The sequence below is a fragment of the Salminus brasiliensis genome, chromosome 5 (genome assembly GCF_030463535.1).
Source record: "Salminus brasiliensis chromosome 5, fSalBra1.hap2, whole genome shotgun sequence".
NCBI classification, from domain to species: domain Eukaryota; kingdom Metazoa; phylum Chordata; class Actinopteri; order Characiformes; family Bryconidae; genus Salminus; species Salminus brasiliensis.
Window position 1 is genome coordinate 29871010 of NC_132882.1, and position 124422 is coordinate 29995431.

General features: G+C 38.7%; 3 protein-coding genes and 18 non-coding genes across 24 annotated transcripts; 2 read left to right on the plus strand and 19 right to left on the minus strand.

Annotated features, from left to right (window-relative positions):
* Positions 1 to 33597: 33597 nt before the first annotated feature.
* Positions 33598 to 47983, minus strand: LOC140555638 (myosin light chain kinase, smooth muscle-like). Of its 3 annotated transcripts, none has more exons than XM_072678921.1 (14): positions 47626 to 47983; positions 43766 to 43801; positions 42302 to 42429; positions 41824 to 41980; positions 41030 to 41341; positions 40186 to 40282; positions 39685 to 39888; positions 38369 to 38586; positions 37185 to 37308; positions 36472 to 36621; positions 35644 to 35770; positions 35163 to 35253; positions 34951 to 35091; positions 33598 to 34136 (listed from the first exon to the last, which is right to left on the minus strand). In XM_072678921.1, exons 1-14 carry the CDS (start codon positions 47789 to 47791, stop codon positions 33931 to 33933), a joined length of 2157 nt encoding a protein of 718 aa, XP_072535022.1. In that variant the 5' UTR covers positions 47792 to 47983; the 3' UTR covers positions 33598 to 33930. The 3 variants fall into 3 exon arrangements, with proteins under 3 accessions (XP_072535022.1, XP_072535021.1, XP_072535023.1); XM_072678920.1 differs by having other exon boundaries at positions 47620 to 47983; XM_072678922.1 differs by lacking the exon at positions 33598 to 34136 and having other exon boundaries at positions 35015 to 35253; positions 47620 to 47983.
* Positions 47984 to 57532: 9549 nt separating this feature from the next.
* On the minus strand, positions 57533 to 57619 carry trnay-gua (transfer RNA tyrosine (anticodon GUA)). Its single transcript is given in 2 exon segments — positions 57533 to 57568; positions 57583 to 57619. It is a non-coding gene; the product is annotated as a tRNA-Tyr (tRNA).
* A 1067-nt stretch (positions 57620 to 58686) lies between these two features.
* On the minus strand, positions 58687 to 58773 carry trnay-gua (transfer RNA tyrosine (anticodon GUA)). The gene is given in 2 exon segments: positions 58687 to 58722; positions 58737 to 58773. It is a non-coding gene; the product is annotated as a tRNA-Tyr (tRNA).
* A 1323-nt stretch (positions 58774 to 60096) lies between these two features.
* trnay-gua (transfer RNA tyrosine (anticodon GUA)) lies at positions 60097 to 60183 on the minus strand. The gene is given in 2 exon segments: positions 60097 to 60132; positions 60147 to 60183. It is a non-coding gene; the product is annotated as a tRNA-Tyr (tRNA).
* A 1751-nt stretch (positions 60184 to 61934) lies between these two features.
* trnay-gua (transfer RNA tyrosine (anticodon GUA)) lies at positions 61935 to 62021 on the minus strand. Its single transcript is given in 2 exon segments — positions 61935 to 61970; positions 61985 to 62021. It is a non-coding gene; the product is annotated as a tRNA-Tyr (tRNA).
* Positions 62022 to 64890: 2869 nt separating this feature from the next.
* Positions 64891 to 64977, minus strand: trnay-gua (transfer RNA tyrosine (anticodon GUA)). The gene is given in 2 exon segments: positions 64891 to 64926; positions 64941 to 64977. It is a non-coding gene; the product is annotated as a tRNA-Tyr (tRNA).
* Positions 64978 to 66315: 1338 nt separating this feature from the next.
* On the minus strand, positions 66316 to 66402 carry trnay-gua (transfer RNA tyrosine (anticodon GUA)). The gene is given in 2 exon segments: positions 66316 to 66351; positions 66366 to 66402. It is a non-coding gene; the product is annotated as a tRNA-Tyr (tRNA).
* A 2487-nt stretch (positions 66403 to 68889) lies between these two features.
* trnay-gua (transfer RNA tyrosine (anticodon GUA)) lies at positions 68890 to 68976 on the minus strand. The gene is given in 2 exon segments: positions 68890 to 68925; positions 68940 to 68976. It is a non-coding gene; the product is annotated as a tRNA-Tyr (tRNA).
* A 5970-nt stretch (positions 68977 to 74946) lies between these two features.
* trnay-gua (transfer RNA tyrosine (anticodon GUA)) lies at positions 74947 to 75033 on the minus strand. The gene is given in 2 exon segments: positions 74947 to 74982; positions 74997 to 75033. It is a non-coding gene; the product is annotated as a tRNA-Tyr (tRNA).
* Positions 75034 to 77998: 2965 nt separating this feature from the next.
* On the minus strand, positions 77999 to 78085 carry trnay-gua (transfer RNA tyrosine (anticodon GUA)). Its single transcript is given in 2 exon segments — positions 77999 to 78034; positions 78049 to 78085. It is a non-coding gene; the product is annotated as a tRNA-Tyr (tRNA).
* Positions 78086 to 85086: 7001 nt separating this feature from the next.
* trnay-gua (transfer RNA tyrosine (anticodon GUA)) lies at positions 85087 to 85173 on the minus strand. Its single transcript is given in 2 exon segments — positions 85087 to 85122; positions 85137 to 85173. It is a non-coding gene; the product is annotated as a tRNA-Tyr (tRNA).
* Positions 85174 to 87115: 1942 nt separating this feature from the next.
* trnay-gua (transfer RNA tyrosine (anticodon GUA)) lies at positions 87116 to 87202 on the minus strand. The gene is given in 2 exon segments: positions 87116 to 87151; positions 87166 to 87202. It is a non-coding gene; the product is annotated as a tRNA-Tyr (tRNA).
* Positions 87203 to 88117: 915 nt separating this feature from the next.
* trnay-gua (transfer RNA tyrosine (anticodon GUA)) lies at positions 88118 to 88204 on the minus strand. The gene is given in 2 exon segments: positions 88118 to 88153; positions 88168 to 88204. It is a non-coding gene; the product is annotated as a tRNA-Tyr (tRNA).
* A 951-nt stretch (positions 88205 to 89155) lies between these two features.
* Positions 89156 to 89242, minus strand: trnay-gua (transfer RNA tyrosine (anticodon GUA)). Its single transcript is given in 2 exon segments — positions 89156 to 89191; positions 89206 to 89242. It is a non-coding gene; the product is annotated as a tRNA-Tyr (tRNA).
* Positions 89243 to 91219: 1977 nt separating this feature from the next.
* On the minus strand, positions 91220 to 91306 carry trnay-gua (transfer RNA tyrosine (anticodon GUA)). The gene is given in 2 exon segments: positions 91220 to 91255; positions 91270 to 91306. It is a non-coding gene; the product is annotated as a tRNA-Tyr (tRNA).
* A 942-nt stretch (positions 91307 to 92248) lies between these two features.
* trnay-gua (transfer RNA tyrosine (anticodon GUA)) lies at positions 92249 to 92335 on the minus strand. Its single transcript is given in 2 exon segments — positions 92249 to 92284; positions 92299 to 92335. It is a non-coding gene; the product is annotated as a tRNA-Tyr (tRNA).
* A 954-nt stretch (positions 92336 to 93289) lies between these two features.
* trnay-gua (transfer RNA tyrosine (anticodon GUA)) lies at positions 93290 to 93376 on the minus strand. Its single transcript is given in 2 exon segments — positions 93290 to 93325; positions 93340 to 93376. It is a non-coding gene; the product is annotated as a tRNA-Tyr (tRNA).
* A 648-nt stretch (positions 93377 to 94024) lies between these two features.
* On the minus strand, positions 94025 to 94111 carry trnay-gua (transfer RNA tyrosine (anticodon GUA)). The gene is given in 2 exon segments: positions 94025 to 94060; positions 94075 to 94111. It is a non-coding gene; the product is annotated as a tRNA-Tyr (tRNA).
* A 497-nt stretch (positions 94112 to 94608) lies between these two features.
* Positions 94609 to 94695, minus strand: trnay-gua (transfer RNA tyrosine (anticodon GUA)). Its single transcript is given in 2 exon segments — positions 94609 to 94644; positions 94659 to 94695. It is a non-coding gene; the product is annotated as a tRNA-Tyr (tRNA).
* Positions 94696 to 95484: 789 nt separating this feature from the next.
* pus3 (pseudouridylate synthase 3) lies at positions 95485 to 100599 on the plus strand. The gene is made up of 7 exons (XM_072678923.1): positions 95485 to 95569; positions 96099 to 96531; positions 97617 to 97885; positions 97988 to 98171; positions 99405 to 99514; positions 99657 to 99835; positions 100075 to 100599. The coding sequence occupies exons 2-7, from the start codon at positions 96115 to 96117 to the stop codon at positions 100353 to 100355; spliced, it is 1440 nt and encodes a 479-aa protein (XP_072535024.1). The 5' UTR covers positions 95485 to 95569; positions 96099 to 96114; the 3' UTR covers positions 100356 to 100599.
* A 2863-nt stretch (positions 100600 to 103462) lies between these two features.
* On the plus strand, positions 103463 to 121434 carry grnb (granulin b). 2 transcript variants are annotated; one of them, XM_072680109.1, is made up of 14 exons: positions 103463 to 103569; positions 104715 to 104798; positions 107486 to 107626; positions 107790 to 107927; positions 109028 to 109123; positions 110645 to 110795; positions 110875 to 110910; positions 111346 to 111437; positions 115164 to 115406; positions 115551 to 115796; positions 116690 to 116968; positions 117840 to 118088; positions 118171 to 118395; positions 119735 to 121434. In XM_072680109.1, the coding sequence occupies exons 3-14, from the start codon at positions 107486 to 107488 to the stop codon at positions 119846 to 119848; spliced, it is 2010 nt and encodes a 669-aa protein (XP_072536210.1). In that variant the 5' UTR covers positions 103463 to 103569; positions 104715 to 104798; the 3' UTR covers positions 119849 to 121434. The 2 variants fall into 2 exon arrangements, with proteins under 2 accessions (XP_072536210.1, XP_072536211.1); XM_072680110.1 differs by lacking the exon at positions 110875 to 110910.
* Positions 121435 to 124422: the final 2988 nt, after the last annotated feature.

Genomic DNA, 124422 nt, shown 5'->3' on the forward strand with positions numbered 1-124422 from the left:
TCAGACGATTGCTGGATTCAGTCAAAAACAGTAGGTGAGACACAGGCTCTTGATTTGGGGCAAACAAATAAACAGTCAAGGCAGGCTACCCAAGGTCACACACATAAAAAAAAGAATTACCCCAGGACCCCATTTAATTGAATGTAGTCCAGATAGGGCTTATAAAATTCTTCATTGTTCTCTATGTTTCTACTAATGAAGATCTGCTGTTTTGTTGGGTGGTGTTTGACTGCTGTGCCACAGACAGTTACTCTACAGAACATTCTGAATCAGTTGCCAACATTAGAGAGCTGCCAAACCGAACAACAGCATGAATTATGCTTATTCCATGTCCTGTTAGTGAACCTCATTTGTACACTATATATTAAGGTGCATTGTGGGATTGTATCTGTGCACTGCAGCAATCCCACAATACACTGCAAAACATATTTTACAAACAGTCTGAGTGTGACTCATCAAACCAAACACCACAATAAACTATAGGTATCCCATGTGTCCTGACTTGACGGCTAATGTAAGCCAGTCTATACTTTCCAATGCCTAGTTAAGGTTAGCTCTTTAGCTAAAATTTGTATCATATGATCATATTTACCTGAGTGCTGCGAGTGCTTCTACTTTGTCCACTTGTCCACACACCCATCACCACTAAATATTACACAGGGTTTCTTCTACAGTGTTAAAGCACTGATGAGCACGCTGTCCACCTGAGTGGACACACAAATCCCTTATAAAAGTTTAGATTTAAAGTAAATAAAAATTATAATTCTTTTAGCCAGAAAAGAGAAAATAAACACTCATATTTGTACACTGTATGTCCAAATGTTTGTGGACACCCCTTCAAATGAAACACATTTAGCTACTGCACCCATTGCTGACACAGCTTGTCTAGTCTCTGTAGAGAAGTATTGGCAATATAATAGGTCTCACTGGAGTAGATAGACATGAACCTTTTGGCAACCTTTTGGGCTAGAGGGGTATAAAGCGCCCCAGCATTGAGCCGTGGTGCAGTGGAAAGATGGTGCTCACAGTGCCCATTACTTCTGGGATGAGCTGGGGAAACTTTGAACTTTGATTTGGGGGTTGAGGTTGAATGATTAACATCCAATATTCTGACCTCACTAACACACACTTCTGTTGCTAAATGCAATCAAATCCTCACATCAATGTTCTAAAATTCAAGATTCATTTCTTTCAGTACCCTTGATTTCAGGAGACATTTCTGTGTGTTTTTCTGAACATGGTATTAATAATATAAACTTTACAGTACTCTCGACTGCAACACCATGGAGCAGGAATTTCTGTGACATCATAAGGATTATTATTCAGCAGTTTCATGGAAAACAGCACATACTGGCCATATCCTTCTAAAGTTGAAGAATGTGCTTCTATGGCGTGTCAGAGGTTTAAGAGGAGTGGAGTCTAAGAGTTTAAAAAGGTTTTAGGATGTACAGAATGTCTGGTAAGAAATGATGTCGGTCTCAGTGGTTTAGGTGCATCAGGTCTGGCCAGGAAGCGCTGGACTAGGCACACAGAGGTGGCCTAGCAATCTGGCCTAGCAATCTGGCCTGCCATTTACTGAACACCTCCCAAATGTCCCAGTTCTCCTTATGTACTAGAGAGGAGTCAAAACCTTTGAGATCAGTGTCAGCCCCCTCAGTAGCCCTAGGGTTCTGGAGACAGGGGGACATACAGGCTGGCCTCCGTGCAAAGACAGACTGGGATACCCAGTCCACATATATTCCGCTGCTGCCAGTGGGAACCTATAACCAGCCCTGCTAATAAAAACCTGCTACTGGGTATCTGGTTGGTGTGCTCGCACTGATCGTTTGTTTGTTTTCCCGCCCTTTTCCTGCGTTAGACACGTCTGCTTTGTTTATTAAATCCACCCCTTTTAAGTTTTGTTTTTTGGCTGCTTTCATAACTGCGGCTTTGGAAAAGCGGCAGAGAGGTGGTCTCGTGATGCGGCAGCCTGGGTTCGAGTCCTGGGTGGCTTTATTTCTCGTTTCCATTTTGCCTTCTCTGAGAATAAGTGCTCTGCATATGGGGCCATTGATCATGTGATTGTGGTAGCTCACTTAGTAGCGTACCGGCCTGCCAACACAGCGGCCAGGGTTCAGACCCCGCTGTAGGTGAGCACCATGATACACTGCTAGTTTAGACACAAAAACAGAACACATCTGTTTAACTAAAGACTAAACTTAATTTAAAAGTAAAACTTTTTAAATATTTATGAAAGATGTAAAATTGCACACCTTTTGTCTTAAGCATGCTTCTGCTCCTTGAGCCTTACCAGCCTTTTCACAGGTCCTCCCAAAAATCTGTTTCTGCTTCGGCACCTGCTAGTTGACCATCTGTCCTCATTAGTGAGAGGGAATGTTTTTTAATCAATTTATTTCAAAACTGATTACAGACAAGCAAAACTTATATGCAAAAAACTATAAAAGTACCCTGATTATGTAAATAAAAAACTGAACATTATCCAGAAAATAATTCACATAATGTAGATTCACAGATACACAAAACTAAAACAAGAGCATTCATTTTAAGTATTCAATTTAAGATTACTACTACGACTTATAATAGCAGCAGTAGCAGAACAGCTAATGGCAGGCAAGTAATGGTGAGAACAGTAGAAGTACAACATAAAAAGGTTAAAACATAACAAACATAAATTCATAATATAAAAATCACTGAAGCCATTGACGTTTAGTTCAGAAAAATACATAGTTAGTAACACTTCCACAATTTCTGATATAATTGTCCTTGATTTGGATATCGTTGATGTTGTACTATTTTAGTGTATTCTTTTTCTATCTTGTTTTTTTTTATGGAGCAGAATTTCCATTGCGCCAAAGATTCCAAAAATATTTGTTTTCAGCCTCACTTTTTTGTTTTATTTCATGTAGTTTCTTAACTCTTTCTGTTTTTCCCAATTCCTCCATTGCCTCTATTAAGAAGTCTAGATGATCAACCCCGCTGGGAGGCCAAAAGTGTTACTACAAACTTTCTTTGTATTTATTTTAATAACGTATGTCTGTTCCCATGTGTACAGTACTGTGACACTGCAATTTCCTTTTGGATCAATAAAGTGCTATGTTATCTTATCTTATGTTATCTTATGTTATCTTTTCTTATCTTATCTTAACTACTATTACCAAATAACAGCCCCACCAGCTGTACAGAAGTCCCTGTAGTTACTGGGTATTACAACCTAGTGTGTAATGAGCCTTGGAGTCTTAAGGGGTTAAATCTAATGTAAAGCTGCAATCCATATACATTTACTTTGGATTTGTTTGAATCTACAGTTAACAAGTCTGGGCGTTTCCAAAGGATGTTTCAACCTTGTGGAGGAAGTGAAGCAGGGAATTTGCACACACTGCATGGACAACACTGAATGTTAGCATCTCTTGATGCTTGATGAGTTGATATAAGATGTAAAAAGGTGAATTTGTTGACAAGAAATACAGAACAAATAAAAACAACATTGGTAGAGAAAGTATGTTTACTGTCATGGTAGCATAATAGTACACAATGACTCCAGGAAGTGAAAAAACTACATAGCATCACTACCGTCACCAAAATGTGTAAATTGTGTTTTACTTAGCCAAAAGTTAGGATCTCTGTTCTCAATCAAATAAGGGAGCACAATTTTCTTCTCATCTAATAACCCTTCTTAAAAAGGCAAGATAAACAATGTATGAATGATGTTATCCTAATTTGGAGTCTGTCATGTTATTCCACTACAGGCTCTGAGAATTTTGTTGATGCAACTTTACAAGTTGCATCCGGAAGATGACATGCCCTTGCCATGAGCACGCTGGCCAGTGTTTAGCCTCAACTAACATCTCTTATACAGACCATCTCAACATCCTCAACCAGCTGTTATAGACCTGCTTCTGACACCAGTCTGGAACTGGAGCTTAACTGGATTAGGTTGAGATTCAGTTCCAGACTGGGGTCAGGGTTAGGGTTAGGATTAGGGTTGGGGTTAAGTTTAAGATTAGAATTTGGACCAGGGTTAGGTTTTGGATTACGGTTAATATTAGGAACAAGGGCTAAGATTAGGGTTTGGGTAAGGTTGGCTTAATGGAAGTATCATATTAAGTCTACCTAATGTATCAGATCAACAGTAAATCTGCTTAATGCCAGTGATGCATCAACAGATCATCTTCAATATATTTATCTTTTATAATTGATGCTTCACTGCAGCTACTGCACTAATATGTTGTTGTGTTACTGATACTTTGTTAAGATTTTATTGTTCATCTACAAAAGACAATTTCAAATAAAGTGTTACCAAAAGCAGCACAATATTCACAACTATTTACCTTTGCATTACCTTCCGGTATAAAAAACCTTTACAAAAATGCACAAACATATCACATATAATAGGAAGGTGAGGACTGACACATGCATCCTCCAACACATGTGCAACCAGCCACCGCCTCTTTTCAAACTGCCGCCAATGCAGCATCACTGGGCAACTAAAATGCTCAATGGAAAGCACCAGGTATCCCGCTGTGATGCATCAGCTAGCAGACACCCCAAACTGAAGTGAAGGTGGGAGAAAAAGCCATCTACCCACCAGGAGAGAGGAAAGCCAGTTGTGCTGGTTCCCCACCTAACCCGCGGTCTCAGGTCTGTTTGTTTTCACACTCTTGTTTGCCAGGTTCTGGTTTTGTTGATCACTGTTGTTCATGTCTTGCTGCTTTTTGTCTCACTTGCCCCATTTTGTTTGTACTTGCATTGGACCCATCTCTGCGAGTGTTCATCCCTCTGTGTCTGGCCTGACCCATTTTTGTAGCATGTGATGCATCTTTACAATTTTGAGAGATATCTTCAGTATAGAGTAGGGAAGAAGGTGTTGACACTAAAGCTAAAAACTCTTATTTTTACATAGAAATGAAGACTTGTACACCTCAACAGAGGAACAACAAGAGAAATTGAAGAAAATGAGTGAATCAGTAAAGAAAATTGGGCTTCTGACAAGATACATTCTTAAGTCTACCTCTGAGACTATTATTCAGGACAAATGTGTAAAAAGAAAACACATTGGAGTAAAAGACAAAAGCAAACCTCATAAAACTATCTTAATGGTTGGAGCAACAGGAACAGGGAAGTCTACTCTCATTAATGCCATCGTCAACTACATGCTGGGAGTTGAATTCAGTGACAGACTTTGGTGTGAGATCATAGAAACAAATGACAACCAAACTGATTCTCAGACAAAAACGGTGACTGTGTATGATGTGTATGTTGAGGAGAGTCCTTTCTCTCTGACCATGATTGACACACCTGGATATGAAAGCACAGAGGGGCTTAAAGAAGATGTTCATATTGCTGAAACTTTACTTGAATTATTTAAATCCAAGGATGGAGTTCATGAAATTGATGCAGTGTGTCTTGTGGTGTCAGCAGCGAATGTTCGCCTCATCCAAACACAGCGCTATGTTTTTAATGCGATTCTCTCCCTGTTTGGAAAAGATATGGAGAAAAACATTGTTGTGCTCATCCCACATGCCCCAAAAAAACCTATAAATGCCATTAAAGCCATCAAAACATCAAATGTTAAATGTACTAAGAATGAACAAGGGGAGCCTGTGTACTTCAGATTTGACAACTCTCACTGTGAAGCCATGGATGAAAATTATGAAGATGAGCAAGAATATGACAAAGAATACAGAGCATCATGGGTTTTGTTTCAGGAAAAAATCAAAAGTTTTTTTGATTTTTTGGGAAAAGTTCAAACTACAAATCTGAAGTTAACACTGAGTGTGCTGGGAAACCGCAAACAATTGACTGCCTGTATCAACAACTTTAATGATCGAATCAAAGAGAAAGAAAAACAGAAAACTGAGCTTGAACAGACAGAAGCAGCTTTGGAGAAACATGAGAAAGAAAAGAAGGACAACCATGACTTTGAGTATGAAGTTGATGAGCCCTACAAAGAAAAGGTGCCTATAGAATCTAAGTGGTGGCACCTGAGTAGAGAAGCAACTTGCTGCAGTGTGTGTAAAGAGAACTGTCATTATCCAGGATGCTGGTGGGTCAGAGATCTCTCCTGGTGCAGTGTAATGTCAGAGGGGAAATGCACAGTGTGCACAGGAAGATGTCACTACACTGATCATGTTAAAGAGAGGGAAATCTATGAGACGAAGACACGCAAGGTGAAGAAGACTATTGAAGATCTGAAAAAGAAATATGAGAAAGAGTCTGGAGAGAAAATGAGTCTCAAACGCTGTTTAGAGAGAGACATAAATAATATTGAAAAAGAGAAAACCAGACTAGTGGAACAAAGCTACCAGTGTGTTCTTAGTCTCGAGGACATTGCACTGAATTCTGAATCTTTGTCTACACTTGTGCATCTGGACTTTCTGATTGAGAAAATTGGGGAAACACAAAACAATAAAAGAGTTAAGAAACTTATGTGTATAAAGAAGAAATGCCAGACTGCATGTAAAGGGCTGGAATTTGAATATAATCCTTTTCATGCTGTGAAGCCTAAGAAATGAATTCTAATATTCCTGTTTTTTGTTTTGTTTTGATTTATTTATTTATTTATTTATTTTTTAAATTTTTTTACATTTGGACCTCTAGTCATTTTTTGGATGATTTGGATGTGAGACATTTAAAACTGAATTTATTTGCACTTACCAATTTTACAAACAATTTTTTTTACTGGCTTCCTGTAGCTGCCCACATCAGATTCAAAATCCTGATGCTGGCCTACAAAGCCAAGCATGGACCAGCCCCTCCGTACTTGATGGCAATGGTCAAAAGCCGATCCGCATCAAGAGCACTTCAAGTTTTAAGTACGGCTCGGCTCGACCCACCATCCCTCAAAATCCACGGAAGACAAGCGTCCAGGCTTTTTTCTGTCCTGCACCAAAGTGGTGGAACGAGCTGCCCCTGGGTGTCCGAACGGCCGAGTCGCTCGCTGTCTTCAAACGCAGACTAAAGACCCACCTCTTCAGAGAATAATTGGGCGAATAGTAAAGTACTATGGTCACCTTATTGACTTGTGTTTAGTAATGTCGAAGCTTAAAGGTATCTTTGAATTTTTAGCCTATTCAAACTAACTGAGGTTATTCTTGGGTAAATAGTGAAACACCTTTGTAAGATGCTCTGAATAAGAATGCCTTAAATGTAAATGTATATATTTTATTGTAACAATTGTTACAACATTGTAAGTAATATGGACATCAATACAAGATCCTGCATCACAAAATGTATCACTGCATATAAAAATCATTTCAGGGTAAACCTGGGCTAGTGGAGCCCCAGTCGATCCAAATCTCAATACTACCCAGTGTCCCAGTACACATAATCCATTCAGTTAAGGAAAGGCTGTTAGAAACTGATTTGCAAGTGTGCTGGGAGATGAAACAGAATGCAGCTGTGGGCTGGTTTTGAAACCCTTGCTGTGTATGGTGGCATTCTAGATAATAATTTCCATGTTCTCCAATCCAAAAAACAAGATTTTCTTTGCATTGCAGGTAGGTTGCTTTGAATACATATGATTGTCAAGATGAGTCGTAAATGGCACAGGATCAATTAGAAATTGGTGAATTTGGTACGCAGTAGACCTGTTTCTTTATGGTTAGGACTGGACACAGATCAAATATGACCTACAGTTCTGTAAAAATGTGAGATAACCAAAACAATAATACATAAAAGGGGCACTCAGGGACCAAAAAAGTGATATACAGTTTATGTATTTGTAAAATAAAGATATTCAATGCCCAATTCAATGATTGCTTCTTTCATTCAAGCAATAACTGCAACTAAATGCTCTCTTTAATTCTTAGTGTCTTACAATACCATAGAGAAATGTTGACCCACTCCTCCTTAAAGAGCTGCTTCAATTCAATGTCATCTTCAGGTCTTCAAGCATGAACCTCATGTTTACTGGCACCACCTCAAAGAACACCTCTGATTTTCTGGGTTAGGGTTAGGTTTAGGGTTAGGGTTAGGGCAGGGTTTGATTCTGCCCATTTACTTACAGCAACACTGCTCCCAGTCCAGTACCTGATCCGTCTGTCTGCACCAATGACTGTAGAAAACTACTGCAACCAGCCAGCAGAGGCACTAGACCTGTAGTGGCTTCATTTTTGAGAAACGTTGCGCTATACATGTTTTTCTGCAGTAACTGGTCTATGCTCTGTTGTCCATTTGAGAGAGAGTGTCCTCTTTAGATAGTCTGTGGGGACAGCTGTCTGGTTTGACAAGTTTGGGATAAACTGGCACTGCCATCCACGAGGGTTAAGAAGGAGCTCACCCCTCCTCTTTGTTGGAGGTGTAAGCAGGCAGCGTGTACCGCCAGCCACCAGCAGGGGGGCCTGGCCAGCACAGTAGGAAAGCTGGTGAGGCTGGGCCAAAGAACTCCAAGCCCCAAAATCCCAAGCGGTAATCAATGCTGACCAGACCCACCTGTGTGGCATGGTATAAACACACTTAGCCAAACACAATTCCTCGTCGCGCCTTTGTAGAGGAGTGAACGGTAACAGTGGTTCTAAGATGTGAACAGTCAGAAAAAAAATAAAATAGCAAGAGCTGAAAAAGAGTTTGTGCTGCAAATAGTGAAGAAAAGCAAGAGCTAAAAAGAAAGAGTTTAAATTGTGAACAGTGAAGGAAAACTTCCTTTGCTTTTTTTATACTGCCACTTCTTGCAGCTATGGTGGTGCAGTGGAAATGCACTGGGCTCCCATTACCAGGGTTGGGAGTTTGAGCCCATCCACAGTCTCACCAAGCACCAATCTTGTATTGACTTAAGACATTCAAGACACCCAAAAAAGAAGTATTATTGTTTAATAAATAAATTAACTGCACTTGAGTGCAAACCCACACTGTAACAGGAGGTGCTTGGCCTGCTCTGACTGTTCATACTTTGTCTTACAACACCACTAAATCTTACACAGGATTTCTTCTACAGTGTTAAAGTTTTCATTTCACTTCATTAATTTGGACTAATGAGAGTTTTCTCCTCAGAGCTCAGACTCTTCCAGGCTCGTTTCTCCAGACTTCATGTCAAAGATTTTTTTCCCTGAACATGATCTTAATAATATAACTTTACAATATCTTTACAGTTGTTTGGAGAAGCTTAAGCATTAAGATAAGATAAGATAGTCCTTTATTAGTCCCGCAGTGGGGAAATTCTCAGTGTAACAGCAGAAAGGGATAGCAAGACACTCAGTTACAAAAATTTAGATAAATAATTTACACTATATACACAATATAAATAAGAATTAAAAAAGCAATAACAGTATGATTTACAGCAAAAGACTTTTAATTGCACATGGGGGGCATTGCACATAGTATTCCCTGAACATGAACATGTGTGTGTAGTTAAGTGTGTGTGTATGTGGTCCGCTGGGAGCAGTGCTGGTTGTGCAGTCTGACGGCAGCAGGAAGGAAGGACCTGCGATACCGCTCCTTCCTAGGGTGAAGCAGCCTGTCGCTAAAGGAGCTGCCCAGTGCTGCCAGAGTCTCATGCATGGGGTGGGAGCTGTTCTCCAGCATGGATGCCAGCTTGGCTGTCATCCTCCTGTCTCCCACCACCTGCACTGGGTCTAAGAAGCACCCCAGGACAGAGCCGGCCCTCTTTATGAGTTTGTCCAGTCTCTTCTTATCTGCCGTCGAGATGCTACTTCCCCAGCAGACCACTCCATAAAAGATGGCAGATGCCACCACTGTGTCAAAGAACGTCCTCAGGAGTGCTCCCTGCACTCCAAAGGACCTCAATCTCCTCAGCAGGTAGAGTCTGCTCTGGCCTTTCTTGTAGAGTGCAGCAGTGTTGACTGACCAGGAGGAGTTTTACAGAATCTAAAGTGTAGAAATGTAGAGCACTGCTCACCATTAATGTGGGTATTATTGAGGAACTGATTCAGTGATTAGTTGTCAAGTCAAGTCACGTCAGATATATTTGTATAGCGCTTTTTACAACTGTTGTTGTCACAAAGCAGCTTTACATAATTAGTACTTAATAAAGGACAGAGACAGAGAAGAAAGAAGAAATAACATGAAGGACCCCCGTGAGCAAGCCAACGGCAACAGTGGCAAGGAAAAACTCCCTCAGAGCTGGAGGAAGAAACCTTGGGAGGAACCAAGACTCACAAGGGGGACCCATCCTCCTCTGGTCAGAACTATTTAAACATTAATGATACATTAATGATGTGTGCTTCTTTGTGGGTGAGTTATTAACAATTTACGGTTCAGCTGAAGGTGGCACTACTGCAGATGTCCCCCAATAGCAGGGGGTTAAATGGTTTGTTAGTGTGTTCAGTCACTGTGGGTTTAATATTATGTTAGCGTGTTCAGTCACTGTGGGTTTAATATTATGTTAGCCTGTTTAGTCACTGTGGGTTTAATGGTTTGTTAGTGTGTTCAGTCACTGTGGGTTTAATGGTTTGTTAGTGTGTTCAGTCACTGTGGGTTTAATATTATGTTAGCGCGTTCAGTCACTGTGGGTTTAATGGTTTGTTAGCGTGTTCAGTCACTGTGGGTTTAATATTATGTTAGTGTGTTCAGTCACTGTGGGTTTAATGGTTTGTTAGTGTGTTCAGTCACTGTGGGTTTAAAGGTTTGTTAGCGTGTTCAGTCACTGTGGGTTTAATATTATGTTGGCGTGTTCAGTCACTGTGGGTTTAATGGTTTGTTAGTGTGTCCAGTCACTGTGGGTTTAATATTATGTTAGCGTGTTCAGTCACTGTGGGTTTAATATTATGTTAGCGTGTTCAGTACACTGGGTTAAATGGTTTGTTAGCGTGTTTGGTCACTGTGGGTTAGACAGTGTCGCATGCTGCTGGGTATTTTCTAATTGATCTGAATGTTAGAATCAATGAACACAGGGTACATTTGGAGTTGTACACAGGTAGCAGAGCACAAGAAGTACAACAACTGGAGAAGATAAAAGAGACAGGGCTAATATAAATGAAGATATATAGATCATCAGATATTACTATCTATTACTATAGAAAGTTTTCATTCTCCTTCATTTTTAAAATATAGCTGGACAATGAAGAGCACACTGACCAACTTTATTTAAAATAAATAAAAATAATATTGTTTTCAGCCTGGAAGTAGAATAAAAGTAATAAAGAATAAAAAAAAGTCCTAATTCCTATTTTGCATATTTATGAATAACATTGTGGGAGAGTAAAACACCCTAAATATGTTAGAACTACAAATAAACTCTGAATAAATGAACTTCTGTTCCGTGTTTGTTTTTTTGTTTTTTGTTTTTTTTGTTTTTTTTGCTTTTGAAATAGGATCTTTTGTGCTTGCCAGTCTCTATAACCAGACTATGCTGACTGAGTCTGTACCTAGTCAGAGTGGTCCTCAGTTTTAGATCAGTTACTGTGCTCAGGTAATTTGCCATAGTGTACTATGTTTTAGTTAGATAACGTTTTACTCTATGATTTTGTTTGAATTTCCCAATAGGTGTTAAATTTTAGTGTCTCAGATGAGCTGTGCGTTACTGAATGTGTGTTCGTGTAGAATCAGCTGAGTGAGGGGACTGTTGTCTTTGCTGAACTCTTGGTTCTGCAGAGCTTTATAATGATATGAGTGGGGGTTGCAAATTTTTGAATGCTTAGAAAAATTTAATTGCCCCTTTTTTTCCATCTTAATGATGAATAGATATTGGCCAAATTCTGCTCTGCATGCGTTGTTGGTGTAGTTTCTGGGCACAAATGTTTTTTTACAGAATTCTGCATGCTGAGTCATAATTGGATGTTTGTCCCATTTGTTGTTGATTGGTAAGCGGACCCCACACTTCACTGCCATAAAGGGCAAAAGGTCCGATTACTGACTCAAATATTTTTGTGGCAGGTCCAGATTCTGCTGTAGACCTTGCTCTGTGGGGGACAGCAGGACATAGAGCAGGAATATAATCTCTCTCTTTCTCTCTCTTATTTCCCTGTCCACCAAAACCACAGTCTGCCTCAGGAGAAACCCGGGAGACGCTTAATGCCACCGCTTGTAGCCCTTAAACATCAACACTCTTAAAGCTACGAGGAGCTCTTACAGACATGGAGCAGGTGAGGAAGGTCATACCTTGGTGGCAGAATGGCATTACGAGGCCAGACACTCCCTGCTGCTGTGGCCTCACTTTCAAAGATCTAGTCTGGATTCATTACATGAGAGAGAGAGAGAGAGAGAGAGAGAGAGAGAGAGGCTTGAGAGATTAGAGAATAATTTGGGTAAAATGAACAAATCAACTGGTCTGAATGTTGTTCTGGACTGTTTCCAGGTCTCCAACAGCTTTTACCATCGCTGATTTCTTCTGTGTGTTTCTGCTCACCAGCACCGGAGTCTCAAACTCCAGCAGAGAGTCGGCAGGAGGATTCATCTCCACAAATGTTATGAATTTAAGAAAATGGTGAAACCTCAGTGAAGTGTTGGACTTGATCAGACTTATTGCTGTGCAACAGTAACAAATCTAAAAAATCTGGACCGACAAAGTGGACATTTGTTAAGGGACCTGTGGAGCCCTATATGCAGTCCAAGATAACTGCTGATACTATAAGGCAAGTTCACTCAGAGACGTTATGAAGGAGGAGGTCGGTTGACTGTATTGACTGAGTAATTACTCGGTAGAGCACCTTTTTACTGTTAGAACCACCAGCTTCTAGCAGCATTCCTGAGGAATCGTAACCCATTCTCATGGGCAGTACCCCCAGTTCACCAATACTCTTAGGTTTGCTGCTACATCCACCTTCTTCAAAATTTAAATCACAGTTTCCATTTTTGAAAGAATCAAGCAACTATTAACAGTAAGGTCAGCATTATCACATAGAAACCCATGAAAACATTCAAAACTGTAGTCGCTAGGTAGGACATTTCGATGGGTAGCACAACTCAACAAAACACCTGTTCAAGTTGGGGAGCAAGCTAAGGGAGCTAACTGTGGATGTAAGACCATTTATCTAAAGAAATGAGCCACAGCCCTCACCCACAGAAAGCGATGTGTCAGGTAAGTCAGCAGTGAGTGAGTGACCTGTTCAGCATAATTCAACATTAGGGGTTCGTTCATTGCGACACTGACTGACCCATCAAGATGCGCCTTGATTATATGTAATTTGTTTATATATAATAATTAGTATAGTAATTGCTATATAATATATAGTAATGAGACCCACTCAGCCTTCAACTTGAGAATGTGGCTGATACTAACACTCAACCAAAGTGTTAAAAGATCCAGCAGTGTGGCAACTGGATCTGAGTGCTTATATAGCTTTTTGCCCATGTGTTGTGAATCGGGCTTAATTACTGGCTGGCGTGACCTGGACAGGAGGCCTTGCCCTAGAGCTACCCCTTACAGGACGCCCTGTAGGTTTAGGATTCCCAAACCTGGGACTGGGAGGAGTTGGGAGCTGAGTTAATAGAGCTGGGGAACCAGCAGCTAGACAACACGGCACGGGCGACCCACGCTCGCAGCAGCACGCTGCCGTTTCAGGTTTGGTCGGCCTTGCAGTTTTGTCTAGCTTGCTGGGACGTGGGTAGGCAGTGAATGCTGACAGTGAGCGAGCGAGCCTCATTGATAACGTGGTTAGCAGGGTCACCTGCTCCTGAACGTGGAAACCGAGCCAAAGCTGACCGTAACTCACCTCTAGTTATTCGGTGAACCTCTCAAGCGACCTCAAGGTTACAAATGATACAATTCTCATACCTTGAACCATGGAGTAGAGGCTCCTTAAGTACCCCCAGTCCCAGGTGAAACACATGAACCAAACGAACATGAATAGATACAAGTGAACCAAACACATGAACATCAATGAGGCGGAAGTCCTTCTTTGGGCCTGTGGGCGTCGGCTCGAAATTGCCCCAGGGGAGGGCGCGATACAGAGGTGCAGACAGTGTACAGTAAGTGTATTTAGTGATGCTCATTTCTAAGGGCCTGTGACAGGCAGGTGACCCTAAACAATGCATTGATTGAGTAATTTTGATTTGTTTAGAGTTGTGGAATTGAGTTTCATGGGGCCTAAAATCTCTGACGGCTTCTACCCTCCATGCTTCAGTTTTGCAGTGGAAAGGTGGCCTTGTGTTTACCTCACGAACCTTATGACACCATAGAAATATGTGAACACTCCTTTTACTTTATGGTATTTAGAGATTGGCTATGTTTTGTGTGTATATATACATACATGTGAGTAGCCTTTAAATAATGTGTACTACACTTCTTTTGACATGCTAATTCTCAATGTCCATGAAATATTGCACGACATAAGAACCTGGACACAACAGAAAATAACTGCAATGACGGACTATGTGATAGAGGGAAAATAATTTGTTTAATCAATATTTGTTTGAATAATTTAATCATTTAATATTTGTCCTTTTTGTATTTTTTAAGAGAGCCAGAAAACGTCATGGCTGAGGTCACCTTTGAGCATGTAAGTGTCTTTAATTTGCCTTTGTCGTTACTCACACCATCCACTTGTTCCCAAGGTTGTTACACACCACAGTGCTGTAAAGTTCTTTAGAGGAGTCCTACTCAACTCACTGATAAAGGAACTCTTGTAAATCTTGTAAAATGTCTAACTGACCAGGTTAATATAATCACAGAGGATCTGGATGGGGTGAAGCGTTTGTCTCTGTCCTTGTGCAAGACTGTCCTACACCATACGCTGTCCCTCCTGGTGGGTGTGTATCAAGTTTTGCAGCCCATCATTGACGTTGTGGAAGTCCAGCTGCAAAAGTGCGAAGGTCCTTTACTGGTACAGATAAGTTCCTGTAACTAGGTCACACACACTACATGACAAAGTTTGTGAACACAATCATGACACAAGAACTGAGACATACAAGATACGTTATTTACAATCCACAAGGAAAAACAGCTCTGGGGAGGCAATTTCCTGCATAATGAAGTGGATTTAAGAACATGTTAAAGAACATCATGGTGTTTTACATTGAGGTTCATCTTGTGGCATTTTTATGCTGTAATCTTTATGCATCTTCTCTGATTTTGCATAACAAGCAAATTCATAAATTAGCTGATCATGTGTAAATAATTGCCCTCCAGAGCGTCGTCCCAGAGTGAATCTGAATCTGTAGTCTCCCACTGCTCCCACTGTTTAATGGGTTCAGCCTTCTTAAACTTGGGGCAGATAATCAGATACCTGATCAGCAGGTATCTTAAAATGATAAATGAATGTTTAGCAAGCGGACCACTCTGACTCTAAAGTGTCAGGTCCCCCAGCTGCCTAAACACCTATTGAGGTTGCATGGCCGTAGACTCAAATTTATAAATCTGTTATGAACTGGTGTGCCTGAAATAGGCGACAAATACTAATCAGAAGGTGTGTCTGTGATGATGTGAGCATTCCTACACCGTCACCAAGACTGTACATATGGGAGTTTATGTCCAAACCATACAGCTGTGGCGTTGATTGAGTTGTTTACAGCAGTGTTTTTATTCACTTTGTTCTAGGGTGGAATTTCCGCTGATATGGTCAGTGGGTTTATTAGAGCGTTCTTAGTTATACGTTTTGTGATCTATGCGTATGTAAATATGTGCTTGGGTGTGTCAATAAAAGTCCAGCACTGTGAGCTGGGAACCTCTGTCTGCTGCGCTATTTTATGGACCTTATGCCCCAGAAACAACACACTTACAGTGTCCACATACTTTTTTTGTGCTTATTTGTGGTTGTTTGGTTAGTTTCTATCTTTTAAAAACAAAAAGTGGTTTGTCTGTTCAACCTATATAATAAGCCCAGTTCAGTTGCTTGTTATCATACAAGGTCATCTAGGTTAAATGATCAAACCACTAAGTTTCTTTTTCATTACACCTTAAGCAGAACTATTTACATCTTGACTCTGGGTCTAGCTTTAAGTCCTGGATTTTGTAAGCACTTGTAGGTAACTAAACTGTTGTTGTAACTCCTTATGATGACCAGGTGTCATACATACATATCTACCTACCACTGACTACAAAATTCAGGACAGAAACTTGATTCAAGGTTTACAGTTGAAGAGCTCTGATCCTCTGATAATGCTAAACATACAGTATCCCTGCTTTTGTTAATCCAATGGTTAGGGGTTCCTGGTTGCTGGATTCTACTGGTCTGTGCTGAGCATCATCTACACAGTGTTAAGAGGCAACCGAAACATCATCTTCATGGCAGTGCTGTCGTTCTGTGAGTCGCAAATTACACCCTACATGCAGCGTAGCAGTGCAGCTACATTCTGTTAAACCAGTGTTTCAGCAGTACTTCCCACTTATTAACACATGATGAACCTAGAGGAGTTTCATTATGATCACAGGAGCATAAAACTAATGTCTACATTCTTTTGGTGTATTTAGGTTAATGTGAGTGCTGTACATAATGCCTAAACACTGACAAATGCACTGATCATGCACTGTCATTTTATTAGGTCTGAACTATGCCGTGGTCGTCTCACGCATCTGCTACGAAGTCTTACAGTTACTGTAATAAATTGGTTGGAAATTAGTGCAATTACATAAATAAAGTATGTTTAATCTGAGGGCACGTCTGAGATCTTCTGAGAGTTGGTTCCAGGTTTTTGAAGCATAAAAGCTAACAGCTGCTTTATCATGTTTGCACTCAATTAGTTGACAAATGTCCATGGATCTAAGAGTTGGAGTGGGGTTATACTCTTCAAACAGATCTGTGATGTTTTTTTGGGTATAAACCACTGATTGGTTTACAAACCAGTAGCAACACTTTACAATCTACACTATAAGTAACTGGAAACCAGCATACAGATTTTGGAGCTGGATTTTAAAAGTACTGCAGGTGCTTAATTAATATAGTTGGTTATATGATCAAGTTATGTCTCCTATTGTCCAAAGCGGAAGTGGAGAAAACTAAACTACACTTTAAATCCCATGTGATATTGATAAAGTCTTAGTTAAAGTTAAGAAGGGCTTGGCAGGTCCATGTTTTCTAAAATTAATTAATAACAGGAACATAACACACACACACACATCACACTAAAAACCCTCCATAACCAATGGAAGGCAACCAAGGATTGTTCGAATGGTGGCTAACGATCCACAATCCGAGTTCTGAACCTGCAGACACAAGGTACAACAGTGTCAGCTCACACTATCTATCGCCATCTGAATGAAATGGGACGCTACGGTAGGAGTCCCAGGTGGTCCCGGGAGGAGACTGGACAGACTGGAGTACAGACTGTGGACAGACGAGAAGACAAGTTGTCAAAAAAACTTAAGATACCATTCAATTATTGGTGTTTTGCCAATCATACATTGACAAAACCTTTAAACAAGCTGGTCAGATCAGCAGAAATCAGACGATTGCTGGATTCAGTCAAAAACAGTAGGTGATTTTTTACAACAGTAAAAAAACAGAGACACAGGCTCTTGATTTGGGGCAGACAAATAAACAGTCAAGGCAGGCTACCCAAGGTCACACACATAAAAAAAAGAATTACCCCAGGACCCCATTTAATTGAATGTAGTCCAGATAGGGCTTATAAAATTCTTCATTGTTCTCTATGTTTTTACTAATGAAGATCTGCTGTTTTGTTGGGTGGTGTTTGACTGCTGTGCCACAGACAGTTACTCTACAGAACATTCTGAATCAGTTGCCAACATTAGAGAGCTGCCAAACCGAACAACAGCATGAATTATGCTTATTCCATGTCCTGTTAGTGAACCTCATTTGTACACTATATATTAAGGTGCATTGTGGGATTGTATCTGTGCACTGCAGCAATCCCACAATACACTGCAAAACATATTTTACAAACAGTCTGAGTGTGACTCATCAAACCAAACACCACAATAAACTATAGGTATCCCATGTGTCCTGACTTGACGGCTAATGTAAGCCAGTCTATACTTTCCAATGCCTAGTTAAGGTTAGCTCTTTAGCTAAAATTTTCATCATATGATCATATTTACCTGAGTGCTGCGAGTGCTTCTACTTTGTCCACTTGGGGGCACCCATCACCACTAAATATTACACAGGGTTTCTTCTACAGTGTTAAAGCACTGATGAGCATGCTGACCACCTGAGTGGACACACAAATCCCTTATAAAAGTTTAGATTTATTTATTTATTTATTTTGCTAGAAAAGAAAACAAAAACACTCATATTTGTACACTGTATGTCCAAATGTTTGTGGACACCCCTTTAAACAAAACACATTAAGCTACTTTAAGTTGCACCCATTGCTGACACAGATGTGAAAATGTACACACACAGCTTGTCTAGTCTCTGTAGAGAAGTATTGGCAATATAATAGGTCTCACTGGAGTAGATGGACATGAACCTTTGGGCGACATGCCTAATGCCAAGCGTGGGCTAGAGGGGTATAAAGCCCCCCAGCATTGAGCCGTGGAGCAGTGGAAAGGTGTTCTCTGGAATGATGGTGCTCACAGTGCCCATTACTTCTGCAATGAGCTGGGGAAACTTTGAACTTTGATTTGGGGGTTGAGGTTGAATGATTAACATCCAACATTCTGACCTCACTAACACACACTTCTGTTGCTAAATGCAATCAAATTCTCACATCAATGTTCCAAAATTTAAGATTCACTCCTTTCAGTACCCTTATATGAGTGAGGAATGCGCTTCTAACTGCCTACAATAAGAAAGTACCCAAAAATAATCTTCACCCATGAAGATATATGGACTGAGCTGTACTAAGGTGAGCATAAATACCCTGTGGAAATAAATGGGTCATGGCACTCAAACAAGGTACTGGACATCGCTTTTCTTGTTTACTCAGAGCACACATTCTCCCCTTTTGTCCCTCAGTACCTTGAACACATGTATACTGTATATACAAAAAGTAGACATTCAAAAACAACAATAACAACAGTAACTTTGTCCTTTTCTTCTCTCTCTTTCTTTCAACTTCTTTTCTCTCTTCCTTCCACCTTGTCCTTCTCTTCTCTCTGTCCTCCTCTCTCCTTCTCTCTCTTTCTTCCACCTTGTCCTTCTCTTTTCTCTGTCCTTCCACCTTGTCCTTCTCTTCTCTCTGTCCTCCTCTCTCCTTCTCTTTCTTTCTTCCACCTTGTCCTTCTCTTTTCTCTGTCCTTCCACCTTGTCCTTCTCTTCTCTCTGTCCTCCTCTCTTCTTCTCTCTCTTCCTTCCAACTTGTCCTTCTCTTCTCTCTGTCCTTCCACCTTGTCCTTCTCTTTTCTCTGTCCTTCCACCTTGTCCTTCTCTCCTCTCTCCTTCTCTCTCTTCCTTCCACCATATCCTTCTCTTCTCTGTTCTTCCACCTTGTCCTTCTCTTCTCTCTGTCCTTCTCTCTCCTTATCTCTCTCCTTCCACCTTATCCTTCTCTTCTCTCTCTCCTTCCACCTTTTTCCTCTTTTCTCTCTCTTCCTTCCTCCCTCCTTCACCTTTTTTTTCTCTACTCACCTTGTCCTTCTTTTCTCTGTCCTTCTCTTTTATTCCACCTTATCCTTCTCTTCTCTCTCTCCTTCCACCTTGTCCTTCTCTCTCATTCTCTCTGTTCTCTCCTCCTCTCTCCTTCTCTCTCTTCCTTCCACCTTGTTCTTCTCTTCTCTCTCTCCTTCCACCTTGTCCTTCTCTTTTCTCTGTCCTTCTCTCTCCTTATCTCTCTTCCTTCCACCTTATCCTTCTCTTCTCTCTCGTTCCATCCCTTTCCCTTTTCCATCTCTCAACTTCCACCTTGTCCTTCTCATTTCTCTGTCCTTCTCTCTCCTTCTCTCTCTCTTTCCACCTTGTCCTTCTCTTTTCTCTGTCCTTCCACCTTGTCCTTCTCTTTTCTCTGTCCTTCCACCTTGTCCTTCTCTTCTCTCTCCTTCTCTCTCTTTCCACCTTGTCCTTCTCTTCTCTCTCCTTCCACCTTGTCTTTCTCTTCTCTCTGTCCTTCTCTCTCCTTCTCTCTCTCCTACCACCTTATCCTTCTCTTCTCTCTCTCCTTCCACCTTGTCCCTCTTTTCTCTCTCTTCCTTCTCTCTCCTTCCACCTCTTTTCTCTCTACTTCCACCTTATCCTTCTCTTCTCTCTCGCCTTCCACCTTGTCCTTCTCTCTCCTTCTCTCTGTCCTTCTCTCTCCTTCTCTCTGTTCTCTCCTCTCTTGTCCTTCTCTCTCCTTCTCTCTCTTCCTTCCACCTTGTCCTTCTCTTTTCTCTGTCCTTCCACTTTGTCCTTCTCTTCTCTCTGTCCTTCTCTCTCCTTCTCTCTCTTCCTTCCACCTTATCCTTCTCTTCTCTCTCCTTCCATCCCTTTCCCTTTTCCCTCTCTCACCTTCCACCTTGTCCTTCTCTTCTCTCTCCTTCTCTCTCTCTTTCAATGTCTCTCTGCATTCACTGCAGTCGGACATTGGAGTTTTACGCTCATAAATGTCATATTGTCCATTACTTTCCTTTTAATTGGTTGCTGCCAACCCTGTTAGATCCATCCAAGGGCACCTAACAGCAGAGCCAACATGATGAATGTAGAAGAGCAGAATAATCAGGTAAAGCAGGCGTACCCCGTCAGGGCAGTAAACAGGGGGAAAAGCTCAGTCACTCACTGGACCTGTGTGCGCATTGGAGAGTGTTTGTGACCCCCATTTCATGAGATACAGATATCACAGTGTAAATCTTAGCAGTTATGTGGTTAAATTAATTGAACTGAGTCTGATGTGCTGCAGCCAATTAAACAGGAGAGTTTAGTTTGTCCCGCCTCAGCTGCTGCTGATTGGGTATGACTAGTGCAGCAGAGAGCACAGGCCCCCCTGGGAGAAGGAGCTGTAGCTTCCAGTTAGCCTATCACTAAACAGTACTAATTTTAGGTGTAAAATTCTGACTTTCCCAAAACTAATGATTGTACTAGTATGAAGAATACGCAATCATGAGGATGACCTTATACTTATTATTATTAATTTCAGAATATTGCAAACGTACCCTTCTCCCCCGCTGTTTTCCCCTTTAAAAATTTTCCTGTAAGTCTTGACGGTACTGGTGGGGTTGCTGACTCTTCCCCTCCGGGACAACAGGGGGCAGTACGTACAACATTAGCTGTAACATCAAACTAGAATTGCTTCATTCAAATGGCATCAACATGGCAGTTGTACTAGCTGGTACTCTAGAAATAAGTGGACTTCATTGAGTTGTCACTGAGCAAAAGTTTGCACTGACTCCTTCCTTTGTAACACGATAGTCCTATGTTGATCAGAAATTAACCATCCACCCAGCTGTGCTACCTTCTAGTGTAAACTACTATTTATTTACCAAGCAAAATATATAAGTAATAAAGTTGGAAAGTCCAGCCAGCAGTCAGTTAATGCCTTCTGGCACTGATCCAAGAGAGGCTGCATCAGTCATACAGGGATGGAATCTTCCTTTATAGCATCATCAGTGATGTCACAGCGAGATGTCCGGAGAGTGACGAGTTCAGTGTGAGTGTGCCATCCTCTCCAGCAGGGTGTGGTAAGTAGGTATCCTGAAATAATTCTCAGTTCAGAGGTAAGTTTCATGTCCAGTTAGTGTTTTGTGCATCGTTAAGTGGATTATAGCATCTAAGCACTAAATGAGGCAGCAGAACCAAACTGTTTCAGTGGAAGAGTGAGTGTATAAGGACAAACATTTTTACAGTGAAGTTTAGTTCACACTCACTTATTTCTCACTTCTGTATTCTGTATAAAATATGTCCTCATATGGAAAATATATGCTACTGTATTCTGTATTGAAAATGTAATGCTACTCCGTTCCGTATGAAAAGTGTTATTCTGCTCTATTCTGTATGAATAGGTATGCTACTGTGTTCTGTATGAAACATTTTATGTTACTCGATACATGTTATGTCACTGGAAATTGCTACTTTATTCGGTAGGAAAAATATTGTTCTCCTGGATTCTCTATGAAAAGTTTTATGCTATTTAATTTGTTTTACGGAAAATGTTATTCTACTGTATTTTGAATGAAACAGCTATGCTACTGCATTTTGTGTGGAAACTGTGAAGCTACTTTTTTTTTCTCAGTCATGGTCCTGTATTCTTTATGAAAATTGTTATGGTACTCCATTCTGTATGAAGTGTTATTTTACTGTATTCTGCATTACTGTATTCTGTGGTCTTGTTTTACTAATGAAAACTGTTATGGTACTGTTATTGTACTGTATTGTGTATAAAACATGTTGTGCTACTACATTGAATAAAAGGTATGATATTGTATTTTTTATGTAAAATGTTTTGCCACTATATATTGTGTTGAATGTTATGCTATTTGTTTGTATGGAAATTTTTATTGTACTATTTTCTGTAAGAAAAAACTATGCTACTGGTTTTTGTGTTCTGTAAAAAATGTATGCTGCTGTGTTCTGTATGAAAAGTCATATGATATTGAATTCTCTATGAAAAAGTTTACATTATTGTATTTGCTACTATATTCTGAACTAAAAATGTTATGCTACTTTTTTCTGAATGTAAAATTTGATTTTACTGTATTCTGAATGAAAGTGTTATGCTAATGTATTCTGTATTTAGAATGTTAAGCTACTTTGATCTGTATGAAATATGTTTTGCTACTTTATTCTGTAGGAAGAATATTATTCTACTGTATGAAATATTTTTTGTAACTTTATCCGATGGATGTAATTGTTATGCTACTCTATTGTGTATGAAATATGTTATGCTACTTTATTCTGTAGGGATAACCTTCTCCTGTTTTCTGCATGAAAAGTGCAGTGCAATTGCTATTTTATTCTGTATGGATACATTTAATTCTACTGTATTCTGTTTGAAAAGGCTATGCTACTTTATGTTGTGTAAATGTTAGGCTTTTTTTCTAAATCCAAATAGTCATGGTCTTGTTTTACTAATGAAAATTGTTATGATACTGTTATTGTACTGTATTCTGTATAGAACATGTTGTGCTACTGTGTTATGGTAATGTATTCAGTAGGAAAAAATGTTATTCTTCTGTATTCTGAGTAAAGTATTTTATGTAACCATGTTTGAAGCTATGCTACTGTATTCTGTGTAAAGTGTTATGATATTCTGTATGAAATGTGTAATGCTATTTTGTGCTTTATGAGAGTTAAGATACTGTATTCAGTATGAACAGTGTTATGCTAATGTATTCTGTGTGAAAAGTTATGCGAATGTATTCTGTATGAATCAGCCTTTAACCTGAAAGTTCATGTTTAGCATGTCCTTCCAGATATTTAGTTCTATCAAGTTCTTTAAACTGGATGACAGGAAGCGTTTGGAATTCTCCCTCTAGTGTTTTTAAATATTTGGAGGGAGGCAGATGGCAATTTCCTCCAAGTCCCGCCAGATATGTGGAAGTAGGTATTTAGCATTCTGTTCAAAGTTCTTCAAACTCTACAGAGAAAGGCATTTATGTTCTTCACTGAGGCATTTGGAGGAAGAAATTTGTTTTTTTCCTCCATGTTCTGTTACATCTCCTCAATGTAAAGAAGAGAAGATAAATGAAAATGAAACACAAAAAAAATTATTGTCCCCAATAGGGGGGGTGGTGGTGTGGTCAAGACTATTGGCCCGTGAATAAAACAACACAGCAACTTTGTGAACTGTGAATGTGTTTTTAAAGTCATTGAGTGAGGCATTTGGACTGCTCTGTTATCTTTTCTTCTTCTCGTAAGTAAAATATATGCTGCTGTGTTCTGTTTTAAAATTTTAATGCTACTCTGTTCTGTATGAAAATTGTTTTCTACTGAATTCTGTTTGAATAGGTATGCTACTGTGTTCTAAATTATAAATGTAATGCTACTCGGATCTGTATAAAAATGTATGCTGCTGTGTTCTGTATGAAAACTCCTATGATATTGTATTCTCTATGAAAAAGTTCACGTTATTGTTTTTGCAACTATATTTTGAACTGAAAATGTCATGCTACTTTTTTTCTGAATGTAAAATTTTATTCTACTGTATTCTGAATGAAAGTGTTATGCTAATGTATTCTGTATTTAGAATGTTATGACACTTTGATCTGTATGAAATACGTTATGCTACTTTATTCTGTAGGGATAACCTTCTCCTGTTTTCTGTATGAAAAGTGTTATGCAATTATATTTTAATGTAAAATGTTTTGCTACTATATTCTGTATTGAAACTGTTATGCTATTTTATTCTGTATGGTAAATTTAATTCTACTGCATTCTGTTTGAAAAGGCTATGCTACTTTATTTTCTGTAAATGTTAGGCTTTTTTTCTAAATCAAAATAGTCATGGTCTTGTTTTAGTAATGAAAATTGTTATGATACTGTTATTGTACTGTATTCTGTATAGAACATGTTGTGCTACTGTTATGCTAATGTATTCTGTAGGAAAAAATGTTATTCTTCTGTATTCTTTGTGAAGTATTTTATGTAACCATGTTTGAAACTATGTTACTGTATTCTGTGTAAAATGTTATGATATTCTGTATGAAATATGTAATGCTATTTTGTGCTTTATGAGAGTTAAGATACTGTATTTTGTTTGTATTGTTCCTCTAAGTTCTGCCAGATATGTGGAAGTAGGCATTTAACATTCTGTTCAAAGTTCTTCAAACTGTATGGAGAAAGGCTTTTGATGTTCTTTACCAAGGCATTTGGAGGAAGAAATTCGTTTTTTTCCTCCTTGTTCTGTTACATCTCCTCTATGTAAAGAAGAGAAGATAAATGAAAATGAAACAAAAAGATTTATTGTCCCCAATAGGGGGGGTGGTGGTGTGGTCAAGACTATTGGCCCGGGAATAAAACAACACAGCAACTTTGTGAACTGTGAATTTGTATTTAAAGTCATTGAGTAAGGTATTTGGACTTCTCCGATATCTTTTCTTCTTCTCGTAAGGAATATATATGCTACTTAACTCTGTTTTGAAAATTTCATGCTACTCTGTTCTGTATGAAAAGTGTTTTTCTACTGTATTCTGTATAAAAAAGTGTGATGCTAATGTATTCTGTATTTCGAATGTTATGCTACTTTGATCTGTAGGAAAAATATTATTGCACTGTATGAAATATTTTCTGGAACTTTATCCGATGAATGAAATTGTTATGCTACTCTGTTGTGTATGAAATATGTTATGCTACTTTATTCTTTAGATATAACCTTCTCCTGTTTTCTGTATGAAAAGTGTTATGCAATTGTATTTTAATGTAAAATGTTTTGCCACTATGTTCTCTATTGAGACTGTTATGCTATTTTTTTCTGTATGGTCAATTTAATTCTACTGCATTCTTTATGAAAAGGCTATGCTACTGTATTTTGTGTAAATGTTAGGCTTTTTTTCTAAATCAAAATAGTGATGGTCTTGTTTCAGTAATGAAAATTGCTATGATACTGTTATTTTAATGTATTCTGTATGGAAAATGTGCTACTGTTTTACGCTAATGTATTCAGTAGGAACAAATTTTATTCTTCTGTATTCTGTGTGAAGTATTTTATGTAACCATGTTTGAAACTATGTTACTGTATTCTGTGTAAAGTGTTATTATATTCTGTATGAAATGTGTAATGCTATTTTGTGCTTTATGAGAGTTAAAATACTGTATTCAGTATGAACAGTGTTATGCTAATGTATTCTGTGTGAAAAGTTATGCGAATGTATTCTGTATGAATCAGCATTTCACCTGAAAGTTGATGTTTAGCATGTCCTTCCAGATATGTTAAAGCGTTTGTTTGAATGTCCATTTAAAAATCTACCAATGGATGCATTTGTCATTCTGCTCCAAGTTCTTTAAACTGGATGACGGGAAGCGTTTGGAATTCTCCCTCTAGTGTTTTTAAATATTTGGAGGGAGGCAGATGGCAATCACCTCCAAGTCCCGCCAGATATGTGGAAGTAGGCATTTAGCATTCTGTTCAAAGTTCTTCAAACTGTACGGAAAAAGGCTTTTGATGTTCTTCACCAAGGCATTTGGCGGAAGAAATTTGTTTTTTTCCTCCATGTTCTGTTACATCTCCTCAATGTAAAGAAGAGAAGATAAATGAAAATGAAACAAAAAAAAAAATATTGTCCCCAATAGGGGGGGTGGTGGTGTGGTCAAGACTATTGGCCCGGGAATCAAACAACACATCAACTTTGTGAACTGTGAATGTGTTTTTAAAGTCATTGAGTGAGGCATTTGGACTGCTCCGATATCTTTTCTTCTTCTCGTAAGGAAAATGTATGCTACTTTAATCTGTTTTGAAAATTTAATGCTACTCTGTTCTGTATGAAAAGTGTTTTTCTACTGTATTCTGTATGAATAGGTATGCTACTGTGTTGTGTATTGAAAATTTAATTCTACTCGGTTCTGTATCAAAATGTATGCTGCTGTGTTCTGTATGAAAACTCCTATGATATTGAATTCTCTATGAAAAAAGTTCACGTTATTGTTTTTGCTACTACAGTGAGTCCAAGAAGTATTTGATCCCTTGCTGATTTTCTTTGTTTGCCCACTAATAAAGACACTATCCTTCTGCACTTTTAATGGTAGATATATTCTAACATGGAGAGACAGAATATCAAGACAAAAATCCAGAATATAATTTTAAAGAATATATTTTAATTAATTTGTATTTCAATGAGGAAAATAAGTATTTGATCCCTCTTGCCAAACACACTCAATACTTAGTGGCAAAGCCTTTGTTTGCAAGCACAGCGGTGAGACGTTTGTTGTAGTTAACCACAAGTTTAGCACACACACCAGGGGGAATTTTGGCCCACTCTTCTTTGCAGATCCTCTCTAAATCATGAAGGTTGGTGGGCCCATTTTCAGATCCCTGGCAGAGGGGAGGAGGTTGTCCCTCAGGATTGTGCGGTACATGGCTCCATCCATCTTCCCAGTGATGCGGTGAAGTAGCCCTGTACCCTTGGCAGAGAAACACCCCCAAAACATTATGCTTCCACCTCCATGCTTGACGGTGGGCACAGTGTTCTTGGGGTCATAGGCAGCATTTTTCTTCCTCCACACATGGCGGGTGGAGTTGAGGCCAAAAAGTTCAATTTTGGTCTCGTCTGACCACAAAACCTTCTCCCAATAACTTGGTTCATCTTTCAAATGATCATTGGCATACTTGAGGCGCGCCTCCACATGTGCTCTCTTCAGCAGGGGTACCTTTCGGGCACTGCAGGATGTGAATCCATTGTTGCGCAAAGTGTTGCCAATTGTTTCCTTGCAAACTGTGGTCCCAGCTGCCTTCAGGTCATTTGCTAACTCCTGCCGAGTGGTTGCAGGACGATTTCTGACTGTTCTCAGCATCATTGCCACCCCACGAGGCGAAATCTTCTTTGGAGCACCGGGCCGAGGTCTGTTGATTGTCATGTTATACTCTTTAAACTTTCTGATAATTGCACCAATAGTTGTTACTTTCACATCCAACACCTTACTAATCTTTTTGTAGCCCATTCCAGCTTTGTGAAGGTCAACAATTCTGACTCTGAGGTCCTGTGACAGCTCTTTGGTTTTACCCATGTTGGAGACTTGAAATCTGTGTGATCTGTCTGATTCTGTGGACAGGTGTTTTTCACACAAGTGATTAGTGAGAACAGGTGGCTTCAGGTCAGGTAACAAGTTGATTGGGAGTGTCTAACTGGTCTGTAAAAGCCAGAACTGCTAATGAATACTAAGGGATCAAATACTTATTTCACTCCATGAAATACAAATCAATTAATATATATTCCTTAGATTTATTTTCTGGATTTTCTTTTTAATATTCTGTCTCTCCATGTAAGAATACATCTACCATTAAAAGTATAGAATGATCATGTCTTTATTAGTGGGCCAACGAAGAAAATCAGCAAGGGATCAAATACTTCTTGGACTCACTGTATATTCTGAACTGAAAATGTCATGCTACTTTTTTTCTGAATGTAAAATTTGATTCTACTATATTCTGATTGAAGGTGTTATGCTAATGTATTCTGTATTTAGAATGTTATGACACTTTGATCTGTATGAAATACGTTATGCTACTTTATTCTGTAGGGATAACCTTCTCCTGTTTTCTGTATGAAGTGTTATGCAATTATATTTTAATGTAAAATGTTTTGTCCACTATGTTCTCTATTGAGACTGTTATGCTATTTTATGGATGAAATTGTTATGCTACTTTATTGTGTATGAAATATATTATGCTACTTTATCCTATAGGGATAACCTTCTCCTGTTTTCTGTATGAAAAGTGCTATGCAATTGTATTTTAATGTAAAATGTTTTGCTACTATATTCAGTATTGAAACTGTTATGTTATTTATTTCTGTATGGTAAATTTAATTCTACTGTATTCTGTTTGAAAAGTCTATGCTACTTTATTTTGTGTAAATGTTAGGCTTTTTTTCTGAATCAAAATAATCATGGTCGTGTTTTAGTAAGGAAAATTGTTATGATACTGTTATTGTACTGTATTCTGTGTAGAACGTGTTGGGCTACTGTGTTATGCTAATGTATTCAGTAGAAAAAAATTTTATTCTTCTGTATTCTGTGTGAAGTATTTTATGTAACCATGTTTGAAACGATGTTACTGTATTCTGTGTAAAGTGTTATTATATTCTGTATGAAACGTGTAATGCTATTTTGTGCTTTATGAGAGTTAAGATACTGTATTTTGTATGTATTGTTCCTCCAAGTTCTGCCAGATATGTGGAAGTAGGCATTTAGCATTCTGTTCAAAGTTCTTCAAACTGTATGGAGAAATGCTTTTGATGTTCTTCACCAAGGCATTTGGAGGAAGAAATTCGTTTTTTTCCTCCATGTTCTGTTACATCTCCTCAATGTAAAGAAGAGAAGATAAATGAAAATGAAACACAAAAAAATTATTGTCCCCAATAGGGGGGGTGGTGGTGTGGTCAAGACTATTGGCCCGGGAATAAAACAACACAGCAACTTTGTGAACTGTGAATGTGTTTTTAAAGTCATTGAGTGAGGCATTTGGACTTCTCCGATATCTTTTCTTCTTCTCATAAGGAAAATGAATGCTGCTGTATTCTGTTTTAAAATTTTAATGCTACTCTGTTCTGTATGAAAATTGTTTTCTACTGTATTCTGTATGAATAGGTATGTTACTGTGTTGTGTATTGAAAATTTAATTCTACTCGGTTCTGTATCAAAATTTATGCTGCTGTGTTCTGTATGAAAAAGTGCCATGATATTTTATTCTCTATGAAAAAGTTTATGCTATTGAATTTGCTACTATTTTCTGAACTGAAAATGTTATGCTACTTTTTTTCTGAATGTAAAATTTGATTCTACTGTATTCTGAATGAAAGTGTTATGCTATTGTATTTTGTATTTAGAATGTTATGCGACTTTGATCTGTATAAAATATGTTTTGCTACTTTATTCTGTAGGAAAAATATTATTCAACTGTATGAATTATTTTTTGTAACTTTATCCGATGTATGAAATTGTTATTGTACTCTATTGTCTATGAAATATGTTATGCTACTTTATTCTGTAGGGTTAACCTTCTCCTGTTTCCTGTATGAAAAGTTTTATGCTATTGTATCTTAATGTAAAATATTTTTCCACTATATTCTGTATTGAAACTGTTATGCTATTTTATTCTGTATTGTAAATTTAATTCTATTGGATTCTGTTTGAAAAGTCTATGCTACTGTATTTTGTGTAAATGTTTGGCATTTGTTTTCTATGTCAAAATAATCGTGGTCTTCTTTTACTAATGAAAATTGTTATGATACTGTTATTTTAATGTATTCTGTACGGAACATGTTGTGCTGCTGTGTTATGCTAATGTATTCCGTAGGAAAAAATGTTATTCTACTGTATTCTGTGTGATTTATTTTATGTAACCATGTTTGAAGCTATGCTATTGTATTCTGTGTGAATTGATATGATATTCTTTATGAAATGTGTAATGTTTTTTTTTTGCTTTATGAGAGTTAAGATACTGTATTCTGTATGAAAAGTGTTTTGCTAATGCATTCTTTATAAAAAGGTATTCGGGTGTATTCTGTATGAATCAGCCTTTCATCTGAAAGTTGACATTTAGCATTTACTTCCAGATATATTAAAGTGTTTGTTTGAAGATCTAAAAATCTACCAATGGATGCATTTGTCATTGTCCTCCAAGTTCTTTAAACTGGATGACGGGAGGCGTTTGGAATTCTCCCTCTAGTGTTTTTAAATATTTGGAGGGAGGCAGATGGCAATCTCCTCCAAGTCCTGCCAGATATGTGGAAGAAGGCATTTAGCATTCTGTTCAAAGTTCTTCAAACTGTATGGAGAAAGGCTTTTGGTGTTCTTCACCAAGGCATTTGGAGGAAGAAATTCGTTTTTTCCTCCATGTTCTGTTACATCTCCTCTATGTAAAGAAGAGTAGGTAAATGAAAATGAAACACACAAAAAAATTATTGTCCCCAATACGGGGGGTTGGGGGGGGGGGTGGTGGTGGTGTGGTCAAGACTATTGGCCCGGGAATAAAACAACACAGCAACTTTGTGAACTGTGAATGTGTTTTTAAAGTCATTGATTGAGGTATTTGGCCTTCTCCGATATCTTTTACCCTTCTTGTGTGGAAAATATATGCTACTATTTTCTGTTTTGAAAATTTAATGCTACTCGGTTCTGTATGAAAATGTATGCTACTGTGTTCTGTATGAAAAGTGCTATAATATTGTATTCTCTATGAAAAAGTTTATTCTATTGTATTTGCTATTATATTCTAAATTGAAAATGTTATGCTACTTTTTTCTTAATGTAAAATTTTATTCCACTGTTTTCTGAATGAAAGTGTTATGCTAATGCATTCTGTATGTGTAATGTTATGCTACTTTGATCTGTATGAAAATGTTTTGGTACTTTATTCTGTAGGAAAAATATTATTGTACTGTATGAGATATTTTCTGTAACTTTATCCGATGAATGAAATTTGTATGCTACTTTAATCTGAATGAAATATGTTATGCTACTTTATTCTGTAGGGATAACCTTCTCCTGTTTTCTGTATGAAAAGTGTTATGCTATTGTATTTGAATGTTAAATATTTTTCTACTATATTCTGTATTGAAACTGTTATGCTATTTTATTCTGTATGGTAAATTTAATTCTACTGGATTCTGTTTGAAAAGGCTATGCTACTGTATTATTACTGAAAATTGTTGATACTGTAATTTTACTGTATTCTGTATAGACCATGTTGCACTACTGTGTCATGTATTCTGTAGGAAAAAATGATATTCAACTGTATTCTCTGTGACCTATTTTATGTAACCATGTTTGAAACTATGCTACTGTATTCTGTGTGTGTGATGATATTCTGTTTTTTTTTTTGTTTGTTTGTTTGTTTTTTGCTTTATTAGAGTTAAGATCTCCTCCGATTTCTTTTAGCTGTTTGATGGGAGACATTTGACATTGATCCATGAATGGGGAACAAGGAGCTGCTTAACCCATACACACATGGACCCCTTGGTTAATGAAAGAAAAATCCACAATGGTCACAGAAATTACTTGAATCTGACGAAAGAAATAATAAAAATTCATTGAAAATGAACATACAAAAGTCAATCATTGGTTTTCAACCATGCTTCAACAGAATTCTTAAAAAATTTACGTATGTAACAGGCGTGGGCAGAAATGATGGTACCCTTAACTTACTATTTTGTTGCACAACCTTTTGAGGCAATCATTCCATTAAAACGATTCCTGTAACGGTCAATGAGACTTCTGCACCTCTCAGTAGGTATTTTCACCCACTCCTCATGTGCAAACTGCTCCAGTTGTCTCAGGTTTGAAGGGTGCCTTTTCCATGTTTCAGCTCCTTCCAAAGATGCTCAATAGGCCACTTTAGTATAGTCCAGTGTCTCTTAGCCATTCTTGGGTGTTTTTAGTTGTGTTGTGAGTCATTAGCCTATTGCAAGATCCATGACCTGCGACTGAGACCAAGCTTTCTGATACTGTGCAGCACATTTCTCCCTAGAATCCATTGATAGTCTTGAGATTTCATTTGACCTGCACAGATTCAAGACACCCGGTGCCAGATTCAGCAAAACAGCCCCAGAACATTACAGAGCCTTCTCCATGTTTCACAGTAGGGGTGTGTTCTTTTCTTGATATGCTTCATTTTTCCGTCTGTGAACATAGAGCTGATGTACCTTGGCAAAAAAGTTCCATTTGTCCATAGGACATTCTCCCAGAAGCCTTGGGGCAAATTTCAGTCTGGCTTGTTTATGAGTTGTTTTCAACAGTGGTGTCCTCCTGGTCGTCTCCTATGAAGTCCACTTTGGCTCAAATAACGATGGATGGTGCGATCGGACACTGCTGTTCGTTGAGCTTGAAGTTCACCTTTAATCTGTTTAGAAGTTTTTCTGGGCTCTTTTGTTACCATTCATATTATCCATCTCTTTGATTTGTCATCAATTTTCCTCCTGTGGCCACATCCAGGAAGGTTGGCTACAGTCCCATGGATCTTAAATTTCTGAATATGTGCAACTGTAGTCACAGGAACATCAAGCTGCTTGGAAATGGTCTTATAACCTTTACCTTTAACATGTCCATACTTTTCTTTCTAATCTCCTGAGACAACTCTTTCCTTTGCTTTCTCTGGTCCATGTTGAGTGTGGTATAATGTCACCAAACAGCACAGTGACTACCTGTAACCCTATATATAGGCCCACTGACTGATTACAAGATTGTAGACACCTGTGATGTTAATTAGTGGACACACCTTGATTTAACATGTCCCTTTGGTCACATTATTTTTTAGGGTACCATCATTTTTGTCCAGGCCTGTTTTACTTTTTAAAATAATTCCATTGAAGCATGGTTCAAAAATCAATGTCAGCTTTTCATTTGTTTATCTTCATAGATTTTTTATTTATTATTACTTTTGTCAGTTATTTCTCTGACCATTGTGGGTTTTTCTTTCATTAACCGAGGGGTACCAACAACTTTTTGTCCATGTGTGGGAGTGGGAGAGTCTGGCACAGTAGCCATGGGCTCGTCCTTGGGCCATCATAGTTCTGGGTCCATTTCAGATGGAGGGGGGAGTGGGGTTCACATATTTGTGAACATAAAATAGAGGGTATAGAGGGAGGCATTTGGATGGATCTACCAATTTCTTCTTATTCTGTAGAGGGGGGCATTGGCATTTTCCTCCAAGCTCTTTCCACTGTATGGAAAAGGGCATTTCCCCTCCAATAGAGTTCAGTACATTGTATGTGGATTATGGTAATATGAATTTATACAGCTGTTCAACAGTGTATGTAAAGTGGGGAGCGTGGCATTCTATTACTTGCACATTCAGGTGTCCAAGGTATCCTTGTTCAGAAATCCTGAATCAGCTCCCAGCTGAAGTTTTTTTAACTGTATGGAGGAAGTAATTTGACTGGTAGAACACAATCTGGTGGATTACTGAACACTTAAATCAGTTTCCAGTTTTGAGCAAAGTTATTTAAACCTTATGGAGAGAAGCATTCAGCATTCTCCCACAAGCTCTTTTAGCTGTATGAAGGGAGGCATTTGCCATTCTTTGCAATGGTTTTTAACTGCATGGGGCCCCTAATATGCTTTTTTTCTAAATGTGCTAAGAGGGTATGTGAATCCAGACAAAGCATTCACAGATGCTACACAGATATGAAATGAACACTAATGCCAGGTGTAAACAGCCTCACACATAACTCAATTGAGAGAAATATTAAACTTTATTTTAATTAAATTACACATTGATGGACTTATACAAACAGGCAAGTCTGAAGTGTTTAATTTGGGCTAGACAGTTTAAATTTGAATGCTATAGAACAAGCTTTGTCCAAAATATATGCAATGGTCATACCATCTCTTATCTGATGAACCACTGTCTCAAGAACCTACCACTGAAGATTTTAATGGACATGCAAAATATGTCCCTGAGAACAGCAGTGCTATGTCAGATTAGAGGTCAAAGTGCATTTTGTGATCAGGAAGTGCTGTGCGAGACTGAGAGGAACTGCTCCATGTTTGCTTGGACTATATTTGGTCCCTATTGTAGAAACTAGCGGCAAGATCTGCCTGGATGCTAAAGCTCCAAGCATCTGTTCTCTAGCGTTATCTATCTAGCCACAGTGAGCCTGGCGGAACACAGTGCCTGGCCCAGGTAGTTGGATGCACGACATTCATATATTCCAGAGTCCTCTGGCTGGATGTGAACCAAAGTAAGGGAGCACAAGCCATCCTCCTTGTACTGCATCTGTACACGCTCAGTTTCTTCTAGTGGCTCGTCGTCAAGCAGCCACACCACCTCTGGGTCAGGGTAACCTGCAGGCAAGATGGACATTTATACAGAGCCAGGTTGTGAATTCAAACTCACTCAGTGGGAATTCTTACACATGTACGCTTAGGTTGTGTTTGACAAAGCAATGCAGGCACATGTTATGTGTTATCACGTTTGCATGATGTCTTCAAGTGATACCCTTTTTTTTTTTAATCAAAAGTAAGTATCAAAATCACAAGTATTTACACAAGTATCACAAGTATCTCTCAAATAGCAATCTTGTAAAAAAAAAAAAAAAAAAAAAAGCCTCACACATACTAGTCAAAATTAAATTAAGCCTATGTGGGCTTCTTAACATGACTAGGGAGGAGTGTCCATCAACCATTTATGTATTATTACTACTACCACCACCAAAATAAAATAAATATACACCAACAAAAGGGACATTAGAACCACCTGCCTTACATGCTGTTGCCCCCCCCCCCCCAAACAGCTCCATCCACAAGACTTTTCAAGGACGCAAGAATTGAAACTGGAGAATAGAGTCTGGTTTCCTTTACTTTTGACAGTAGACAGGAGTTAGCTTGGGGAGACTGAACAGTCTGCATGTACGCAGACCCATACACAGAATGGTGCATTGCTTCATTCCCTTTAATGACAAACCTTAGGCATCAAACATGACCACTGTCTAAGCACTCGCCACTGCTGACCAGGAGAACATAAAGACGACAGGGTTTGGCTTGTCAAAGTCCCTTAAGTCTTGACATCTGACCATGAGCATATAGCCCCAACCATGACATGCGACAATGTTATTTGCTTCCAAGAGTGGCAATATGTGGTGTTTATTTTGGTACCTACCTTGTATGGTGCAGGCCAAGTATACAGTGGCACCACAGGGCTCGGTGAGGTCATGCAGAGTCTGGGGGAAACAAGGCTGACACCTCAGCTGCTGATCCAGAGATAAAACGGCTTGCTCTGCCTCTTTTCCCAGGCCGGTATCTGAAAGGCAGAGGAAGAGGGATCAGCAGTAGCATATTATAGGTATTCAGTTTTGCGTGCACTTGTCTTACCACTCATAGAGCTGGTAGGGGACTCAGACCCATCCGATCTATGTGAGAGGTGAGCCATCCTCTTCAGTGCCAGCACAGCTTTACCAGTTTTCTATAACATAACAGATATAACCACTGTGTAAATCCCATCCAGTGTTCTACACCTTACACTCGAGGTCTGAAGGACAGAAAGTAAGCAATTCCTTGGACTAAACAGGATTTTAAATAGGCTTATGTTTGGAGTGCATGAGTAGAGACAGCTAATTGAGGGAATCCAACACAATCAAAGATACAAACTTTCAGCATTGTGAGAGAAAACTATTTACACCCTGAAATTTACTAGTCACTTTTCAAACAATTAATCCAATATTTAAAAAAAGGGGGTTTCCAGCACGTATCTGAAGAGACAAAACCAACCCCTGTGGTGATCCTGGGGTGGTAATCCCGTGGGGTGGGGTAGGGTTGGGGGGGGCTACTTAAAGAGCCAGAGATTAAGACGTACCTGCCATCTCTGCCTGGCCAGGAAACGCCTCATCTTGTCCTTGTTCAGAGTTTTTGTGACTTGTCTAGTGGAGGAAGAGGAGGCCATCCATGAATGGGCCAACGCCTGCTCACAAGACATTCTGGCCCTGTGTACGTTAAAAGAAGAGGGTCAATCATAGATACAGCCACTGACCTAATACATAACGACAGCAGGGTACCCTCAAACTAAAAATGCATGTCTATACAAATCTATAAATTTGAGTTCATCTTACTGAATCATCTTGCTTGTAAGTATTATGAACTGCTCAAGTAATACTTTCATATCATAATGTTCTGGTTGTAAACCAAAGAGTTCAGCTAAGGAATTCTTTCCTCATGGTATCAGTAGAAACAGCCATCGGCACAGAGTTGCACAGGAAATCACCACTATGGTTCTTCAGGAAGTTCTAGATACATCAATTACTGAGAACTCAAGTAGCAGCCTAAGGCCAGAAACATACTCCATGCAAGTACACAAACATAAATGCCAAAGCTCTACAAACATCTCATGTGTTCATACATCACTGTGGTGGTCAAAACACTCAGAACTCAGGGGAGATTAAGAACAAATCAAAATAAAAACTCTTCTGCCATGACAGTTGATGGAAAAGCATGCCAAAGGTACAAGACAACTTGGCTGTCGCCAGCACTCAGAATGCAGCTTTTGATTGCGTTGCTTTTAGAAATGCGTTGACATTTTTGAATGCAACTGCACGTATTTGAAGCATCTGCGTTTGTATCCTTGCGTGAAGTAGGTTTCGGGCCCAACAATGCCGGTCAGTTTGATGTCCAGCAATGTCAAACAAACCTCTTCTCTTTTTTCAGCAACTTGCAAATAAAGTCTTTGGCTTCGTCTGTGATGTCATCAAACTCTGGGTCAAACTCCCAGGACGCAGCAGTGACGAGAGCTAGAGTCTCTGCATCATTGCTTCCCTGAAATGGCGACTCCCCACTCAGTCTGAGAGAGACAGAGAAAAAAGATGAATACCTACATTTAAATCTCAAACCTAAATTTTAAGGATAGCTTTCGCTATTTTATCACTTTTTTAAATAAAATTTTGAACCTTAAATGTATTCTCTCATTGTGTTGCAATATTATGATAAATGGATTTTTACTCTGACTTCCACTAAAATGTTTTTCCTTCACCTTCAGTTTTAAAAAAAATGGAGGCTCTGAATAAAGAACTAATTTCTCCATACAAAAACTAATGTATAAAAATACAATAATAAAATCTGAAAAAGTGCAAAAATTTAACATATTGAAAGTTCTAGAATACAATTTTACTCTACTGACCTCAAATATAACTGGTGCTTTGGCACCCCCCGGTTTACATTTAACAAGGAGAGTCCGGTGATGTGCTCATCGCAGAAAACTGACAAACTAGCTTTCACTAGTTGTCTGGTAAATAAAACACTGTAAACTAACAGTTCTGGGGACATGGCAGAGAGGGCCCATTGTAATTTTTGATCACTTCAATTATCAGTCCAAGTTTTATTTACAGTTTAGTTTACAGTACTTACAAGATGTAACAGATGACTCCAATGCTCCACATGTCAGTCGCCAGATCCACTGGCTCATAACTGATCACCTCCGGAGCCACAAACTCTGGTGTCCCATGAAACACCATAAGAGGCTTTCCTTGTTCTGTGGGAACCAGAAAGCACTAAGTCTTTCATTTACATTTACTTACAGGTGGGTACCAATGACTTGCAACTAAAATGCAAGCCTACTTTAAGGAACTGTTAGATATGCAGGTCAAATCTGACATACTGCATTGTGAACAGTAACAAACACTACAAAATCAAACTTTTCCTGGAGTCCAAGCCTAATTATTTTAATTGAATTATTTTATTGGTCTCTTACCCCAGATGCAGTCGATTAATCTAGAAATGTTTATCAGGAGGACTTGCTAGGCTAATGCTTCTGACAAACCACCAATCTTATCTTTAGATATTTAAACGATTACCTATTTTATTCAGTAATGTCATTATTTGCTTCAGTTAAAAAGCTAGGCAGATTTTATTTTTGTGCTTGCTCACCTGACTGGATGCTTCATTAAACATAAATAAATAAATAAATAAATAAATAAATAAATAAATGTGTTTGTTGGTATTCATAAGTAACTTATAAACATAAAATAAAAGAATAGAAAAGTGGTGTGCCATATCTATATAAAAGGTCAAAGAGACCAGTAACCAAAAGCCAAAGGCCATTTCAGTCCCATAGGGAAACAAACAAAAACAAAAAAACAACTCCATATGTGATATGAAAAATCTCCAAAACATCAACATACTCTGCATATATAGAGGGTTCTCAAAAAGCTCCCAATGGGCTGGTCGGTTCCCAAATTGACCGTCCAGCCCATTCCTGTTTACTTTTCCTATGAATTCTTTCATCTGTGTAGATAAAACAGAATTGATACTGATGGTTTCCTGTATTGAACTTCCATGAACATTTTTAAACCAGAGGCAATGTTCAACACCCACCTGTTGTGGAACAGTGACATGTCAGCACCCAAATATCAATAGAAAAAAAAAAAAGAACTTTTTGAAAACTTTTAAAAAGCAACTTGTGTGCTTCCACAAAGAGATGAAAGGATTGTTCAGCCATGCATTGGTAACAGCCAATTTTCAGCCCAAATATGCAATCGGCAACATTTCTCTAATTTCGTCCATCTCTACTTCCACACTGAATAGTTACTCACCCAGTTTTCTGGCCAGGCCAAAGTCAATGATCTTAATGAGCGTGCCTGTTGAGTTGATGCAGACTATGTTCTCTGGTTTGAGATCAAGGTGAACAACACCTTTGCGATGAATGTACTGGACCCCCTCTAGGATCTGCCGCATGTACTGCATGCTGTTGGGCTCTGTATGCTCAAAGTTTTCATCCACGATGCGTTCAAACAGCTCACCACCTGCAACACTGCAGAACAGAGACCATGAACGCACCTCAACTGCAGTACACAACAACTTTTGCTAAGACTGAGAAAATCTGAACTTTTGATTGGTTTCCTTTGACCCACATAATGGAAAGATCAATTTTCAAATGTTTTGTTATGTGAGGTCACAAAAAACAACATTTCTACAGCAGTTTAGCTCCACCAGTCACACTAAAGTGATGAAGTGTCTCCTTTCAAACCTCTTTGTCTATGATGCACAAAACGGGATAGTCAATGAAAACTTGCATACACTATATGTCCAAATCCTTCTGAATACACCAGCAGCATTCAGCTGCTTTAAGCTCATCAAGTCCCTGTAGAGAAGTATTTTCAATAGAGTGGGACTCTCTGGAGCAGCATTAAGCTGTGGAGCAGTGCAACTGTGTTCTCTAGAAAGATGATGCTCCATTGAATATTTTTAAATAGTTACCCTCTTAACTTTTGTGTCACTCTGATGCAGTGAAAAGTAATGTTTTATGATAGGGTAGTGAGCTCCAGCTAATAATTCTGAACTCCTTCCAGCCAATCCCTGACTGAGAGAAACAAATCAGGCTTGGTCACTGCAGAGCTAATTTCAATATAAGTGTAGATTTCAAAAGAGCTTTAAAATGTTGTACTTAACAGCCATCAGTGGATATGCACACTGTACAAAAACTGATCATAAAATTATAAAGAAAAAGAAAAACAAATGAGCAGGTGTCCCAATATTTTTGTCTGAATAGGGCATGTAATTCTGAGGGATGAACAGGGGTTAAAGAATGTAAAAATGGTTTCTGACCATTTCTTCCTGACAATTTGGGGGTAGTGAAAAACCCACACAAACAGTGGACCTGAAAAGGAAAACATTATAATGGGACCACATCCTGCTTAGTGTTGTGGCTCTGCAAGGTTTCTTCTGAACGTTCCACTTCAAAACATTTAGCAGTGAATGAAAGATGGCTGAATGCTACACAAACCTCAAAGACACCTGAGCTGTACTATGGTAAAACCTAAAAATCTGTATTTAAAAAAGGACCAGTCCCATTTAACAAAACCTTCATAATCAATACAAGCAGTCAAGAAAGAGGACTGTTCAGACATACTATTCCATGATCATGGCGATCTCAGAGCGGCTGTCATAAGCCCCCAGACACTGCACCAGCTTAGGGTGGTGCAACTGCTTAATCAGCTCGATCTCTTTCCGTGCAGCTTCTTTGTCTTTGGATAGGGGGGCACGGTAGAACTTCCCAGCACACACTTTGCCAGTGTCCTTATGGGTCAGTCTGAACACCTGTCCAAACTTCCCTCTGTGTATTGAATGAACATGTTAAGATAAATGACTAAAAGTCCAACATTACCAACAAAAAAATCATATTCCATTAAGGTATATCACGGTTCTTCAAGTCTGGTGCTGGATGGTGTCTGACTTAGCCTGAGCAGGAAAACTATAAAGTCATCCTGTACACCAGCCGTACAGAACTAGATCTGAAGATGCCTGGCACATGTTAAAGTTATGGACTTTTTTTTTTTCTTATTTATATTTTTTAAAAAGGTAACATGCGACCCTGTACCTAGCCTGTACCTATCCTAAGTCAAATACTTACACTCCTAATTTTTCATGGATGTTGTAGTGATCTTTGACCTTGTGTGTGGTGTCAATGACAACTTCCACATTTGACACAGTCTCCTCTTGTGGCTCTCCTGTTAAACAATTTAACCGGTAAATTAATCCACATTGAAAGAACCTTGCCAAGCCTATTTAACTCCACTTTAAGGCATGATACGACTACACAAAATTCACTGCTTTTATAAACACCTACCTTATATCTTCACTCATTGGTCATTTTTACAGGTATCCTACCATATAGCTGACTTTTGTAGATGTACATTCACTGACTGTAGTAGTCTATAGTCGATAATAGTCTATAGTCGATTGGCAGCGAAAAGGTGCATTTACCCTATAGTTATCATGGAACGTCAATGTTATGTTCTGCTTGGACGTAAAAGCATGAAAATCAAGGAACAGTTGACCAAAATGGACAGCAACTACCAGAGGCTGGCGTAGTGCCATGTACATTCACTGACTGTAGCCTACATGCTGCTTGCAATGTGACATCACCAGTCCTTTATCAATGGAAGGACACCACCATAGGACCACCACTGACCAGATGTTAATTGGGCATTTTTAAACACTCACTGGCAGCTCTATCAGGCACACTAACGTGTTTGTACATGTTGTAGGCGTACTAGTCATGACTTGCGAGATGATCTTCTATACGCAAATAATCTGGCCAGATTAAACACCCATCTTCAATGGTGGTCACTTTTTACCCTTGGACAGGGATACTAAATTGAGAGATGCAAAGGCATACTCAAGGTTGGACCTGCTAAAATCCACTGGAAGTCAGTTACCTCAGTACACCCAGAGCTGAATGAACAGAGCTCTACCTGCAGTTTCCATCTTGATGCAGTCCGACTCTTCGCTGGGGTCACTTACTCCTATGGCATTGCAGGCCCGTATACGGAACCGGTATTCGCCCTGGGGGTGAAGGCCTGAACAGACCTTGTAGGTGGTGTCCTTACAGTTGGTGGTGAGCTCCGTCCAAGCTCCGGGGTCTGACTGACCAAGGTTTTGCATTTCAACCACGTAGTTTGTGACAGCTGAGCCGCCGTCGTAGCACGGCCCACACCAGGACAGAACTAAAGAACTAGGGGTCAACTGGGACACGAACGGACACGAAGCTGGGCGATCAGGTTGATCTGAAGAAAGGGAAGAACAGGATGGTTTAGTAAACCTGATTTTACCTTGGTGGGAGACACACTTTATAATCATTAAAAGAAATAATAATACATTGTCCCTTTACTTTATTAAAATTGATCTGGTCAGGTTACTCCAGTCTCTTGAGTTCCTGTCTATTTAAGTACACGCTCATATGGCATGATCATTTCTGCTACAGATTGAACACTGGGATTGAGGCAGGGGTGGAGTATATAGTCTATTGGCAGGGAAAAGGTGCATTTACCCTATAGTTATCATGGAACGTCAATGTTATGTTCTGCTTGGACGTAAAAGCATGAAAATCAAGGAACAGTTGACCAAAATGGACAGCAACTACCAGAGGCTGGTGTAGTGCCAACATGGCAGGCTTTATATAGTTATTAGTATTAAAGACAATAATAGATCCTAAATGTTACAATGTTAAAAGTGTGAATTCTACAGAGCATGACGGACGTTCTCTCACCTCTGATACTGAGAATGATCGTGTGCTGAGCTGTGCCTCGTCGATTTCGCACAAACAATGAGTAGCTTCCTTCATCCACAGGAAGCACCTTAGAGATGGTCAAAATGCTGCCATTACTGCTGCTCTCTATTCTGGTGTGCTCCCCATCTACCACATGCTGGAAGGAGAGACAAAGAGGTAGCCCAGAGGAAAGACACGGTCAAGTACTGGCCTGTAGTGGTGCAATTACAGAAGAGCTCATTCTGTGAATATCTGTGAAGGTTGCTGCTTACTTTGAGATCTACATTCATAAACCATCATTACAGCTTATACATACAAGTAAACCTGCTTCTTATTTCCCAGAATTTCCTATAATTATATGTTCATTTGATAAAAATTAAAGTCTTCCAGTTTACTTCATGTTGCAACATGCTTGTGCCATCCAAAACCACTTACAGACGCAATACAAAAAAAAACAGCAGCAACAAGTAATCCAGACCTTTTTTCTGTTGTGGATCCAACAGGAAGCCGTAGGTCCCAAACTGCTAAAGGAGCAGTGCAGTCGAGCGCTTTCCCCCACTCGGACCTGCACCTTCTCTGGGGGATCCAGGAACTCTACCAGGGAACCTAACACAGCCAGAGAGACTGGTCATTTCATGTCAAATCACGGAAGCTTGTCAGCTCCCTGTGCAGGATTACGGAGCCAGTCCAGGACTAGTACAGAACAAATTACATACTATGGGCACATTTTATGTCTTCTTAAAAGCTGCCAGTGTTGGCTAAGCTCATTAGCAAATAGACTTATAAAAATAATGAGATGTTATTTGTTAGCCATTTGCTTATTTAGCCAACTTGGCCACATAATAATAAAATAAAATAAGAGTTTTGACCACTCCTCCTCTTCCTCACGGGCCTGACTAGTATTATGCAAGCCACCAAAACAACTCAGTCCTCAATTCCCCCGAACATGCCATGTGGTATTCGGCACCATGATGTGATGGCAAATTCTTTAAGTCCTATACATTGCGAGGTAGGGCTGCTAAAGTGTTTAAAAAAAACACAACAGAGAATAAAAGTAGAGGTTTTTACTTTTCGATGACCACAAAGCATATTGCTTACATTAACCACCTGGAAGGAGTTCTGCTTTTCACAGCACATATACATTACGAGTAATGATGTTCAGCCAGTAACTTAACATACAAAAGTTTAAGACTTCTTGTTTCAGCATATCCCACAAGAAAATAGCACACGCATACCTGGCCATTCATTTTAATGTGAGCCCAAACAGGACTCATCAGACCAGATGACCTCATTCTATTGTTCCAAGGTCCAGATCCTATGCTTGCATGTCCATTGTAGGCATTGTAGGCCCTTCTGTAACAATCATCAATTTTTCTCTGCCATAGTGGCTCTTCAGGTTTTGTTGTTTGTTTGTTTGTTTGTCTTAAACCAACTGTTCAGCTATTATTGGACAAAGCTGAGCTTGACCACCACCTTAGTCAAACTGAGATCAATTGTATATTATAATTGTATATTGTAATTGTTTTTTTTGTTTACACATTTTTACTAAGGGTGTAATGACCGCTATTTCTTTGACTCAACTATGATCTTACAAGATTAGGGAAGTCAAGTGCAACAGGGGACATTGTAAAATACCAAACCCAGGATTTGAACCTTTAACAAAACAGCTTATTTGGTTGTGAAAAAGTGATACAATTTTGTGTCATTTAAAATTGCTAGTTCAGCAAAATCAACAGGATGACCCAAAACCAAGCTACAGGAATAAACCACCACTGAAAAAGCCTGACAAGGTTTCAATTTACAATCTAATTTGAGAATTTTTGTTTGTTTGTTTTTTTGCCATCCAGTAAAACACCATGGTGAAATCAAGAAAGCCAAGCAGAATTTAAGCTGGCCAAAAATGCAATTCTCAAGAAAATGAGTCAGTACCAAACACACTTACCTGTGCTACTGTAATCTCTTCTCTTGAGAGTGGTTGCTGGAGGAGGACACACACAAACCAAACAGGTGAGAAAGACAAAGCAGATAAATATGGACACAAAGGGGAGGGGCTAAAACAGGCATGTGACTAGGTAGGAAGCGTTAATGGCTAGGGATGGCTAATTGCTAAATTGAAAGGCTTTGTTGATTGTAGGCCCATAGTTTTCTAATCCTGTAGTCCACCTGCACGGCAGAGGTTAGTGTTTCTAGTGTAACAACCCTAATTCAAAACAAGTAGGGCTTGATCATTAACTGATTGAGTAACATTAGCAAAACTGGGCCGTGTTAAGAGGGCCTGGGGCCTGCCGGACAAGCAGCTGTTCTTCTTGAATTGCTCATCTCTTTGCAAAAATCCTTGGTACTAGATTACTTTTCATCATGTAAACATATTAGCAATACGTTTACATGATTTACAAGATTACATGGAAGGAAACGCAGCAGCATTAGACAGTCCCTGTACTAGACATATGATTATGTGCATTAAGGACAACATTTTGTGCATGCGTACCACATGAGTCTTCTTAGGAGCTTCCAGTGTTATCTAGGCTAATTAGCAAATATATATTCATAACAATGAGTTACTAAAGAAGCATCTGGTTAGCTAACTTGGCCACATCTTGGTTGTGGGTGGTTTAATAGATGATGGTGTCAGTTTAATTGCTTATGCATAGGTATAACCCCTGAGACTGTCCCAAAGTTCATACTTGGGACATAAGTTTTCCAGAGTGTTCCAGATGCGATCCAATTCTCAAACATGCAAAATTAGTCCCCTCTATATTTACTTAGAATTTAAATTCATGGATCTTTGTAAATTAGATTTAATTTAATTGCATAATTACCTAAAAGCAGTTTACAAATGTTTTATCCATTTAATGTCTTTTTGGTCAGTGAATGGCTACATCATATCTGCATGGTTTACTTGTTGTTGAATACTTGCAGTGCAGACATAATGTGCAAACTTTCACAATTTGGGTTGGTCCAGTTGAGAATAGGGGGTGGGGTGGATAGTGGGTTTGGGTGGGATTCTTTTGTTGTTGTTGTTGACATTTTTAAAATGATCTCAGTATTACTAAAAATAACTTCACACAAAATTAAACAGTATTGGCTCAATATGTGCTCAGTTTTATGAGGTCCTAGTTATTACTTGCCATAAGTGCTATTACAGAGCAATGTTTAACAGAAACATTTAAATTTACTATGAACATTCAAGGTTTTGTAGGAATACAGATACTTTTACGATTGTAAATAAAACTCAATCAACAGAACCACACTCATTTTGCACTTGCATCAACATTGTGACTTTAATCAGGATTTAGCCTTAATTTTACAGTTATTTTATTTAAGAATAGTCTGATTTCTGATCGTGTTTAGTTTAATGACTAAGTCTTCTTATATACCTTTTATGTTAATCAGTAGTCACATTTATCTGGGGTTGTTTCGAGAGAAACGAGAGGCTGGTGTGGCAAGTGTGGTATGAGAGTGTGAGATTAGAACAAATTGTGTGAGATCTCAAGGACAGTGTGTATCAGTTGGCATCCCTGATGTTTGTAGTCTTAGATATAGCATATTATCGCTGTCCAATTGCGATAAACATGTATCTTCAAAATGGTGACTTTAGAAGAGAGGAAAAAATTGTTCTGAACTCTTATTTTATGTAATTTAGAGCATTTCTATTGGCTCATTCATCAGAGATATATGTTTTTCATTGGACAGCAGCGATATGCAAACTTTAGTTTTTCTTTGATTTCGTCCCTCATGGACACTTGCTCATAAATCAGGCCTGACCTTTGCAAGATGTCATCAGGGTCCTGTTTAGGGAAATCTGCTAATAGCTTTCTGTATGGAAATAGAGATTAAACAAACATGCTTTTGCTAAGTGTGTTTGTCTGGAGGCTGAAGAACCTACACATCCTGAGTTCTCAAATGACATACTATTCAGAACACAGCAAAATACAACGGATGGGGGATGGGAATACATCACAGTATTTTGTTTTTTACTGCTGCCTCAATGCTAGTAGTAGATGTTCTTCTGAGATGTTAGCGAGCATAGTCCGAGCAATGTGTGAAAATGCAGTGTCAAACACTGACACTTTTCATTAACAGGTTTATTGTTATAGCTCTGACAGAAGCTGAATGCAGAGCTAAAAGTCAGTCAGCCCCTGTACCACTTGTGCACTTTAGTCAAATTGTGATAATGTTCTTTAATTCTCCAATATCGAACATATCAAACTTCATGTTTTTTAATACAGCCAGGTTTTCCAATGGAAATTAGTCTGGCTCATATGACATTAAACTAGGGTTGGGCAATATGACGCTATTTTGTTGTATCATGGTGAATTTTGTTTTCATGATATACCATATGTGTTCTAAGTGTATCGAGGATATCATCAGTGCTTTTCGATACAAACAGTGTAATGAGTCTGGGTTAAGTGGGTGATGTGCAGCAGATTTTGAATAAATGAGTATCTGAATTGTATTTTTTAAGAATCTGAGGCTACTGATGCATTTTGTCTGTGATCGTGTATATAGCAGTTAATGTTGTGTATTGTAAAAATGTCTTGATATATCATGATAGAATATTCTTACCATATCACCCACCTCTATATTGAACACATTGTGTAATTTGGCATGCTATCTCAAATTCGTTTGCTAATTGGCAGATATTTTTTTCCATATTTCTTGAAATAAGTAAATGTCTGAGCATTAAACCATTAAATCTGTAAACCAACAAACCTGCCTACAGAATGACTCAGTTGACTTGGTCTGAAAGATCTAGAAACCAGTTGAATAATCTGATCATATTTTTACACTCCTTATATCTCCTAATGAGAAATTGTAGCAATGTTGGGTAGATTTAGGATGTCTTGATATATCATGTTTTGCTGTGCATTCATCAGCAGTCAGTAGGTAGTACTTTCTACTACTGTCCACTGCTGCTGTAATATCTCTGTTGTCTTGTATTTATGTTTTGTCTTTGTCTTGCATAATATTGAGTGATGCACTGTAAGACCTGTAGAAAAGCCTTTTGTTACACCGTACATTCAACTGTGTGTACAATAACAAACTCACTAAATTGAATTGAATGAAAGGAAGTCAGGTGTTCTTTAAATGAATGCACTGTATGTAAAATGTGGATCTATGAAAAGACTCTTCGGTTTTTTAGTGCTGAACCCCGTAGGGTTTCAGGGAGCAACAATGCATTGTGTAGCAAGGCATGAGTGGCTTCCAAAGCATTCTGGCATCAATATCCAAATATAATGTACCAATATCTAATGAATATCTGAATATCTGGGCTACTAACCTGCCAGTGTACAGTTAGAGACTGTAGCCTAGACTGTAGAGTTTTTTCTGGTTTGACTGCACTTCCTACACTAGTATCCGGAACCACACAACCATGAGTGTCACTGACTGACACTGAAACAGGGTAGAGGATTGTTTATATATATATATATATATATATATATTATAATTCTGCAGCAACAGATTATCTTCAGTCTGTAATTGTACACCTGTATGGTGGAGCGCTAAGGAAAGTGGGGTTCATAGAATGGCCAAAGAGTGATAGTACAAGGTAGGTGTTCCTAACAAAGCATTCCAATCCATACATTACTATACCATCAGATTTTCAGAAAAATATGTTTTACATATGAAACTAACATCAATCAGTCTTTCTATATGACTGTACTTGACTATTATGTGTAACAATAATTGATGGCTGTTCATTGTGCTTCAGTGTATGCAATGCTGGCTTTTTGAACTATGCTACTCCTTGGACTCCCCACCCAAAATTAGTGTATTAAATAAATGTGGACAGACCTTTACCTTTGTCCAGATCTGTCTTTTTGTCATCGTCCTGCAGTGCTGGAACTGATGCCGTCCCGTTCTGCGTCACCCCTGTATTGTCTGTTGCCGTGTGGAGGCCTGCTGATGGTTTCAACTCCAGGTTAATCTTGGACACGTTCTTCTGTCTGCTTCCTTCATTAGCCATCTTAATCGAATCCGTTAAGTTCCACAGGTTAAATAGCCGGGTTTATAAAGCAATGTGTAGAGTTCTGCTGTTTAAGTGTTCTGCTGTCCTTTCATTTTCAGTCTAGATGTTTTTAAGCCAAGCTCTCAATGATGTGACCACAGATTTCTCACACTCCCCCAGACCCCACGGCAGGAAACAAAAACCACTGTCCGCTCTGAATAAGCAAGAGAGTGTGTGTGTGTGAGAGAGAGAGAGAGAGAGAGAGAGAGGGAGAGAGAGGCATATTCAAGTTCCCCAAACACACCCTCTGCTCTCACTGGGCAGGAAACAGAGGCCATTGGTTCATTACCAGAAGGCAGAGAAGCCAGTCCACCTGCATCACTTTAATCATGTACAAAACAGGCTATAAGACTGCAGTAGAAAGTCATGATATCCTGTATTGTGTAAGGCTAGACTGGTCTGACCGGTTGTCCATAATAATAACACGGGTAATTATTTCCATATTTGTGTGTGTGTTGCATTTTTAGAGTAAACATCCCTATGTTTGGGATGGGCACCCAATGGCCACTTTTAATGTTTGGTAGCAACTAGTTGCACACTGTAAAGTGCAAAATCCTAAACCTTGTCAACATATGTTATATTTTTCATTATTGTTGTCGTTATTGTTCAGTATTTCGTTATTTCATGTTTGTTGTTTGTTTATTGGAAGATTAATTAACTTACAAGTGGTAATCATGAACTTTTTGTTCATGTCTTCTACCGGGAGATACACTGTGGATAATGTTGCTTGTTTTAAGAAATTAACTTTCAATAGAATAAGAAAAAATTTGCTAAATTGAACTTAGAGATCAGTTATAGCTAACAGCTTAGAGATCAGTTAAAGCCAAGAGCTTAGAGATCAGTTATAGCTAACAGCTTAGAGATCAGTTAAAGCCAAGAGCTTAGAGATCAGTTATAGCTAACAGCTTAGAGATCTGTTATAGCTAACAGCTTAGAGATCAGTTAAAGCCAACATCTTAGAGATCAGTTATAGCCAACATCTAAGGGCTGCTTTGGTGAGAAAAACTTGATTGTTGAGAAATGTGACTACTTTGATTTCATTACAATATCCAGAACTGAAAGTGAAGCTACACAAGAGTTTTATATGCAAGGTTGATGAAGGTAAAATGGGACTGTTTTGCCTTACAGCACCCTGCACATACCTCTCCATCATGAATGGATAAAAAAAAAAATCAGTTTGGGGCCAAAATCTTATCTCACAGTTGTAATTGTGCATCTGTAGGCAATGCATCGGTAGAAACTTAATGTAACAATTCCTGATGTTGCTTTTCAGGGCTTTTAACTCTTCATTCGTATCTATCATCAGCCCTATAAACAATTCTGGCATCAAATCTAGAACTCAGCTGTAAGTCATTTAATTATGCAGACAATTAAAAAATTGGTTAAATTCTTTTTAAATAAACATGTAATATTTTACAGCAGTCTCAAAATTTGGATAAATTTGCACTCCTGGGATTTTTTTGTTTTTCATTTAAAAAATAAACTGTTCCTCACACCTCAAAGACGTCTAGCAGAGGTACGTTATCTACTCATATACTGAGAGGATCTAGGTTGGCCTTAAAAGCTCCACTGCAGGGCTGTGTTTAACTCAGTACTTTTGTTTGTAACTGATTTTTTTACTGTTATCTTCCAGTAGCTCCCACTGAAGCTGTTGTTTTGTTTTCAAGGCATTCCAACAAGACATTCCAACATACGGGAAAAGCACAGACTAATGATGTTTAATGGGTGGCAAATTGCACACATATGCATATGATCCTAGTCTTGTAAAACTAAATGTTTGGGGATTGTCCATTGACCTATCAATTGACTTATGTATCACTCGAATAATGTACTAAACTAAAACTACACCTAAGCGTTTATGTACGCGTTATGTAAGCGTTAAGCGTAAATGTTTAACTTTTTCTGTCATTACAGGGAGACTTGGTCTAAACAACTTCTCTGCAAAGTGGCCTAGCCAGTCTCCAGATCTCAACCCCATAGAAAACCTTTGGAGGAAGTTGAAAGTCCGTGTTGCCCGCCGACAGCCCCAAAACATTACTGCTCTAGAGGAGATCTGCATGGAGGAATGGGCCAACATACCAGCAACGGTGTGTGCCAACCTTGTGAAGACTTACAGAAAACGTTTGACCTCTGTCATTGCCAACAAAGGATATATAAGTATTGAGATGAACTTTTGTTATTGACTAAATACTTATTTTCCACCATTATTTGCAAATAAATTCTTGTGAATGTGATTTTCAGAATGTTTTTTCTCATTTTGTCTCTCATAGTTGAGGTCTACCTATTATGTCAATTACAGGCCTCTCTCATCTTTTTAAGTGAGAGAACTTGCACAATTGGTGACTGACTAAATACTTTTTTCCCCACTGTATGCCACCATGCTAACAGTTGCTTGGTTACTTGATTGCACAACCAAATATCCAAAGTGTCACAAATTAATAAATTGATAAACACAATAATGTGATCGATTTGATGTATTTAGTAATATATTTAGCTCCCAATCCTCCTGTGTGAACCCATGATTGCCTCACTTCCTTCCAAAAGTTGGTTACACCCCCTTTAAACAGCAATAACTGCCAACAGACATGTTCTGTACTTGTTAGTCTCTCACAACAGCATGGAGGCACTCTGCAGAGGAGCTTTAGTGTATTGGCATTTGTACTCCTTAGGTCATGAACTGTGCATTTTAGGCCCTGTCGTACAATTTCAGTGTGGGTTAGGTCAGATGTTTTAATGTCTTATTTTAGACTAGCTTGAGTGCTTTGGATCATGCTCTCATTGCATGTTCAAAGCTCAAAGATAGATGACTTGACATTGATGACTTGAAGATTTGTCTGATCTGAGCAGAGCAGAATTCATAGTTCCCTCTGTAGTAGCAAGGTGACTATGTCTTGATGCAGAAAACCATCAAACTATCCACCACCATGCTTCAGAGCTGGTATTGAGCTATTTATTTGGAACAGCAGTGTTGACCACAAAGCTCCATATTAGAATACTATGTCCACAGCACATTGTCTCAGAACTCTTCTAGATATTGATTGATGAACTTGGGGTGAGCATTTCTGTTCTTTTTTGTTTAGCAATGGTTTCCATCACGGTTCTTCCCATTGTTGCTTAGTGTTTTTTGATTGTGGAGTCATAAACACTGACCTTAGCTAAGGCAAGAGAGGCTTGCAGACACAAACATAAAAGAGGCTCCAAGCTCTTTATGTGAATTTTCCTGCTATTTATACTTGTAGTTTTGTTCCCACTTTTACTTCACTACATATTTTGGATGAGTTTAATACTTTTACTCTGTTACATTTTTGATGTGCTGCATCGTTACTCGTTACAATTATAAAATGGTATGAATCATTTCAATCCCACATTGACACACTATGTCACAGCGCTAGATGATGCTGTCACCGGGTTTGATGAAGCTGCCTCAACATTGAGCAGAACGAGCGATCAAGCAGTGACACGCATGCTGACGTTCCTCCTTTCACTCCACTGCTGCAGTGAGAGCACTAATGCTAGAGCTCTGTTAGTTTATTCAGAGATGGTAGAAGAACCACCAGAAGAAACACAATCTTCACTGCCTTTAACTTCCAGTCATTGTGATACTAATCCCTTTAATATTTACACAAGAAATACTTGTATGTGGCCTAATGGCCTAAGATCTTTTAGTTTTAGTTTGTAGCATTTGTAGGATTTAGACAAGACAACCATAGTCACTGTTTGTGTTCCCATCTGTTTCAGTGAACCCACAACAACCCTGTCATAAATAGCCCAGGGCTCTAACCGCTGAAATGAAGCGAATTATGATAGCAGCAAATGGGATTTTGGACACCCTGTCGTAATCAAGTGTTCCATACCCAATATCCTTTCGTATTGTGTACATTTAGAACCACTGTTGGCTGCAATGCCAAGAAATGAATCTGTTGGAGTTGCAGTTGCTATCAGCATTGCTCCCTTTTCATATACTCTTCATGTTTAAAGATGATTTTGTCACATACATAGTTAAACACAGTACAGCGTTTTTAAAAGTGTGCCTCCTTCGAGCCGGATTTGAACCAGCGACCTAAGAGTTTCAGCTGCAGCCACTACAGTCCTCCACTCTACCAACTGAGCTATCGAAGGGTCTTAGAGTGGCTCTGTCGGGTTGTCTAGGTTAATCGGTTCACTTATTATTAACCAATCATTATATTAACGATTATTATTGTTATTATTATTATTATTATTATTATTTACTTTTTAATCCAATATGCTTTGGTTTTAGGGCAGTGATGCTCCAGAACCAGATCTGAGAACCATAGCCCTGCTATGATCAGTAGTTGGAACAACCACTGTTTGCTGAAATGCCAATAAATGGATCTGTTGGAGTTGGAGTTGCAGTTGCTATCAGTTTTGTTCACTTTTCACACATCCTTCATGTTCAAAGATGATTTTGTCACATACATAGTTAAACACAGTACACCGTTTTTAAAAGTGTGCCTCCTTCGAGCCGGATTTGAACCAGCAACCTAAGGATTTCAGCTGCAGCCACTACAGTCCTCCACGCTACCAACTGAGCTATCGAAGGGTCTTAGAGAGGCTCTCTCAGGTTGTCTAGGTTAATCGGTTCACCTATTATTAACCAATTATTATTATTATTATTATTATTATTATTATTATTATTATTTACTTTTTAATCCAGTATGCTTTGGTCTTGTGTACATTTCTCCCCCAAATGCCACTGCATCTCCTGAATTACAATACTGTTCAGGACAGTGGTGCTCCAAGACCAGAACCACAGTTGTAAATAATAAAAGGAGGTTAGAAAATATAAACATTAAAAATTAATAAATAATAATATTTATTAAAATATTATTTATTAAAATAAATAAAAAATAACATAAAAGGAAAAAAATAAGAAAGAAAACAGTGAGAGCTTTGCCCCGAACAACATGGTCATCATCAAATCAAGTTTAAAATTTATTCTGTTTTAATATTTTAATTCTGTTAAGCCTTTGTTTTGGACGAGTTTGTTTAGAGAGTTAACTGGAATTGTGACAATCCTTAAGTCTAAGCATTTGAAATAATATAAACAATGATATGCAGACTTTTGACTGCTTTCTGTAATAATTACATAACACAATACTTGTCCTTTTACTTTCAGTACTTAAGTAGTACATTTTAGAATTAACTACTTGTAATGCTTTAGTGCAAAAAAAGTTGAATACTTTAGTACTTCCACTTAAGTATGGAGCTTCTACTTCTACTCAAGTCACTTTTTTGATAGAGAGCTTGTGCTTTAACTCTGGGTCTGGGTCTCTAGTACTTACATGTCTGCATATTAGACATTGAACCAGAAGATGTGATTAAAATCCCATGAGCATCTTTGACCTGTGAAAGTAGGTAGTGATGCACTTTATACAATACTGCTTAAGTAAAAGTAGAAGGCCTTTATTTCTACGTCATGTTTAATACCTTCTTTAGATTTCATCCTGAGAGAGGTCAAACAGAGGAAACATCAACATTTCACAAAGCTAGTGTACAATGCAGTGCCGGATTGAAGGTGGCAGATTAATGTGTGTGTGTGCAGTGTATAACATAGTACATGTGTCTAACAATAGACCTACTCTTAAGCAGGTTGACAGGTGCCAGCCAGCCCCACCCACCCACATCAGCACACAGTGCTGTTTACTATGTTGCCAGCATTATTTACCCTTGGCTTTCATATTGATATGACTGTGCTTGTGTCCTCTGCTGGCTGCTAGTGGAATAGGTATGACAAGCAGGTGGGAGGAGCAGTGATTAGGGGATGCACTTGGGGTGAGGAAGACTCCCAGGAGAGATGGTAGATCTTGGCACCCAGGGTATAAGCAAGGATTGTTGTAATATGACCACCTTTATTTTAATCTCTCTATAAGAGGCTGTTTTCTCTCTGTCTCTCTTCTCTATGGTCTCTGTTGCAGAACCTGAAAACATACTTTTCCCGTTTTAGGTCAATTACGATTACCATTGTTTATATTTGCTAAATGCCAGAATAATCAGAGCAGGATTTTTTGAAGGCAATTTTTTAAGTTTAAATACATTTCATTAATATTTGGTACCATTGCCCATAAACTGTATGACTTGGGTCAAACATTTTGGATATCCTTCCACAAACTTCTCACAATAGTTGGCAGGAATTTTGCCTCATTCCTCCTGACAGAACTGGTGGAACTGAGTCATGTTTGTAGGCCGCCTTGCTCGCACATGCCTTTTCAGCTTTACCCCTAAATTTTCAGTAGGATTGAGATCAGGGCTTTGTGATGGCCACTCTGAACCACTGACTTTGTTCTCCTTAAGCCACTTTGTAAGCAGTTTGGCAGTCTGCTTCGGGTCATTGTCCATTTGGAAGACCAATTTTCTCCCAAGCTTTAACTTCCTGGCTGATGTCTTGAGATGTTGCTTCAGTGTTTTCACATTATGTTCTTTCCTCATGATGCATGATCTATTTAATGAAGTGCACCAGTCCCTCCTGCAGCAAAACAACCCCACAACATGATGCTGTCACCCCCGTGTTTCACAGTTGTGATGGTGTTCTCAGGCTTGCAAGCGTCCCCCTTTTTCCTCCAAATGTAACAATGGTCATTGGGGCAGTGGTGGCTCAGCGGTTAGAGCGCCGGGATATCGATAACAGGGTTGTGGGTTCGATTCCCGGGCTCGGCAAGCTGCCACTGTTGGGCCCTTGAGCAAGGCCCTTTACCCTCTCTGCTCCCCGGGCGCTGGAGTTGGCTGCCCACCGCTCTGGGTGTGTGTGTGTACTCACTGCCCCTAACACGTGTGTGTGTGTGAGTGTGTGTTCACTACCAGATGGGTTAAATGCGGAGGACACATTTCGCTGTACAGTCCACACTGTACAGTGACGAATACGTGCACCTTTATCATTATGGCCAAACGGGACCACAGGACAGGTCTCCACAAATGAAGGTATTTGTCCCCTGTGTGTGTCTGCAAACATTAATCTGCCTTTTTTATGTTTCTTTTAGAGTAATGGTTTCCTCCTGGCAGAGTGGCCTTTCAGCTCATGTGGATACAGTACTGGTTTCACTGTGGATAATGACACTCTTACCAGCTTCAGCCAGCATCTTCAGGTCTTCAAGGTCTTTAGCTTTTGTTCTTGGGGTGATTTCTGAACAAAGCACATTCATCTCTGGGACACAGAATCTGTCTCCTTCCTGAGCGGTATGATGGCTGGACATTCCCATCATTTTTGTATGTGCAGATAATTGTTTGTACAGATGAACGAGGCACCTTCAGGCATCTGGACATTGCACCCAAGGATGAGGCAGACTTGTGCAAGTCCACTATTCTCTTCCTGATATCATGGCTGATTTCTTTTGACTTTCCCATGATGTTACACAAACAAGCAGTGTGTTTCTGGAGTGCCTTAAAATACATACTCAGGTATGTCTCTAATTCACTCAGATGTTGTCAATAAACCTATCAGAAGCTTCCAAAGACATGACATCTTCTTATGGGCTGTCCCAAATTGCTTAAAGGTATAGTAAGCTTAGTGTATTTAAACTTTTGACTTTGAGGGAATTAATTAAAATGTCTTTACAAAAAAACACTATTTCGGCATGTAGCAAATAGAAATAATTTTGGTAATCCTAATTCACCTAAAAAGAGGGAATTTATGTCAGACAGTGAGAAAAAACATGTCTGTGTCTTTTTATGTAGTAATTAATAGTAATTATGTAAACTTATATATATATATATATAGTGGTTAGAGCTCCAGGCTATTGATGGCAGGGTTGTGGGTTCGATACCTGGGCTCAGCAAGCTGTCACTGTTGGGCCCTTGAGCAAGGCCCTTCACCTTTTCTGCTTCCTGGGGGGGCTGGAGTTGGCTGCCCACCACACCAGATGTGTACTCACTTCCTCTAGTTCACTAGTTTGTGTGTGTGGGTGTTCGCCATGAAATATTTCCTTATTTAAAAAGCAAATGTGGTTTCAGCTGAAGGATCTGCATCTTTTAAACTTTTATTTTAGTTTCTGCTTATTTCAATAAACTGAGTAAGGGGGAAATACTTATTACATGAATGTGCCATTATATTACAACATATATGGCATGTAAGGGTTAAAGATGTAGATCCACAAGGTTCCACATTAGCCAGGTTACTCTCACTAGACCTGTTTGCATTGTGTTGTTTGCAAAATCAGCCGTGTTGTCTAGTATCGTTCATGCTGCTGAAGGAAACATTATGCAAAACTTCAGTCTGTCAGTCCGAATCGCTGTTGTGACATGTTTTCACTGAAACACTGTCATCAATAGCCCGGGGCTCTAACCGCTGATATGAAGCGAATTATGATAGAAGCGAATGGGATTTTGGACACACTGTTGTAATCAAGTGAACCACACCCAATATCATTTCATATTGTGTACATTCTTCTCTCAAGTGTTCCTGGATCTTCTGAAATTCTGTTCAGGACAGTGGTGCTCCAGGACCAGATTTTAGTAGTTTCCAACAGTAGAGCCACTGTTGGCTGCAATGCCTAGAAATGAATCTGTTGGAGTTGAAGTTACTAGTAGCTTTGCTCCCCTTCACACATTGCTTTCACAATATAAATCACAATATAAACAATATTATTGATTATGATTGTTGTTATTGTTATTATTATTATGTTATTTTATTTTTACATTCATTTTATTTGAAAACCATAGCCCTGTTGGAAGTAGTTGGAAGAACCACTGTTTGCTGCAATGGCAAGAAATCAATCTGTTATTTTCACACATTCTTCAAGTTTAAAGATCATTTGTCACATACATAGTTATACACAGTACAGCACTTTTAAAAGAGTGACTCCTTCGAACCAGATTCGAACCAGCGACAGCCTCTACAGTCCTCCGCTCTACCAACTGAGCTATCAAAGGGTCTGGGTAAGGTTTAGTCAGGTTGTCCAGGTGGATCAGTTAACTTTTCATTAACCGATCACAATATAAACATTATTATTATTATTATTATTATTATTATTATGTTTTTTATTTTTAAATGTATTTTATTCAATACTCTTTCTTCCCCCCAAATTTCACTGGATCTTCTGAAATGCAACACTTTTCAGGGCAGTGGTGCTCCAGGCCCAGACACACACATTCTTCATGTTTAAAGTTCATTTGTCACATACATAGTTATACACAGTACAGCACCTTCAAAAGTTTGACTCCTTCGAACTGGATTCCAACCCGAATTTCGGCTGCAGCCTCTACAGTCCTCCACTCTACCAACTGAGCTATCAAAGGGTTGTAGCATGACTCTTTCAGGTTGTCTATGTTAATCGGTTCAGTCATTATTAACACCTCACGATATTAACGATTATTATTATTATTATTTACTTTTTAATCCAATATGCTTTTGTCTTGTGTACATTCTTCCCTCAAATGCCACTGCATCTTCTGAATTACAACACTGTTCAGGACAGTGGTGCTCCAGGACCAGAACCACAGTTGTAAATGATAAAGGAGGTTAGAAAATAGTGATAAATAATAAATAAATAAAAAATATTATTTCCCAGCAGATCTCCCAGCAAATCCAGAAAGTTTTCAGCCCTGCTATGTTAGTGCTTGGTAGAACCACTGCTTTAATGCCAGAAATAAAAATGTTGCTAGGAGCTTTGCTCACTGTTTATTTTACACACGTTTAAAGTTTCTTTGTTACAAACATGAGCAGTGAGAGGCATTTAAAAGTGTGCCTCCTTCGAGCCGGATTTGAACCAGCGACCTAAGGATTTCAGCTGCAGCCTCTACAGTCCTCCGCTCTACCAACTGAGCTATCGAAGGGTCTGGGAAAAATTTAGTCAGGTTGTCCAGGTTGATCAGTTAATTTTTCATTAACCGATCACAATATAAACATTATTATTATTATTATTATTATTATTATGATTATTATTATTATTATTATTATTATTATTATTATGTTTTTTTTTTATGTATTTTATTCAATACTCTTTCTTACCCCCAAATTTCACTGGATCTTCTGAAATGCAAAACACATTTCAGGGCAGTGCTGCTCCAGGACCAGATTTGAGAACCATAGCCCTGCTATGATTAGTAGTAGATCCACTGTTTGCTGCAATGCTTGATTATGATTGTTGTTATTGTTATTATTATCATATATGTTATTTTATTTTTACATTTATTTTATTTGAAAACCATAGCCCTGTTGGAAGTAGTTGGAAGAATCACTGTTTGCTGCAATGGCAAGAAATGAATCTGTTGGAGTGAGCTTTGCTTTGCTCACTTTTCACACATTCTTCATGTTTAAAGTTCATTTGTCACATACATAGTTATACACAGTACAGCACCTTCAAAAGTTTGACTCCTTCGAACTGGATTCCAACCCGAATTTCGGCTGCAGCCTCTACAGTCCTCCACTCTACCAACTGAGCTATCAAAGGGTTGTAGCATGACTCTTTCAGGTTGTCTATGTTAATCGGTTCAGTCATTATTAACACCTCACGATATTAACGATTATTATTATTATTATTTACTTTTTAATCCAATATGCTTTTGTCTTGTGTACATTCTTCCCTCAAATGCCACTGCATCTTCTGAATTACAACACTGTTCAGGACAGTGGTGCTCCAGGACCAGAACCACAGTTGTAAATGATAAAGGAGTTTAGAAAATAGTGATAAATAATAAATAAATAAAAAATATTATTTCCCAGCAGATCTCCCAGCAAATCCAGAAAGTTTTCAGCCCTGCTATGTTAGTGCTTGGTAGAACCACTGCTTTAATGCCAGAAATAAAAATGTTGCTAGGAGCTTTGCTCACTGTTTATTTTACACACGTTTAAAGTTTCTTTGTTACAAACATGAGCAGTGAGAGGCATTTAAAAGTGTGCCTCCTTCGAGCCGGATTTGAACCAGCGACCTAAGGATTCCAGCTGCAGCCTCTACAGTCCTCCGCTCTACCAACTGAGCTATCGAAGGGTCTGGGAAAAGTTTAGTCAGGTTGTCCAGGTTGATCAGTTAATTTTTCATTAACCGATCACAATATTATTATTATTATTATAATTATTATTATTATTATGTTTTTTTATTTTTAAATGTATTTTATTCAATACTCTTTCTTCCCCCCAAATTTCACTGGATCTTCTGAAATGCAACACATTTCAGGGCAGTGCTGCTCCAGGACCAGATTTGAGAACCATAGCCCTGCTATGATTAGTAGTAGATCCACTGTTTGCTGCAATGGCAAGAAATGAATCTGTTGGAGTGAGCTTTGCTTTGCTCACTTTTCACACATTCTTCATGTTTAAAGTTCATTTGTCACATACATAGTTATACACAGTACAGCACCTTCAAAAGGTTGCCTCCTTCAAGCCGGATTTGAATCAGCGACCTAAGGATTTCAGCTGCAGCCGCTACAGTCCTCCGCTCTACCAACTGAGCTATCGAAGAGTGCAATGTATTTGGGTCTGGTCGTCCATGTTGATCAGTTACCTTTTCATTAACAAATCACAATATAAACAGTTTTATTGATTATGATTGTTGTTATTGTTATTATTATTATATATGTTATTTTATTTTTACATTTATTTTATTTGAAAACCATAGCCCTGTTGGAAGTAGTTGGAAGAATCACTGTTTGCTGCAATGGCAAGAAATGAATCTGTTGGAGTGAGCTTTGCTTTGCTCACTTTTCACACATTCTTCATGTTTGAAGTTCATTTGTCACATACATAGTTATACACAGTACAGCACCTTCAAAAGTTTGACTCCTTCGAGCTGGATTCCAACCCAAATTTTGGCTGCAGCCTCTACAGTCCTCCACGCTACCAACTGAGCTATCAAAGGGTTGTAGCATGACTCTTTCAGGTTGTCTATGTTAATCGGTTCAGTCATTATTAACACCTCATGATATTAACGATTATTATTATTATTATTATTATTTACTTTTTAATCCAATATGCTTTTGTCTTGTGTACATTCTTCCCTCAAATGCCACTGCATCTTCTGAATTACAACACTGTTCAGGACAGTGGTGCTCCAGGACCAGAACCACAGTTGTAAATGATAAAGGAGGTTAGAAAATAGTGATAAATAATAAATAAATAAAAAATATTATTTCCCAGCAGATCTCCCAGCAAATCCAGAAAGTTTTCAGCCCTGCTATGTTAGTGCTTGGTAGAACCACTGCTTTAATGCCAGAAATAAAAATGTTGCTAGGAGCTTTGCTCACTGTTTATTTTACACACGTTTAAAGTTTCTTTGTTACAAACATGAGCAGTGAGAGGCATTTAAAAGTGTGCCTCCTTCGAGCTGGATTTGAACCAGCGACCTAAGGATTTCAGCTGCAGCCTCTACAGTCCTCCGCTCTACCAACTGAGCTATCGAAGGGTCTGGGAAAAGTTTAGTCAGGTTGTCCAGGTTGATCAGTTAATTTTTCATTAACCGATCACAATATAAACATTATTATTATTATTATTATTATTATTATTATTATTATTATTATGATTATTATTATGATTATTATTATTATGTTTTTTTTATGTATTTTATTCAATACTCTTTCTTACCCCCAAATTTCACTGGATCTTCTGAAATGCAAAACACATTTCAGGGCAGTGCTGCTCCAGGACCAGATTTGAGAACCATAGCCCTGCTATGATTAGTAGTAGATCCACTGTTTGCTGCAATGCTTGATTATGATTGTTGTTATTGTTATTATTATCATATATGTTATTTTATTTTTACATTTATTTTATTTGAAAACCATAGCCCTGTTGGAAGTAGTTGGAAGAATCACTGTTTGCTGCAATGGCAAGAAATGAATCTGTTGGAGTGAGCTTTGCTTTGCTCACTTTTCACACATTCTTCATGTTTAAAGTTCATTTGTCACATACATAGTTATACACAGTACAGCACCTTCAAAAGTTGGCCTTCTTCGAGCTGGATTCCAACCCAAATTTTGGCTGCAGCCTCTACAGTCCTCCACTCTACCAACTGAGCTATCAAAGGGTTGTAGCATGATTCTTTCAGGTTGTCTATGTTAATCGGTTCAGTCATTATTAACACCTCACGATATTAACAATTATTATTATTATTATTATTATTATTATTATTTACTTTTTAATCCAATATCAAGTCAAGTCAAGTCAAGTCAAGTGGGTTTATTGTCATTTCAACTACATACAGAGTACACAGTGAAACGAAACAACGTTCCTCCCGGACCATGGTGCAACATAGACAGTGCATACAAGACACAAGTGCAACACAAACAAACAAGTGCGGACAGACAACACAGTACAGACAGAGGATAATAAATAATGACTGTAGTGTGCAAGTTGTGCAATGTGCGATAAATAGAGTCCAGTGAGGTAGTAAAGTTATCAGTGCAAATGCTTGTGCAAAAAATGCTTCCCATGTTATCTGGGATAAATGGTTGGAAAGAGTGAGAGAGGGAGAGAGAGAGAGAGAGAGAGAGGGAGAGTGTAAGATATCAGTTCAGGAGTTGAGTTGTGTTGAGGAGTCTGATGGCTTGGGGGAAGAAGCTATTGCAGAGTCTGGTCATGTTGGACCGGATGCTGCGGTACCTTCTTCCTGATGGCAGGAGGGAGAACAGACTGTGTGAAGGGTGGGTGGAGTCATCCACAATGCTGGTTGCTTTGCGGATGCAGCGGGTGGTGTAAATGTCCATGACGGAGGGGAGAGAGACTCCGATGATCTTCTCAGCTGTCCTCACAATGCGTTGGAGGGACTTGCGGTCAGAGGCTGTGCAGGTCCCAAACCAGGCAGTGATGCAGTATGCTTTTGTCTTGTGTACATTCTTCCCTCAAATGCCACTGCATCTTCTGAATTACAACACTGTTCAGGACAGTGGTGCTCCAGGACCAGAACCACAGTTGTAAATGATAAAGGAGTTTAGAAAATAGTGATAAATAATAAATAAATAAAAAATATTATTTCCCAGCAGATCTCCCAGCAAATGCAGAAAATTTTCAGCCCTGCTATGTTAGTGCTTGGTAGAACCACTGCTTTAATGCCAGAAATAAAAATGTTGCTAGCAGCTTTGCTCACTGTTTATTTTACACACGTTTAAAGTTTCTTTGTTACAAACATGAGCAGTGAGAGGCATTTAAAAGTGTGCCTCCTTCGAGCCGGATTTGAACCAGCGACCTAAGGATTTCAGCTGCAGCCTCTACAGTCCTCCGCTCTACCAACTGAGCTATCGAAGGGTCTGGGAAAAATTTAGTCAGGTTGTCCAGGTTGATCAGTTAATTTTTCATTAACCGATCACAATATAAACATTATTATTATTATTATTATTATTATTAGTATTATTATTATGTTTTTTTATTTTTAAATGTATTTTATTCAATACTCTTTCTTCCCCCCAAATTTCACTGGATCTTCTGAAATGCAACACTTTTCAGGGCAGTGCTGCTCCAGGACCAGATTTGAGAACCATAGCCCTGCTATGATTAGTAGTAGATCCACTGTTTGCTGCAATGGCAAGAAATGAATCTGTTGGAGGGAGCTTTGCTTTGCTCACTTTTCACACATTCTTCATGTTTAAAGTTCATTTGTCACATACATAGTTATACACAGTACAGCACCTTCAAAAGTTTGCCTCCTTCGAGCCTGATTCGAACCAGCGACCTAAGGATTTCAGCTGCAGCCACTACAGTCCTCCGCTCTACCAACTGAGCTATCGAAGGGTGCAATGTATTCGGGTCAGGTCGTCCATGTTGATCAGTTACCTTTTCATTAACAAATCACAATATAAACAGTATTATTGATTATGATTGTTGTTATTGTTATTATTATTATATATGTTATTTTATTTTTACATTTATTTTATTTGAAAACCATAGCCCTGTTGGAAATAGTTGGAAGAATCACTGTTTGCTGCAATGGCAAGAAATGAATCTGTTGGAGTGAGCTTTGCTTTGCTCACTTTTCACACATTCTTCATGTTTGAAGTTCATTTGTCACATACATAGTTATACACAGTACAGCACCTTCAAAAGGGTGACTCCTTCGAGCTGGATTCCAACCCAAATTTCAGCTGCAGCCTCTACAGTCCTCCACTCTACCAAATGAGCTATCAAAGGGTTGTAGCATGACTCTTTCAGGTTGTCTATGTTAATCGGTTCAGTCATTATTAACACCTCACGATATTAACGATTATTATTATTATTATTTACTTTTTAATCCAATATGCTTTTGTCTTGTGTACATTCTTCCCTCAAATGCCACTGCATCTTCTGAATTACAACACTGTTCAGGACAGTGGTGCTCCAGGACCAGAACCACAGTTGTAAATGATAAAGGAGGTTAGAAAATAGTGATAAATAATAAGTAAATAAAAAATATTATTTCCCAGCAGATCTCCCAGCAAATCCAGAAAGTTTTCAGCCCTGCTATGTTAGTGCTTGGTAGAACCACTGCTTCAATGCCAGAAATAAAAATGTTGCTAGGAGCTTTGCTCACTGTTTATTTTACACACGTTTAAAGTTTCTTTGTTACAAACATGAGCAGTGAGAGGCATTTAAAAGTGTGCCTCCTTCAAGCCGGATTTCAACTGCAGCCTCTACAGTCCTCCGCTCTACCAACTGAGCTATCGAAGGGTCTGGGAAAAGTTTAGCCAGGTTGTCCAGGTGGATCAGTTAACTTTTCATTAACCGATCACAATATAAACATTATTATTATTTTTTTTTTTTTTATGTTTTTTTTTTTATGTATTTTATTCAATACTCTTTCTTCCCCCCAAATTTCACTGGATCTTCTGAAATGCAACACATTTCAGGGCGGTGCTGCTCCAGGACCAGATTTGAGAACCATAGCCCTGCTATGATTAGTAGTAGATCCACTGTTTGCTGCAATGGCAAGAAATGAATCTGTTGGAGTGAGCTTTGCTTTGCTCACTTTTCACACATTCTTCATGTTTAAAGTTCATTTGTCACATACATAGATATACACAGTACAGCACCTTCAAAAGTTTGACTCCTTCAAGCTGGATTCCAACCCAAATTTCGGCTGCAGCCTCTACAGTCCTCCACTCTACCAACTGAGCTATCAAAGGGTTGTAGCACGACTCTTTCAGGTTGTCTATGTTAATCGGTTCAGTCATTATTAACACCTCATGATATTAACGATTATTATTATTATTATTTACTTTTTAATCCAATATGCTTTTGTCTTGTGTACATTCTTCCCTCAAATGCCACTGCATCTTCTGAATTACAACACTGTTCAGGACAGTGGTGCTCCAGGACCAGAACCACAGTTGTAAATGATAAAGGAGGTTAGAAAATAGTGATAAATAATAAATAAATAAAAAATATTATTTCCCAGCAGATCTCCCAGCAAATCCAGAAAGTTTTCAGCCCTGCTATGTTAGTGCTTGGTAGAACCACTGCTTCAATGCCAGAAATAAAAATGTTGCTAGGAGCTTTGCTCACTGTTTATTTTACACACGTTTAAAGTTTCTTTGTTACAAACATGAGCAGTGAGAGGCATTTAAAAGTGTGCCTCCTTCAAGACGGATTTGAACCAGCGACCTAAGGATTTCAGCTGCTGCCTCTACAGTCCTCCACTCTACCAACTGAGCTATCTAAGGGTCTGGGTAAGACTCTGTCAGGTTTTCCAAGTTGATCAGTTAACTTTTCATTAACCGATCACAATATAAACATTATTATTATTATTATTATTATTATTATTATTATTATTATTATTATTATTTACTTTTTAATCCAATATGCTTTTGTCTTGTGTACATTCTTCCCTCAAATGCCACTGCATCTTCTGAATTACAACACTGTTCAGGACAGTGGTGCTCCAGGACCAGAACCACAGTTGTAAATTATAAAGGAGTTTAGAAAATAGTGATAAATAATAAATAAATAAAAAATATTATTTCCCAGCAGATCTCCCAGCAAATCCAGAAAGTTTTCAGCCCTGCTATGTTAGTGCTTGGTAGAACCACTGCTTTAATGCCAGAAATAAAAATGTTGCTAGGAGCTTTGCTCACTGTTTATTTTACACACGTTTAAAGTTTCTTTGTTACAAACATGAGCAGTGAGAGGCATTTAAAAGTGTGCCTCCTTCGAGCCGGATTTGAACCAGCGACCTAAGGATTCCAGCTGCAGCCTCTACAGTCCTCCGCTCTACCAACTGAGCTATCGAAGGGTCTGGGAAAAATTTAGTCAGGTTGTCCAGGTTGATCAGTTAATTTTTCATTAACCGATCACAATATTATTATTATTATTATTATTATTATTATAATTATTATTATTATTATGTTTTTTTATTTTTAAATGTATTTTATTCAATACTCTTTCTTCCCCCCAAATTTCACTGGATCTTCTGAAATGCAACACATTTCAGGGCAGTGCTGCTCCAGGACCAGATTTGAGAACCATAGCCCTGCTATGATTAGTAGTAGATCCACTGTTTGCTGCAATGGCAAGAAATGAATCTGTTGGAGTGAGCTTTGCTTTGCTCACTTTTCACACATTCTTCATGTTTAAAGTTCATTTGTCACATACATAGTTATACACAGTACAGCACCTTCAAAAGGTTGCCTCCTTCGAGCCGGATTTGAATCAGCGACCTAAGGATTTCAGCTGCAGCCGCTACAGTCCTCCGCTCTACCAACTGAGCTATCGAAGAGTGCAATTTATTTGGGTCTGGTCGTCCATGTTGATCAGTTACCTTTTCATTAACAAATCACAATATAAACAGTTTTATTGATTATGATTGTTGTTATTGTTATTATTATTATATATGTTATTTTATTTTTACATTTATTTTATTTGAAAACCATAGCCCTGTTGGAAGTAGTTGGAAGAATCACTGTTTGCTGCAATGGCAAGAAATGAATCTGTTGGAGTGAGCTTTGCTTTGCTCACTTTTCACACATTCTTCATGTTTGAAGTTCATTTGTCACATACATAGTTATACACAGTACAGCACCTTCAAAAGTTTGACTCCTTCGAGCTGGATTCCAACCCAAATTTTGGCTGCAGCCTCTACAGTCCTCCACGCTACCAACTGAGCTATCAAAGGGTTGTAGCATGACTCTTTCAGGTTGTCTATGTTAATCGGTTCAGTCATTATTAACACCTCATGATATTAACGATTATTATTATTATTATTATTATTATTTACTTTTTAATCCAATATGCTTTTGTCTTGTGTACATTCTTCCCTCAAATGCCACTGCATCTTCTGAATTACAACACTGTTCAGGACAGTGGTGCTCCAGGACCAGAACCACAGTTGTAAATGATAAAGGAGGTTAGAAAATAGTGATAAATAATAAATAAATAAAAAATATTATTTCCCAGCAGATCTCCCAGCAAATCCAGAAAGTTTTCAGCCCTGCTATGTTAGTGCTTGGTAGAACCACTGCTTTAATGCCAGAAATAAAAATGTTGCTAGGAGCTTTGCTCACTGTTTATTTTACACACGTTTAAAGTTTCTTTGTTACAAACATGAGCAGTGAGAGGCATTTAAAAGTGTGCCTCCTTCGAGCTGGATTTGAACCAGCGACCAAAGGATTTCAGCTGCAGCCTCTACAGTCCTCCGCTCTACCAACTGAGCTATCGAAGGGTCTGGGAAAAGTTTAGTCAGGTTGTCCAGGTTGATCAGTTAATTTTTCATTAACCGATCACAATATAAACATTATTATTATTATTATTATTATTATTATTATTATTATTATTATTATTATTATTATTATGATTATTATTATGATTATTATTATTATGTTTTTTTTATGTATTTTATTCAATACTCTTTCTTACCCCCAAATTTCACTGGATCTTCTGAAATGCAAAACACATTTCAGGGCAGTGCTGCTCCAGGACCAGATTTGAGAACCATAGCCCTGCTATGATTAGTAGTAGATCCACTGTTTGCTGCAATGCTTGATTATGATTGTTGTTATTGTTATTATTATCATATATGTTATTTTATTTTTACATTTATTTTATTTGAAAACCATAGCCCTGTTGGAAGTAGTTGGAAGAATCACTGTTTGCTGCAATGGCAAGAAATGAATCTGTTGGAGTGAGCTTTGCTTTGCTCACTTTTCACACATTCTTCATGTTTAAAGTTCATTTGTCACATACATAGTTATACACAGTACAGCACCTTCAAAAGGTTGCCTCCTTCGAGCTGGATTCCAACCCAAATTTCGGCTGCAGCCTCTACAGTCCTCCACTCTACCAACTGAGCTATCGAAGGGCGCAATGTATTTGGGTCAGGTCGTCCATGTTGATCAGTTACCTTTTCATTAACAAATCACAATATAAACAGTTTTATTGATTATGATTGTTGTTATTGTTATTATTATTATATATGTTATTTTATTTTTACATTTATTTTATTTGAAAACCATAGCCCTGTTGGAAGTAGTTGGAAGAATCACTGTTTGCTGCAATGGCAAGAAATGAATCTGTTGGAGTGAGCTTTGCTTTGCTCACTTTTCACACATTCTTCATGTTTGAAGTTCATTTGTCACATACATAGTTATACACAGTACAGCACCTTCAAAAGTTTGACTCCTTCGAGCTGGATTCCAACCCAAATTTTGGCTGCAGCCTCTACAGTCCTCCACGCTACCAACTGAGCTATCAAAGGGTTGTAGCATGACTCTTTCAGGTTGTCTATGTTAATCGGTTCAGTCATTATTAACACCTCATGATATTAACGATTATTATTATTATTATTTACTTTTTAATCCAATATGCTTTTGTCTTGTGTACATTCTTCCCTCAAATGCCACTGCATCTTCTGAATTACAACACTGTTCAGGACAGTGGTGCTCCAGGACCAGAACCACAGTTGTAAATGATAAAGGAGTTTAGAAAATAGTGATAAATAATAAATAAATAAAAAATATTATTTCCCAGCAGATCTCCCAGCAAATCCAGAAAGTTTTCAGCCCTGCTATGTTAGTGCTTGGTAGAACCACTGCTTTAATGCCAGAAATAAAAATGTTGCTAGGAGCTTTGCTCACTGTTTATTTTACACACGTTTAAAGTTTCTTTGTTACAAACATGAGCAGTGAGAGGCATTTAAAAGTGTGCCTCCTTCGAGCCGGATTTGAACCAGTGACCTAAGGATTTCAGCTGCAGCCTCTACAGTCCTCCGCTCTACCAACTGAGCTATCGAAGGGTCTGGGAAAAGTTTAGTCAGGTTGTCCAAGTTGATCAGTTAATTTTTCATTAACCGATCACAATATTATTATTATTATTATTATTATTATTATTATTATTATTATGTTTTTTTATTTTTAAATGTATTTTATTCAATACTCTTTCTTCCCCCCAAATTTCACTGGATCTTCTGAAATGCAACACATTTCAGGGCAGTGCTGCTCCAGGACCAGATTTGAGAACCATAGCCCTGCTATGATTAGTAGTAGATCCACTGTTTGCTGCAATGGCAAGAAATGAATCTGTTGGAGTGAGCTTTGCTTTGCTCACTTTTCACACATTCTTCATGTTTAAAGTTCATTTGTCACATACATAGTAATACACAGTACAGCACCTTCAAAAGTTTGACTCCTTCAAGCTGGATTCCAACCCAAATTTTGGCTGCAGCCTCTACAGTCCTCCACTCTACCAACTGAGCTATCAAAGGGTTGTAGCATGACTCTTTCAGGTTGTCTATGTTAATCGGTTCAGTCATTATTAACACCTCACGATATTAACGATTATTATTATTATTTTTTACTTTTTAATCCAATATGCTTTTGTCTTGTGTACATTCTTCCCTCAAATGCCACTGCATCTTCTGAATTACAACACTGTTCAGGACAGTGGTGCTCCAGGACCAGAACCACAGTTGTAAATGATAAAGGAGTTTAGAAAATAGTGATAAATAATAAATAAATAAAAAATATTATTTCCCAGCAGATCTCCCAGCAAATCCAGAAAGTTTTCAGCCCTGCTATGTTAGTGCTTGGTAGAACCACTGCTTTAATGCCAGAAATAAAAATGTTGCTAGGAGCTTTGCTCACTGTTTATTTTACACACGTTTAAAGTTTCTTTGTTACAAACATGAGCAGTGAGAGGCATTTAAAAGTGTGCCTCCTTCGAGCCGGATTTGAACCAGCGACCTAAGGATTTCAGCTGCAGCCTCTACAGTCCTCCGCTCTACCAACTGAGCTATCGAAGGGTCTGGGAAAAGTTTAGTCAGGTTGTCCAGGTTGATCAGTTAATTTTTCATTAACCGATCAAAATATTATTATTATTATTATTATTATTATTATTATTATTATTATTATGTTTTTTTATTTTTAAATGTATTTTATTCAATACTCTTTCTTCCCCCCAAATTTCACTGGATCTTCTGAAATGCAACACATTTCAGGGCAGTGCTGCTCCAGGACCAGATTTGAGAACCATAGCCCTGCTATGATTAGTAGTAGATCCACTGTTTGCTGCAATGGCAAGAAATGAATCTGTTGGAGTGAGCTTTGCTTTGCTCACTTTTCACACATTCTTCATGTTTAAAGTTCATTTGTCACATACATAGTTATACACAGTACAGCACCTTCAAAAGTTTGACTCCTTCGAGCTGGATTCCAACCCAAATTTTGGCTGCAGCCTCTACAGTCCTCCACTCTACCAACTGAGCTATCAAAGGGTTGTAGCATGACTCTTTCAGGTTGTCTATGTTAATCGGTTCAGTCATTATTAACACCTCATGATATTAACGATTATTATTATTATTATTATTATTATTATTTACTTTTTAATCCAATATGCTTTTGTCTTGTGTACATTCTTCCCTCAAATGCCACTGCATCTTCTGAATTACAACACTGTTCAGGACAGTGGTGCTCCAGGACCAGAACCACAGTTGTAAATGATAAAGGAGTTTAGAAAATAGTGATAAATAATAAATAAATAAAAAATATTATTTCCCAGCAGATCTCCCAGCAAATCCAGAAAGTTTTCAGCCCTGCTATGTTAGTGCTTGGTAGAACCACTGCTTTAATGCCAGAAATAAAAATGTTGCTAGGAGCTTTGCTCACTGTTTATTTTACACACGTTTAAAGTTTCTTTGTTACAAACATGAGCAGTGAGAGGCATTTAAAAGTGTGCCTCCTTCAAGCTGGATTTGAACCAGCTACCTAAGGATTTCAGCTGCAGCCTCTACAGTCCTCCGCTCTACCAACTGAGCTATCGAAGGGTCTGGGAAAAGTTTAGTCAGGTTGTCCAGGTTGATCAGTTAATTTTTCATTAACCGATCACAATATTATTATTATTATTATTATTATTATTATTATTATTATTATTATTATGTTTTTTTATTTTTAAATGTATTTTATTCAATACTCTTTCTTCCCCCCAAATTTCACTTGATCTTCTGAAATGCAACACATTTCAGGGCAGTGCTGCTCCAGGACCAGATTTGAGAACCATAGCCCTGCTATGATTAGTAGTAGATCCACTGTTTGCTGCAATGGCAAGAAATGAATCTGTTGGAGTGAGCTTTGCTTTGCTCACTTTTCACACATTCTTCATGTTTAAAGTTCATTTGTCACATACATAGTTATACACAGTACAGCACCTTCAAAAGTGTGACTTCTTCGAGCTGGATTCCAACCCAAATTTCGGCTGCAGCCTCTACAGTCCTCCACTCTACCAACTGAGCTATCAAAGGGTTGTAGCATGACTCTTTCAGGTTGTCTATGTTAATCGGTTCAGTCATTATTAACACCTCACGATATTAACGATTATTATTATTATTTTTTACTTTTTAATCCAATATGCTTTTGTCTTGTGTACATTCTTCCCTCAAATGCCACTGCATCTTCTGAATTACAACACTGTTCAGGACAGTGGTGCTCCAGGACCAGAACCACAGTTGTAAATGATAAAGGAGTTTAGAAAATAGTGATAAATAATAAATAAATAAAAAATATTATTTCCCAGCAGATCTCCCAGCAAATCCAGAAAGTTTTCAGCCCTGCTATGTTAGTGCTTGGTAGAACCACTGCTTCAATGCCAGAAATAAAAATGTTGCTAGGAGCTTTGCTCACTGTTTATTTTACACACGTTTAAAGTTTCTTTGTTACAAACATGAGCAGTGAGAGGCATTTAAAAGTGTGCCTCCTTCGAGCCGGATTTGAACCAGCGACCTAAGGATTTCAGCTGCAGCCTCTACAGTCCACCGCTCTACCAACTGAGCTATCAAAGGGTCTGGGAAAAGTTTAGTCAGGTTGTCCAGGTTGATCAGTTAATTTTTCATTAACCGATCACAATATTATTATTATTATTATTATTATTATTATTATTATTATGTTTTTTTATTTTTAAATGTATTTTATTCAATACTCTTTCTTCCCCCCAAATTTCACTGGATCTTCTGAAATGCAACACATTTCAGGGCAGTGCTGCTCCAGGACCAGATTTGAGAACCATAGCCCTGCTATGATTAGTAGTAGATCCACTGTTTGCTGCAATGGCAAGAAATGAATCTGTTGGAGTGAGCTTTGCTTTGCTCACTTTTCACACATTCTTCATGTTTAAAGTTCATTTGTCACATACATAGTTATACACAGTACAGCACCTTCAAAAGTTTGACTCCTTCAAGCTGGATTCCAACCCAAATTTTGGCTGCAGCCTCTACAGTCCTCCACTCTACCAACTGAGCTATCAAAGGGTTGTAGCATGACTCTTTCAGGTTGTCTATGTTAATCGGTTCAGTCATTATTAACACCTCATGATATTAACGATTATTATTATTATTATTATTATTATTATTATTTACTTTTTAATCCAATATGCTTTTGTCTTGTGTACATTCTTCCCTCAAATGCCACTGCATCTTCTGAATTACAACACTGTTCAGGACAGTGGTGCTCCAGGACCAGAACCACAGTTGTAAATGATAAAGGAGTTTAGAAAATAGTGATAAATAATAAATAAATAAAAAATATTATTTCCCAGCAGATCTCCCAGCAAATCCAGAAAGTTTTCAGCCCTGCTATGTTAGTGCTTGGTAGAACCACTGCTTTAATGCCAGAAATAAAAATGTTGCTAGGAGCTTTGCTCACTGTTTATTTTACACACGTTTAAAGTTTCTTTGTTACAAACATGAGCAGTGAGAGGCATTTAAAAGAGTGCCTCCTTCGAGCCGGATTTGAACCAGCGACCTAAGGATTTCAGCTGCAGCCTCTACAGTCCTCCGCGCTACCAACTGAGCTATCGAAAGGTCTGGGAAAAGTTTTGTCAGGTTGTCCAGGTTGATCAGTTAATTTTTCATTAACCGATCACAATATTATTATTATTATTATTATTATTATTATTATTATTATGTTTTTTTATTTTTAAATGTATTTTATTCAATACTCTTTCTTCCCCCCAAATTTCACTGGATCTTCTGAAATGCAACACATTTCAGGGCAGTGCTGCTCCAGGACCAGATTTGAGAACCATAGCCCTGCTATGATTAGTAGTAGATCCACTGTTTGCTGCAATGGCAAGAAATGAATCTGTTGGAGTGAGCTTTGCTTTGCTCACTTTTCACACATTCTTCATGTTTAAAGTTCATTTGTCACATACATAGTTATACACAGTACAGCACCTTCAAAAGTGTGACTTCTTCGAGCTGGATTCCAACCCAAATTTCGGCTGCAGCCTCTACAGTCCTCCACTCTACCAACTGAGCTATCAAAGGGTTGTAGCATGACTCTTTCAGGTTGTCTATGTTAATCGGTTCAGTCATTATTAACACCTCACGATATTAACGATTATTATTATTATTATTTACTTTTTAATCCAATATGCTTTTGTCTTGTGTACATTCTTCCCTCAAATGCCACTGCATCTTCTGAATTACAACACTGTTCAGGACAGTGGTGCTCCAGGACAAGAACCACAGTTGTAAATGATAAAGGAGTTTAGAAAATAGTGATAAATAATAAATAAATAAAAAATATTATTTCCCAGCAGATCTCCCAGCAAATCCAGAAAGTTTTCAGCCCTGCTATGTTAGTGCTTGGTAGAACCACTGCTTTAATGCCAGAAATAAAAATGTTGCTAGGAGATTTGCTCACTGTTTATTTTACACACGTTTAAAGTTTCTTTGTTACAAACATGAGCAGTGAGAGGCATTTAAAAGTGTGCCTCCTTCGAGCCGGATTTGAACCAGCGACCTAAGGATTTCAGCTGCAGCCTCTACAGTCCTCCACTCTACCAACTGAGCTATCGAAGAGTCCGGGAAAAGTTTAGTCAGGTTGTCCAGGTGGATCAGTTAATTTTTCATTAACCGATCACAATATAAACATTATTATTATTATTATTATTATTATTATTATTATTATTATGTTTTTTTATTTTTAAATGTATTTTATTCAATACTCTTTCTTACCCCCAAATTTCACTGGATCTTCTGAAATGCAACACATTTCAGGGCAGTGCTGCTCCAGGACCAGATTTGAGAACCATAGCCCTGCTATGATTAGTAGTAGATCCACTGTTTGCTGCAATGGCAAGAAATGAATCTGTTGGAGTGAGCTTTGCTTTGCTCACTTTTCACGCATTCTTCATGTTTAAAGTTCATTTGTCACATACATAGTTATACACAGTACAGCACCTTCAAAAGTTTGAATCCTTCGAGCTGGATTCCAACCCAAATTTTGGCTGCAGCCTCTACAGTCCTCCACTCTACCAACTGAGCTATCAAAGGGTTGTAGCATGACTCTTTCAGGTTGTATATGTTAATCGGTTCAGTCATTATTAACACCTCATGATATTAACGATTATTATTATTATTATTATTTACTTTTTAATCCAATATGCTTTTGTCTTGTGTACATTCTTCCCTCAAATGCCACTGCATCTTCTGAATTACAACACTGTTCAGGACAGTGGTGCTCCAGGACCAGAACCACAGTTGTAAATGATAAAGGAGTTTAGAAAATAGTGATAAATAATAAATAAATAAAAAATATTATTTCCCAGCAGATCTCCCAGCAAATCCAGAAAGTTTTCAGCCCTGCTATGTTAGTGCTTGGTAGAACCACTGCTTTAATGCCAGAAATAAAAATGTTGCTAGGAGCTTTGCTCACTGTTTATTTTACACACGTTTAAAGTTTCTTTGTTACAAACATGAGCAGTGAGAGGCATTTAAAAGTGTGCCTCCTTCGAGCCGGATTTGAACCAGTGACCTAAGGATTTCAGCTGCAGCCTCTACAGTTCTCCGCTCTACCAACTGAGCTATCGAAGGGTCTGGGAAAAGTTTAGTCAGGTTGTCCAGGTTGATCAGTTAATTTTTCATTAACCGATCACAATATTATTATTATTATTATTATTATTATTATGTTTTTTTATTTTTAAATGTATTTTATTCAATACTCTTTCTTCCCCCCAAATTTCACTGGATCTTCTGAAATGCAACACATTTCAGGGCAGTGCTGCTCCAGGACCAGATTTGAGAACCATAGCCCTGCTATGATTAGTAGTAGATCCACTGTTTGCTGCAATGGCAAGAAATGAATCTGTTGGAGTGAGCTTTGCTTTGCTCACTTTTCACACATTCTTCATGTTTAAAGTTCATTTGTCACATACATAGTTATACACAGTACAGCACCTTCAAAAGTGTGACTTCTTCGAGCTGGATTCCAACCCAAATTTCGGCTGCAGCCTCTACAGTCCTCCACTCTACCAACTGAGCTATCAAAGGGTTGTAGCATGACTCTTTCAGGTTGTCTATGTTAATCGGTTCAGTCATTATTAACACCTCACGATATTAACGATTATTATTATTATTATTTACTTTTTAATCCAATATGCTTTTGTCTTGTGTACATTCTTCCCTCAAATGCCACTGCATCTTCTGAATTACAACACTGTTCAGGACAGTGGTGCTCCAGGACCAGAACCACAGTTGTAAATGATAAAGGAGTTTAGAAAATAGTGATAAATAATAAATAAATAAAAAATATTATTTCCCAGCAGATCTCCCAGCAAATCCAGAAAGTTTTCAGCCCTGCTATGTTAGTGCTTGGTAGAACCACTGCTTTAATGCCAGAAATAAAAATGTTGCTAGGAGCTTTGCTCACTGTTTATTTTACACACGTTTAAAGTTTCTTTGTTACAAACATGAGCAGTGAGAGGCATTTAAAAGTGTGCCTCCTTCGAGCCGGATTTGAACCAGCGACCTAAGGATTTCAGCTGCAGCCTCTACAATCCTCCGCTCTACCAACTGAGCTATCGAAGGGTCTGGGAAAAGTTTAGTCAGGTTGTCCAGGTTGATCAGTTAATTTTTCATTAACCGATCACAATATTATTATTATTATTATTATTATTATTATTATTATGTTTTTTTTATTTTTAAATGTATTTTATTCAATACTCTTTCTTCCCCCCAAATTTCACTGGATCTTCTGAAATGCAACACATTTCAGGGCAGTGCTGCTCCAGGACCAGATTTGAGAACCATAGCCCTGCTATGATTAGTAGTAGATCCACTGTTTGCTGCAATGGCAAGAAATGAATCTGTTGGAGTGAGCTTTGCTTTGCTCACTTTTCACACATTCTTCATGTTTAAAGTTCATTTGTCACATACATAGTTATACACAGTACAGCACCTTCAGAAGTGTGACTTCTTCGAGCTGGATTCCAACCCAAATTTCGGCTGCAGCCTCTACAGTCCTCCACTCTACCAACTGAGCTATCAAAGGGTTGTAGCATGACTCTTTCAGGTTGTCTATGTTAATCGGTTCAGTCATTATTAACACCTCACGATATTAACGATTATTATTATTATTTTTTACTTTTTAATCCAATATGCTTTTGTCTTGTGTACATTCTTCCCTCAAATGCCACTGCATCTTCTGAATTACAACAATGTTCAGGACAGTGGTGCTCCAGGACCAGAACCACAGTTGTAAATGATAAAGGAGTTTAGAAAATAGTGATAAATAATAAATAAATAAAAAATATTATTTCCCAGCAGATCTCCCAGCAAATCCAGAAAGTTTTCAGCCCTGCTATGTTAGTGCTTGGTAGAACCACTGCTTCAATGCCAGAAATAAAAATGTTGCTAGGAGCTTTGCTCACTGTTTATTTTACACACGTTTAAAGTTTCTTTGTTACAAACATGAGCAGTGAGAGGCATTTAAAAGTGTGCCTCCTTCGAGCCGGATTTGAACCAGCGACCTAAGGATTTCAGCTGCAGCCTCTACAGTCCTCCACTCTACCAACTGAGCTATCGAAGAGTCCGGGAAAAGTTTAGTCAGGTTGTCCAGGTGGATCAGTTAATTTTTCATTAACCGATCACAATATAAACATTATTATTATTATTATTATTATTATTATTATTATTATTATTATGTTTTTTTATTTTTAAATGTATTTTATTCAATACTCTTTCTTACCCCCAAATTTCACTGGATCTTCTGAAATGCAACACATTTCAGGGCAGTGCTGCTCCAGGACCAGATTTGAGAACCATAGCCCTGCTATGATTAGTAGTAGATCCACTGTTTGCTGCAATGGCAAGAAATGAATCTGTTGGAGTGAGCTTTGCTTTGCTCACTTTTCACACATTCTTCATGTTTAAAGTTCATTTGTCACATACATAGTTATACACAGTACAGCACCTTCAAAAGTTTGAATCCTTCGAGCTGGATTCCAACCCAAATTTTGGCTGCAGCCTCTACAGTCCTCCACTCTACCAACTGAGCTATCAAAGGGTTGTAGCATGACTCTTTCAGGTTGTCTATGTTAATCGGTTCAGTCATTATTAACACCTCACGATATTAACGATTATTATTATTATTTTTTACTTTTTAATCCAATATGCTTTTGTCTTGTGTACATTCTTCCCTCAAATGCCACTGCATCTTCTGAATTACAACAATGTTCAGGACAGTGGTGCTCCAGGACCAGAACCACAGTTGTAAATGATAAAGGAGTTTAGAAAATAGTGATAAATAATAAATAAATAAAAAATATTATTTCCCAGCAGATCTCCCAGCAAATCCAGAAAGTTTTCAGCCCTGCTATGTTAGTGCTTGGTAGAACCACTGCTTCAATGCCAGAAATAAAAATGTTGCTAGGAGCTTTGCTCACTGTTTATTTTACACACGTTTAAAGTTTCTTTGTTACAAACATGAGCAGTGAGAGGCATTTAAAAGTGTGCCTCCTTCGAGCCGGATTTGAACCAGCGACCTAAGGATTTCAGCTGCAGCCTCTACAGTCCTCTACTCTACCAACTGAGCTATCGAAGAGTCCGGGAAAAGTTTAGTCAGGTTGTCCAGGTGGATCAGTTAATTTTTCATTAACCGATCACAATATAAACATTATTATTATTATTATTATTATTATTATTATTATTATTATGTTTTTTTATTTTTAAATGTATTTTATTCAATACTCTTTCTTACCCCCAAATTTCACTGGATCTTCTGAAATGCAACACATTTCAGGGCAGTGCTGCTCCAGGACCAGATTTGAGAACCATAGCCCTGCTATGATTAGTAGTAGATCCACTGTTTGCTGCAATGGCAAGAAATGAATCTGTTGGAGTGAGCTTTGCTTTGCTCACTTTTCACACATTCTTCATGTTTAAAGTTCATTTGTCACATACATAGTTATACACAGTACAGCACCTTCAAAAGTTTGAATCCTTCGAGCTGGATTCCAACCCAAATTTTGGCTGCAGCCTCTACAGTCCTCCACTCTACCAACTGAGCTATCAAAGGGTTGTAGCATGACTCTTTCAGGTTGTCTATGTTAATCGGTTCAGTCATTATTAACACCTCATGATATTAACGATTATTATTATTATTATTATTATTATTATTATTATTATTATTATTTACTTTTTAATCCAATATGCTTTTGTCTTGTGTACATTCTTCCCTCAAATGCCACTGCATCTTCTGAATTACAACACTGTTCAGGACAGTGGTGCTCCAGGACCAGAACCACAGTTGTAAATGATAAAGGAGTTTAGAAAATAGTGATAAATAATAAATAAATAAAAAATATTATTTCCCAGCAGATCTCCCAGCAAATCCAGAAAGTTTTCAGCCCTGCTATGTTAGTGCTTGGTAGAACCACTGCTTTAATGCCAGAAATAAAAATGTTGCTAGGAGCTTTGCTCACTGTTTATTTTACACACGTTTAAAGTTTCTTTGTTACAAACATGAGCAGTGAGAGGCATTTAAAAGTGTGCCTCCTTCGAGCCGGATTTGAACCAGCGACCTAAGGATTTCAGCTGCAGCCTCTACAGTCCTCCGCTCTACCAACTGAGCTATCGAAGGGTCTGGGAAAAGTTTAGTCAGGTTGTCCAAGTTGATCAGTTAATTTTTCATTAACCGATCACAATATTATTATTATTATTATTATTATTATTATTATTATTATTATTATTATTATGTTTTTTTATTTTTAAATGTATTTTATTCAATACTCTTTCTTCCCCCCAAATTTCACTGGATCTTCTGAAATGCAACACATTTCAGGGCAGTGCTGCTCCAGGACCAGATTTGAGAACCATAGCCCTGCTATGATTAGTAGTAGATCCACTGTTTGCTGCAATGGCAAGAAATGAATCTGTTGGAGTGAGCTTTGCTTTGCTCACTTTTCACACATTCTTCATGTTTAAAGTTCATTTGTCACATACATAGTAATACACAGTACAGCACCTTCAAAAGTTTGACTCCTTCAAGCTGGATTCCAACCCAAATTTTGGCTGCAGCCTCTACAGTCCTCCACTCTACCAACTGAGCTATCAAAGGGTTGTAGCATGACTCTTTCAGGTTGTCTATGTTAATCGGTTCAGTCATTATTAACACCTCACGATATTAACGATTATTATTATTATTTTTTACTTTTTAATCCAATATGCTTTTGTCTTGTGTACATTCTTCCCTCAAATGCCACTGCATCTTCTGAATTACAACACTGTTCAGGACAGTGGTGCTCCAGGACCAGAACCACAGTTGTAAATGATAAAGGAGTTTAGAAAATAGTGATAAATAATAAATAAATAAAAAATATTATTTCCCAGCAGATCTCCCAGCAAATCCAGAAAGTTTTCAGCCCTGCTATGTTAGTGCTTGGTAGAACCACTGCTTTAATGCCAGAAATAAAAATGTTGCTAGGAGCTTTGCTCACTGTTTATTTTACACACGTTTAAAGTTTCTTTGTTACAAACATGAGCAGTGAGAGGCATTTAAAAGTGTGCCTCCTTCGAGCCAGATTTGAACCAGCGACCTAAGGATTTCAGCTGCAGCCTCTACAGTCCTCCGCTCTACCAACTGAGCTATCGAAGGGTCTGGGAAAAGTTTAGTCAGGTTGTCCAGGTTGATCAGTTAATTTTTCATTAACCGATCAAAATATTATTATTATTATTATTATTATTATTATTATTATTATTATTATGTTTTTTTATTTTTAAATGTATTTTATTCAATACTCTTTCTTCCCCCCAAATTTCACTGGATCTTCTGAAATGCAACACATTTCAGGGCAGTGCTGCTCCAGGACCAGATTTGAGAACCATAGCCCTGCTATGATTAGTAGTAGATCCACTGTTTGCTGCAATGGCAAGAAATGAATCTGTTGGAGTGAGCTTTGCTTTGCTCACTTTTCACACATTCTTCATGTTTAAAGTTCATTTGTCACATACATAGTTATACACAGTACAGCACCTTCAAAAGTTTGACTCCTTCGAGCTGGATTCCAACCCAAATTTTGGCTGCAGCCTCTACAGTCCTCCACTCTACCAACTGAGCTATCAAAGGGTTGTAGCATGACTCTTTCAGGTTGTCTATGTTAATCGGTTCAGTCATTATTAACACCTCATGATATTAACGATTATTATTATTATTATTATTATTATTATTTACTTTTTAATCCAATATGCTTTTGTCTTGTGTACATTCTTCCCTCAAATGCCACTGCATCTTCTGAATTACAACACTGTTCAGGACAGTGGTGCTCCAGGACCAGAACCACAGTTGTAAATGATAAAGGAGTTTAGAAAATAGTGATAAATAATAAATAAATAAAAAATATTATTTCCCAGCAGATCTCCCAGCAAATCCAGAAAGTTTTCAGACCTGCTATGTTAGTGCTTGGTAGAACCACTGCTTTAATGCCAGAAATAAAAATGTTGCTAGGAGCTTTGCTCACTGTTTTTTTACACACGTTTAAAGTTTCTTTGTTACAAACATGAGCAGTGAGAGGCATTTAAAAGTGTGCCTCCTTCAAGCCGGATTTGAACCAGCTACCTAAGGATTTCAGCTGCAGCCTCTACAGTCCTCCGCTCTACCAACTGAGCTATCGAAGGGTCTGGGAAAAGTTTAGTCAGGTTGTCCAGGTTGATCAGTTAATTTTTCATTAACCGATCACAATATTATTATTATTATTATTATTATTATTATTATTATTATTATTATTATTATTATTATGTTTTTTTATTTTTAAATGTATTTTATTCAATACTCTTTCTTCCCCCCAAATTTCACTTGATCTTCTGAAATGCAACACATTTCAGGGCAGTGCTGCTCCAGGACCAGATTTGAGAACCATAGCCCTGCTATGATTAGTAGTAGATCCACTGTTTGCTGCAATGGCAAGAAATGAATCTGTTGGAGTGAGCTTTGCTTTGCTCACTTTTCACACATTCTTCATGTTTAAAGTTCATTTGTCACATACATAGTTATACACAGTACAGCACCTTCAAAAGTGTGACTTCTTCGAGCTGGATTCCAACCCAAATTTCGGCTGCAGCCTCTACAGTCCTCCACTCTACCAACTGAGCTATCAAAGGGTTGTAGCATGACTCTTTCAGGTTGTCTATGTTAATCGGTTCAGTCATTATTAACACCTCACGATATTAACGATTATTATTATTATTTTTTACTTTTTAATCCAATATGCTTTTGTCTTGTGTACATTCTTCCCTCAAATGCCACTGCATCTTCTGAATTACAACACTGTTCAGGACAGTGGTGCTCCAGGACCAGAACCACAGTTGTAAATGATAAAGGAGTTTAGAAAATAGTGATAAATAATAAATAAATAAAAAATATTATTTCCCAGCAGATCTCCCAGCAAATCCAGAAAGTTTTCAGCCCTGCTATGTTAGTGCTTGGTAGAACCACTGCTTCAATGCCAGAAATAAAAATGTTGCTAGGAGCTTTGCTCACTGTTTATTTTACACACGTTTAAAGTTTCTTTGTTACAAACATGAGCAGTGAGAGGCATTTAAAAGTGTGCCTCCTTCGAGCCGGATTTGAACCAGCGACCTAAGGATTTCAGCTGCAGCCTCTACAGTCCACCGCTCTACCAACTGAGCTATCAAAGGGTCTGGGAAAAGTTTAGTCAGGTTGTCCAGGTTGATCAGTTAATTTTTCATTAACCGATCACAATATTATTATTATTATTATTATTATTATTATTATTATTATTATTATTATGTTTTTTTATTTTTAAATGTATTTTATTCAATACTCTTTCTTCCCCCCAAATTTCACTGGATCTTCTGAAATGCAACACATTTCAGGGCAGTGCTGCTCCAGGACCAGATTTGAGAACCATAGCCCTGCTATGATTAGTAGTAGATCCACTGTTTGCTGCAATGGCAAGAAATGAATCTGTTGGAGTGAGCTTTGCTTTGCTCACTTTTCACACATTCTTCATGTTTAAAGTTCATTTGTCACATACATAGTTATACACAGTACAGCACCTTCAAAAGTTTGACTCCTTCAAGCTGGATTCCAACCCAAATTTTGGCTGCAGCCTCTACAGTCCTCCACTCTACCAACTGAGCTATCAAAGGGTTGTAGCATGACTCTTTCAGGTTGTCTATGTTAATCGGTTCAGTCATTATTAACACCTCATGATATTAACGATTATTATTATTATTATTATTATTATTATTATTTACTTTTTAATCCAATATGCTTTTGTCTTGTGTACATTCTTCCCTCAAATGCCACTGCATCTTCTGAATTACAACACTGTTCAGGACAGTGGTGCTCCAGGACCAGAACCACAGTTGTAAATGATAAAGGAGTTTAGAAAATAGTGATAAATAATAAATAAATAAAAAATATTATTTCCCAGCAGATCTCCCAGCAAATCCAGAAAGTTTTCAGCCCTGCTATGTTAGTGCTTGGTAGAACCACTGCTTTAATGCCAGAAATAAAAATGTTGCTAGGAGCTTTGCTCACTGTTTATTTTACACACGTTTAAAGTTTCTTTGTTACAAACATGAGCAGTGAGAGGCATTTAAAAGAGTGCCTCCTTCGAGCCGGATTTGAACCAGCGACCTAAGGATTTCAGCTGCAGCCTCTACAGTCCTCCGCGCTACCAACTGAGCTATCGAAAGGTCTGGGAAAAGTTTTGTCAGGTTGTCCAGGTTGATCAGTTAATTTTTCATTAACCGATCACAATATTATTATTATTATTATTATTATTATTATTATTATTATGTTTTTTTATTTTTAAATGTATTTTATTCAATACTCTTTCTTCCCCCCAAATTTCACTGGATCTTCTGAAATGCAACACATTTCAGGGCAGTGCTGCTCCAGGACCAGATTTGAGAACCATAGCCCTGCTATGATTAGTAGTAGATCCACTGTTTGCTGCAATGGCAAGAAATGAATCTGTTGGAGTGAGCTTTGCTTTGCTCACTTTTCACACATTCTTCATGTTTAAAGTTCATTTGTCACATACATAGTTATACACAGTACAGCACCTTCAAAAGTGTGACTTCTTCGAGCTGGATTCCAACCCAAATTTCGGCTGCAGCCTCTACAGTCCTCCACTCTACCAACTGAGCTATCAAAGGGTTGTAGCATGACTCTTTCAGGTTGTCTATGTTAATCGGTTCAGTCATTATTAACACCTCACGATATTAACGATTATTATTATTATTATTTACTTTTTAATCCAATATGCTTTTGTCTTGTGTACATTCTTCCCTCAAATGCCACTGCATCTTCTGAATTACAACACTGTTCAGGACAGTGGTGCTCCAGGACAAGAACCACAGTTGTAAATGATAAAGGAGTTTAGAAAATAGTGATAAATAATAAATAAATAAAAAATATTATTTCCCAGCAGATCTCCCAGCAAATCCAGAAAGTTTTCAGCCCTGCTATGTTAGTGCTTGGTAGAACCACTGCTTTAATGCCAGAAATAAAAATGTTGCTAGGAGATTTGCTCACTGTTTATTTTACACACGTTTAAAGTTTCTTTGTTACAAACATGAGCAGTGAGAGGCATTTAAAAGTGTGCCTCCTTCGAGCCGGATTTGAACCAGCGACCTAAGGATTTCAGCTGCAGCCTCTACAGTCCTCCACTCTACCAACTGAGCTATCGAAGAGTCCGGGAAAAGTTTAGTCAGGTTGTCCAGGTGGATCAGTTAATTTTTCATTAACCGATCACAATATAAACATTATTATTATTATTATTATTATTATTATTATTATTATTATGTTTTTTTATTTTTAAATGTATTTTATTCAATACTCTTTCTTCCCCCCAAATTTCACTGGATCTTCTGAAATGCAACACATTTCAGGGCAGTGCTGCTCCAGGACCAGATTTGAGAACCATAGCCCTGCTATGATTAGTAGTAGATCCACTGTTTGCTGCAATGGCAAGAAATGAATCTGTTGGAGTGAGCTTTGCTTTGCTCACTTTTCACGCATTCTTCATGTTTAAAGTTCATTTGTCACATACATAGTTATACACAGTACAGCACCTTCAAAAGTTTGAATCCTTCGAGCTGGATTCCAACCCAAATTTTGGCTGCAGCCTCTACAGTCCTCCACTCTACCAACTGAGCTATCAAAGGGTTGTAGCATGACTCTTTCAGGTTGTATATGTTAATCGGTTCAGTCATTATTAACACCTCATGATATTAACGATTATTATTATTATTATTATTTACTTTTTAATCCAATATGCTTTTGTCTTGTGTACATTCTTCCCTCAAATGCCACTGCATCTTCTGAATTACAACACTGTTCAGGACAGTGGTGCTCCAGGACCAGAACCACAGTTGTAAATGATAAAGGAGTTTAGAAAATAGTGATAAATAATAAATAAATAAAAAATATTATTTCCCAGCAGATCTCCCAGCAAATCCAGAAAGTTTTCAGCCCTGCTATGTTAGTGCTTGGTAGAACCACTGCTTTAATGCCAGAAATAAAAATGTTGCTAGGAGCTTTGCTCACTGTTTATTTTACACACGTTTAAAGTTTCTTTGTTACAAACATGAGCAGTGAGAGGCATTTAAAAGTGTGCCTCCTTCGAGCCGGATTTGAACCAGCGACCTAAGGATTTCAGCTGCAGCCTCTACAGTTCTCCGCTCTACCAACTGAGCTATCGAAGGGTCTGGGAAAAGTTTAGTCAGGTTGTCCAGGTTGATCAGTTAATTTTTCATTAACCGATCACAATATTATTATTATTATTATTATTATTATTATGTTTTTTTATTTTTAAATGTATTTTATTCAATACTCTTTCTTCCCCCCAAATTTCACTGGATCTTCTGAAATGCAACACATTTCAGGGCAGTGCTGCTCCAGGACCAGATTTGAGAACCATAGCCCTGCTATGATTAGTAGTAGATCCACTGTTTGCTGCAATGGCAAGAAATGAATCTGTTGGAGTGAGCTTTGCTTTGCTCACTTTTCACACATTCTTCATGTTTGAAGTTCATTTGTCACATACATAGTTATACACAGTACAGCACCTTCAAAAGTGTGACTTCTTCGAGCTGGATTCCAACCCAAATTTCGGCTGCAGCCTCTACAGTCCTCCACTCTACCAACTGAGCTATCAAAGGGTTGTAGCATGACTCTTTCAGGTTGTCTATGTTAATCGGTTCAGTCATTATTAACACCTCACGATATTAACGATTATTATTATTATTTTTTACTTTTTAATCCAATATGCTTTTGTCTTGTGTACATTCTTCCCTCAAATGCCACTGCATCTTCTGAATTACAACACTGTTCAGGACAGTGGTGCTCCAGGACCAGAACCACAGTTGTAAATGATAAAGGAGTTTAGAAAATAGTGATAAATAATAAATAAATAAAAAATATTATTTCCCAGCAGATCTCCCAGCAAATCCAGAAAGTTTTCAGCCCTGCTATGTTAGTGCTTGGTAGAACCACTGCTTTAATGCCAGAATTAAAAATGTTGCTAGGAGCTTTGCTCACTGTTTATTTTACACACGTTTAAAGTTTCTTTGTTACAAACATGAGCAGTGAGAGGCATTTAAAAGTGTGCCTCCTTCGAGCCGGATTTGAACCAGCGACCTAAGGATTTCAGCTGCAGCCTCTACAGTCCTCCGCTCTACCAACTGAGCTATCGAAGGGTCTGGGAAAAGTTTAGTCAGGTTGTCCAGGTTGATCAGTTAATTTTTCATTAACCGATCACAATATTATTATTATTATTATTATTATTATGTTTTTTTTATTTTTAAATGTATTTTATTCAATACTCTTTCTTCCCCCCAAATTTCACTGGATCTTCTGAAATGCAACACATTTCAGGGCAGTGCTGCTCCAGGACCAGATTTGAGAACCATAGCCCTGCTATGATTAGTAGTAGATCCACTGTTTGCTGCAATGGCAAGAAATGAATCTGTTGGAGTGAGCTTTGCTTTGCTCACTTTTCACACATTCTTCATGTTTAAAGTTCATTTGTCACATACATAGTTATACACAGTACAGCACCTTCAGAAGTGTGACTTCTTCGAGCTGGATTCCAACCCAAATTTCGGCTGCAGCCTCTACAGTCCTCCACTCTACCAACTGAGCTATCAAAGGGTTGTAGCATGACTCTTTCAGGTTGTCTATGTTAATCGGTTCAGTCATTATTAACACCTCACGATATTAACGATTATTATTATTATTTTTTACTTTTTAATCCAATATGCTTTTGTCTTGTGTACATTCTTCCCTCAAATGCCACTGCATCTTCTGAATTACAACAATGTTCAGGACAGTGGTGCTCCAGGACCAGAACCACAGTTGTAAATGATAAAGGAGTTTAGAAAATAGTGATAAATAATAAATAAATAAAAAATATTATTTCCCAGCAGATCTCCCAGCAAATCCAGAAAGTTTTCAGCCCTGCTATGTTAGTGCTTGGTAGAACCACTGCTTCAATGCCAGAAATAAAAATGTTGCTAGGAGCTTTGCTCACTGTTTATTTTACACACGTTTAAAGTTTCTTTGTTACAAACATGAGCAGTGAGAGGCATTTAAAAGTGTGCCTCCTTCGAGCCGGATTTGAACCAGCGACCTAAGGATTTCAGCTGCAGCCTCTACAGTCCTCCACTCTACCAACTGAGCTATCGAAGAGTCCGGGAAAAGTTTAGTCAGGTTGTCCAGGTGGATCAGTTAATTTTTCATTAACCGATCACAATATAAACATTATTATTATTATTATTATTATTATTATTATTATTATTATTATGTTTTTTTATTTTTAAATGTATTTTATTCAATACTCTTTCTTACCCCCAAATTTCACTGGATCTTCTGAAATGCAACACATTTCAGGGCAGTGCTGCTCCAGGACCAGATTTGAGAACCATAGCCCTGCTATGATTAGTAGTAGATCCACTGTTTGCTGCAATGGCAAGAAATGAATCTGTTGGAGTGAGCTTTGCTTTGCTCACTTTTCACACATTCTTCATGTTTAAAGTTCATTTGTCACATACATAGTTATACACAGTACAGCACCTTCAAAAGTTTGAATCCTTCGAGCTGGATTCCAACCCAAATTTTGGCTGCAGCCTCTACAGTCCTCCACTCTACCAACTGAGCTATCAAAGGGTTGTAGCATGACTCTTTCAGGTTGTCTATGTTAATCGGTTCAGTCATTATTAACACCTCATGATATTAACGATTATTATTATTATTATTATTATTATTATTATTATTATTATTTACTTTTTAATCCAATATGCTTTTGTCTTGTGTACATTCTTCCCTCAAATGCCACTGCATCTTCTGAATTACAACACTGTTCAGGACAGTGGTGCTCCAGGACCAGAACCACAGTTGTAAATGATAAAGGAGTTTAGAAAATAGTGATAAATAATAAATAAATAAAAAATATTATTTCCCAGCAGATCTCCCAGCAAATCCAGAAAGTTTTCAGCCCTGCTATGTTAGTGCTTGGTAGAACCACTGCTTTAATGCCAGAAATAAAAATGTTGCTAGGAGCTTTGCTCACTGTTTATTTTACACACGTTTAAAGTTTCTTTGTTACAAACATGAGCAGTGAGAGGCATTTAAAAGTGTGCCTCCTTCGAGCCGGATTTGAACCAGCGACCTAAGGATTCCAGCTGCAGCCTCTACAGTCCTCCGCTCTACCAACTGAGCTATCGAAGGGTCTGGGAAAAGTTTAGTCAGGTTGTCCAGGTTGATCAGTTAATTTTTCATTAACCGATCACAATATTATTATTATTATTATTATTATTATTATTATTATTATGTTTTTTTATTTTTAAATGTATTTTATTCAATACTCTTTCTTCCCCCCAAATTTCACTGGATCTTCTGAAATGCAACACATTTCAGGGCAGTGCTGCTCCAGGACCAGATTTGAGAACCATAGCCCTGCTATGATTAGTAGTAGATCCACTGTTTGCTGCAATGGCAAGAAATGAATCTGTTGGAGTGAGCTTTGCTTTGCTCACTTTTCACACATTCTTCATGTTTAAAGTTCATTTGTCACATACATAGTTATACACAGTACAGCACCTTCAGAAGTGTGACTTCTTCGAGCTGGATTCCAACCCAAATTTCGGCTGCAGCCTCTACAGTCCTCCACTCTACCAACTGAGCTATCAAAGGGTTGTAGCATGACTCTTTCAGGTTGTCTATGTTAATCGGTTCAGTCATTATTAACACCTCACGATATTAACGATTATTATTATTATTTTTTACTTTTTAATCCAATATGCTTTTGTCTTGTGTACATTCTTCCCTCAAATGCCACTGCATCTTCTGAATTACAACACTGTTCAGGACAGTGGTGCTCCAGGACCAGAACCACAGTTGTAAATGATAAAGGAGTTTAGAAAATAGTGATAAATAATAAATAAATAAAAAATATTATTTCCCAGCAGATCTCCCAGCAAATCCAGAAAGTTTTCAGCCCTGCTATGTTAGTGCTTGGTAGAACCACTGCTTCAATGCCAGAAATAAAAATGTTGCTAGGAGCTTTGCTCACTGTTTATTTTACACACGTTTAAAGTTTCTTTGTTACAAACATGAGCAGTGAGAGGCATTTAAAAGTGTGCCTCCTTCGAGCCGGATTTGAACCAGCGACCTAAGGATTTCAGCTGCAGCCTCTACAGTCCGCCGCTCTACCAACTGAGCTATCGAAGGGTCTGGGAAAAGTTTAGTCAGGTTGTCCAGGTTGATCAGTTAATTTTTCATTAACCGATCACAATATAAACATTATTATTATTATTATTATTATTATTATTATTATTATTATTATTATGTTTTTTTATTTTTAAATGTATTTTATTCAATACTCTTTCTTACCCCCAAATTTCACTGGATCTTCTGAAATGCAACACATTTCAGGGCAGTGCTGCTCCAGGACCAGATTTGAGAACCATAGCCCTGCTATGATTAGTAGTAGATCCACTGTTTGCTGCAATGGCAAGAAATGAATCTGTTGGAGTGAGCTTTGCTTTGCTCACTTTTCACACATTCTTCATGTTTAAAGTTCATTTGTCACATACATAGTTATACACAGTACAGCACCTTCAAAAGTTTGACTCCTTCGAGCTGGATTCCAACCCAAATTTTGGCTGCAGCCTCTACAGTCCTCCACTCTACCAACTGAGCTATCAAAGGGTTGTAGCATGACTCTTTCAGGTTGTCTATGTTAATCGGTTCAGTCATTATTAACACCTCATGATATTAACAATTATTATTATTATTATTATTATTATTATTATTATTATTTACTTTTTAATCCAATATGCTTTTGTCTTGTGTACATTCTTCCCTCAAATGCCACTGCATCTTCTGAATTACAACACTGTTCAGGACAGTGGTGCTCCAGGACCAGAACCACAGTTGTAAATGATAAAGGAGTTTAGAAAATAGTGATAAATAATAAATAAATAAAAAATATTATTTCCCAGCAGATCTCCCAGCAAATCCAGAAAGTTTTCAGCCCTGCTATGTTAGTGCTTGGTAGAACCACTGCTTCAATGCCAGAAATAAAAATGTTGCTAGGAGCTTTGCTCACTGTTTATTTTACACACGTTTAAAGTTTCTTTGTTACAAACATGAGCAGTGAGAGGCATTTAAAAGTGTGCCTCCTTCGAGCCGGATTTGAACCAGCGACCTAAGGATTTCAGCTGCAGCCTCTACAGTCCTCCGCTCTACCAACTGAGCTATCAAAGGGTCTGGGAAAAGTTTAGTCAGGTTGTCCAGGTGGATCAGTTAACTTTTCATTAACCGATCACAATATAAACATTATTATTATTATTATTGTTATTATTATTATGTTTTTTTATTTTTAAATGTATTTTATTCAATACTCTTTCTTCCCCCCAAATTTCACTGGATCTTCTGAAATGCAACACATTTCAGGGCAGTGCTGCTCCAGGACCAGATTTGAGAACCATAGCCCTGCTATGATTAGTAGTAGATCCACTGTTTGCTGCAATGGCAAGAAATGAATCTGTTGGAGTGAGCTTTGCTTTGCTCACTTTTCACACATTCTTCATGTTTAAAGTTCATTTGTCACATACATAGTTATACACAGTACAGCACCTTCAAAAGTTTGACTCCTTCAAGCTGGATTCCAACCCAAATTTTGGCTGCAGCCTCTACAGTCCTCCACTCTACCAACTGAGCTATCAAAGGGTTGTAGCATGACTCTTTCAGGTTGTATATGTTAATCGGTTCAGTCATTATTAACACCTCATGATATTAACGATTATTATTATTATTATTATTATTATTATTTACTTTTTAATCCAATATGCTTTTGTCTTGTGTACATTCTTCCCTCAAATGCCACTGCATCTTCTGAATTACAACACTGTTCAGGACAGTGGTGCTCCAGGACCAGAACCACAGTTGTAAATGATAAAGGAGTTTAGAAAATAGTGATAAATAATAAATAAATAAAAAATATTATTTCCCAGCAGATCTCCCAGCAAATCCAGAAAGTTTTCAGCCCTGCTATGTTAGTGCTTGGTAGAACCACTGCTTTAATGCCAGAAATAAAAATGTTGCTAGGAGCTTTGCTCACTGTTTATTTTACACACGTTTAAAGTTTCTTTGTTACAAACATGAGCAGTGAGAGGCATTTAAAAGTGTGCCTCCTTCGAGCCGGATTTGAACCAGCGACCTAAGGATTTCAGCTGCAGCCTCTACAGTCCTCCGCTCTACCAACTGAGCTATCGAAGAGTCCGGGAAAAGTTTAGTCAGGTTGTCCAGGTGGATCAGTTAACTTTTCATTAACCGATCACAATATAAACATTATTATTATTATTATTATTATTATTATTATTATTATTATTATTATTATTATTATTATTATTATGTTTTTTTATTTTTAAATGTATTTTATTCAATACTCTTTCTTACCCCCAAATTTCACTGGATCTTCTGAAATGCAACACATTTCAGGGCAGTGCTGCTCCAGGACCAGATTTGAGAACCATAGCCCTGCTATGATTAGTAGTAGATCCACTGTTTGCTGCAATGGCAAGAAATGAATCTGTTGGAGTGAGCTTTGCTTTGCTCACTTTTCACACATTCTTCATGTTTAAAGTTCATTTGTCACATACATAGTTATACACAGTACAGCACCTTTAAAAGTTTGACTCCTTCGAGCTGGATTCCAACCCAAATTTCGGCTGCAGCCTCTACAGTCCTCAACTCTACCAACTGAGCTATCAAAGGGTTGTAGCATGACTCTTTCAGGTTGTCTATGTTAATCGGTTCAGTCATTATTAACACCTCATGATATTAACGATTATTATTATTATTATTATTATTATTATCATTTACTTTTTAATCCAATATGCTTTTGTCTTGTGTACATTCTTCCCTCAAATGCCACTGCATCTTCTGAATTACAACACTGTTCAGGACAGTGGTGCTCCAGGACCAGAACCACAGTTGTAAATGATAAAGGAGTTTAGAAAATAGTGATAAATAATAAATAAATAAAAAATATTATTTCCCAGCAGATCTCCCAGCAAATCCAGAAAGTTTTCAGCCCTGCTATGTTAGTGCTTGGTAGAACCACTGCTTCAATGCCAGAAATAAAAATGTTGCTAGGAGCTTTGCTCACTGTTTATTTTACACACGTTTAAAGTTTCTTTGTTACAAACATGAGCAGTGAGAGGCATTTAAAAGTGTGCCTCCTTCGAGCCGGATTTGAACCAGCGACCTAAGGATTTCAGCTGCAGGCTCTACAGTCCTCCGCTCTACCAACTGAGCTATCGAAGGGTCTGGGAAAAGTTTAGTCAGGTTGTCCAGGTGGATCAGTTAACTTTTCATTAACCGATCACAATATAAACATTATTATTATTATTATTATTATTATTATTATTATTATTATTATTATGTTTTTTTATTTTTAAATGTATTTTATTCAATACTCTTTCTTACCCCCAAATTTCACTGGATCTTCTGAAATGCAACACATTTCAGGGCAGTGCTGCTCCAGGACCAGATTTGAGAACCATAGCCCTGCTATGATTAGTAGTAGATCCACTGTTTGCTGCAATGGCAAGAAATGAATCTGTTGGAGTGAGCTTTGCTTTGCTCACTTTTCACGCATTCTTCATGTTTAAAGTTCATTTGTCACATACATAGTTATACACGGTACAGCACCTTCAAAAGTTTGACTCCTTCGAGCTGGATTCCAACCCAAATTTTGGCTGCAGCCTCTACAGTCCTCCACTCTACCAACTGAGCTATCAAAGGGTTGTAGCATGACTCTTTCAGGTTGTCTATGTTAATCGGTTCAGTCATTATTAACACCTCATGATATTAACGATTATTATTATTATTATTATTATTATTATTTACTTTTTAATCCAATATGCTTTTGTCTTGTGTACATTCTTCCCTCAAATGCCACTGCATCTTCTGAATTACAACACTGTTCAGGACAGTGGTGCTCCAGGACCAGAACCACAGTTGTAAATGATAAAGGAGTTTAGAAAATAGTGATAAATAATAAATAAATAAAAAATATTATTTCCCAGCAGATCTCCCAGCAAATCCAGAAAGTTTTCAGCCCTGCTATGTTAGTGCTTGGTAGAACCACTGCTTTAATGCCAGAAATAAAAATGTTGCTAGGAGCTTTGCTCACTGTTTATTTTACACACGTTTAAAGTTTCTTTGTTACAAACATGAGCAGTGAGAGGCATTTAAAAGTGTGCCTCCTTCGAGCCGGATTTGAACCAGCGACCTAAGGATTTCAGCTGCAGCCTCTACAGTCCTCCGCTCTACCAACTGAGCTATCGAAGGGTCTGGGAAAAGTTTAGTCAGGTTGTCCAGGTTGATCAGTTAATTTTTCATTAACCGATCACAATATTATTATTATTATTATTATTATTATTATTATTATTATTATTATTATTATGTTTTTTTATTTTTAAATGTATTTTATTCAATACTCTTTCTTCCCCCCAAATTTCACTGGATCTTCTGAAATGCAACACATTTCAGGGCAGTGCTGCTCCAGGACCAGATTTGAGCACCATAGCCCTGCTATGATTAGTAGTAGATCCACTGTTTGCTGCAATGGCAAGAAATGAATCTGTTGGAGTGAGCTTTGCTTTGCTCACTTTTCACACATTCTTCATGTTTAAAGTTCATTTGTCACATACATAGTTATACACAGTACAGCACCTTTAAAAGTTTGACTCCTTCGAGCTGGATTCCAACCCAAATTTCGTCTGCAGCCTCTACAGTCCTCCACTCTACCAACTGAGCTATCAAAGGGTTGTAGCATGACTCTTTCAGGTTGTCTATGTTAATCGGTTCAGTCATTATTAACACCTCATGATATTAACGATTATTATTATTATTATTATTATTATTATTATTATTATTATTATTTACTTTTTAATCCAATATGCTTTTGTCTTGTGTACATTCTTCCCTCAAATGCCACTGCATCTTCTGAATTACAACACTGTTCAGGACAGTGGTGCTCCAGGACCAGAACCACAGTTGTAAATGATAAAGGAGTTTAGAAAATAGTGATAAATAATAAATAAATAAAAAATATTATTTCCCAGCAGATCTCCCAGCAAATCCAGAAAGTTTTCAGCCCTGCTATGTTAGTGCTTGGTAGAACCACTGCTTCAATGCCAGAAATAAAAATGTTGCTAGGAGCTTTGCTCACTGTTTATTTTACACACGTTTAAAGTTTCTTTGTTACAAACATGAGCAGTGAGAGGCATTTAAAAGTGTGCCTCCTTCGAGCCGGATTTGAACCAGCGACCTAAGGATTTCAGCTGCAGGCTCTACAGTCCTCCGCTCTACCAACTGAGCTATCAAAGGGTCTGGGAAAAGTTTAGTCAGGTTGTCCAGGTGGATCAGTTAACTTTTCATTAACCGATCACAATATAAACATTATTATTATTATTATTGTTATTATTATTATGTTTTTTTATTTTTAAATGTATTTTATTCAATACTCTTTCTTACCCCCAAATTTCACTGGATCTTCTGAAATGCAACACATTTCAGGGCAGTGCTGCTCCAGGACCAGATTTGAGAACCATAGCCCTGCTATGATTAGTAGTAGATCCACTGTTTGCTGCAATGGCAAGAAATGAATCTGTTGGAGTGAGCTTTGCTTTGCTCACTTTTCACACATTCTTCATGTTTAAAGTTCATTTGTCACATACATAGTTATACACAGTACAGCACCTTCAAAAGTGTGACTTCTTCGAGCTGGATTCCAACCCAAATTTCGGCTGCAGCCTCTACAGTCCTCCACTCTACCAACTGAGCTATCAAAGGGTTGTAGCATGACTCTTTCAGGTTGTCTATGTTAATCGGTTCAGTCATTATTAACACCTCAAGATATTAACGATTATTATTATTATTATTTTTTACTTTTTAATCCAATATGCTTTTGTCTTGTGTACATTCTTCCCTCAAATGCCACTGCATCTTCTGAATTAGCACCTTCAAAAGCGTGCCTCCTTCGAGCCGGATTTGAACCAGCGACCTAAGGATTTCAGCTGCAGCCACTACAGTCCTCCGCTCTACCAACTGAGCTATCGAAGGGTGCAAATGTAGTTGGGTCAGGGCGTCCATGTTGATCAGTTACCTTTTCATTAACAAATCACAATATAAACAGTATTATTGATTATGATTGTTGTTATTGTTATTATTATTATATATGTTATTTTATTTTTATTTTTACTATCGAAGGGTCTGAATGTAGCATTGACATAGAGTCAGATTGTCCATGTTGATCAGTTACCTTTTCATTAACAAATCACAATATAAACATTATTATTATTATTATTATTATGTTTTTTATTATTATTATTCATTTGATCCAATACTCTGTCTTCTCCCCCAAATTCTTCTGAAATGCAACACTTTTCAGAGCAGTGCTGCTCCAGGACCAGATCTGAGAACCATAGCCCTGCTATGATCAGCAGTTGGAAGATCCACTGTTTGATGCAATGCCAAGAAATGAATCTGTTGGAGTGAGCTTTGCTTTGCTCACTTTTTAAAGTTCATTTGACACAGTACAGCACCTTCAAAAGTTTGCCTCCTTCGAGCCGGATTCGAACCAGCGACCTAAGGATTTCAGCTGCAGCCTCTACAGTCCTCCGCTCTACCAACTGAGCTATCGAAGGGCTCTGGCGCGTTTGCTCCGGGTTGTCCAAGTTGATCGATTAACTCACGGTCGATCTATCCCTTCTTTGTAATCAGATTATTTTACATATTTATCTGCCCATCTTTACCGACATTGAAATGAGCTATCTTCACCACTCTTATTTTTATTAAATGTCAAAACAGCAAAACCAGTGTCCTACAGTTAAAGTGGAATATATGGGCAATAGTTTAGAAGTCAACATGTGAAGCGGGTTTTTAGCTCTTCTCTTAAGTTCCCAAAGAAACTTGGAGTTGTTCACAGCGGTAGAAACCAGAAACCTGAAGAGTTGTAATGCCTCGAAAAGCAAGTTATTAGCTAGCAAACCAAAATAAACGGCAATGCAGCCTGGCGACTAACGTGGTATTTCTGAATGGGCATGTTATCTACGATTTTTGCCTAAAATATACTTCTTACAATCATGCAATGCAAAAAGGTTTGTTGTTTGGCAAAATATATTATATTGTCTAAAAATTGATATATTAACTACATAAAAGTCGTAGTGCTAGATAGCTGCTTGTACAGAAAATACGAAATACGATTATACCATTCGGCTTCTAGTATTTTTGTTTTCATTTGAAATAAAAATATATAACTAATAGAAGAAATTATTCTTATTGGGTACAGACATTTGGAACTTGTTTAGCATTCGTGAAAATAATCTGTCGTATTTAAAACGTATGAGAAACAATGATTCCAGTGAATCACGCTTTTAGAGGGACTTTTATTTTGAAGTGTTTGGCCGGGACGAGCCTGACGTCAGTTCGCCTTCCCTTTAGATCATGTGTTGAGGCGACAACGTGTTCTTATCTCCTTACAGGAGCGAAAATAGCGTCTCGTCGTCTGTGAGCATTAAGGTACAGTCTTGCAGCGCCTGTATGCTTGTATGGGGTCGTAAACTGGGGTCTGTAGTAATGCCAACACACGAGGCTATGTAGCTAGCTAGTGCTAGCTTCGTTTCCCCATCAACATCAACATGCTTAGCCTCGTAAAAAGCTCCTGTGTGTGTGTGTGTGTGTGCTGCTTTCACACTGAAGTGAACACTAGGCCGAATAAAGTGTATCGCTTCTTTCAGAGAGTTTAATACCCAAGTGTTGTAGCTAGTTTCCACCTTAATACCATGACAAATCCACATCAGAGACAGTGGCATAAGTAGCTAGTGGTAGCTGCGATTTCTCTGGGATTTCTTCAAGCAAACAAGGCTCACAGTGCAGTGGTTCTCCACACTGGTGCAGAAGTAGCCCAGTAGCTCAGGAGGGGATATGCATAGAAACAAGTGTGTGTCTACTTGGGGAAAGCCAGGAGAGCAGGACTGAGAAACAGCAGCCATCATAGTGCTCAATCTAGCAGTGACACTGTTTTGTTTTGTTTTGTTTTCCATTGCAGTGCATGTTGCTGTGTCATGAGCGTATCTGAGGAGGGCTTGCTGGCCCGTGTGAAGGCACTGGAGGAAGAATTGGAGAGACTGAAGGCTCAGCTGAGGGTAAAGAGGGATGGAGCAGCGGAGGAGAGGACTGCAGTGTCTCCTGATCCTGTCCCTGCAGAAGTGAAGAGCCAGGAGAATGGAGGGGTCAGGAGGAGAGGGAAAAAAGCAGAGCGGCCGTTTGACTTCTCCGCACACCCTCGGCGGCATGTGGCACTGCGCTTGGCCTACTTGGGGTGGAATTACCAGGGCTTTGCCGTGCAGGAGAACACAGACAACACTGTGGAGGCACGGCTGTTCGAGGCGCTTCTGAAGACCAGGCTGATCCAGGATAGGCAGAGCTCTAACTACCACCGCTGTGGCCGCACTGACAAAGGAGTCAGTGCTTACTCGCAGGTATAGGTCCATCTACCTATACCTGGTCATTTGGCCAGGTGCACCTACCATCTACCATACCAACTGTTCAAGTCTAAAAGATACAGTAAATGTACAGTAAGATGCTATAGCTCACCTCTTTCCATGTACAGTCATCGTCTATCCCTTAATCAGCGTTCAGTGTCTGTCCGCAGGAAACACTGTTGGCCAAGTGTTTGGGGATGGGGGCGATCAACCCAGCCTTGTACTCGTACTAGCACTAGACGCACCAAGTCAGTTTCACAGCCTTTTTCTGTTGTCAAATGAGGAAGGCAGGGCTGGGCCACAGTCAGTAACTATTCAGGGCACATACATAAACAGGTTACCAATCAGCTGTAACTGAATCAGGTGTAACTGTCCTTCTTTCAAGTCCTATTTACTGACGTCTTTCCCAACATCTGGCAACAGCAGCACATGTAGATTTCTATAGGCAAATGGAACTGCTACAAGAATTAAGCCACTCTGTTCAAATTGCATTACGTCCAGCACCACATGCTGTAGTGGAGGCAATAGAGCACTAATGATTGGCTACATCATTAGATTGGCTTTATTTATAAATGATGTGGCGTGTTGTAAGGACATTCTTGAATCTGCATAGCTGTTGAACTCCGTGAACTGAATAATGTAACAACAATATCCCCTATATATACAAATCTAGTTTAGTTTCAGAATGCACCAGCATTTCCGTGTTCAAAATTCATGCATTTCCATGAATTCCATGAATTATGGAACATTATAGTTGGGTAATGTTCTAGAAATACTGACGATATTAACAGTATGCTCCGAAAAAAGTATTGGTATATAGTTTATCAAGATAATAATGACAAGATATTGCCATATTGCCCCTCATAGGCGATGTTTGGTTAAATTCAGATGCTACAGTGTGTGACATATATATTTTTAATGCCTCTACAGTCTAGTGGTAAATGTAGTCCCATTATTTACATTTTGGAAGACATAAAACGCCAGGTAGTGCCACAGTTCCTATTTCGATGCATCCTTAAATACAATTCTAACAAAACTAGTTGTCATTCATTTCAATTTCTCTCTCCCTCCCTTTCTCTTAGGTCATATCCATTGACCTGCGCTCCTGTCAGTACAGTGGTTTGGGTGTGACCGTTCCTGATGGTGTTGAACCTAAAAGTAGTGCTCCCACGGCAGAACTGCCCTACGTTAAGATTTTAAACAGGGTTCTGCCCCCAGACATCAGAGCGCTTTGCTGGGCGCCGGCGGAGACTGGTTTCAGCGCACGTTTCGACTGCCAGTACCGAACCTACCGGTACTACTTTCCCTGTGGAGACCTGGATGTTGAGCGAATGGCTACGGCAGCCAGGCGGTGAGTGGAGGAGATGAGAACAGCCCACTAATTCAGAAATAACAAGTACTGTTAGCCTCTCTTGTCCAAGCTGTTTCCTAATGAAAGAGGAAATGTCTGCAGGTATGAGGGCACACATGACTATAGGAACCTGTGTAAGATGGATGTGGGAAATGGAGTGCTGCAGTTCCAGAGGACCATCCAGTCTGCCAGTGTGCGGCCAGCCCAGCCCTGTGATCCCTCTGCTGTTAACCCCCTGCAGCTTTATGTGTTTGAGGTTAAAGGACTCGCTTTTCTCTACCACCAGGTCAGCACTCACGTACATACAGTCTTTCCATATAGCTATTTCAGTTCATTGTGCTCCTCACAGCTGATTATTTAACATCAGGTCAAATGATTACGTTACAAGAATATTTACTAGGACTGCCAGATGATTAAAATAATAAATCATACAATAAATGATTCAGTTACTAAAAATAAAGAAAAAAGTGACAATGTATTTCAAATATGTGGGGACTAAATGTGCTTTTTTATGATATATGTAGTATTTTCAATAACTCACTGTCACTTTCAGTATGTGAATGCAGGGTTCACATGATCCACTCATCTGCAGTTGTGGCCTCTTGCTTTCCTTTTCATAGATTTTGTTACAGTGGAGGCTCTTGATGGCAACTAGGCCCCTCATTGTATTTGATTTTGTGAACTTGCTGCTGGTTAATGGTATCATTTGTAACCCTATGTTTTTAAATTTTTATTAATTCTCATGCAGAAACAATTGTTTGAAACCTTTTGATTTAACATCCTGTTAAAAGCTGTATATGGGTGAGAGAACTGCATTTGTGGATTCTATAATAGCAACCCACAATGTACAAGCAGCTGAGCTTTAGACTGTGCAACAACGAATGGTGAGAGGGGAGGGTAAAAATATGAATGAGTGGAATTATAAATTTGTTGCATTAATGCATTTATACTGGGTTTTATGCTGGATTTGAGTCATTTCCAATGTACACCAGGTACACTACCTGGCTTACTCTCTTACCAGCACTGGATGGGTGAAGACTAGCATGTGCTCCCTCCAGTCAAACCAAAACCAACCAGCCAGGAGCTCCAGAGATCCTGATTCTGATCTCTGTGATATGAAATCTTTTACAAATAAATGGAGCCCCCCCCCCTTCATTTTAATGTATTGTTAATATGTTAGGTTTTATTGGTTACATAGTTATATAGTTTATTACCCTTACATTCTGTATTAACAGATTTGCACCTGCACTTTTGTTTTTCTGTTTGTTTTATATCAACAAATGATAAATGTGACAACTTAGATTCTGCTTTATTAAAAAGATTCTTGAATTGTGAGGAGTTACTAATACATTTCTTGAACGCTTCATCACTTTTCTAATGCTTTTTAATATGTCCAGCTTTGTCTGAGGGATAAAGTCACAGAATTTTGTGGTGAGTCTGTATCATGACTGCCCAGATAGTCCTAGGAGCATGCCAGTTGTTGTCCATCCCGCTAATTGTTGACTTAACATGCCTGCAGGTTCGCTGTATGATGGCAGTGCTGCTTCTCATTGGCCAAAAACTGGAAGCACCAGAGATCATTGATGAGCTGTTTGATGTTGAGAACAATCCCAGGAAGCCTCAGTACAGGTGGGTCGAACTGCTGATTTGAAAAAGGGTACAGTATAGCTGAGCATCACTGATTGATTGTCAGTGAGCAGTAGAGATTAATGACAATGCTGTAATTGTGCGATGATGTATTATAAGGTTTTTGCGTGTGCTGTTTGTGCAGTATGGCGGTGGACTACCCGCTGGTGTTGCATGAGTGCCATTTTGAGGGGTTGAATTGGAATAAAGAGCCTGAAGAGGAGAGCCATGTGCTCAATTCCCTGCATCAACAGTGGACTCAGGCTGCAGTCAAGGCCCAGGTCCTGCACAGCATGATGCAAGGCCTGTGGAACACAGCTACAGGTGTGTACGTGCACTGACTTGCTGTGTAGTATCCACTGGGATCAGATTAGGGATGATATTACTGTATCATTATCAGATGTGATCATTAAGTAACCTAATAGGAATACAAAGTAGCTGTGATGTGTTTTTTTTATTAATGCATCTTCTGTTTCTATAAGCTGAAGGAAATCTAAATTGTGTGTGTGTGTGTGTGTGTGTGTGTGTGTGTGTGTGTGTATTTGTGTTTGTCTGGTCTTTAGACAACGTCCCCCCTTCTGTGGGCTGCTGGCTGATGGAGGGTTCTAGACAGCGGAACTACCGCCCCCTGCTGGAACGTCCACGCTGTGAGAGTTTGGAGTCCAGAATCCAGCACTTTGTGAAGAGAGGGAGGTTGGAGAGAGAAGAGGGAGAGAATGGGGAGGAGACCGCCATCTTCAGGGGCAAGAGGTCAAAACACTCGCACCACGTGACCTCCACAGAACAGCAGCAAGGGAAAGATGAGCTGAGCAACAAGGATGTCCCAGTACAACCCACGTTATAAGCTTTGATAGTCGCCTACTCTGATGTAGAACTCAGCTGAGGATACATGAGCATTTAAAATTACTGGAAGCTTTGGATGTCCATTTTGAGGACATCTTCACTCTTCAGTGACAGACGTTTGTTAAGATTAGAGAAAAGCCAAACATTGACTCTTGGCTTTGCTTAGACATTCAGTCCATTTCTTTTTATTTTATTTTATTTTATTTTTTATTTGATTTGTTTGTTTCCTTGTTAATATTAAAACTGATGGATGTTTTATTTGGCCGAGTATTTTTAGTTTAATTGTTTGGCTTTGATACACCATAATTCTATAAGCTTTTTCAATTAGAAGTAAAATTCTGGTTAGTAAAATGAACAGAGCTCACCAGAGGTTAAAGTCCGGGCAAAGGGTATGGATCATTGAAAGTTCAAGAGTCCATGGGTCCTTTTGTGGTTTATCTCCAAGAAGGAGTTTCAGTGAAAACATCACCAAAGTTAAAGGCAAAACAGAAAACCATCAAGACACTGAAAAAGGGAGCAAGGAGAGACGCAGACATCAGGCAAACGATTCCTAAATGTGTTGTCCCTACTAGACCCTACCTGCCCCCCTTCATAATACTCCCTTAAGCAACCTGACGGTAAAATGCAAAAAGAGATGATTAGAATGATACCGCACACTATCAGCGTGGCTACACTCACTACCTTTGCAAAGGCAGGGTTACAAAAGGTCTAAAGTTTTTTGTTTTGTTTGGAGAAAATCATATTTTGTCAGAAAAGAAAATCCCACACTTAAAATTGTCCTTTAACTCTTTAACCCCCCTATAGTAGCAGTAGTTTGGGCTTCCTTTTTTCCATTTCTTCTTATGAGGTGTGAGTCTTCTGAAGCTCTCAAAGTGAATAATTCATTATATATGAATTATGATTTCATGAATGAGTCTTATATAGCATAATACATTTAATTGCTGGTATCAGCAGGTGACAGTGGATTGTGACTGGATGCATCTTCCAAACTTTTTTTTTTAATTCCGAATTATTTATTTTTTAATTGGTGTATGTGTGAACATTAGGCTTACACACCACCTTTTTAACACATAAGGATGTTTCAATCAACACTCTACATGATCCATTACACACAGCAGCGTGTCCAGGGTTCACCCAGGACAGAGTACCAATCCATATCTTGGCAGACACACATACACTCATTCACACACCATGGAGTAACCAATTCACCTGATCCCCCATATTTTTAGGCAGTGGGAGGACATGGAAGCAGATAGGGACTTTAACCCAATACCCAAGTGCTAAAAGGGTAAATGTGCTAACCACCAATCCTCCATGCTCTGACCTTTTAAAAGCCAGAGATTTTATCACATTCAGGAAGTGTGATCATCTGTCTATTCCTGTTGCTTAACCAGTCCTAAGTAAAATTGGATAAATACCTAGAACTGTCTAAACATTTGCATTTGGCAGCATTTTTTAATGACTTGAAAATTATATCAATATATTTGTAAATATAACAAAAATATCAATGTAAAATATTAGATTGGAAGCATACCATGACTGTTGGTGCTAAAAGGGCTGGTTTGAGTATTTCTTGAGTATTTATTTTGCTGGAATTCTCCTGGGAGAACCCTAACCCGGCACACCAGTCTCTAGACTTTACTCAAATGAGATGCAATAAAAAGAAAACTTTAGACGAAAAAGTATTGTTGACCAGAGAGGTCCTATGGAGATTGAGCTGACAAAAAGGGCAACAGTAACTCCAATACCACTCTGTACAATTGTGTTAAGCAGGCAAGCATCTCTGAATGCATAACATGCCTAACCTTAAGGTGATTGGACAACAATATAAGCTCCAATGGCAAGATCAAAGAACAGAAAACTGAAGCTGCAGTGGACACAGGCTTACCAAAACTGGACAGTGGAATACTGAAAAGAAAAATGACCCTGGTCTGATGAAGCTTGATTTCTGCAGAGGAACAGTGTAGTGTAGAAGTTGTAGGATCATGGTAATGTGAATGTGTGAGAATGTGTACATTAAGGTATATTAATTTCTTAAGACAATTACATAACTTTAATTGCCTGTATGGCACAATAATATTTTCCTACCATTATTAATAACAATGCATGAATAAACAAAAACATAAGTCAGTTACAGCCGCCCTGGTCTGTACAGCAGGCTAGTACTGTGTGTGACATTGATCTGATTATCGATTTGGAACTTGGTGGGATTTGAAGAGAAGCTAAAGTGTTTAAAGCTTTAAAAAGAATCTGTACACTAAATATGAGGCAATTGTAGAAGCTGAACACTGATGTACAATCAAAGCCAATTCCCAGACATTTTACACAGATGTGTAAATTCCTGGCGAGGTAAGAGACATGACATGTCTGGGGAAAAGAGGACATCTGGTCACCCAAGTTAATACAGGGCTTCATGGCTCCAATTTACCCATCATCTAATAGGTACTCCCATCATGATAATGCACCAAGCAAGCAAGTGTCAATAGCCTCAATCTGTCAAGACAAGACAACCATATTCACCATTGGATGTTTGGCACAGGTGGAAGTCGGCCTCCGCCTTTAGCCTATCCATGCAGTGAGTGAACACACACAGTGACAGTGAGCACACATGCCCGGAGTGGTGGGCTACGGTGCCTGGAGAGCAGAGAGGGGTTGTCTTCAATAGCCCCGTGCTGTAACCGCTGAGCCACCGCTGCCCCTCATGACCTCAGGCCTTTCCAGTTATTGGATCTGGATTCAAGGAAATGCTTTGTGATCATGTGAAGGTTGCTTCCTGTCACTGCCATTTGTCCCTATACTTAATACAGCAATTCAAATGAATAATTTATATATATTTATATATTTAATATTTAATAATATTAATATTAATATTTTATATATTTAATAAATGTATATTTATATATATTTATATATATATAATTTATATATATTTAATTAAAATACATATACGTGTGTGTGTGTATATATATATATATATATATATATTAATTGATTAATTAATTGATACATTAATAAGACACGAATAGCTTGGAGTTTACAGTAAACACACACACACACACACACACACACACACACTCACGCACTCTATCACATGACGGGATCTGAGTCACGTGATCTGTGCTTCGCTGTTGTTCTGCACTTCAGTTCTGAAGACTTTTTGCAAGTTTATAAATCATTCGCGAGGCTTTCCTGTCCGTGGGGTGTCCTGGGTTCTGGTAGGTGGTCTCTCTCGTTTTTTTCTTAACGTGGTTTACACACTACCCGTGCTGTCTGTGGGTTTAACTGGTTTAACTCAGGCGGTTAAACAGTGTTTATCCAGCTCCACAACAACATGGCTAACGGTAGCTAGCTATATAGCTAGTGCCAGCTAGCCTGCTGGATTCACGAGGTAGCTAGCTAAGGAAGATTGGAGCAGTTGGGTCGGTTTTTGTGTTTTTTCAGGAGCGATTTCTCATCTGAAAATGAGCTAAAGACGGTGGCGATATGCTTGTACTTTAGTGCAACACATTTGATGGGTTTTGAAAGGGTTGTTGTTGAGACACAGAGACAGGTTTCAGTTTCAGCATAAAGGGAATTGGAGACCTGTAAGCCTGGATGTGAACTAGCTAGTGCCAGCTATAGATACATATTACTATTGTGCGTCTCCTTAACCCACAGCAGCCAATATCCACCAGAGAGAGACACACACAGAGAGAGAGAGAGAGAGAGAGCTGGTTGGGCTTGTTTAAGGGATATAGTGCTTGCTAGATTAGGAGTTTGGTGTATGTGTTTATTCTGGAGGTACAGAGATAAAGAGGGAAGCACCAGATACAGCATTAGTATCCACCCTCTGTCTGCTGTTGTGCTGTTAAAAGTAGTTCCAGAGGGCCTACATTTCCTTTTTCACATAAACTCAGAATGATGATCATGTCAATAATAATAATAATAATAATAATAGTATTAATAATGTGTGGCAACGCTTAGAGCGACAGACCATTGATGACAGGGTTGTGGGTTCGATACCCGGGCTCAGCAAGCCGTCACTGTTGGCCCCTTGATCAAGGCCCCTCACCTTCTCTGCTCCCTGGGCGCTACAGCAATGACTGCCCGCCCCTTCGGGTGTGTGTGTTTGATAGTGACACTAGTGTGTGTGTGTGTGTGTGTGTGTTCGTGTTCATGTTCACTGCACGAAGGGGTTAAAGGCGGATGCTGAGTTCAGCCTGGGTCCAACACTAATCATGATGAATGCATCATAGCAGCTGCCTGATTGTGTAACCAAACCCCTGAGAAAGGGAAATAAGGGAAACTGGCTAACAAACTGTAGTTTTGATAACTGTTTAAGATTAAAGTGTGTGTGTGTGTGTGTGTGTTTACCTTTCAGGGCAGGAGGAGGCTTGTGTGGCTATTCACATCTGAATGGGCAACAGTTTCTAAGACATTCAAGCAGGTCATCACACGCACAGCAGTAAGTGTGAACTCCCGTGAGTGTGTGTGTATCTTCGCTGTCCAGCGAAGACCATGTGTCTCCAAAATGGTGACTTTACAGGAGAAGGCAAAAATCTCTCAATGTAAATGTAACGGCAATGTTAAATAAGTGTTCATTCCACGTCATGTAGAGCATTTCTATTGGTTCATTCATCCAGAATGACTTACACAGTGTAGCGAAGCAGCTACATTGTATTAAACCATAGAGAAAACTGAAAATTGAGCCTTTCAACAGATGTTTTGATATCAGCATTACCTTTACATGTTATGAAAGACAGAGTAACTGCATTATAATTTACTGAAAAGATTGTTTTATTAGCTGCAAAAAAAAAAACTAAGTGAAAAAGTGTTTTCTTTTGCATAAGACTGTACTTTTTTTAATGCATGTATATTTGTATCTAGTTTACAACAGTGTACAAGCTCCACTGGTGGCTCTGTTGATATAACCGAGGTCAGATCCGGCTCCTGCCAAGCCATACATTTGTTTATAATCAAACCACATTGAGTCTGAAATATAATTTACAAGAAAAACTCCCAGTGCTGAATCCTGCAAAAGGAAAAATGTTAGCAGTGGAGGATATCTTTGATGAACCTCTGAGCTGTATGAGAGCGAGAGGCTTACTGTGTTTATAAAGATGCAAATGAAGTGTACAGTGTCTGTTTATGATAAACTTTGATTGAAAGTACAGGCACTTGTGCTTGTTGAAGGTGTGCTTAAATTTGCTATGTTCATTTGTAGAATATATATAGAAAAAAACCAAAACCTACAAATGTGTCATTCAGTTCTTAGGTTTTTATGTTACTTTCAACACAAACCATAATTGTGCATATGACGTGTGTCTCTGTAGGGGATGTTATCTTATGTATCATAAGACAAGAACAGGTTTTTATTTCTGTTTTACTAACTGCCATAGCCTGCCTTCTGTCCTGAGATGTTTTGTGCGCCCTTATCTAATTAAGCCCTCAAAGAGATAAGCAAAACTATGGAAATACAGTGGTAGAATCTGGCATGTGATTTGGGGATAAGGTATTTGCATCGCGTGCTTTCAAGATGGCAAGTAAGCTTGAAGAACAAAACTAGATACAGTTTACGATCAACGACGCAGATGAAAGCAATCCTTGAGGACTGAGTGTGTGTGCTTGAATAAGTATGTTCCAAGCTGGAGTGATCTAGACAAGAACACAGTACAGTAATGTGGCTATTTCTTTATTTATATATTTATAACAGTTTTAACAATTTATAACTTAACCATAACAGTTTATTTGCGATTTAACATTTATGGAGTTCTGTTTCTCAATGTGGTATTAGCAGAAGTGACTTGAGCTTTTGCTACTTAAGTGGCAGTATAAATTTATCAAGAAATATCTAATGAAAATCTTGTGCTCATCACTTATGAAACTGGTGACATAATGAATCACAGAGCTCGTATTTCACAAATGTATGTCGCATTGTAATGGTCTTAACTGTACAGTTTTTGTGTTGTTGTTTTTTTTTTTCTTTTTCTCCCCTCCACACACGCTCCATTTATGTGACAGACCGCTGCTGATGATTTCACTGCAGCTCCGCATGAAGGTTGAGGGAATTATGACTGTAAAAAGTAACAGCGGCAGTAATACTGTAGTACTGTACTTTTATGGTTAAACTTTGGCAATTAATCCGCAGTTCACATTTGTCCCGAACCCAGGGGGTGGGTTGATCCGTACATATCAAAAATGATCTGTGATCAGTTACACCATTAGTGTTAACTGAATATCAGAAACCTTGAGTGACAAAATCTACTTACTCATGTGACCCATCAAGCCCGAAGTGTTCACACACACACATTGGCACAGTTAATTATGTAGTCAATAGACTTAGAATTTCTATTGTAAAAGTGAATAAGAGGAAATAGTAGACAATTAAGGTAGCAAGCAGGTGACTCAACGACATTAATAACAAGTGTATTTAGCGGATGCTATGGCTACAGTTTTTTAAATTAAAACAATCATTTAGCAGTTTCTGGCAGTCGATCGTCCAGAACAGTGCCTGTTGTTTCCAATGATTCTTATTTTTTTATTTATTTTTTATTGTAGCTTTAAATGGTGCCAACCAGTGACTGGAGCAAAAAAAAGTAATGCAAGCACCAGTTACATAGTGATATTGAGGAAAATCATTTGTTTTATTTGCAGTGTTGTAGAAATATGAAATGCAAAATATATATTAGTTAGATATATGTGGTAATGACATTGAAGCATCACAATATTATGGCTTGCAGTACTGTCTCAAAAACATAGTCTTGGTTTTTAATTAATAGCTTACATTGGTGGCAGACTGCTTGCGTAAAAAGTAAACTTGCCGTTTACTCAGATTTGATGCATATGATGGTGTTTTTGTACTGTGCCAGAAATCGCAATGTATCGTCTCGCTTACAGCATCGCGATACGTTGAATTGTAATCCCTGTGTCATGATGTGGGTTGTATCACCAGGTTCTTGCCAATATGCAGCAATAATATTGATGTTGAAGCATTTTCAGCGTCCTTGACTAACTGTTGCAGCCATACCATGCATGCAGGAGATTTTGAAGCTGGGGAGAAATGACTGTTGCCTCAGTTTCAGAGAGAAATCAAGAAAAAAAGGCAGACAATTTTCATTGACCTCTTTCTCCCTTTCTCTCTTTCTCCTTTAGATGCACAAAGGTGTGTGGGTGTTAGTGTGCGTGTTGAGTGGGTGCAGCGCTCTCATCTGCCCTGATGGAGGAATGTGCGATGATGGCAACACTTGTTGCCAAACCCCATCAGGAGGATACGGATGCTGCCCGCTCCCCAATGTGAGTGTACGTGTGTGTACGTGTGTGTACGTGTGTGTACGTGTGTGTACGTGTGTGTACGTGTGTGTACGTGTGTGTGTGTGTGTGTGTGTGTGTGTGTGTGTGTGTGTCCACGGTTCTGTTATCATGAAATGAATGTATGTATGTAATGGTCTGCCTGCAGGCAGAGTGCTGTTCAGATCATCTGCATTGCTGTTATGAGGGAACGTTGTGTGATCTAGAACATTCCAAGTGTGTCAACAAGACACACGTTCTAGACTGGGTGAAGAGAGTACCCATCAAGCAGCCCAGTCTACCTCAGGTAACATACACACACACACATTTTATTGTAAAGCAGTTAGTGCTAAGTGACCAGCTGGAGCACTAACATTCAGTAACATTCAGACCTTGGAGCCAACTAAATGTTAGCCCAGATATGCCCCAGCCATCCGTGGTCAAGACTCCCAGTGAACCCTCTCCCCTTCACGCAAGATTCTAGCCAACGCAGACATCTGACTTAACAGTATTGATATTTAGCGCTCTAGTCCATGTGTGTTCGGTTGTCCAGTGGCAATTCAAAAATTTTGGTGGCCAGCTTCTTATGCACATAGTGTAATAGAGAGAGTGGCTAAGAGGTATCGATGTACAAGAATGCATCGCCCTCTGCTGTGTGCAGGGGGCTTCATAGCAACAGACCAGTCAGGGTGCCCATGCTAGCTGTTGAAAGTGCCTGTTATGAACACACACAAGTGTCCGAGCCAGACTTTGGAACAATGGCTCAGTATAGTTAAATGTACAGCTCTAATGTATATCATTCCATGAACAAATTAGCGTGTATATTAACAAAATTAAGGGTTTAATACTGATCAAGACAAGATGATGTATTAAGGAGTTGTTAGGTTTTATGCAGACCTCTTCTTGTAGCATTCTGTCATATGTGTGTCATACTCCCCCCTCCTTTTCCCCCCTTTTGGTTTGATTGCAAATATGTCGGCATGAACACAAAGCAAACCAGAACTAAAATTTAGCATTTTCATGCCTGGTCTAAACACACCCCTGATGTACTTACTTATTGACTCCTTGTGGAGCTGGCACTTTGCCAGGTTGTGAATGTTTCAGAAACCTATTGATGGGTTAACTTGACATGCTGAGAGTGGCCTCGTTAGGCTACTCTCTTGAAATGCGTTATTCATACAGTTGTGTTCCAGAAGAAAAAAAAAGTATATATACGTGACTAAATTTACCATCCAGTTTAATATATAATTTTGATATATATATATATATAAAATAAATAAAAATGACAGTCACAATGTAATAAAACAGCTGCCAGATTGCAGTGATCCCCTTTTAAAATTGACATACAAGGTTTTTGCATGACTATGTCGATATTTTCTCAAATTTTCATATTTCTTTGTCTTTCAGGCAGTGGTGTGTCCAGACCAAGAGTCAGAATGTCCTGATGATACCACTTGCTGCCAGCTTCCTGATGGGAGCTGGGGTTGCTGCCCTATGCCTAATGTATGTATGTTTGTGTTTGTACATGTGAGTGTATGGGTGTACTAGTGCGGTGCAATTTTTTTTGCTTATTACGGTGTTTGTGATAATAATTAACAAACAGTTAAGAAAGTGGAGGGATGGTTAGAAATAAAGTACTTCTTTATATAACATGGCCATGTACACCACGTTCCGGTGTTCTGTCTTAGCAGTTTATTTTCCTTTTAATATTCAAGCCTGTGCAGCCCGTTAATCCAGATTTGCTGTAAGTGTTTTATTAAATTCACATGATCCAGCAAATGTAAAGAACTGTGGTGAACATAATGCAGCCTATTCAGAAAGTATCTTACACCAGGTGACTTTTATATTATTAGCTTCAGTGCAAACAGGAAGGTTCCAGATCCTTTTAGGTCTTCCACATTAGTTATGTTTTAGATTTCTCTTAATACGGATCTAATATTCTTTTCAAAAAGTAAAAAAGTGCTGGGATGTTGTGGTTGTGTTCAATTTCATCTCCAGCTCACTTGATTTACCATCATTAAGCACTGATTTACCAAACCAGGTGTTGGATGAGAGCTATAAATAATACTCGAGTCCCATGGGGAGAGCTTTGGAGACACTTTAATGAACACAGTGATGGAAAACCACACGTACTGCCCAGAGAGGGAGCTTTTTCATTCCGATTTTTACAGGCCTACAATGTACACAGATATTATATGCATTATATAAGTACATTTGTAATATGCCATGTCAAATATTCAGGCTGTTGGGAATTTTCAGTGTTCTGATATGTTGTTTTCTTGTCTGCAAGACTCAATTCTGCTTGCATTCATAGTCACATTTACATAGTCCTATACAGGGATGCAAGAAAATATCGAGATATTGATAATCGCGATAAATATTTATCTCTCTCTGAAAAAGAAGACAACTCAGATTACTCATATTTTCTTTACATGTTTTCCTAAATTATTCATTTTTCAAATTGTAATATATTAATTTGCTAACAGTATCACAGTATATCACAATATATCGAATCCTAACCCCTGCCGATACACAGACCTAGTCTTCTACAAGAAATGCCAAAAATCAGGGTTGGAGTAAGGTGTGGTGGTCGTGTGGTTTTGTTAGTTAATTGGTTGGTGTTTATTATACATTTAAAAGAGAATTGTTCCTTTGAGGTTCATGACATCCCTGGGAACACCTTCAGGATGCTGTTCCCCATCAAACCGCTGTTGTCAGAGTAAATTGTGCTAATTGTAAATGCTTTTAATAACTGACTAACTAACCAAAACATTTGCTGACCTGAGTGAGAAATCGCAAAACTAAAAACTGCAAGTGTAAAGCTAGATAACAAGTGAACAATAAGGCAAATTAAAAAGTAATAAAGAATATGGTGTTGATGAGCATCTGAGCAAGCCTTTTTAACAACATTTACTCTTTTTTTTTGTGTGTGTGTGTGTGTGTGTGTGTGTGTGTGTGTGTGTGTGTGTGTGTGTGTGTGTGTGTGTGTGTGTGTGTGTGTGCGCGTGTGCGTGCACAATGCAGGCAGTTTGTTGTGAAGACAAAATGCACTGCTGTCCACAGGGCACAACCTGTGACCTAGCTCACTCTAAGTGTGTGACGTCCGCGCTTGACTCCATCCCTCTAAGCAGAAAATCCCCAGCGCATCGCAGAGCGCAGTGGGAGAAAACACCAGGTATGGCGTCAATTGTAATCTTTTGGTTTTTGTTTGTTTGTTTGTTTGTTTGTTTAAATAAAACTTTTCATTGTTCCAGGTGCAGGTGGACTAGAGCTGACTGGTAGTAATGATGGTAAGACATTGAGTAAGCTCAGGTAGAATGTTCTAAAGCCCACATGGCAGATACATTTTATATTCTATTCTATACTTTTGATTTGGTTTTGAATATTTCCTGAGCTTCCTAAGCAGACTGGTTTTATACAGCAGTCACTGGTTAATCTTTGTTCCAAATATACCATGAAAATTCACTGACCATCCCCACTGGAGTTCAGTAAAATCCATCATTAAGAAATTGAAATAATATGGCACATGTGTAAATCTGCCTAGAGGGTTTTTTGTTTGTTTGTTTGTTTGTTTTTTTGGTCACTAGTCATTATTTATTCATCTTCATCTGAAATCACTGCTGTGGGAAAAAGCTGTGTGACCGTCCTCTCTACTTTCTTTCTTTCATAGGGCTGCTGTTAGTGGTAACGCATTTATTAAATAAACTGTGTGTCTGTCTTTACAGTAGTTTGTCCAGATAAAGTTTCTTCCTGTCCAGATGACACAACCTGCTGCCCACTAGGAAATGGGAGCTATGGCTGTTGCCCAATGCCAAAGGTATGCATTTAGTTTGAATATATGATGAACTTGTTTTTGCATTCTTGTTCAGCCTGTATGCCAATAATGTTTGGCATAGGGAGTTTTTAGCTGTGATAGTTTAACCAGCCGTGGTAGACTTCCATGAGATACGATGATACAGTGCCTATGAACGTATTCACTTTACTTCAATCATGGTCGGTATAATCTGCCTTCATTTATTTACCTCCTTTAAAGTGACTGACCTAATTCAGCAGAGGTCCAGCAAGTTGGTTCTAGTAGTCTCACAATTGGTGAAATGGAGATCACCTGAGTGCAGTGAATGTGTGTGAAGAGATTGCACCTTCTAGACTAGACGGTGTCTTGTATACTACAGTCATTGGTCAGTCAGTACTCCTGGCTCTAAATACACCATGTAAAGTCACTAAGCATCCCTTGGAGTTCAGTTAAATTTTATCATAAAAAAATGGAAGGAATATGACACGTGTAAATCTGCCTAGAGCAGGCTGTCCTCACATACTCAGCGATTGTGCAAGAAGGAGACAAGTGAGGGAGGCCAGCAAGACACCTATAACTCCTAAGAGGTAAAGTGCAGCAAGGCCATAAAGGAATTTATCAACCAATTCTAAGTGACGACAGTTGTAAGTCCAAGGGCTGGCAGGTGTAATATAATCCTTCATTGCGTGTCAGGATTCTCACTGGAGAATTTTCCCCTCTGCAAGCTGGAATGTGAGATCTTTGGTAAAAAAATAAATAGTACAACAGTAATCCAGGTGTAATGACACAAGTTTGCCAGTCTGTGTTGTGTGCTTCAAGTTAAGCCATAAGTCTAATTTTAACTTGGTTGCAATTTCCATGGTAAAATATGTCTTTCTGATGATAGAAGCAGTCGGTCAGTGCATTGGATTTGATACTCCCACATTGAGCTTGAATCCTACACTCTCATGCTGCACTTGCTGTTTCTTGCACATTTTTTTAAGCAACCCCTTGTTATTCTCCAAAGCAACCTCTGGATAAATTTAAAATTGTGCCTCTATGCCATGCTGCAGATCCATGCAGAAAAGATTGTCCCTTATAATCTATCTATATAATTATTGTAAATTGCATAAAGAAGTAAAAGTACAAGTGTAAAAAATTTGTCTACGCTTGGCTTCAGGAATGACTGAAGGCTCACACATAAAGACAGCAAAGTGTGTAGAACTGTCGGTAAATAATATCTAGTACTCTCTCTGTCTGCTTCATCACCTGACGTACAGCAGGCTCCCATACACAGGGTCTGCACACACTGTAAAGAATAGTCCCATTTAATGGCACCTTAATGTAGCTCATTAATATAGTCATAGTTAGTTATATTCATTTTTATCATACCCATGCTCTTCATTCCTTTCTGATGGGCTTAAGGTTGGGTGAAATAATAAACAAACCACCAACCCAGTTTTATGTTATATATATAAGAAAAGCAAACCCATTAAATGGTATAAACGTAAAATGCCAATGAACGTTATTCATTAAAACGTTATTCAAAAAAAAAAAGTGGATTCTTTGGTACTTTGGTCCTTTAAGTATTTTCATTTGTCAAAAATTCTGCTAAATATTTAAGCACTAAATCTATTAACAGACTAGAGATGCACTGATGCAATTTTCTTGACAGATTCCAATTTCAGATTTTTTTGACATATGACTGTCCGATACCAATTTTGGCCAATTAAGATTTTCTTTCTTTCTAAGAATTACAAATGACAGTATACATAATTATTTTTGTATGCAACTTTTCATCATCACACATTTACATCACATGTGTTCGCATGTGTTCAATAAAAATAGGCTACTGCTCATTCATAAATACACTTATAATTCAGTCAAACACACTTAATAGTTAAAAATGTCATATAAAATAAAAGTCATTTTTATTGAGGCAACCAAAATATAAATATATAATAAATTTTTTTTTTTTTAATTCTAACTTTTACACATAAGTAATAATTCCCACTGTAGAAACACAGTACTTTTTACTTTTTTGTTTGGTCAAACAAACTCAATTTATATACTGTCAGGATTCGTCTTGTAGTTGGGTGGGTTCGATTGGGTGCTTGAACTGTTTATATAAGTAGGGATGTACTGATCTAGCCTTTTCTGTTCCAATACGATACGATACATAAACTTTGCACATTGGTTGATACTATTCCGATACCATTGTTGAATTACTAAACCATATACCTCACTGTGACAGAAACTTCAGGCATTGGGATTGCCTTTTATTTTACTAATTTTATAAAACAAACTAAATAAATAATGGTGCTGGACCACGGCACAGTGTTGTCAGGGCTCAGGACTTTATTCTGAAATTCAAACTCTGAGACCAAAATGGAGTGAGCAGCTCCCCTTTTCTCAGGTTGTCTTATATTGAAGACCATCTGTGTATTATATGTATTATAATGTCATTACCCACTCCCTCTTTCCTCTGGGCGGTCCTCCATTACAGGCGTAAGTCTCCATCCAGGCAGTACAGCTCTCGTCTCTCTCTCTCTGTTGCTGAAAAATGGCAGAAACAGCAAAGCTGTCCAGAGGGCACAATCTGTGACCTTGCCCACAGTAAATGTGTCTTAGCTATTGAGCTTGAAGCAGTGGCTACCCAGCCACTGCCTGTAGTCCGCTTGAAAGTGACAGGTAAATGTCCACTGCCTTCATTATTAGTCTGTGGCATGCAGGCTATATGTAAACAGAGGAGCCTGCTGCTTTTCACTAGAGGACATTGTTTGCAAGTGGCCTGTCATTCTATAAAATGAGATTATTGCCCTGGCACAATGACTGATCCCTGGACATTTACCTTGTCTGCTTTCTGTGTGTGCAGTGGAGTCTGTACCCTGTAATGACTCTGTAGCATGTGAAAGTGGATCTACCTGCTGTAAGAAAAAAGATGGGGAATGGGCCTGCTGTCCACTGCCAGAGGTGGGATTGTCACTATTTTGTCATTGTTCCAAATAGAGATGCACAAAGCAATCTCATTCTCGCATGACCGAGTCTGTGCACGAAGGCGCCAGGGGCACAAACTATGGCTGTTGCCATAGTGGCTTCCTATAGACCTTTTCGACAGTCACTGTGCTGTCCATCTGCACCGTTTAACAGAGCGCTCACCGGTCTTCAGCATTCCTCAGAAATCTTCATTGGGCTTTAGCACAGGCAAACTTTAGGGCACTTAACATGTCTGAAATAAACAATAATCTCTATGTCTGTGTAAACATTAGCACCATTCACAAATGAAGCATTTTTAATCACAAATATGCGTAAATCTCTCCCACTGTCCAGCCCTCTGTTCACTCCAGTTCAGTTTAACTTGTGCTTTATTGTTTGCCTCAATAAAAATGATAAAAAGTAATATGAAAAAAATAATTATGTATACTGTCATTTGTAATTCTTAGAAAGAAAGAAAATCTTAATTGGCCAAAATTGGTATCGGACAGTCATATGTCAAAAAAATCTGAAATTGGAATCTGTCAAGAAAATTGCTATCAGTGCATCTCTAGTCTGTTAATAGATTTAGTGCTTAATAGATTTAGTGCTTAAATATTTATTTATTTATTTATTTATTTTTTAAATTATAAGAAATAAAATATTGTTTAAAAATATGATGTAATAAATGCACTATGAAGAAATAAATGAAATACTGAAAAGATATGTTATAGGCTCTTTAAATTTCTTCAACAATACAGTGAGACTAAAGCCGTGGTTCATGTTTGTGTACTCTAGGCGGTGTGTTGCGAGGACTACATCCATTGCTGTCCTTACGGCACAGTGTGTAATCTTGCGAAGGGCACATGTGATGACTCTGCCAAACCTTTGACCTTGGTTCAATGGCTAGAAAAGGTGCCAGCCTTCAAGAGGGTCCCACAACCCGCCAATGAAAAATGTGACTCGTCAAAATCGTGCCCTAAGGGTGCAACCTGCTGCAAAATGGAATCCGGGGCCTGGGGGTGCTGTCCTCTTCCACAGGTACATACACTCGTACGTTACAGTGAAATTGGAACTGGTGTGTTAAACCTTGCAGGTCACCGCTCTGCAGAGATGACCCCCCTTCTCTAAGTGGGTTCTCTTTTGTATGTAATTGTGTGTCTTCTCCCTGTCTCTCTTATCTAGGCTGTGTGCTGTACGGACCATCTTCACTGCTGTCCTCGCAATACAGTGTGTAACGTGGCTGCCGGCACGTGTGACAGCACCATCAGTGAAGCTGGCAAGCGTTTGTCAGTGCCTTGGGTGAGCAAGACAGCTGCTACAGCCCTGCCCCCTCAGAATGACCAGTGTGATGAGACTTCAGCCTGTCCAACTGGAACAACGTGCTGTAGGCAGAAGTCAGGGGCCTGGGCCTGCTGCCCCCTCCCACAGGTACACACACTGGTTAAATTGTAAAAAAAACGGTGTTCAAAGAAAAGAGTGAGAAATGGGGAGTGTTATAAGCAGTACCTATATTTATATACTGTATTTTGAGTTGTTCTTTAATGTGTAAATGTTTGATTGCGGTAAGAAAAACAATTGCTCAGATGTAGTTTTACACAATCCACACATTTACAAGCCACTGTAAGGTGGGTTTATGGTGGGTTTGTCTTTATTAGCAATGTTGTTGACTTTTAGCCTAGCATGGATACCCACTTGCTTTACTGGCTTCCTATGCCAACAGCAGCACTTCCCACGGTCAACCCTTCATCAAGTAGTTTTTCAGCCAGGCAGCTAGCAGCTTTCAGCCCAGATTTTTGGCACAGGTTTGTGCGATACTATCCTGCTCTGCGACATGACCTCAAATAATTTATTAATTGGTTATCCATGTGGCAGTCCATTTGGCAGACTGAATGGGATGGAGTCTTGTGACTACACACGCAGTAGTTAAAGGGTTAAGGGGACAGTACATGAACACACACACAGTGGGGGAAGTACTAAATAATGGAAAAAAATTGAAGAATCGACATGGGCACGATTACACCGATTTGTTCATGGAGTTTTGAATGTCGGTTTTGATTCATTTTTTTTGAGCAATTGCTCAACTCTGTTTTGCTTAAGTGGGTTACATTTAAAGGAGGACTTAGCAGTGGTTGAGGTTCATGTTATGTCACGTCCATGTACTAAGCTTTCATTATTCAGCTATGCCAAGATAACTCAATGACCCCTTTTAAGGGGAGGGGAAAAATAGGTTTCAGGCTTTCTAAAGCTCACATACTCAGCTTATGTGGCTATTATAAAAGTGTAGTGACCAAGCTGTGTCGTCTCTCTTGCTCTCTCACCAGGCTGTTTGCTGTGATGATCACGAACATTGCTGTCCTCAGGGCTACAAGTGTGACGTCGCTCACGAATCCTGCGACCACCCCTTCCTCCCCCGCATGCTGTGGCTCAGCAAGCAGCCGGCACTAATGAGTATGACTCAGCTCTCTAATGCTGGAGTTATTGCTGAGTCAGCAGTGGCGGATGCAGAGCATAAGTGTGATGCCCAAACCAGCTGCCCGAGAGACAATACCTGCTGCTTCATGCAAAAATTCAACAAGTGGGGTTGCTGTCCTCTCCCTCAGGTGAGACACAGAAATGCAGGGTTTGGGCATGTCCTCAGAAATGCTTTGTACACCAAATGCTAGGAATGGTTGATATAAACATTTTATGTCATTTTAATTTTCTGTCCCGATTATCACAGATTATAATAGTACCACAGGATGTCTCTAAAGTTAAAGAATAATATATGAGATGGATGGGAGAGACTCGATTTACACATCACTGCCATGCCAAAAAAGTCTTAGTGTCCTCCTCTCAGAAGTCCTTGTTAAATCTTTAAGATTTGAATATCGTGTTATGTAACATCTTAGGATTTGCACATTTTCCACAGACTTGTAAGCCTTGACTTATGTTTGTGGACACCTTTTCTAATGACTATTTTCAGCTACTAGGTTGCACCCATTACTATAACAAGATGTGCAAATGCACGCACACAGCTTGTCTAGTAAAAAAGCATTGTCAGTAGATTTGGACTCTCTGGACCAGATAAACATGGATCTATTGGCACCATGCCTAATGCCAGGTGTGTGCTAGAGGGGCATAAACCCCCTCTGCTTTGAGCTGTGGAACTGTGTTCTCTGGCGTGATGGTGCTCCATCCAATACTTTTGTGGATGAGGTGCCGTGGTGATCATCCTGACCTCACTAATGCTTTTGTTGCTGAATGCAGTCAGATCCTTACAGCAATGCTACACAATCTAGTAGAAAGCCTTACCTAGACTGTAGACAGGTATTCCATATACTTGTGGACCAAAATATTCTTCTGATGCAGAAGTGCACAGTTTATCCTGCTTGTGTTTTTCTCTCCTATTATTTTGAATGTATTTTAAACCCGGAACTGGTTTAGAATTTGTGTGACGGCTTTATTTATTTTTCTCTTTCTCTCTCTCATCAGGCTGTTTGCTGTGGGAACGGTGATCACTGTTGTCCTAACGGCTACACTTGTGACACGACAAAGCCCATCTGCATTAAGGGCCACCTGGAGATTCCATGGTTCAAGAAGCAGGAGGCCAAAGTTACTCAGGGGTCAGAGTTTGCGCAGGAGGTCACAGGAGTGAAGTGTGACTCCACCACCAGTTGCCCGACAGGTAGCACCTGTTGCAGGTTAACCACAGGGCAGTGGGGCTGCTGCCCACACGTCAAGGTGTGTGTTTCTCTGTTGCAGTGGGAGTTTGCCAGCATTTTTTTGTTTGTTTGTTTACGTGAATTTGTGTCTTTTGTTTTAGGCGGTGTGTTGTGAGGACCATGAGCACTGCTGTCCAGAGGGTTACACCTGTGACCTGCAGGCTGGAACCTGCCTCAGGCCGTCCACCTCGCACACTGTTGCACTCGCGCTTGTGCACACGCACACTGACAAGGAGGTGATGTGTGATGCGACAAGCCATTGCTCAGAGACTCAGACCTGCTGTAAAGTATCAGACACGGAATGGGCCTGCTGTCCATTTAAGCAGGTAATTTTGCCCTTCAGCAAGGTCCTGCTTTTAAATGTGAAATAGGTAGTGTTCAAAAATATGTAGACACGTATTCAGATGTTCCAATCAATTCCATGGGCACAGGTGTATAAAACCAAGCACCTAGGCTTGCAGACTGCTTCTACAAACATTTGTGAAAGGGATGGGTCACTCTCAGGAGCTCCAGCTGAATTCCACCATGGTACCATGATAGGATGTCACCTGTGCAACAAGTCCAGTCCTGAAATTTCCTCACTACTAAATATTCCACAGTCAACTGTCAGTGGTATTATAACAAAGTGGAAGCGATTGGGAATGACAGCAACTCAGGCACGAATGGTAGGCCATGTAAAATGAAGAGCGGGGTCAGTGAATGCTGAGGCATTGTGCGCAGAGATCATCAACTTTCTGCAGAGTCAATTGCTAAAGACCTCCAAACTTCATGTGACCTTCAGATTAGCTGAAGAACAGTGCATAGAGAACTTCATGGAATGGGTTTCCATGGCCGAGCAGCTGCATCCAAGCCTAATATCAACAAGCGCAATGCAAAGCGTCGGATGCAGTGGTGTACTGCATGCCGCCACTGGACTCTAGAGTGAGTGACGAATCACGCTTCTCCGTCTGACAGTCAGATGGACGAGTCTGGGTTTGCCGGTTGCCAGGAGAACGGTACTTGTCTGACTGCGTTGTTCCAAGTGTAAAGTTTGGTGGAGGGGGGATTATGGTGTGGGGTTGTTTTTCAGCAGTTGGGTTTGGCCCCTTAATGCCTTAGCATACCAAGAGATTTTGGTCAATTTCATGCTGTCAACTTCGCGGGAACAGTTTGGGGACGGCCCCTTCCTGTTCCAACATGAGTGCACAAAGCAAAGTCCATACTTTCTGACATGGCTTAAGACTAGTATAGGACTAAATTAAAGTAGGAATCAGGGCTTGTTGTTCGTGGGTTTTTTTAAGTGATACCTTGACTTTGATGCTGTATAACACTTTTTTTTTTCAGTGCTTTCTTTTCAATAACAAGGTGGATGTGGCTGGATGTGGATGTGTATGGAATGTAATTTAGACAGCCAGTCAGCACACTGGGTTTTGGAAAGCGCATAATTATTGGCTCACAGATGCTAGGACTGCCCAGCTCTATTGCAAACAGCAAATCGCCATTTAACATTTTGTTCAGAATAGGATTAGCCTTAATCTAAAGGTCTTAAATGTTGGGGAAATGGACTTTGTACTGTATATTACAATGACCTCCTTGTAAGTAAAGTAGCTCTTTGAAAGATGCAATTTGCGTTGGTTTGTTATCATTAGCTCATCTCTCTATTTCTTTCTCTCTTTCTCTTTTTAGGCAGTGTGTTGTAAGGACATGAAGCACTGTTGCCCTTTGGGATATGTCTGCGACTCCAAGGCTAAAGGTTGCACCAGAGCATCTTCCCTCACTTGGTGGAGCAGTTCTCTTTAGGACTGCATCCGTCTTCGTACTGTACTTGGTACCCACAGCACTGTTCAGTTATAATGGCATCCAAATTAGGACAAGGGACTACGCATCCTTCTACTTTTACTTACATTTTTTATTATTATTTTTTTTTCACAGGAAGTGGGTTTTAAAGGAGACACGTTGTAAATTATGTTATTCTCAGTCTAATAAGAAACTGACATTTAAACAGTGGCACAATTTATACACAAGCTGAAGCACTCCCAGGTTCCCTCAAAGGCTGCGTATAAGAATGCCTCTTCCTTTATTCTAGGTTAGATGCTGTATTTGGCAATCTACTGCTTTCAGTTTATTTCACTTTCTACTACTTTCACTACTACTTGCAGTTTCTAAAACTATCATGTGTTTTGTTTTGGGGTAAGTACATTGGTCTGAGTGAGAGGGCAAAATCCCATATTCAGATCTTAGCTGGAGTCACTGAGACCAAACTGAATGTATTATGTACTGAAACCAAGCACAGTCCATGGCCTTTGTGACCTTTGTCCGTGATGCCTGACTTAAAGGAGCAGCTTGCCAAAAAAATACCCATGACATAAAGTCAGGAGGGCCAGTGTTTGACACTACTTGTCTTTTAGTCGTCATTATCAGTGTTAGCATTGTTCGGTGACACACTCTCAATGGATAGCTGTGACTTAAACCCAGAGACTGGAAAGTTTTCATTTTTGCATAGCATCTTTATTGTGCATTTAAGTGATGTGTGTATTTAGGCTGTAATTGCCTTCCATTTGGTCCACATCTTTTGCCATCTTCTCCTTCTTCGACTGCAGGATCTAGTGTTCTGTAAGTTAACTCTCTGTAGTTCTTCATTTAGAAGAGAGTGTGGTTTGTTTCTCTCCAAACTTTTGGAGGCCTATTTCTCTTGATCAGTGAATGGACACTGATTTTAATTTTTCTGTTATTATTATTTTTAATTTATTTTTTTGCTTTATCCTTTATCCTGGGTTTTGAAACTACACAAATTTGGATGTCATCAAATACCAGCGTGGACTTGCTGCTTGGATCCAGTAGGGTGGTGGGGTTTAAATGTGTGGGTTTTTTTGTTTGTTTGTTTGTTTTGTTTATTTGCTTAGTAGTTTTTTTAAATGTCAGCAATCACATCCAACAAGGTTGACTTGATTTCCTTGCAGAGCTACACTTCATGCCTTTTGAAGGCCTATCTCACAGCCTGTCCCCATGCTAAGCAAATCAGTATCTTGGGCAACTTTTAGAACATTTTAGTAGTCATTAAGGCAAAATGACCCATTCCACAAGACATAAGGATGGGACTGGATGATTTTTTTTCTTTTCTTTTAGAAGCTGCTATTTGCTCAATAGTAATCAAGGCATATCATAATGGTAGTGTCTGTTTTACAAATTTTGGCCAGATAAAATGTGGATTGAGTGTTTTAAGCAAATCTTTCTTCTGGTTTTTAAAGCCTTTTATCTTGATTTGATGATTTTCATTTTAAAGTAGTTTATCATATGTTAATTTCCCCCCTCTTCTTTGTTTATGAATAGATTGGTTGGTTGATTTACACCAGAAAAATTGAAAATAAACCCTTCAAAACCATTTACCTGATGACTCACTGATTTCATTTACGACTGTTTTGGTAAACAAAGAGCCCAATTGGTTGCTATGGAGCGTGTTGTGCTGCGATTGGTGAGTAAGACGAAGGTATGCGAGTTATGTTTGTTGGCATGGATGGAATATCTGGGGGTGGCTTTTACACGGCCCCCGGGGGGAAGGCGATATCAGCCATCTGCTGCACGACGGACAGATAAATCGGAAGCTTAAACTTGAAAGTAAAATAGTGATAATGAGCGAAAAGGTGCCATTTTTATTCATGCTTATTTTGAGCACTCAGTTGGCCAATCGGGACGTCTGACACACACATTCCTGGTTGGCCTGGAGCCAGGGGCATTGGGTTCCGCCAAGAGTGCGTGGGTGCATGTGCGGCTTTCTCGCTCGTACTGGCTGACGCTCTTTCAGATGCACGGGCAAGGGCCGCAGTGAATGAACCAAGAGAAGAGCCGAGGTTTTGCTCTTGTCTTCCAAGTTTGTGTGAGCTGAGGACATCTTCCAGTCTTTACAGTTGCTGTTCAGAGGCAGGACTTGAACGTATTGGCTCTTTCCTCTGGTATGTCCAGCCAGTATGCAGTTCTCATCGTGCTTGGCTTGTGCCTGCTTATTTTGCATGTTTTTGTGCCATACAGGGAGACCGAGAGGTCAGACTAGGCATGAGATTAGAAGGTGTGTTGTGGCAGGTAAACTTGTTTCACATCACATCTTCTTCACAATAAAACCCGCTGTTCTAACTCTTTAAGAGCACGGTACTTGACTTCCTACTACAGTTCCTCTTGGCTAGTTTCAGGACATGGCTTAAGCCTCATCTGTGACTAAAGTGTGGCTTTGTAGTCTAGGCTTACACTTAAACTTGCCCTTGAAGTCATGTCTTTAGAACCACTCTGATGGAGAAAGAAATCCGAGGAATCTCTGAGGAACACCCAGCCGCTCCATAAGCTTAAGCAGTGCTGCTGAGCCAGACTGTCCATCATGTCCGTTTTGCTTCAGGCAGAGTGAAGACCAACTGCTATTGGAGGTGTTTGGGTATGACAGGAGACGTGGCAGAGGGGAAGAAAGACTGGGGTTGCGGGGGAGAAATTAGAACGCTGAGGGGAGGGCTGAAGAAGTGCATAATGGAAGAAGGGATTAGAGAGTAGGAGAAGGACAGCTGACTGGACCTGGCAAGAGAAGTTCAGGGCAGTGTGTGGGTGTAAGAGAAAGAGAGAGGAAAAGATCCAATGACAACTGGGGAGTGGAGTGTGTGTTAGGAAAAGAGTGAGTGACTGAAACAGGTGAGGGATTGGGGAGGCATGTGGTGCTGTGTGTGCACCGAAATCTCTTGGTGCTATTAATACACGCTGGCCTGGATCACCCCCACCACTCATGCCCCCATTCACACACAGCCCAACCAGTGCTGTGTGGACGAGACACAATGTAAGGAAGTGAGCGAGAGCGAGAGATGCGTTAGTCGTCTTTACTCCATATCAATGGCTCATTTATCGATGTTGCTGATTTTTACCTCTGTATATGCATCTCTCTCCTTCATCATTGCCATTTGAATTACAGCAGAGGAATGGCCATACCCACCATGTTCCACTCCAGTAGCAGTATTCTTGAGGCCACAGGCCTGACTTACCTTGCTGAAGACATGTCCAGCTCCAGCACAGAAGGGGGCCATGACCCCCTGTTCCAGACGGAAAGTGAGACCGTCTCAGCTGACACTGCCATGGCTGCTGTTACTGCCCAGACCAAGGGTAAGGACATTTGTTGTAATAATTAGATTTTGGAATAGTAGTGGTATGAGGATGCAAAAAAAAGATTGGCATTTAAAGGAAAAAAAGGGGCTTACATAAACATAGGAGGTATGGGATATGGGTTTATTATTAATCCCCATCTATTATTAATGGTTTCTCTGTTTTTCTTGCTGCCATATCCCTCAGACTTCCTGCACTATTGGATGCTTAGTGTAACCAAAAACATTATTAAAATAACCTGCACTGATCAGCCATAACATTAGTACCACTGACAGATGAAGTGGAAAACTACCTTCATCTACAGTGACATCAAGGGGTTAGCTATATTAGGCAGTAAGTGCAGTAAGTGAACAGTCAGTTGTTGAGGTTAATATGAAGGTAGCAGGGAAAATGGGCAAGCATAAGGATCTGAGCCACTTTAAAAAGGGCCGTATTGTGATGGCTAGACATCTGGGTCAGAGCATCTCCAAAACATCAGGCACTATGTACCAGAAGTGCTCCAAGAAAGGACAACTGGTGAACCAGCAACAGAGTCATGGACACCTAAGGCTCATTGATGCAATCCATGGAGACCCCAACTCACAACTTACAGGACTTTCTAACAACAGGATCAGCTGTTAACAGATCTGCTGTAAGACCTTTAGAGGTCTCAAATGGTCAGGTCTGTTGTTGTGGTGCTAATGTTATGGCTGATCGGTGTATGTGGGGTTAATAAAGGACAAGAAAGTGAGTAAATGATGGAGTGAAGGTATGCTTAATTTAAGTGTGTGGCTGTATGATTCATCCATTTTAAATTTTTTTATTTATTTGGTTTTTTGTTTTAAAGGTGAGCAATGGCAAGAGCTCAGCCAATCCAGTGTGAAGCACAACCTGTTTCAGTCGCATCTCAGTAGCAGGTACATGCACTACATAGGTACATGGCCAAATAGCTTCTTGCTTCTCGTTACAATAAACAGATAGTTCATCCAAAATCTGTGAAAACTGCGCACCTAAATCAACACACATCAACACAGTAGAGAGACATTATTACAGAGCATAACACTGAATAATGGGGATAAAGGGACACAAACAGAGCATTATCCTGCTTAATAGAAAGAAAGGACACAGTAACAATGCATCACACTGAAAAATGCATGTTTTCTCTCTAATACTAAGCTCTTCAGAGGCTCCTTCCTTCATATTACGCCATAAAGAGCACAGAGAAGGCACAGCAGAAGGAAGGGAAAGACGAAGAGAAACAAAAG

Coding starts and splice junctions, on each gene's coding strand:
- LOC140555638 (XM_072678920.1), bottom strand. CDS start 47,791: ATGGCTAATGAAGGAAGCAGACAGAAGAACGTGTCCAAGATTAACCTG. Junction 43,802..47,619: donor AGATCTGGACAAAGGTAAAG/GTCTGTCCACAT, acceptor GTCCTCCTCCAG/CAACCACTCTCAAGAGAAGA. Junction 35,254..35,643: donor TGGCCAGGCAGAGATGGCAG/GTACGTCTTAAT, acceptor GTTATGTTATAG/AAAACTGGTAAAGCTGTGCT.
- pus3 (XM_072678923.1), top strand. CDS start 96,115: ATGAGCGTATCTGAGGAGGGCTTGCTGGCCCGTGTGAAGGCACTGGAG. Junction 96,532..97,616: donor GAGTCAGTGCTTACTCGCAG/GTATAGGTCCAT, acceptor CCTTTCTCTTAG/GTCATATCCATTGACCTGCG. Junction 99,515..99,656: donor CCCAGGAAGCCTCAGTACAG/GTGGGTCGAACT, acceptor CTGTTTGTGCAG/TATGGCGGTGGACTACCCGC.
- grnb (XM_072680109.1), top strand. CDS start 107,486: ATGCACAAAGGTGTGTGGGTGTTAGTGTGCGTGTTGAGTGGGTGCAGC. Junction 110,911..111,345: donor GCTGACTGGTAGTAATGATG/GTAAGACATTGA, acceptor CTGTCTTTACAG/TAGTTTGTCCAGATAAAGTT. Junction 115,797..116,689: donor CCTGCTGCCCCCTCCCACAG/GTACACACACTG, acceptor CTCTCTCACCAG/GCTGTTTGCTGTGATGATCA.